The 126,683-nt window shown below is 35.6% G+C and overlaps 4 protein-coding genes and 2 long non-coding RNA genes across 10 annotated transcripts; 3 read left to right on the forward strand and 3 right to left on the reverse strand.

Annotated features, from left to right (window-relative positions):
* Nucleotides 1-227: 227 nt before the first annotated feature.
* On the forward strand, nt 228-4,050 carry LOC130013541 (uncharacterized). Its single transcript, XR_008788727.1, has 3 exons — nt 228-626; nt 2,593-2,682; nt 3,912-4,050. It is a non-coding gene; the product is annotated as an uncharacterized LOC130013541 (long non-coding RNA).
* Nucleotides 4,051-4,407: 357 nt separating this feature from the next.
* Nucleotides 4,408-20,830, forward strand: LOC126808770 (uncharacterized). The gene is made up of 14 exons (XM_050533719.2): nt 4,408-4,493; nt 5,270-5,363; nt 6,240-6,317; nt 6,838-6,983; nt 9,944-9,981; nt 11,238-11,346; nt 11,779-11,943; nt 13,350-13,494; nt 14,422-14,541; nt 15,399-15,450; nt 15,767-15,916; nt 18,220-18,849; nt 19,149-19,484; nt 20,342-20,830. Exons 1-14 carry the CDS (start codon nt 4,465-4,467, stop codon nt 20,536-20,538), a joined length of 2,289 nt encoding a protein of 762 aa, XP_050389676.2. The 5' UTR covers nt 4,408-4,464; the 3' UTR covers nt 20,539-20,830.
* An 18,796-nt stretch (nt 20,831-39,626) lies between these two features.
* Nucleotides 39,627-71,640, reverse strand: LOC126808771 (serine/arginine repetitive matrix protein 1). Of its 4 annotated transcripts, XM_050533720.2 has the most exons (13): nt 71,491-71,640; nt 68,777-69,088; nt 68,275-68,346; nt 66,400-66,930; nt 65,932-66,000; nt 65,481-65,639; nt 64,444-64,571; nt 61,792-61,860; nt 55,296-55,363; nt 50,158-50,583; nt 44,640-44,862; nt 43,859-43,918; nt 39,627-41,774 (listed from the first exon to the last, which is right to left on the reverse strand). In XM_050533720.2, the coding sequence occupies exons 1-13, from the start codon at nt 71,535-71,537 to the stop codon at nt 41,695-41,697; spliced, it is 2,244 nt and encodes a 747-aa protein (XP_050389677.1). In that variant the 5' UTR covers nt 71,538-71,640; the 3' UTR covers nt 39,627-41,694. The 4 variants fall into 4 exon arrangements, with proteins under 4 accessions (XP_050389677.1, XP_050389678.1, XP_050389679.1 ...); XM_050533721.2 differs by lacking the exon at nt 68,275-68,346; XM_050533722.2 differs by lacking the exon at nt 50,158-50,583.
* A 3,350-nt stretch (nt 71,641-74,990) lies between these two features.
* LOC126821748 (uncharacterized) lies at nt 74,991-94,999 on the reverse strand. Of its 2 annotated transcripts, none has more exons than XR_007680482.1 (2): nt 94,293-94,999; nt 74,991-76,699 (listed from the first exon to the last, which is right to left on the reverse strand). It is a non-coding gene; the product is annotated as an uncharacterized LOC126821748 (long non-coding RNA). The 2 variants fall into 2 exon arrangements; XR_007680481.1 differs by lacking the exon at nt 94,293-94,999 and adding an exon at nt 88,274-88,423.
* Nucleotides 95,000-96,249: 1,250 nt separating this feature from the next.
* LOC126814456 (peflin) lies at nt 96,250-103,356 on the forward strand. The gene is made up of 5 exons (XM_050539601.2): nt 96,250-96,407; nt 97,745-97,859; nt 98,360-98,515; nt 99,917-100,060; nt 101,319-103,356. The coding sequence occupies exons 1-5, from the start codon at nt 96,387-96,389 to the stop codon at nt 101,543-101,545; spliced, it is 663 nt and encodes a 220-aa protein (XP_050395558.1). The 5' UTR covers nt 96,250-96,386; the 3' UTR covers nt 101,546-103,356.
* A 3,457-nt stretch (nt 103,357-106,813) lies between these two features.
* On the reverse strand, nt 106,814-121,667 carry LOC126822495 (transcription factor E2F3). The gene is made up of 7 exons (XM_050551423.2): nt 121,175-121,667; nt 120,163-120,331; nt 119,271-119,493; nt 118,727-118,803; nt 116,100-116,314; nt 115,477-115,660; nt 106,814-115,134 (listed from the first exon to the last, which is right to left on the reverse strand). Exons 1-7 carry the CDS (start codon nt 121,427-121,429, stop codon nt 114,923-114,925), a joined length of 1,335 nt encoding a protein of 444 aa, XP_050407380.1. The 5' UTR covers nt 121,430-121,667; the 3' UTR covers nt 106,814-114,922.
* Nucleotides 121,668-126,683: the final 5,016 nt, after the last annotated feature.

Here is a 126,683-nt window from a genome sequence, read left to right on the forward strand (position 1 = left end):
GGACCCCTTGTTAGTCTCAGTCCACGCAATACATCACAGTATTAACACACCTTTTTGTAATCAAATTATCTTTGTTACGATTACGTATATGGGGTGGGGGCCGTGGTGTCTCAGTAAGAAAAGTGCTGGCTTACTAGCCAGGAGGTTCGGGGTTCGATTCCGATGTAGGCCGAGAAAGTTTCCCCGTGATTTTTCCAGCGTGGTGTCCCCTTGTCAGTGTTGCCCCTTGCAAGGACAGCGTCTATTCGTACAGGGTGTGACTAAAGACCAAGGTCCCGTGTTCATGTTGACATGCACGTAAAATAGTCCTTGGCAGATAGAATTCAGAATCGACTGTCCGGGAATGTTCACACACATTTCGATAGTTATGATATAAAATGTGGATGATTTTAACATTTAATATTATTTCAGGCGAGGTGACCGTAGAACTAGTATCTACATCAGATACGGCCACTGATAGAACCAAGCGATCACCAGCTCTACCTGGAACTCTTTCATTTGAGTTTCAGTACGGTGGTGATCAGGTTTTGCTTAACCTGGAGAAGAATACTAATGTTGGTATCAATACTCCTGTATTCCTACACAGACAGGGTGAAGCAGTCCCTCTAGGTTCAACCAATCATAAGGTTTGTTTGTTTGTTTGTTAAAGGGGGGTTCTAAAACTTTATATACATGTACAACTGGTGGTAGTTTTTACTTTGATGTGAATACAAGTTATATATTATATCAATCTGTCATGACGTCATTATAGGTTGATATATTCGGTTCATATTAACCTCTTCATATCAACCTCTGATGACGTTGATGAAATATTATAAAGAACACAGAAATTACTTTTTTTATTCTCTTAACAGTTACAAACGTTTATGGTGCAGTTAGTTGCATTCAGCACCGAAACAGATGTACTTATCGGTATATTTAGATCGGACTCTTAATTTCGTATTTATTTGCATCAGTTGCATTGCTGGAAATCGACCCTCTTTCATGTAACAAATCACTTTTGTTCTTGTGTATACACTTGACACCTGAAAGATATCCACACAGTAATTATATGTTACACAAGTTTATTAAAAATATCAAGCAAAATTCAACCTGCCCACGATAATACGATATGTACAAAAGAACTATAGGCTTATAAAAATATCTGAAGGAAACTTACCCTCAACAATTCAATTATCCATGTCTAAAATATCTTTCAGAATTTTCTCTTCGTCCACATGTAGATTTATTTCCATACACACTCCAAGACTTGAAAGTATTTATGGCCCAACAGTCCCTTCGTTTAGTATTTTGGTGGACAGCCCAATTGAGACAGTCCGTTAAATCCTACTCTTAACATATTGAAAACCTTTCAGGTTCAGTCAGAAAAATTGGAACACATTGCCCTCGTCTGATCAAAAGTTTCTTCAGCTTTTTGACTAGCAACTAGTAGATCCTCGTCGGAATTGAAATTCACATCTATTTCGCCTTCAATCTGTTGGCTAAAAGGGATTAATTCTTCGTCTGGTAATGTGTTACTATCCATTTCATTTTTGCGTTTAATTCAAATGAACCTATCGAGACTCCAAAATGGCGAGAAGGTATTGTGAAAGAAACCCGCACGTTTAATCACGCGAGTCCATTTATTTTGAAAGAAACCTGCACGTATATTCACGTGATTAAGTTCGGTAATATGCGGAAATTATCGAGTCATTATCCAATCATTGTTGACTTCAAATAGCAGAATCCATTTAGTTTAAGGATGATTAAAACTATGACGTTGTATATGTCGGATATAACCCTTCTCCCGTGTGCTCTCTATGAGATCAACCTCGGATAGGTTAATATCCAATACATACATATTTACAATAACATTGTTTATAAATCGCACTTAAAAGTTCCTTTATTTGGCTCTGTTACTTATAAGTACATCATATACACCACGTTTATATACATATACACATATACATTAAACATGCATTATGCAAGAGCTAAATCTGATTATTGCAAGTCTTAATTTAGGATTTAGATGTTATAGAAATTATAAATTAGATCTTTATTTAAACAACAAGACCAAAATCAACTCTGTAGACCCACGGATGGCTCGGCTACAGCTCGGATTTAAATAGGATTTCACTAATTGATTAAATCAGATAAGGGGTAACCTGATGAAAATACGTCAGTTAGATCGAGGCTAAATGATAGAGTGTACTTAGCGAGGCCGCTGTAAAGCGTTTCCGTATGCCATTGAAAACTTTACTTGATAATCGAGATATGTAGGTGGAGTTAACGCCTGTCAATCAAACGTTCGGCGACGGTGAAGACACATTTCGCTACCATTTCTAGGCAAATATTACAACGATGATAACTATGTTCAGAATAAAGTAATTTGACTGAATTTTTCAATATATTCTTCTTTCATCATCTACTTTTGAACTGTTATAGCAAAAATGACCAACTCTCTATAAATATCTCCCATAATGTATCTTTAATCTATTTGAACTGGAATCTGCATTTCCGATAGTACCCGCATTGTACGGGTTTACTCGTGTACATATAATACTCGTAACTTTAACATGTTGTTATTCATTCGTTGTATTTTCTTCATTCAAGACAAAAGATGTAGCTTTTTACCAGGATGTAACCAAGGGAGCGTCTATTATGGTCAGAAGACAGGAACAGATGACAGATATGTATGAACTGGTAAGCTATGGCTATTTTCAACCTCCGATCTTTACGATAGTTCGTACTGCCCCATTGCTCACTTAAGGTCCCGATCAATTTTAATTCCGTAAACTTTCATCGGATAATCATTTCACCATCCATGCGTAAAACGTCTAGGCCACCGAGACACACAAGAATACCAAAAAATAATCTTAGTATTCTTCTGCTATCTTGAATATTGATGACGTATGAAATGATTATAGCCTCCAAATAAAACAGAAAGAAAGCGTCCGCTTAGGGGTTTAACGGCCACTCAACACAAACTAGGTCATAAGTAGGGGTCTATAGTAGTGGAAGGAAAACGTAAAAATCCCAGAGGAAACCCACGTGGTTGGGCAGGCGATCATAATCCTTGTCACATCTATATCAATCTTGGAATCGAAACCACGCCAACGAAATCAATGACCGATCTTTTGATCTATAGTGTGAGCGTACACTCCAACTCCTTCCCTCGAGTTATATCGGACTCTCACAGTAGACAATGTCCGGTTATGTCCAGTTTCATCGACCCCACCCCCACCCAAATAATTACAAGATGTTGTATTCAACTGAAAGATTAGAAGGGGTGTTTAAAGCAATAATGATAAATAACTGTACCATCTAAAACAGTTTGATAAACATAAATAAAGTCGATCCTAACCAATAGTCAAAATACAAAGTTTGGAAGACGAATTTCTTGTCATCGGTGGCGTCTGTTGGCTTGATAGGAAAACTGTTGTCTAGTCAGTCAGATGGGACGGACAATCGAGAACATTGATTGTACACATTGAAGAGCACGTAAAACAACATTAACAAGAACTTGGAATTTAATTGAATGTAGGTTGAACGACACAATTAAGGACACAACTTGTGACTAAAAATGACCCCTTTCTTCTTTTTCCTATTCAACTAACCAATGCATTTTTCAAAAAAGTAGAACGAATCTCGCCATAACAGATTACCTCCTCCTTTGACCACGGAAGTAGTCACAACAGTCCAACCGCTGACTCAATCTGTTTTTGGAAATTAGACAGCAGCCTTAATGAACGGGGCTATAGAAACAGGTGATAATTATCTCGCCTGTTCATAGATTAACTGTCCTTTATAGATATGAATATATTAGTATCTAGAGGACCACCAATAGGCCTATAGTATTAAACAAAGAATAAAACCAAATTTTAGAAATTGTATTATTGTCTCCCTTTGTTGATTATGTCCCTTTTTTGTAGATGGGAACATATTACCTTGAAGATAACCAGTACAGTATAGAACCAATCGAACCAAATAAAGAAACTCAACCAAGCTTTTCTATGACCTTTAATCATACCATTAGTATCCTGAATGAGCATCTTAATTTGAAAGATGATATAATTAAATTTGGTAAGTTTTACTGTAACGTCCATGGCAGGTGTGAGTAAAATTAAGCTTATGCATGTAGCATCTCATTAGATGAAAATGGATACAATCTACATACAGTAAAGTTTGTCTGTAATGTTTCTTTGGGGCCTAATTTTGACGTTATATCCGTGTAACGTTGTCAACTTAAATTGAAATTGAAACGTGGATCAACTAATCATTTTATAATCTGTATGATAAGCTTTTATTACCCACTTAATGAAATACAGATCTAGATGCACAAGTAACCGCATTTAAACTTTCATCTAAATTGTATTACGTTTGCTATCTATCTTTTCAGGTGAATACGATGTCCCACTGGAGAATACTATAAACCGTTATAAACGTCAATTGGTTGTAGATAATATATATACTGTCGAGTTATTGATGGTCATAGATCATGCTATCTACCAAACGTAAGTTAATGATGGCTATATATCTTGCTGTTTTTCAAACGTAAGTTAATGATGGTTATATATCATGCTATCTGACAAACGAAAGTTATTGATGGTTATATATCATGCTATCAACCAAACTTAAGTTAATCATGGTTATATATCAGGCTATCTACCAAACGTAAGTTACTGATGACCATGCTATTAATCAAACGTAAGTTGCTGATTGTTATAGGTCTTGCTATTAATTATCAAACGTAACTTGCTGATGGTTATGCTATCTACCAAACGTAAGTTGCTGATGGTCATGCTATCAAACTATGCTATCATGCTATCATGCTATCAAAGTTGCTGATTGTTATAGGTCTTGCTATTAATTATCAAACGTAAGTTGCTGATGGTTATGCTATCTACCAAACGTAAGTTGCTGATGGTCATGCTATTTACCAAACGTCAATTGCTGACCTCGTCACTAATTATGCATTTACGGCTCTACGTTCACAGACAACCTCGTTTGAAGGTCAAAACAAGGATATAAAGAATTTGACGTGTGACTTAGGTGGTTTTGTATAGTATTATGTTTCATAATTTGATTTATTTGTAAATTGAAACCTACTTCATGTTATCCGTGATGGACTTTTGAATTCTATGTTATTTGGTCTGTAACCATATATAAATTAACTCTGGAGATTGACATCTTGATTTTAACGTCAGTATCCTCACAAAAAAAATGTATATTACTTTAATATTGTTCTTGGTGTATATTACTTTAATATTGTTTTTATAACTCTATCTAGATGGTATAATGGTATAAAAGAATCCAATCCTGTCAAGAGAAGGGACAAGACAATCGAGACTATTAAACAATACTATGCGTTTGTTCTCAATGGGGTATGTGTCTTCTTTTAATAGCTACTCAAGTTTAACTGAAATGGGAATGATATGACGTAAGGGATGAAGTAATGGAGCTTACGACGGGCTCAATTTTACTCCGTGGTGGGTGTTATAGCACCATACGGGGTTTAGTCGCCACTCACGTTCTCTTTCCTCTTCCTGTTTATCGAAAACTGAAATCTCGGCTCCCATAGATCAGTTTACCCGTCCTTTATCTCTTGGAAAACTCGCCGGCCATTGATCAGTCTTAAATTGGTTCCTAAGCTCCGCCCCACTGGCTCCTGAACTATTTCTTTTAGCGCGCAATGAGAGTGATTCGGTTAAATACGCGAAATTTCTGAAGAAAGGCTAGATCTATTTCTTAAGGCCAACTTAGTTGGGATTAGCGCTAGCCCTGTTTACATTTCGTGACCTTTGACCAAACTTGAAGAAGTTGGCCTTATCAAATAGATCTAACACTGAAACGCGAGTTTGAGCCGCCATCTTGGATCTTTGTGAAGTGATCGACGGAAGGATACATCACGTGACATTCGAAATGGCCGACGAGTTTTCCCAGAGATAAACAATAGGTAAACTTATCTGTGCTAGCCTAGATTGACTTACTTAGATCAGTAATATTGCAGTTTGAGAGGAGGAATTTGGGTACAAAAACGTCAACGTTTTTTTTAATGTGTACGACTAATGTATTAGTCAATTTCACAGGAAATTGAAAAATAAAAACATTTAATTCCGCGTGAAATTTGTATTTGACTTTGGAGACATACTGGACCAAACTCTTCTAAAGAGATTTGCTCACGTTTATGTTTAAATGGCCTTGTTCAGTGATTGCAGTAATCGTATATTTGTTTTTATTTATATATTTATTATAATCAGATTGATGTACGCTATGCTTCTATACAAGAACCAGATTTACAGATAGACGTGACTTTCGCTGGTATTCTGATATTTGATGTAAGTTTTGAACAAAAAAATATCAATTTCCTCCATGTTGTTTTCGTTGGTTTGCCAGATTCAAACCGATCAAAACCATTAAACAATTTTAAATACCAGACCAACAAAATCAGACCAGAGAGAGCGGATATGAACTCAGCACAAACTGGTACATTTCTTAACCAACATGGTCTTTTTTTATTTCAGTAATTTCTTGTCCACACAACTAAGTTTGGGTGTGTGTGTGTGTGTGGGGGGGGGGGCTTATGATCTAAAGCGCACATGAAACTTGAATCGATCACGAACCCTATGATTTAAAGCGCTCACCTTACACTCCTATTCGACCACCCCCACCCCGCCGTCACACCCCTAGTATATCGAGTTATCATTAGTCTCTAACCGCACAAGGCATCAAACTGTTTCATATTTTGTTTGGGATGGGTTTTTTTTGAAGGACGACCATGACGAGTTATGATTAGTCACTAATCCCACAAGGCATTATAGACTGTTTTATGTTTTGTTTTGGAATGTTGTTTTGAAGGACGACAATGACTCGTATTTATCGCCAAGCAGTTTACTTCCTGGAGATTTGGTGGAATCATCTGATGCTCTCGAGACATTTAGACAGTGGGTGCTAAGTAACATGACGTCACTTCCTCCTAGTGATCATGTTATGTTATTTACTGGGTAGGGCTATGCATGTTTTGTTTTTTTTTTTATTCAACTTTGTTATTTATGTTATGAAGCCTATTTGTTGATCACGAACACTGACATCCAAAATTAATGGGGTTTTTTCACCATTGACAAATACCACAATATTGATTCCGTTACAAAATCATAGTATGGTAATGATTCAATCTGTTTCACAGAGGTATTGTTATCGCAATACCTCTGTACGTTCTTTCGGTCTTTGGGTTTTACGGCCACTTCCACCTAGGGTGATATCGCATACAAGTTTTTCCTAAGAAACTTGCCAGAAGAGGCCACAAAATAGGCTTATTCCAGCTTTTGGGTAAAGACACAATGTCTTTGCAGGGATTCGTCCAAGGTGAAATTCATCCACAGGAGAAAGCTCCGGGTATTGGAAGTAGCGAGCGTGCTCAATCTGACCCGCTTTATCATTAATGCTACGATGTTATATAAGGTAGGTATTTAGGTCAGACTGTCAGTCGAGCCCGAGGGCCCGGCGCCTTTCCGACCTAGAACCAGCGGATGTAAGCAAACATTCACCGGACTAGGCGTTGTCGTGCCATTAGCCTTACGAAAAGACAAAAACGACCCCACAGGAGACCCGACATCCCTTAACCTAGGGACGTCCGACTAACAGGAGTCCTCTGGATGATCACTTATGGATCCCGTCCGTTGGGTCTTGGGGTAAACCTCAAGTCTTCACGGAGTAGAACACTCTTCTTGTTCCTCCGGGATCACATCGTAATATCTAGGAACACTGAGAGCCGTGTTAATGGCTGGGGTCTCCTTTCGGCTGTGAGGCGATCACAGTCTACTAGAATATGTGCTGGGGTTACATCCGTGCTGCAACTACACCTTATAGATTTAAAGGTACGATGTCTGAGCGTTTCTTTCACCTTCAGCTTTGTGATTACCCGACCGATTTTCCCGCTGGGTTCCTCCAGTTTTGACACTTTCGGGGCGAGCCTGTCCGCCTCACCGTTCCCCCTAGATTTACGTGCGATGGGGCCCATGTCAATACTACTCTGTTGCCCTTTGCCAGGGAGTCTTCGTAGGCTAGGTAAATTTGGGTCAATAGTTTGGGACGGGCACCGATCTCTGGTTCCTTATTGATTCCAGACTACGTAGAGAATCGATAGGACAACATGGTATGATTGCCTTTGGCCTTCTTATTGTTGTCCCCGACTCTGGTAAACCTCGAGATTTCGCGAAAGGCAGCTTTCCCTCAATCGGCTACGTTTGACACAATGCCCCAGAGTAAGTGGTTTCCTTCGTAGTGACAGAGGGGGTTCACTTACTTCTTGTAGCAACGCCTCACGCTTGACCCACATCCCGCACCCTGTATCAATACAAATTGCTTTGTATGGTGTCTAATTTTCGAAGTGTAATGGGTCTTGCATTTAAGAAAGCCATGCAGCCATAATCCAGTACAGGGTGTATTAGAGAACGGTAAATCATCATGAGGGCAACCCGGTTCGCTCCCCATTCATGACCCGTAGTTCAATATGCGTTGAGTGTGTGTTACTACATGTAACTTTTCTATCAAAGTTTACAACAAGGAACTTGGTTTCGTCTTTGAATTCTATATTCTGACCATTGAGCTGCAGAGACTTCCGGGTAACCTCGGGGTCTTAGCACACTAACATGCCCACAGGTTTTGGAGCCGAGATCTGGAAGCCCGAATCATTTGCCATAGTGGTGAATCCCATTCAGGGCTCCATGCATAGATTTCTAAACCTGCGAATAAAGGGTACTATCGTCCGCAAACGTAGCAAGAGAAATATCTTTGCCAAGATATTCTTTTATTACGTTCACCATGATATGGAACAGAGTGGCGCTTATAGCTGATCCCTGAGAAGTTTCGTTTTCCAATCCGGTCTCTTTGCTGAGGTATTTGCCAATTGTAACCCTTATTTGTCCGAGACAAAACTCTTTATCCAGTTACACACGTTACCATGTACGCCCACCAAGGACAGTTTGTTTTACAGTCTTTCTGTCCAGACAAGGTCGAAAGCTTTTGACAGATCAACTAAGACAACATACGAGTAAGACTCGCCTCTCGTTGCGGTTGTTGTCATGTCATGCTAAAGTCTGGCAATTTGATCGAAATTGGAGCGACCCCGACGTAAACCGCTCTGGTTCTTGTCTAGCAGCTGGTTATTCTCTACGTAGTGTATTAACCTATCGTTCAAAGCGTCGAAGTGAGACTTGCCGGCCGGTAAGACACCGTTTGCTTAAGAACTTTTTCCGTCTTAGGGATCGCTACAACTTCTACCTCTGCATAAGATGACTTGACCTTTATAGAAGTTCAAATTCCTTCTAGGATTGACGTCACATCACGCGGCGTCAATCATTGGCTCGATAGCTCGTGCAATGTTTATGCAACGTGTACTGGTCCGGGCAGAATGGCGCCTTTTAAGCATGTTATATACTCATTTACACTAAATAGGAAATATTTTTACCCAGATATACTTCAAACTCCTTTTTTTATTTTTTTACTACTTCAAAAAAAAAAATGTTCTAGAATTTAATTTGCAGAAGGTAAAACGTTAATATTGCGAGCTCATTAAGCCGCACCGATGAAATCCCTCTTAGGGATTGTAGCGGCCTAGCAAATATCTACTGCTGATCAATGTGGTAATGGTCATTTGTGTGTATGATTAATATATATCAGTCTTTATCTTCATCCTTATGTAACACAAGGAAAAAGTTCCCTTGCCTAATGTTTGGGTACCTTAGTATGAAACAACATTTTTCTTGAGCAATACTAAACTGTTTAAACTCGGAAATAAATTTTAAAATTGATTATAAATATTATACAGCTAGCTTATGTAAAAAAAATAAGGAAATGGGGGGAGCTATAGTTCTTTAAAATCGATTGCAACTTAAGAAAAGCAGCTCAGGCGAAACAACGAGAGTTCCGACGGTTTTCTTTCAAGCTTCTATTTCGATTACAGGTTTAATTTAACGTATGGCGGGTCAACATCAAACGCAGGTATTTAATACTTTAATTTTATCAGCAGTTTTAAAAAATTCTTGGGTTAGTTTGTTAAAGATGTATTATGTAAGATTTAGAGAAAGGACTGCCTATAATAGTTTAAAAGTAGATAATGAATAATGACTATATTGAAAATTTACCTTATTCTGTTCGAGGTTTTCAGTCTTTGAAGTTTTCACAATATAGTCTTCATTGTCAACTCTCACTATTATATGGCTATTAATTCAAAATCGCGACCACCTGATGGTCTAAAGAGTAATTTATGAGCTTGACATGTAAATAAATGTCTAAGTAAGATTTATAATAACATTTAGCTCTTAATGCATCTTTAAATATTTAGTTTTATTGATTGTCATTTTAATGTTAAAATATGAATAATACCACGGACTGCTGGGCGGCACAATGAGTTCACAAAGCATGTTATGTTATCAAATCTTTCAACTGTGTCTAAAAGTAGCCATTTTGAAATTTATGCTATACAACAAGTGTATAAAAAAAATACGAAACGAAATTGTAATCTAATTTCAATTAGATTGAAGTTTTTTTTGGTTTTTATTTTTTATTTTTATTTTTTTTTTTTTGTTCACCAAAACCCTGCAAAATGTAATGAAGCAGTGAATACATCGCTTAGAAACGAATTATACATTCACAAAACTAAATTTAATGTAGCATCATGTTACATATACTCTTCAAAAAAAGTAGGGGATATTGAAATGCAAATACCTATGCAGGTTGTGATATGATAAATAGTCATGAACACTTGACATGCTTTGAGAGTATGTTCACAGATGAAGAACTTATCGCCCCAACAGAACCACTGAGCTGCATGTACGACACGCAATAGCGCCAAGAATCGGTCGTGGCACTGCAACAGGGGTGGCTCAGATTGCCCGAAATCGTGATTGGACGGTTGACTAGGAGCATGCCACGACGAATTGCTGAATGTCTGAGGATTGGTGGAGCAATTACTCATTATTAAGACAAAAGTCAAAAACGTCCATTTTCACTTTTGACGGTGTATCTCTTTGCGAGTGAAATGGGGCCGTCAGATAAGCCGCCCATATGAACTGTTTATGTTCATGTGTAGGCAATTGGCCTGTTATTAACATACACTGGTTACCTCTAATAAAAACATTTCCGCAGTTTTGTATTGTTTCTGAATATCCCCTACTTTTTTAAGAGTATATATTTAATTAGACCCCAATGATGACAATAAAGACATTAATTTACTGTACTAGGTTTCTTCTCTCTAGGGTTGGCGTATTTGAGGTCTATATGTAACAGTGAATATTTTTTCTCGATTGTTGAAGAATATTTTGAGTTTAGAGTTATTTCTATTGCTGCTCACGAGCTAGGGCACAGGTAATAATTTTAACATTCATTTTAATTATAGAAATCGCGTGTGGTGTCAAAATACAAATATGACCAATTGAGCTGTATCCATCACAATCTATGAAATAAACATGGTTCGTATGGTCGCCTGAAGGAGGGTGGACAAAACCCCCACCCCACCCCCTCCATATGCCACTGCTTTACACATTGAATTTTATTCCTCGGACTAATTTAAAGGATTTGGTATGGTACTATATGGTACTATGTTAGCCCTGCAGAATGTAGGAGAGGGGCGGGAGGGGGGGGGGGAGATTTCGAAACATCGGCTAGACCTTAGAAACATTTATACTGTTTTTTCTTTCTGAATCCAGAAGAAATATATTTTAAGCCCCAAAAGGGTTCAAACCATGGATTTGTTCTCTGGCGTTTAAATTGACCATATGTTTTGTTTTCATATTTCAGTCTAGGTGCCCGTCATGATATGGATGAAAACACATGTCTGTCATTCCAGCTGTATATAATGACGTCACGGTTTAAATTCCCTAGTAAAAGTAAAGCCGCCAATCCCTACAGGTTCTCCAAATGTAGTATACAGTATTTCAAAGATTTTATTTTCTCTTTGAAAAGGTAACAGGTTATCCACGTAAAACAAGTCCGGTTCAGTGAAACGAAATATTCGACTTTTATTTGACGCTTTGTTTCAATTGTAAGACTCTTATATGAGTTATACTTCGGTATTCCCATAAAATTCGATCAATCCTACTTTTAAGCATATTTTTGGCTCTGGATAATACCGTTTGATTTGTTACGCAGTAATGATTGGTTGCTAAGGCTTTTGTATCGTATTTGACACAGAATATTTTGTTCAATCCAACAAGGCGTATGATTCAGGGGGTGAAGTCAACGAAGATCTTTAGTTGTTTGATGGATTTTAATTCTAGAGATGTTTATATGCCTGGTATTTACGATTAGCTTATAGGGCCATTTAAACACATAAATTATAGGACCTAGCTCTAAAAACCTTGCCATTCCAATTGTCTAACACTAGCTACAATTTATCGCGCTGTGTTTAGCGCTACATTTGATATAGTCTGAGAGACCTTGCGCAAGTACAAATAGGTTCAAACGCACAATTGTCAACACATATCATTACAGTTTGTATTGAAATAAGTAATTCAACCACAATTAGTGAAGACTGGACCACGAAAATAGTTACCGAACAGTTTTTCGAAGTGATATTTCTTATAATGTACAAGCCGCCATGACACCACCCAAGTAAAATATCGCCAAACATCGCTTCCCTTATAAGGCAGTGTTAATACGCTTTTTTACTATGGATGCCATATATGTGTGATCATGTGAGACAAAGTGCGCATACTATTTCTGGCTGGGCAGGCATTTTAAATTAAATAGGAGAGAAATTTCGGGTAGCATTTGGGCTTGCTCAAAGGAACTCCGTAGGTCGATCCATTACTGTCGCTGGAGTAAGATGGAAGACATTAGTAATGGAACCATTTCTAATCTACCACTAGCTATCACACAGATAACCCAGAGAAATAACGATTCCACCAGAGCGCCAAGAATATGAAGATGATGAAATGAGGTTTAACGTCCCACTGTTCTGTCCCTAAACTAGCTAATGAAGACGGTCATACGCCATACAGTGTGCTATGAGGGAAATTTTGCCCGGGCAGCGGCGCTACGGCCTACTCTTATATAGAATTCCAACTGCCAAGGGATCTTTTACATGCACGCCAATGTGCACACGAGACCTCGGTTTTTCGTCCCAGACAGCTGTCCTTGTCAGGCCCTCCGTCCTGCATCACTGACAAGGGGGAACCACGCCCGAAAATCTGGATGAACTTTCTCGGCCAATGCAGGGATCGAACACCCGGCCCCCAGGCTAATGAGCCAGCGTCTTACCCACTTAGCCACGTGATCCCCGCGCCAAGAATAACTATCATAACTATTTGATCGACTGAGACTGATATCACCCAAAATATGATGTGCGGTGTTTTGTTTTTATATTTTAGACACGGATCGTATTGCTTAAAGACTCGTGATGCTCTACAAGATATAAAGGAGATATCTGGGTTTCTGATCAATCAACCTGGAGAGATATATACATCAGATATACAATGTCAAAACAGTCAGGGTGACAGGTCTTATGTATGTAGGGTAAGTCATGGTCATATGTCTTGTGTCTGTAGGGTAAGTCATAATTATATGTCTTATGTATGCCTAGTTATGGGAATATGTTCTTTGTAAGGTAAGTCATTGTGATAATTATGTCTTTTGTCTGTATGCTAAGTCATGGGGGAATGTATTTTGTCATGGCGATATGTCTTATGTCTGTAAGGTAAGCCATGGTGGTATGTCGTAGGGTAAGATCTAATCAAAACCAGATGGTATTGTTATTCGGATGGTCACTACATTAAACTCTTGAGTTCATTTTAAGAAAATCCCGTTCTGGGTCTGTGACGACAGCACGATAATGTGTTTGAGGTTGTTTAGACATCCAGTCAAATGTAACAATAACCAAAGCCTTTTAACAGACATTGCAGTATTGCTTGTGAGGGGCGTACACTTGATTAGAAATCTACAAATGTCTCAATTTATCGAATTTTTAGATTGTCGGTTAAAATGGCGATACAATGGCGGCCTAATCTGATTGGGTAATGTCGTATGTATGCTTCATACTGAAGTTAATTGTGCTATCATGATATCGTATATTTTAAAGTTATTCTGATAGTTGTAGCATGTCCATTTATTCTAGTTGTGGCATCATGTCCATTTATTGTGATTGTTGCATCATGCCCATTTATTCTGAGTGTGGTACCATGTCCATTTATTGTGATTGTGGTAGCGTGTCTATTTATTCTGATTGTGATATCATGTCCAGTTATTCTGATTGTGGTATCATGTCTATTTATTCTGATTGTGGTATCATTTTAACGTTTTCTTATTGTGTTATCATTACATTTTAACATTATTCCGATTGTGGTATCGTTTGCAGTTTAACACCATAATGATTGCCATACTTATTATTACGTGCGTTCTATCATCTTTATTCTTTAACCTTGATTTGAAAAAAACTATTTGCAGGAGAAACATCGTGGTGATTTTAGTAGTACCTGTAGCCAGGGTATGTTATGTTATAACACAGATATTGGTATGTGTTCTAAAATATTACCAGCTGATGGTACACCGTGTGCTAAAACTAAGGTACGTCTCTACTCGAAACTATGTCGTTTTGACTGAAAAATAAATTAAAAATGACCACGATGTTTGAATTAACAAACCCCTCTATATTTCACCCTGTATATGTCTCGTCAGCACGGTACCTCAGTCGTTTTGTGGGACACATATTATGTTCATTATGGTTATATGGTTACGTGCGTAATTAGAGACAGAGGAATTTTGTCCGAACGGCGGCGTTTTCGCCTATTCTCCAACGAATTCCAGCTGTCTTTAATTATTTTACATGTATACTTATGGATCTCGGGTTTGCCGTCCCTTCCGAACGACTATGCATAATTCCCTTGCCACCCGTAAAATCTGTCCATTACGAATACGTGTTTTTTGTGCTTGTATTTGCTAATTCAAATTATAAAATGATTGGGTGGCAATACTGCGCCGACTAGTGAAATAAGCACAAACTAGTCACTACTGTGTTAAAAACGTCCATCACCCCCACTCCACATAGAAAATATTATCTCTAATATTAGTATGCATAAAAATAGGCATCAATGGAGCCTCAGTTATTTTGCATAAAGGATCAATATAAATATATTTATAATATATTAAAGTGGTGTATTAATGTAATATTTTATATAGTAAGGATCAATACAATTATATTTATAATCTGTTACAGTGGTGTATTAATGTAATATATTATATAGTAAGGATCAATACAATTATATTTATAATCTATTACAGTGGTGTATTAATGTAATATATTATATAGTAAGGATCAATACAATTATATTTATAATCTATTACAGTGATGTATTAATGCAATATATTATATAGTAAGTATGCATATAATTATGTTTATAATATGTTATTATAATATGTTGCAGTGGTGTATTAATGGGACGTGTGTAGAAGAAATGTCTGTCAATAGACTAGCAGGTATTTATAACAAGTTTATCTTAATAAAACTCAATTTAAACATATATACAGATTCGACATTCAGTTTTATCAATAAACACAAAAACACAAGTCACTCACTCTCAATCTCCTACATGCAATATCTAAGATTTGCTGTGATGGTAAAGAATCGAAATTGTACGACAAAAAAAGTAGTTAGTCAACCTCCAATAATACCCTTGGTGAATGAACAATAGCCTATGCTGCTTTAGAGACTGAACATAGAAAGAAACGGTTAATAACACCAGTAATTAAGATTCTGCAATTTGTATGTTTCAACTGTTTTGTTCTTTTAAAGATGACTGTCCGTTTGGAGACATTCCAGTAGTGGTTCGAGATAACCAGACCTGTCGCCATCTTGTTTCTAGTGCACCATGGGAATGCTATGATGAACGATTCCGTTTAAATTGTTGTGATTCCTGTTTCTACAAACATACAACGGTAGCAGGTAGGTAAAATGAATGAATGAATATTTGCTTTTAATTCCTCCGCATCGCTCCAACCCACCACCATTGTTGGAAATTATTGAATTATAATGGGTGGTATCTAATTTCTCAGTGGCTCATTCAGTCAGACGCTGGCTAGCTATCCAGAACATTCCTCGAAATTTTTCGACGTGGTTTCCCCTTGTCAGTGTTGCAGGACGGAGGGCCTGGCAAGGAATAGTATCTTGTCATTCGGGTGGGACGAAAAACCGAAGTCCTTTGTATACATTGCAGTGCACGGAAAAGAAACCTTCACAGTTGTAATTCGAAAATTTACTGCATAGCGCGCTGTCTGTCGTAGGTCCGTCTCCATTAGCCCAGTCGGCATAGAAATGGATCTAGACAAGTATAAAGAAATTTGTAATGGACATTCGTAACTAAGATCACCGGCCTAGAAACTAGACCAAAATGTGGGGTTTTTTTCCAGCATAAAAGATAAGATTTCTCTTAAATAATTTATCAACCGTTGAATTAAACGTACACGTTCCAATGATTACAATTATATACAGGAGACTCGCAAATGATTCTTTATAAGTTTAGCTTTCTTATATGCCCGTATTGTTTACCCCAGACTTGATTCATTTACAAATTTTAAGAGTTTTTCATGTATTTAGAATTTTAATGAGAGTTCACTAATTACGCCCTGGTAATAAGGTAGATTACGGTAGTAAATTATTATTATTTAGATCATTAAGTTATTATGTTTTTACAAACCACTGAACTTCTACGACATAACTTTAACACTAGAACAATTGAATTAATAGTACATTGACAGATGTCAACCACAGATTATTGTTTTGATGGGTCATAACATGTAATTTGCATAAAATACTCTTAAAGTTATCAAGTGTAAACATCAAGGTACATTAATGTGCCATTGTTTGAGTTATAGGTCATGATATTTGTATGTAATGTGTTATGATAACCGGTTGTCATTGTTTCAGTTATAGACCCAGAGAAATTCCGCGAACGAAGACGGGTGGGCTTAGTTCCTTTCACGTACAGTCCTTACAGTATGAAGCACACTGGCTAGACAATTAGACCATATAGACTGGATAACCTGCTCTAAATGACGTCAGGCTGGTTCCTACGTTACTGCGCTATTCTGACTTCATGCAAGTCAGAAAAGGAGTGACGTAGGAGCGGGTCTGGCGTATTAGAGCAGGTTATCCAGTCTATTAGACCATACAGATATAATATTCAGATTCCCCAGACCATGTTTCAAATGTTTATAACCCAGAAGAAACATTCACATACACTTCCGTATAATTCATCATTACAGACAGTGTGATTGAACATGATCCGGCTTCTAAGTTAATATGTCAGACGCGAACGGAGTACAGTATACAAATTAAACAAAACATACTGATTGTAAATAAAAAGGCAATGGCTGAGAGCAAAAGTAGGGTTTGAGTAAATATTTATGACGTAATATAACGCTAGTGTTAATCCAAAAAGGGAAATAATTGTGGATAAAATAACAAGGTTGCAAACTGAGTCTTGCCGGAAACGAATTCACATATGGCTTCCGCTTTTTCCTGAGCTGAGATTAGGGAAACACTAGAGTGACACTTCAGTGATTAAGAGCGAAGAGAGTGTTGCAAATTGGGTTGAGGTCAAAACAATGAGTTAGTGTTGAGATTTGAGGTAAATAATTAAGTAAAAACATAAGTTTTAACTGTTTGTCTCACACGAATCATATAATTATCCACTAATAATGTACTTAAAGGTAAATAGATAAAAACTAATTGAATACAATAACGTGGACGAGTGCCATATATTGTTTTTAAATAAGATCATTTAATTTTTTCAAATAAATTCATTTTTAGCAAATTCTCTTTACAATTTGTTCATATTTAACGCATTTGTATGTCAATTTTAGGGTTCTGGTCTAAAATTATGCAAAAATACTATTCTTGGCAGATTGTGTTAAATGGCACGTGTTCACCTTATTGTACTAGCATCCTCGATTATTGAAAATGTCCCATGAATTTCGATTTTAAAATTGAATATATTTTGAAAAGTGTAATCGTTTTCCTAACCTGGACATAGGATTAAGAGGCTGTGGTTAACTCTTTTACTTACACAAACACTAACGTTAGCACTGACGTTCTGTTCTAAACTCACCCAATGGATTCCAAACAATTAACTCATAATTGTAAAATGTAAGAAGCTTGAATAAATTACATTTTGACTTAATTTGGTGAAAATTGATTTAAGGTATTAATAGAGTACCTGACAACAGTTATAAACTGTTTCATTTTAGGTTGTGAGTTTGGAGATCGTCAAAGCAACTGTATTAAAGAGGCCTGTAATGATTTCAACGAAACAACGAGGACTTCCGAATGTTGTGAAACTTGTTCTGATGTGCCGTTTCCTACACGACCAGCTAGAACAACCACAACTACTATCGCTACCACTACTACCATGACAACCACTGCCATGCCCAATACTACAACCTTAGCAACCAGAACCTTACAAACTACTCCCACATCTGCAAATCAGGTTGCGACACTGATTAATCCAAATTTAGGAATTGCGCAAAACTCCGTGCCACCGCTAACAACACCTGCTACTAAAACCGTGACATCCAAAATAAATCCAGTGACAACTCTTTATGATATTGGTGGTGTGACTTTTAAATCTAAAAACCCCGATTCGTCCGTTCTTCCTAATCCAGAAACTGATACCCAAAACTATATTACCAAAGAAAATGTTCCGGTAATTACAAGAAACATCACACCCTCATCTGGTGTAACTCGAAAGAACCGCCATAACAACCCTCCTGGTATTCCCCCTGACGCATCTCGGGATTCACCTCAAGAACTGTCGGGAACTACTATGAGTTTCATTACACAGAATGAAAAACCGGGCGTTGAACAACCTTCGCCCACAGGTAGGCCCGATTTTATAGATAATCCATGCCTTTCTCAAGATTATTCCTCCAACATATTGAGCATTTCATTGTTTTTTCTCATAAATCGTTCAGCATTCAGCATCATTCTTGAAATCGGAAATGGTAAGGTGAAAAGTTACGACCCCAAGTCTTTCGTCGAAGTCATTCTTTTCCTCGTGAAGGTATTTTTTAACTGGGTGTGCTTAATTTTATAAATTAACAGAGTACATATTTTTGACTTTTGGGGTATGTGTGAACATTCTGGCGTGTAATCTTATATTTGAAATATTCTATTGCAGTAACAGACCCACCAAGAAGATATATTAAAAATCATGGCACTGGTGACGATAGTGGACCGTTATCCACAACCGACAAATCGAACGAAATTCATTATATCTCAAAACCTGACGTTATTACTTCCTCACATAATACACTGCATAACAGCGAAACAAATATGGATATGACGACTACGATGTCATCAATTCTGAATAAACCAATCACCAACTCTAATATGCAACCAATATGGCCGCCATTCATCAACCGTTACCTGACGACAAGACACATTTTAAGGAAGAAGATATCACGTGGTAGCAATCATGGTTATCGTTTTGATAAGCCAGGTGGTGAATCAGATGGTAAGAGAAATGATCGGACCGGAACGGGAATTCTCACATGGCAACAACTATACCGTAAAGGCTCAAAGGGGACACGACTGTCATTGATTTCCCCGTTTTCATGAGCCCAGTCGACGCAGATTAGTGGGACGTTAAACCTATTTCATTTTTTCAAAATTTTTCCCTTAATGTGACAACGGTTCTCTCATGCAAGTCGGAGCCATTGTGGCTAGGTGGCTAAGACGATGGCTCGCTAGCCTGGAGGTCGGGTGTTCGATCCCTGCATTGGCCGAGAAAGTTCATCTGGATTTTCCGACGTGGTTTCCCCTTGTCAGTGGTGCAGAACAGAGGACCTGACAAGGACAGTTGTCTAGTCCTTCGGGTGAGACGAAAAACCGAGGTCCAATGTATACATTGGAATGCACGTAAAAGATCCCTTGGCAGTTGGAATTCGATATAAGAGTAGGCCGTATCGCCGCTGCCCGGACAAAATTTCCCTCATAGCCCACTGTATGGCGTATGCCCGTCTTCATTAGCCCAGGTTAGGGGCAGAACAGTAGGACGTTAAACCCCATTTCATTTCATTTCATTTCTCATGCAAGTCAGGCTATCCAGCATTAGTGTGAACTGCAAGTGAAGACAACTCTGCTGGAGAGGAGTATTTTTCATGTCAGCTGCTGCTTCTGACTGGGAGTTAACGTCCGCTGCCAACAAGGGGGATGGGGGTATCACAGACAAGAAAAGATACCTCTGGTATATCAGAGAGGGCGCGTTCATGTCAGGGATAGCTGACCCTTTGGAATCTTGCTTAAAACACTTTTATTTTATTTTTCTTGAATTGGGCATGTCCTCAGTTTGAAAACTTATTTTTATTACAGAAGATGGAAATTCATCTGGGGGAACGTCGGAAGAAGATTCCAATGGTAACGGCCATGGTTCCTGGCGACAGCGATTCTTCCATCATCTTCGTACGAAAATAAACCAACACCAAGAACGTAAGAAAACCAAATCTAAAAACTTTTATGAAAATAAGCTGTTTAGTAATCTGAATCTCCAACATTTAAAGCGATTTTAAGATTTTTTAAGCAACATCATTTTTTAAATTAAACATTTAGTTATGCGTATATTAAAGGAGATGTCCCCGTTTTTTTATATGTTATACCGTGATATAAGTGCCTTTAAGATGCAGAAGCATCGCCAAAATGATATACCATTTCTCATGTCTGAAAAGGGCTTTGAAATAAGAAATTTCCCTACGAATGTAAATTTTGTGTCCTGATAAAGGGTTATAAATTACATTTCACAAACCTCCACAAGTTTATAAACAGTTTATAAACATGGGTATCCATGTGGAGAGTGATAAATATTATCGAAAACCCCACATGTAGACTGGTCGTTTATTTTCCTTTTATTAAATATAACATAATATAAAGACACCAGACATGAATTTATATGAGCTGGGACGTCTCCTTTAAACATTTAGTAATAAATCTATATAACCATTTAAACACTTATTTGATAGTATAACATTTTTATAATAAGGGCAGTAGTGCAGGATTCAATCTCATTAAAATGTCGCCTAGTTTAATATTCAAACTAAATTGTAATCTAGATTTAGATTTTATCACAATCGTGTCTGTTTGTATCAACTAATCATACTTTACCCGAAACACACTCGTTCCTTGAGGCTTAACGTTCGCTTCCACCTTGGGTGATATCGCAGACAATAACCGAAACCCACCAAAATACCTCTAATATAACTTGGGTTTTAAGACTTATATACAGAGACTGTCACTTTAACCTACCATTCCATTTTATTTTTTGTAAACGTTTTGATGCATTTTTGTAATTTTATAATAAAATATACTACTCTTATATTCAATGTTGTTTTATTTGTATTTTATATTGTATCTCTGCTAACTTAAAGTGACAGTCTCTGTAACCGTCTTTGTACTAAAATATTCAATATTGTAGGCAATACAAAGGCGCATATCTGTAAGATATAGACTGTCACTTTAAGGGTAGTAACCAAGATATTCCCTCATTTTGCTTAAGCTCTTTTCATTACCCATAACTATTTATGGTTATCAAAATTATTAAACACTGGCTTTTCATATTATTCGTATGTTGCTGGGTAGAATAAGCCGTAGCGCCGGCGCTAGTGCAAAATTTCCCTTGAAGCACACTGCGTGGCGTATGCCCGTATTTATTAGCCCGGATGGTGCAGAAAAGTAAGACGTTATAATCACGACGGGTTTAAACAATATCTTCCTGTTCAACAGACAAACAACAGATGAAGAATCACATCAACGAAAAAAACAGTTTTGTGCATTATTTGGTTTATTTGCTAATGAGTGGCAGTTCAAAAAGTGAAGAAGGTAATAACTCTTTAAAATTAAAGCATTGGTGGCCTGAGGGGACAAACTGTATTGTTATGCACCCCCCCCCCCCCCCCCCACACACACACACACACCTTCCAAACCCATGTGACCACGAGGCTATAGACTTTAATGGATTTGTTTCAAATCTCGCGTAAAGCATTGGGGTCACGATAAGACGAACCTCATCCCTTTTCCCGAAAACCATGTAACGGCTTAGCGTGGTGTGGCTACATTTACTTGTGTCACGGTGCAGGCGTTACCACAAATAAAGCCTCGCACATGCCATAGTTGTCTATGATACGGTATATAAAAGAATTGAAGAACCACTTGAAGTTTGTTTAAATTTGCAATAAGAAATGGGTGGGATCTAGCTCGGGTATATTTATTATTCCCCATCTTCTTATTACTTCTCAGAATTAGCTATGCTCACATTTGTATTTAAAAAGCATTGGCAATATATTTGTGTTGCAGATAGCAGTCAAGATGAGGAAGCGTCAGAACTGGGAACAGAAAAAGCCAACAATCTGGCGCAACCGTTTGAGGTAGATGATGAATCAAATCACGAAATTCCATCCAAGGGTTATTCTCGAACAGACAATGAAAACTACCCATCTTCATTGAACCGGAATCCAGGATCTCCTACAAATCTGGTTAACCGATCTAGAAATACCCGTCAGTCCCGAGAAGACGAACCGGGGAATGCTTTGGACGCTACTGTTAAATCAACTGATCCTTCAGCAAGAGAAAAGTTGCCTTCTCCTTGGAGGAACAATAAAAATCGTGTAACTCATGTCCATAGAAGTAAAACTGATGAATCGTCCGAGGTTACTCTGATCCCTGGAGATGACACACCAAAATACAACAAGAAATACGTCCATACAACACGGCCAATTTCATCTTTCGATAATGATTCTGAAGGTGTACTAAATGATGTATTAAAGCCCACCACTATTTCTGTGGCCGGTGATACTGATGGGCTCATCCCACAAGTGAACAAGGGCACACGCACCAATGATATGACGACTACAGGTGATATTTCGAAGTCATTTAAATAATTACTTAATTTCTGCGCTCTTTATCAACCAGAAATCAATAGTATATTATCTATGATTTTATAGTTGCGGCGAAGGATACCCACTGATTATAGCATGTGGTTATTCCACGCCAAATCAAGTAACTGGAGATTTGCATTAAAATACAATGAAACTAATGATTCCCAATGAGAAAATATGTATAATCCCCCCCCCCCCCGCACACACACACACAACCCACCCCTTTGCATGACGATTTATGTAAACTATCTAAAATCGGAGACAGGAGTTTAAATTTACACTTTACATTGATGGAAATTCTTGATTTTGAGGCGGAAATATTACAGAGTTAAGATGTTGGTAAGGTTAACATATAGGGCAGTTAATTACATGTTTACTAGTATACTACTTGCATTTTATGTATCTAAGATTTCCATTCCTAAACTCGTGCATGATAGAAAAAATATTACAGTAATTAGGAAAATCTATGGTGGTCTGTTACCTATGAGTAATATAGGGAAGATGACGCTGTGTTTAAATGCATTTCTTTCTATGTGTAATCTTTTACAGAACTGCCAGTCATTTCTAGCAAGAATATAACAAAGAGCAGAAAGAAGGCGGGAAATGAGACGAAGAATGAGGGAAAGACAGAAACAATAACTGATGCAGAGATGGATGTAATTACGAAAGATTCCTGTACAAGCCAGTTTCTACTTTCGGTTTATACTGGTTGTTAAAGGTGCATTATCTAACTCTGTCTATTGCAGGTCTTTCTTTTAGCCTCAAACTTATATAAATTATTAATTAGCCAGCTGTTCAAATGATTAACTCTCTAAACCATCGGATGCTCGCGATTTTTGAAATACGGTCGCGATTTAATAATTTAATTTAAAAGTTGATAATCGGGACTGAGTTTATTATCGTAACAATGGTAGCAATGAAAATCGTTCCAACATTCAAAATTTTGCCCAGAATACTGTAATTTGGCTGATATTTTCAATATATACCCGTTCCATTATCTATTTTTAAATTATTATAGACAGAACTGTTAGCTCTTTATCCAAATCTTACATAATGCATCTTGCAAGAAACGCGTTTTAATTTATTTTCGTGACTCATAAATATGTACCAACGCATATGATATGAATCAAATGTAAAGATTTGTTGGAGACTTACAGACTTCTGTTTTGTTTTATACCGATTTAAAGAAAATGTTCATTTATGGGCATTAATGATGTGACGTCATCCTTTAATGTTGGCGCTTCATTTTTTCACAATTAAGAAATTTAGTTTTCAAATAATGCATTTAAAGGACAATATTGGTGTCAGTCATTATCACATATGTGATAAAACTGGTTAAACACGTTCCAAATACAATTTTATCACAGAGATCATTGCTACGATAGATGTATAATTAACGTTTTAACAATACGAAGTGGCGAACGCAAAAGGAAAACACGAGTTACACTATAAACCTCAGAATGCCTCGTTTGGCATTTTTGTCCAAACGTGGCAAAAACGTGTTAAAATTTTTGCCACGTTGTAACCTGGTAAAAACAAAATGCCACGTTTGTCCGGAGTTCCAAAATGTATTTTTTTTTTAAATTGCCATGTTTTTGGCACGAGGTATTTTGTCCAGAACGAGGCTGTTCTCAAGGTTGGATACATGATTTTTCAAACGGTTTGGGGGTGGGGTTCAGCCAAACCAAAGTCTCGTCGAGCGTATCGAGGACAGCATAATATTATTTGGTGACACTTTGAAGCGATTATGTAGAGAAAATAACACAAAGCAAAGTCGATTAGAAATGACATATGTTGCATAAAAAGAGTTTGTTACATTCTCTGTTGCAGTTTCATATGTTCACACAATATTTCCAACAAAGAGATGTGAGAAATGTAAAGCAGTCAAGTTTTTTGTTGCAGTTTTCACACAGTATTTCCAACAAAGAGGTGTGAGAAATGAAGAACAGCCAAGTTCAAAGCGGAGCGAACTCAATAATTGTATTTTAGGCCTTTGAACATTATTAATTACAAATATGCTGTTCCTTTTTTTTATATAATAAACGATATTATATTTAATATATCTCATGAAATTGTATGTAATTGGCACTCAGTTGTATGTATAAAAATTGCAAAAGCAGTATCTAAACGGCCAATTAAATTCCATCGAAACATGAAATAGGCACAATTTATGTTTATATGACATTAAAAGCGGGGCGATGTGAACAACTTTATTAAAAATGATAATAACATGTTTATCCTTTAGGTGACCGGCCTACGTCTGGATTCTTATTTAAAGGGTCGATCTGGACTATATTTTGGAGAATAAATCTGCTTAATTTTGTGTTAAAAGCTATTAAAATCTTCTACCATTGGGCCGAGCAACTAACTCAATATACGTGATACGTTTTCATCTTAAACCCGTCGTTTACTATATAAAAACAGGAACAGCATATTATTTGGTATGGCTGAATCCCACCCCCACTCCTTTTGAAAAAAAGGTATCCAACCTTGTGAACAGCCTGGTTCTGGACAAAATACTCGTTCCAAAAACATGGCAATTTTAAAACAAAATACGTTTTGGAACTTCAGAATAACGTGGCATTTTGTTTTTACCACGTTAGAACGTTGCAAAATTGTGGCAAAAATTTTAACACGTTTTTGACACGTTTGGACAAAAATGCCGAACGAGGCATTCTGAGGTTTATAGCGCTATCCCTCTATATAACTGACTGAAGTGACGAGCGATAACAGATACATGGGCAAATTTCTGCTCACTAAAAATTCCTTCGAAGGCCAAAAGTTGTTATATAAGACTGTAAGAGGATATCTGACAATTCAAAAGAGTAATTGAATGTCATTACACAACAACTTTTGATCTTCGAAGGAATTATTAGTGAGCAAAAATTCGCCCATGTATCTGTTATCACTCGTCACTTCAGTCAGTTATATAGAGGGATAACTCGTGTTTTCCTTTTGCATTCGTCACTTCCGATTGTTGAATCCTGCATTACGCATCGATCGTAGCAATGATCTCTGTGTTAAAATTATATTTGTAACGTGTTTAACCAGTTCTATCACATAATGTGATAATGACTGACACCAATATTGTCCTTTAAGGAAAAGGTGAGTTTAATAGATATGGTAATCTGTAGTTTTTACTCCAAGCCAGAGTATATTCTTCCCAGACCACATACAATCAAAAATACATCTCTTTTACAAAAAAAACCCAAAAAAAACCCCATTATTCCAATCAATTAATTATATCTAAAGTTATGGTTATTACATTGATTTCTATTGACCTCTCTACTTGTCTCGGAGGAGGAGGGGGCTGATCGAATGCTTGCACGCTGTATCATAAGGTTTGTCATTGGGTCAACTGGCAGGGTTTCGATTCCCCGGTTATAAATGACATGGAGTATGGTCGCTTGTCCAACCTCGTGGGTTTTCTCCGGGTCCTCCATCTTCAATAGAAGGCTTGATCTCGCCTTATATAGCCTCCTTTTACATACGTATTCAGGGGTGCTTTACCATGTTGCAAATAAAAGAATACATCCATCCGTGTGCTCGCCAGTGTGCACGTAAAAGAACCACGGGCGGAATTAGATGAAGAGTAAGCGGAACTGGCAAAATGTCCCTCACAGCACACTATACATGGAATATGCCTGTCTTAAACTCCGTTTCATTTTATGTGTTAACAGTATTCAAATGGTACATATTTTATTAGTTTTAAACTATTAGTGAACGATCTAACTTGTGACTTTATCTCATTAAGTAACTTATTGGGCGTGTCTGGTAAAATGGGGTATGGTATAAATGTAGGATGATATATAAATGATATAATTTATAATATGAGACTAATTTAAACTTATATTGGTTATGAATCATGGTTACGGTATTTGAACGCGTTTAGGTATAACAGAGATTAGGATCATAATTGAAATATATACTAATAAAAAAAAAACGTAACCGAGCGAGAAATATTGTTAATAATATCAGTTCCATATTGATAGTAATATATATTATAAATCGACGAGCATATTGAATTTGTTTCAAATGGTAGCATCAATACAATACTTATAAATTGTGTAACTTCACTTTGAATCAATTGGAAGCATAAACAAAATAATCATAAATTATTGTTCAACATAAGTTTGGGGAGCCACGGTGACTCAGTGAGTAAGACGTTTACTCGCTAATCCAGGGGTCCCATGTTCGATCTCGGTGTGGACCGAGAACGTTCATCTGGATTTTCGACGCTTTTCACCCTTGTCAGTGGTGCATGGTGAGGGGCCTAGCAAGAGACAATACGATAAGAGATTACTATTCGAAACTTCTCTAAAATAAATCAAATGTTCTTCCATGAGTATGTGTTATAGTTTACCGGTTATTCATCATTAAAATACTTACGAAATTAAAATGAAATGAGGTTTAACCTCTTATTTTCTGCACCAACCAGGTTAATGAAGAATTTATTTTGTGTGTTATGAGAAATGTTTTGCTTTGACAACGGCGCTCCCGATTTCTCTCATTTCAATTTCCAACTGTCTTGGCATTTTTTAAAATGCTGTCAAATTTATAATACACGGGCTCTTGGTTGGTAGTTCTATCCGAACGACTTGATGTTCTTCATTGGCAGACATTTTCCTCAGCACTACTTAGATGGCAAAACCAGTCAGGAAAATCCCGAGGAACTTGCTTGGTCAACCTGGATCTAACCAGCTACCTCCTGGTTAGTGAGCAAGTGTCAAACTCACCGAGTTCCCAATATTTTCTTTTAGCAGTGGAAGGAACCAGGGAACCGGAAACCCGGAGACAACACTCGACGATCACCATTTCACATTCTGTAAAGGTACACAGTCAACAAACTGGTTTAAAAGGTAGCCACAGCTACTAGATCTCTCAATTGTTTTTAAAATCATTCCTTCTATGTCAACCATAGACCTTTAAGTATATCCTTGACCGTGGGGTCAGGGATTTGATAAAATTGTCTGAAGTTTATTATAAACAATAAAATATCCTGTTCCTGGAAATGAAATGAACGAACTGGGATAATGTACACGGTCATATCAATGCTATGTGCAATGTGGGGAACCTTGCCAGGACAACTGCGTTTCTGGCTTCTCACCATCTAATTCAAGCTGTTTTGGTACATTAATGTCTGCTCCTCAAAGAGTATAATATGTGATCTCGTTTTTTCGCCCGATTCGAACAACTAGACACTGCCCCTTGCCAGGTACTTCGCCCGGCACCACTCACGAGCGGAAACCACACCGGAAAATCCCCATTCACACCCACTTGGCCGCGATGGCCCTATTAGCAGTCTGGAATGATTAGGCTTTTTTAAGTACTATTCGGTTTGTCTCTTTATTCATGTTTTAGTTCGACTAGGTATTAATGTTCAACCTACTGTCGATTAATGCACTCTCACTTTTACCTAGAATTTCCACATCAGGAAGCGGTGTTCATAAGCCATTTGCTTGTTGTCATAATTATCCTTAGACTGTGTGCCTGTATGGTTATTTTCTAATAATTATGAATAAACAGAGGATATTGTTTAAACCAAATGTTCATTCAGTAACCGTCAGTGCTTTAGGTTTAAAATTCTTGATCCTCCGAGTACATCGAACCAGAACAGACTATAATTAATTTAGACAATTTTTAAAAACAAATTTATAAATAGAACATCTATTTATGACATTAAAAATCGAAATGTCCCACCGATTAATAAGCCATTACTTTGCATTATCTACATGCGTCAACTGTGGGTGGTAATTTGGCATTTCTATTGAAATCGATAATTTACCAGTAGTTGACATTCACTAGCTAGTATTGTACATATGAATTAGTGTACGAGGAGAGTGGACACATTGGCTTGGAGAAGAGCGAGGGGTGTAGGTTGAATTGACAGGAGTTTGTTGAAAAGGGCACATAAAGAATCTTAAGATACCTATATTTCAGCGATGGGTCAGCATACATTCTAATTAAACACCTCGATATAGTCAAACCACGACAAATCGCAAATTATAATTGTTTCATCGACCAGCGAAGATCTTTAGAGCTAATGAACTTTTCGTGTAATGCAGCGTTATAATTCATAAACTTATTGGGCGTGGCTGATTGGGTGATGTTTATCGCCTTCTTCCAATAGTTATATCGCAGGAAAAATTAACGCCCCGGTGTTCTCACTTGATCCACAGCTGTGCTAATTTTCTTTGTTACGGTTAAACCATCCGAGATTATGGGTCGTTTAATCTATTCGCTTCCATACATTATTCATTATTAATTGACTTTATTCGTGGAGACCCAACGTGTGTGTATAATAGAATGATAGTGGGTTTTTTAGCTGTTCTAATAATTTCTCTATATACGACCAACTCAGACAAAACAGAACCGAACGGAATACGTGAGTACCTTTTAAACAAATAAATTGGTGTTTTCGTTATGTGGTGTAGGTGTAAAAGTAGTAATAATTTCATTATTCATTATGGGAGGTTTGTATATTTAGCCAGATTTGCTTAATTACATAATAACAAGTCTTTGCGTTGACTGTTAAAATATATTTGAACTATTTGGCCTGTTGTACCCTTTATAAACGAGTAGCCAAAAGTGTCTAACGGTTACGATAATGGTGGACACCGCTAGGGAGAGGCGGTCACCAACCATATACAGGTTAACATAGTTATATAATAATATTTATAATAATATTTGATAAGAGATTTGAATGCCACCGGTGTGGCGGTTTGACGCAGCTCCCGATTTGATTCGGTACCTTTTTTTGTTTAAATTACAAAGCAACAGCGACCATAGCCTTGGCATTGTTACAAGTAAAATATTAAACATCCATGATATACAATAGAGTACTTACCAGACCTAATAATAATATCTATACTAATATTTGTGACTGTCGTTTATCTGTCTGTCTGTTTGTCTGTCTGTTCGGGGTTGGCGGCTACACTAGGTCTGTCCCGAGTCTGAAATTTGGGGTATAGGGGTATCTGGGGTCTTTATTTTGACTTCAAATGTAACATAAATTATTATTTAAACATTTATTCGCTAATCAAGCCTATAATCAATTCACTAGAACGTCGGATGGTGGAGATTTAAACGGATCGAAACACGATCACCATTTAATGATTTAATTAAAACATGGTGAATTGATTAGCAATTACGGTTATAACGACAATAAACAATCTATGCCGCATCTTGTCAAAACATCAAACAGTGATAACTTGGCCCAGAATAAAATAATTTGAATGAAATTTTCAATATATTCATTTTGCATTATCCATTTCGGAACTACTATATCGAGAACGGTCAGCTCTTGATCTAAATCTTACATAATGCATCTTCAATAAACAGTTGGGCTGTTAAAAAGTTATCGAGCAGAGTACATGTATAATTCTCGGATGTTATAAAATACGTTTTATATGAAAACAGTGAACCAAGAAGCAACTAAGTCAGTTAGCTAGTCAAACCGAGACATAGGCTCATAAAAATGGAGTATTTAAAGGGACTATCCCGAATCGAACAGAGTCTCAAAATTAAAAGTCCGAGTACGCATGAAAGTTAAGCGCCAAAATATAAAGAAATGGTGCATTTACCCTGTCTCAAAATTTCAGCTCAAAATATTGAGTCATTTGGACGTGAACGTCAAAACTGCTTATCCGGACACGTAACCCTTTTAAGATTTTGGGTCAGTTCTTTCGTTGGGTGACCTGATAATCGATTCCCGTTTCTTTAGAGGTTTATACAGTGAATGACCCATGTGCTGTACTTGATAACGAAAGGTAAATTTCACCTACACATTATTTTAAATAAAAGGTTGGTTTTATCCAGACACCGCATAATACAGCTTGGGACACAGGTCTCCATTTCTAGATTAAGACTGACGGGTTTAAGTTGTTTGAAAACGTATCAAATATATTAAGTGAGTTGTTCGGCCCTAAGGTAGAGGATTTTATGTGATTTTAACACAAAATTAACCAGTTTTATTCTCCAAAATATTATCGGTATTGGCCTTTTAAATAGAGAACATACTACGAACGGGTTTAATAATTAAAATGGCTATAATATAACAGTATAAATAAAGCGCCACGTGATATAATTCAGTGTAATAAATGAAATAATGTTTATACTTTATCACAATACATATCATTTTGCAGTAGGTATATTATCTTCTATGAATCTATTGATTATATTTAAAGAGGCATTGCCAGATAATACATGTGTGCTTAAACGCTGTACTTTGCTATGAAGACAAAACCTGACGTTGTGAGCTGACAATGTCGAAATAACAGCTAGTCGAAAAATGTCACTTGCATATTTTTGGCACCATTTAAAGCGATTTTTCGTTGTAAGTGGGCTTAATCCCCAGCTCTTGGATTTACGTTGTAATTTACCCAGGCAATATTTATGTTGAAAGTCTGCTTTCGTAATTAGAGTATACTATATAATTATACTAGTTAATAAAAGATACATTAAGAGCTAAATCTACCTATTGTAGGTCTTTCCTTTGGCCTCAAATGCATTAAAGATACGTTATGTAAGATTTAGATAAAGAGCTGGCCCTTCTTGCTTTAATAGTTCAAAAATAGATATTGCAAAATGAATATATTGAAAATTTTATACAAATTACTTTATTCTGAAGGATGTTATCACTGTTTGTAGTTTTGACAAGATGTATGTATTGGTTGTGTATTGTCGTAACCACGGTACTGGCGAAGCTTAGTCGCGCTTTCCCATTTTTAAATTAAATCATTAAATTGCAGAACCGTTCTAATCAAGTTAAAATCTCAAGTATCAGATGACATCGAGAAAGTATAAAATGCGTTCTGTGCTTTGAATTTAGATTAGGATTATTCTGAATATTATGTGGAATATTGTTAATTTATTAGATTTATTTGGGGATCACGGTGGCTAAGTGGGTAAGACGCTGGCTCGCTAGCCTGGAGGTCGGGTGTTCGATCCCTGCATTGGCCGAGAAAGTTCATCCAGATTTTCCGGCGTGGTTTCCTCTTGTCAGTGATGTAGGACGGAGGGCCTGACAAGCATAGATGCTAGTCGTTCGGATGGGACGAAAAACCGAGGTCCCGTGTGCACATTGACGTGCACGTAAAAGACCCCTTGGCAGTTGGAATACGATATAAGAGTAGGCCGTAGCGCCGCTGCCCGGGCAAAATTTCCCTCATAGCACACTGTATGGGGTATACCCGTCTTCATTAGCCCAGTTTAGGAGCAGAACAGTAGGACGTTAAACCCCATTTCATTTCATTAGATTTATTTTTTTGTTGATACTGCCTCTTTAGCACATTATAGAAAAAAGTAAAATGTGTATTTTAACTGTCATTTAATTTTAATCAATATTTGTCCTAGTTTATTTTTTGATTAATCAGCTTTATTTGCGATTCAGTATTATTGAAATCTTACAACAGTGTTTTATTGCGATGTTGTTTATGTTGTCAGGTGGTAGGCCTATACCTTATATAAACATATGAATAATATGTTTCTATAGGCTATATACTGTTTATATCAATTGCTTCAGAATATTAGAATTTCATTCAACATAACAATTGAAGGGACGGTTTATTTATTTGTTTATTTTACTAACTCTACTTTAATATCTATCTCTATTTTGCGACATTCCTCTACTTTACTATTTATCTTTATTTTACTACCTCTATTTCACTGTTCATCTCTATTTTACTACCTCTACTAATTATCTCTATTTTACTACCTCTACTAATTATCTCTATTTTACTACCGTTATTTTACTATTTATCTCTATTCTACTATTTATTTCTGTTTTACCATTCCTTATTGTAGTATGTATCTTTATTTACTACATGCCTCTACTATTTATTTCTATTTATCTCTACTGCCTTTGTTTACCTATTATCTCTTTTTTACTACATACGTCTACTATCTTCTCTTTTTTACGACTCCCATTTATATGTTTGCTACCCACCCCCACACGGCATACTCCTACTTTACCATTTATCTTTATTTTACTACTCTATTTTACTACCCGCCTATCATTATTTACCATGTATCTGTCTTTTGCTTTCTGTGCCTATTTTTTCTATTTATCTATATTATTTTCAGTTTGTGGAGCTAATAATGATACAGATATAGTTGGTGTGTGTATGTTACCTGCTGATTGTGATGGGGCTGGGTGGAGTCAAGGGCCGTCGCATATTTGTTTGAAAGAAAAAGATTCTGTTTGTTGCTATCAAAATTCAACAACAACCGTAGAAAAAAATTAATGGTAATATACTGACTTTTTAAAACGCCGAACATGTAAAGTTTAAGACCATGATTATGCAATCATCGATGCTATTTTATTTTAAAACAAAACAACTTCTTGTCCACGAATTATTCAATCTGATTAAAACACAAATCCTATAGTTCAAAATTTCGTTTTACTTGTCTTTACTACATAAGGATCTGGAAGAGTTGCTATACACGGGATTGTGGGTATCCTACAAGAAACATCAACGCTGGTTGGTTAATCAGATGTCTGGTGTCATAGGGTCAAAAGCCGCTTGTATGACCCATAACGCGACCTCCCACTACAACTGGTCAAATCTTCATGCAGTAGAGGCCATCGAAAGTATAAACAAGAGCATCACTACCGCTGCAATATACGTCCACATTCCTGCTTTGATTGATAAGCTACTTTTTAAAATGAAGAGCATGAAATATGACAAGAGGCAAAGAAGGCTAGGCGTTGGGGTTTGTTTTACCAAATTTACAGACTAAATATTAACAAAAAAAGTGGGTGTGACACCGGCCCAGGGGGGCGGGGCATGCACCAAAATAAATAGTTGCTGTCTTTGCGATATACGGAATAAATGTGCAAAGTTCTAAGATGATCCATCCAGAATTACAGTCTGTAGACGATAAACACAAATATTGGGCGTGACTCTGCCCCTGGGGATTGGATATGGAACAATGTAAATAGGTACAAGTCTGTTATTGAAATGACTGATATGCTGAATTTGAACAAAATCTGTTAAAAATTGCAACCTGTAGAGTTTTTACAGACAAAAGTTAACAAAAACGTGGGTGCAGTACGACACCTCGGGGGATCGGAACATGCACCAAAATAAATTGTTGCCACCTTACGGTATAAGGAATATGCCAAGTTCCAAGATGACCTATTCAGAATTCCAGCCTGTAGAAGAAAAACACAAAAATTGGGCGTGGCTCTGCCCTTGGGAGTCGGGGCATGCACCAAAATCAATAGTTGTCGTCCTTAGGCTATAAGCAATACATAGATTAAGTTCCAAGACAATCCATTAAAATTTGTGGCCTGTAAACCAGTGATGAGGCGACGGACGGTATCTGGCAAGCTCTATTTATCTCGACAATCGGTGTCTGGCTGAATACTGCCAGAAAGCATTTCCGGCAGTCTATTTTTCAAAATTTTCTGGGGGAGGTCCCTCATACCCCCGTAAGGACTCCCTAATTTGGTGCTATTGAGTGGGCTTCGTCGATTTTTGCAAGTCCATCCTATTGACAGTTTATCTCAACGGTTAGTGCCTGAAATACTGCCAAACTGCATTTCCCCGACAGCCTGTTTTTCAAACATTTCTGGGGAGCCCCCCCCCCCCCATCTCCGACTAGTTGACGCTCGTGCCTTTGCCCCCTTAACCTTAGACTTTGCACCTCCAGCCACCGGCGGCTGGCGCTGCCACTGACTATACTACAGACGAAAAACTGTCCAGAACACCATGATTAAAGGACGTATGGCTCTTGTATGGAACCTTAAAAAGACAAAAATGGGTCTAAAACCACATATTAATGTAATATGAATGTATATGTATATAACGCGATTTATATTCAATTTAATTTTTAAAACAATTATTGTAATTTATAATCAAGTATGTTCGGTAAGATAGGTGAACTTTAGGCCCTACACGACTCGTGTACTGATTTAACAATGTTCATTTTGTCTTATATATTGGATATTAGGATCCTATATTTTCACGGCAAGATAACACCACCAATATTGAATTGTAATTCGTGCTTTTATGGAAAATATTGATTTAGAGGTTTACCTCCTTTAACTCAATTTCTCGAATTTAATTGAGTAACGCTGGACAAATGGGCATCGTAACAATTTACCGACCAGTCACAAATGAGAAGGGTAGATTAATGCAAGTGTCAACTACTTAAATTAGACAGGCCTCGGCTGCTTAAATTTTATTTCTACGCCCAAAATTGTTGTTTATTTCTGGTTTATATTTTTCAGCGGCATTGAATTAACAGATATTTGTGAGGATGATAAAGACAAATAAACAGTGATATCTAAATATAGAACCACAATGTGTTTTGTTCAATATGCACGCTTATCCCCATTTACTTAAACATACATTATGCAAGAGCTAAATCTGCCTATTGCAGGTCTTTCTTTAGGATTGAAATGTTTTCTAAATTATTAATTATACATTAATTAACTTATCCAGGCCATAATCAACTCTCGATGGCATCGGATATCAGCCATATTTTGATTTAAGCTAAACATGGAGGAGCGAGACTTAGCTTCAAACAACCAGTACGGTGGTTGAAGTTAATTTAACTCTTCTTGTCAAACATTCAAAAGCTAATATCTTCGATCGCAATTGAAATGAAATTTTCAAATTATTCATTTTACATTATCTATTTTCGAACTATTATAGCAAGAATTGCTAGCTCGATATCTAAATCTTACATAATGCATCTTTAAGGAGCCAATCTCGATTATATTTTGGAGGATAAAACTGCTTAATTATGTGTGAAAAGCCCTTAAAATCCTCTATCATAGGGCCGAGCAACTAACTTAATATACGTGATACGTTTTCCGACAACTTAAACCCGTCAGTCTTTATCTGGTAATGTAGACCGGTGTCCCGAACTGTATTATACGGTGTCTAGATTAACCCCGGCTTTTATTTTATAAAAATAACGTGTAGGTGAAATATACCCTTCGTCATCAAGTATAGCACGTTGGCCATACACTGTATAGATCTCTAAAGGAACAGCAATAGATTATCGGGTTACCCAACGAAAAATTTGACCCGAAATCTTAAAAGGGTTACGTGTCCGGATAAGCGGTTTTTGGCGTTCACGTCCATACGACTCAATATTTTGAGCCCATATTTTGTGATAAGGTAAATCCTCTATATTTTGTAGCTTAAATTTTATACGTACTCGGACTTTAATTTCTGAAACTCTGTTAAAATCAGCATGGCCCTGTTAATTAAAGCTATCGAACGTCATTTCATAGATTCTGAATCCCTTGCACACTATAATATTCTTAAGTTAAATCTCTAAAAGGTATTAGCCCGAAATTATTAAATTCCGTTCAGTATTTATAGAGTGATGATTACCTGAACATTTCGTAATATTTAACATCATCTGCAGCCAACGCCACGTCGTCTACAAGTGTTAGGTAACCCTGTTAATGGGAATTTGTTTAAAATTTGTTCTCTTCATTAAATATACATTAAAACAATCAATCTTTCAAGTGTTTGGTGACATCCTCAGGTGGGATGGGCAAAGCTGGGTGAAGTTCAAGGTTAAGGTCGGAAAGGCGCGAGCTTCAACTAGGGGTATCCCCCACCCCACCCCTGTGAGGCAAGAGAGAGAGAAATGGGGTTTACCCCTGTGAGGCAGCATTTCAGACACTGATTGTCGAGATAAATAGATCTAACCAGATACCACTTGTCGCCGGACCACTAGTTTATCCGACCAGAGCGGAAAGTCTCAAACGAACCTCGACGAAGGCCCCACATGAGAGACAAAGTAACGCAGGGGCGGATCCAGAGGGGGGGTTGGGGGTCGACCCCCCCCCCCCACCCCCCGCTCAGCTACATAAATTTTTTGGTAAATCAACACTTTATGAGAAAGGTTTCTCGGCCGTGTGCTTTATCCTTTATCGTCAGATTTGGGACAGTCAAAGCACGAGATAATGATATAGATATTATGTGATATCACAATTAATGCTTTGCATCCATGAAATTGAATCACAGTGTCATTGTATTAATTCATAATAAAAATTGACGTCAAACGAGGTGTTGGATTTCTCTGTTTTAAAAGCTTAATGTGTATGTATATACTCCAAAATGACGATAGAGACCATGCGGGGGGGGGGGGAGATACATTGTCTCAGGAACATGACCCCCCCCCCTGCAAAAATTCCCGGATCCGCCCCTGTAGCGAGCCCTTACGGAGGGTATGGGGGACCTGCACCAGAAAATTTTGAAAATTGACTGCTGGAAATGCAGTCTGACAACAGAGCTTACCAGATACCGCCTATCGCAAAATCACAAGTTCATCCGACCAGAGAGAAAAGTGTCAAATGATCGAACGGAGTGAGTGAATCAAAGTCAATGAATATTTTCGCCACGATATTTTTGAGAAATAGGCTGCCGGAAATGCAGCCTGGCAGTATTTCAGACACTGGTCGTCAAGATTAGCAGAATTGACCACATACTGTCTTTCGAAAAATCACAAGCTTATCCGAACAGAGAGGGGGGTGTCAAACGAACAGAGTGGGTGAATCAAAGTGAATGAATATTCTTGCCGCGGTAAGAAATCTCACTCAGACTCTACAACATGTAAGCCTATGACTGAGTGGGAATTAATCATCGTAGAAGGTATTGATTATCAAAACTTATCACAATATATACTATTAAAAAAAAGTAGGGGATATTTGATTTTGGGGGCATAATACTAAAATATGCAAATGACTACGAAAAAAGTCACTATAGAACCTAACAGAAGAAACATTTCCAGTTACATGTGACGCCCAAACGCACCAATAGCTACCGCATGGAATGCAGGTGATGCTTGGGATCATCATGGGGGTCCAACCCAAGATTTGCACGACTCTGACTTTGAATGTTACAGTCATTGTGGCATTGAATTCCAGGGTGGAAACATCAGTTTAATTGTTTTAGTGACCAGAAAACAAATTTTGATATGCGTCGGCTTACCCAAAATGAAAGGTTACGTGCCCTTGGCATGCTACAGATCGGCACAACCGCGCGGACGATGAATGTTTCTCAGTCTGTCATAAGCAGGCTATGGTCCAGATACCGTGATACACAATCTGTACAGGACAGACCACGCTCAGGTCGACCAAGGGCGACAACTCAAGCCCAGGATCGATTTATCCGTACCTTGGCCTTGAGAAATCGTGTCATCACAGCAAATCAGATCAGCGCTCGTCTTCAAACAGACACTGGTGTGAGAGTGAGTGGCCAGACGATTCGGAATCGACTGCATAGGGGTCACCTTCGCGCCCGACGTCCTCGCGTGATCCCTTGTTTGAGAGATCATCACATTCAGGCAAGACGTCGTTGGTGTAGGGATCGTCAACACTGGGATAATCGACGCTGGAGCAATGTGATGTTTTCAGATGAGTCAAGGTTCACTGTTGATTTTTTAGACAGACGTAGGAGGGTGTGGCGTCGTCGAAACGAGCGCTTCCCAGACGTTAACGTCATCAGACATGATCGATTTGGGGGTGGTTCTGTTATGGTGTGGGGAGGCATCACTGTTGCTGGAAGAACGGCTTTACATGTTGTTGCAGGGCGTGTTACAGGCCAGTACTACCGGGACAACATCTTGTGCCGTTTGCACGACGTCATGGCCGCCGTTTCATCTTCCAGGATGACAACGCAAGATGTCACAGGGCCAGGATCGTTACAGGTTACCTCCAACAACAGAACATCACCACATCACCTTGGCCAGCACTGAGTCCCGACCTCTCCCCCATCGAGCATGTCTGGGACATGCTTGGACAGAGGTTACGTCAACGTCAACAACATCCTGCCAATGTCCAAGAACTTGCTGCTGCGTTGCAACAGGAATGGGACAATCTGGACCAAAATGACCTTAGACGTCTCATTAGGAGTATGCCACGTCGGATCAATGCTTGTTTGGCAAACAGAGGAGGATTTACCCGTTACTGACTTGGTTGTGATGCTGTGGTAACTTTGCTGTTTGACCCCGGGTATCATTTTACCCTTATAATGGTCAGTCTGTGCCTTACTTAGTCTAACGATCATTTGGAATAAATCGATGAATGTGAACTTCATTTCATTTTGTCATTTGTTTCTTCGTCAGTTTCATTAGGTGACTTTAATAACACTTAAAAATCAAATATCCCCTACTTTTTTTGAATAGTATATTTTTTTTTATTTTTTAAATTATTACGAAAGGGGGGGGGGGGGGGAGGGTCGACCCAAATTGGGGGGGGGGGGGGTATTTACCATAGCAACTGGGGATGGGTGATGTTGACAATACCAAGCATGTGAAACTGTCTGAGATGATGCAGAAAACAAGTGCTTGGCAGAGATCAAGGTTCCATAAGTTAAAAAGCGATTTTTCGTACAATCAGGGGCCATAATTCAGGATCTTACGGTACGATATGAGCGAATATCGAAAGGAACAGAGATCTTTGGGTTATAAACATATGTTTCAAGTTTCATTTAAATCAGATATAAATTGTGATCTGTTGTGTCCACAAGCTAAAAACAGGAATTTCGTACAATCAGGGGCCATAATCTATGAAGTTTCAATCCGATACATGCCAATATAGAAAGGAACCAAGATCTTTTGGGGATAAACCTATATTTCAAGTTTTGTCAAAATCGGATAAAAATTGGGACCTGTAGAGTGTCCACAAACAAATTGTGGATGGACGGACGTGGGGGACAGCAATATACATCCACATGAAAATGTTGTCGTATAAAAACAAATTTTATATGTTTAATATTTATTTCAGGCGAACAAAGATAAGATGATAATCATATATACATGTATTTTACATAATAAAGTGATTGCATCGAAATTAAAGCACACACTGCATGTACATGCAATATTTTCAATTCAACAAATCCTAATTCTCATAAAACATACTCACAGTAAGAGTTATAAATATATGATTAAAATGGTACCCCAGTCTTTGATTTGGGTCCAATCTGATTAAAATACAAATCTAAATGTTGTTTCTTTACACTTCAACTGCCTCCATTCTATATACATCTTCTCACTGCTATATAGGTGAAAACACAGAGGTGAACTGACCATAGATTACATGTATGTATATTTAAATTTTGATCTGTTCTCAACTGCTCAGTAGATGACTGCTAGAATTCTGTGCAAAGTCCTACTAAACAGATCATTTCATTACATTGGTTAAAACTTCACAACAGTAATAGGATCTGCGTTTTAATCAGATTGTTCTGGGTGGATCCAAGAGGTTCACTTAACCACTTAACCTTTAAAATTTTTATGAATCTTTCTTTTTTGCTTTATATGATTTTTTTTGTTTTTTGATTTGACCACTTTACTTTATTTGTCTCAAATTTATAGTACTTTGGAATATGTTGCCACCTATAACCAAGTATCAAACAAACACTGAAGCATATAGTGGATCCCATCCTTAGCCTCATTTCAGTCATCTTTTACTAGGCAATGAGTAAAAAATGTCTTGCTGAGAAATTTACCTGTCAGTCAATTTGAATGGCAGAAAAATCAAATAGTTTAATAAATTGCTATTAAAATATACATGTACAATCCAATTTAAAGGTACAATCTTATTTCAATAATTTGTATGCACTTTAGCAGCAGGAAACTAAGAGGATCCAGAGAAAAAAACTCACAAGATTGGGCAGGTGACCCTAGTCCTTGTCGCATACAAGCTTGGGATTAAAACTACTCCACTTGAATCAATAACAGACTTATGATATAAACCCTGCGTCTTAGACTGCTAGACACCCCTGCTCTTCCCAATACAAAAAGATAGGAATTAAATTTTGGAAAAATTATTTGCTAAAAAAAAAATTTGAAACATCAAGGTTAAGAAAATAATTTATAGACTTCACATTCATAACTTCGTCAAACTTCCAACATTATACTATACAATTTCATATTAATTTTCAAAGACACTTCATCAATAACACAACAATACAATGAATGAACACTTAAATCTTTTTTAAAAGATCAATTTCAAAATGTAACTTTCCATGATAAAACTGCAATTGAACATACATGCAGTCAAATTAAAAACATACCAACATTTAATTCCATTATTTTGTTTGGCTGTTTACTCCAAAGATGTTTAGTCAAAAGATATTTACTAGATGTGTTTAGAAATGCTGAGCTTGTGATTGGCTGACTCCAGATCTACCCACCAATCAAATCTTTGATATACAGAAAATACCAGCAATATTTTTGAAAGGCTTTGATTACCCAGACATTTGATTGGTTTTATTGTCATCACAGGACTAGAAATGCTTTTCTTAAACAGGTCTTTTGACATTAATGGAAAGAAAGTCACACCTGTTTTAATTAAAATGACATGCATACAATACACATCACCCAAACTGAACTAGTTTCATGCAAAGTAATCAAGTCCTATGAAAGAAACATCATTATTAAAATATTATCTGTCTTATGATACAAAGCTCAGTGCAATTTGTAATGAATTTACCATCTGTATGTTTTAAATACAACATACTAAATCAGAATATTTGATTATAAATTCCTCAAAAATCTAATTTGATAAGCTTATACATTGTATATCCACTAGCTTATACCACATTTTTTTCCGAAGAAGTTTTTAGATTATCAATTTCACTACACTAAAACCTCCACTATTTGCCTTCATCCATAAAATTTAACCACTTTTATCCATCATGCATATATTTTAAATGTCTCTTCAATATCCAAATAAAAACGCCATTTGAATTATATTTAAACAATTATCCAATGAGAACCTCTGGTTTACTATTTAAAATGTTCAAGTTCCATTACTTTATCCACTCAATCTGCTTTTTCTGTTTTAACCTGTTGTTCAAACAGATCGTGTTTCCATTTACCACGATCAGCCAAATTACGATTTTCTGGAAATAAAACAAAAACACAACAATTTTTAATATTGATTTATCCACACTTTATGTAGAATTTAGTTATTAAAACAGACGCTTTAGGCCAAAACACACAAGAACTTTAGAAATAAACAAGAGCATTATATTTCTTAAATTATTGAAAATTGGTTAAAATCAATATGCTTCATTAAATCTGTTGAATATAATGATTTCAAATCGATAATTAAATAAGTTAGGTTTAGCTTTTGGATCATCAAAAAGGTTTTCCAAATTGATCAAAGGCAACAAGCCAATGTCAACTTGATGCCCCATGTCTCAGTCTCAAAATAAATAGATGACACTCATTAATTACTTGCACATACATGTATATCTTTTTATAAAACATAGAGCGATCACATTGTTTATCATAATGTTTAAGGAACTTAGTCATGATGAAATGAAATTACAAGATGATTACAGATTATAATTTTTCTCATTTGAAGGTTCACAAGGTTCTACAAATTGAAACAAGGGCCTTAACTCTGGAAATATGAACATAAATTTCATACAGATCAGATGATAACTTTTGTCATTTGAACAAGGTTTAAGAAAGTAAAACAAGGGCCATAACTCTAGAAATAAATGACAGAAATTGTTGAAATTCAATATGCTTTATTGTTTCACGATTTTATATAATGCATATAGATTTCATACAGACTGGATGATAACTTTCGTCCTTCGAGCGGTCTGAAGGTTCAACAAAGTAAACAAGGGTCATAACTCAAGAAGAGATTAATGGAAATTGCTGAAATTCAAAATTGTGACTACTAGTACTAGAGAGTCCACAACCTTGGTATATTACATACTTTTACACTATTTGCGTACAACTTACAAGGAGTTGCCATTTTGTCTGGCAGTTTGGGTCAGAAATTCAGACTCAACCCTTATTGATGTGTAACAGTGATATATTTAAACGTTTTTAAAATTGAATACAAATTGTGACCTCTAGTGGGTCCACAAGGTAAAAATGCCATTTTTCGAACAATCAGGGGCCATAATCCAGTTATGTTCAGATATGCGCAATTATGGAAAGGAATCAAGATCTTTGTGATATAAACATAAATATAAAGTTTCATCAAAATCAGATCACAATATTGTGGCCTCTAAAGTGTCCACAACCCTGATATACCATATATTTACACAATTTGTCTGGCAGATTTGGTCCGATTTTAATGAAATTCGAAGTCAACATTCATTATGGTGTAAAGGTGATATATCCAAATGTTTTTTTAAATTGAATAAAAACTGTGACCTCTAGAGTGACCACAAGCCAAAAACACGATTTTTCGTACAATCAAGGGAGATAATTCAGGACAGGAAGTTACGATCCAATATGAATGAATATCGAAAAGGAATCAAGATCTTTGAGTTATAAACATGTATTACAAGTTCCATCGAAATCGGATGAAAATTGTGACCTCTAGAGGGTCCACAACCTTGATATACCATATTTTTTACACTATTTGCATATTACAAGGGCCTGCCATTTTGTCCAGCAGTTTTGGTCCGATTTTCACAAAATTCAAACTCAACCAACAATATAGTGTAACGGTGATATATTCGAACGTTTTTTTAAATCGGATAATAATAATTGTGACTTCTAGAGTGACCACAAGCTAAAAACACGATTTTTCGTATAATCAGGGGTCATAATTCAGGAAGTTACAATCCGATATGCGCGAATATTGAAAGGAACCAAGATATTTGGGTTATAAATATGCATATCAAGTTTCATCAAAATTAGATGAAAATTGTGACCTCTAGAGTGTCCACAAGCTAAAACGTTATGTTATTTTTGTACAATCACAGACCTAAACGTAATTTTTTGTACAATCAGGGGCCATAATCCATGAAGTTATGGTCCAATACATGCCAATATTGAAAACATCCGAGATCTTTGAGAGATAGACCTGTATTTAAAGTTTTGTCAAAATCTGATAAAAATTGTGACCTGTAGAGTGTCCACAAACAAATTGTGGACGGACTATCGGATAGGGGCGACAGCATAATATGTCCACATGAAAATGTGGGTGCATAAAAATTCTTTAAATATTACTAACTGTTCGCATTTTTATTGAATAAGTTTGATTTCCATGGACCACTATTTATCCCTCCTCGACCTGAATAACACAAAATCACAATGTACTATTAAAATAATAACAAATATTTGACTGGGAACATAATATACATACAGAAAAATTAAATATTACCCAGACTTCGGTATAAGATATGTTTTGTTTATTTCTGATGTTGCACTACATTGAAATCGGACACATTTCTTTTGATGTCAGCATTCAAATTTCATGAGGTGACCAATTAAATTATTTGTATCAATTCAGGGCTGTCTTGTCAAACTAAACCCTAATAATGGGTTGGAATAAAATAGTAGCCCTCATGTCAACTATCAACCATGGAATATTTGAGTAAATCTTTCTTGGTTCATTAATCTAGCAACTGTTAAAGTTAGGCAATAAATTAAATAAAATCTTGTCTTCCGAGTCCGCCAATTTGCAATACTTTCTATTTAGTGTGTGTAGGGATGAGCTATAATGTCTAACGAACTGTTGACAGAACAATATAATCTAATTGCAATCCAATCAAAACAGATCTAAATTTAGTTTTTTAAGACTTTCAATGACCTGCTCTTCATCATCATATACTTAGATCTGACAAGTAGACTAGGGACATCACCACTGCTTAAATATTATGCCAATCCTATGAAATGGTCATCATCCAGTAACTAAAGTGTTGTTTGAATTTGGTGCAAAATCAAATGAATTGAAATTGTATGGAGTCTTTGAGAAAGCAATCAAAAATATTTCAAATCATCATAAAACATACCATATTTGTTATCCATTATATTACGGCCTCGAACTGCGCCTCCACCGCCTCGACCCTGATTATTTCTTATATTTTTGTCCTGGGGTGAGACCTTTGCTGGTGGTTTGGAGTCTCTGGGATCAGCTCCCACTAACTGAGCTCGGAAGTTAGCTCTAGCTACTTCTAAATCTTTCCTGGTTCTTCGTTCAGCACCTAGTTTTATATCACCGGCCCTGGTATCGTGCTAAGAAGGAAAATTTAATAAATAAATATAAATAAAATATTTTCCATAAATCTTTAGTGCCACTCAGAACTAGATGACATAAAAAACCAATACACTTTCATGGTATTAGACATTCTCCGAAACACTAACATTATGGGTAACAGATTTTGAAAACTATACATTACAAAGTCATTTAACCTGTTTTATTATATTTTTTTTAATACTTAACAATTGCTTTTCTGTTTTGTTAACTGTGACTGTGCTAAAATTTTATTCTACCAGGTAAACTTTGTTTGGGGAATGAAATGGTGTGAAAATTTCGATGAATTTGAAATAGGGGTTTGCTGCATTATATATTTTTGAATATCGGAAAGGTCAAGTATGTATTGAGTATAGCCCATAATTGTCTAATTTGCCTGTTCCCATAACGATGTAAGTACATTCCATTAATTTCATTTTTCAAAATAAATATTTTTATCACTTGCGATTTCTTTCAGATAAATGAAGCAACATTTATTTGAGAGAATCACAAATAAAAATGATTTTTTAAAATTTTGCCGTTGGTGTCTACAAAGAAATTAACCAAAAATCTGAAATGGGTACTGGTATATATATAACTATCTGGAATAGAGCACCTGCAAAAGTCAAATGGAGAGAGCAACTGTGATTGTGTGTTAGTAAGAGGTAAAGGGTTTAGGTTCAATACCACTCAATGTTTTCTTATTTACGAGTGTTTAGCAACAAAGTTTGTAACCAGCGGCTGCTAGGCCCACATTTTGCAAGAGATGGATAGAGAACAAGCTAAAAAAAACTCAGGATTTTTTGTACAATCAGGGGCAATAATCCAGATAGTTATGGTCTTTGTCCAAAAGTTTTGGCCCAATTTTCACAAAATTTGAACTCAATGAACATTACGGTGTAACAGTGATATATTCGAACGTTTCTTTTAAATCGGATAATAATTGTGACCTCTAGAGGTACAAGCTAAAATTATGATTTCTCTACAATCAGGGGCCAATATTCAGGAAGTTACTATCCGATATGCCCGAATATCTAAAGGAACCAAGATCTTTGGGTTATAAACATGCATTTCAAGTTTCATCAAAATCAAATCAAAATTGTGACCTCTAGAGGGTCTACAACTTTGATATACCAGATGTTTACACTAATTGTGTACGAGTGGCGGCCATTTTGTCCCGCAGTTTTGGTCCAATTTTCACGAAATTCAAACTCAACCAAAATTACGGTGTAACAGTGATATATTTGAACATTTTTTGAAATCGGATAATAATTGTGACATCTAGAGGGACCTCAAGCTAAAAACGTGATTTTTCGTACAATCAGGGGCCATAATTCAGGAAGTTACTATCCGATATGCGCGATTATCGAAAGGAACCAAGATCTTTGGGTTATAAACTTACTTTTCAAGTTTCATCAAAATCAGAACAAAATTGTAACCACTAGAGGGCCCCACAACATTGATATACCATCCTTAGGGTGTAACGGTGATATATTCAAACGTTTTTTTAAATCGGATAAAAATCATGACCTCTATAGGGTCCACAAGCTAAAAACATGATTTTTCGTACAATCAGGAGCCATAATTCAGGAAGTTACGGATAAAACTAATTTACATATCAGTTAGTTTTGTTTCATTTGTGTATAACAAAATTTACAAAGCAATTCAAAAATTGATTCAGAAACTTTTCAATGTGTATATCCCTCCATCCAAATTATTGTATCTAAACTTGACAGACACCTAATAGATGACACAATAGATTCATGAATGGGACTTTCATTTTCAAGAAGTTTACTCCAACTTCATTGCCAGCATAATTATGTCTCGCATTAAATCAGTCATCTCTACATGTACATCACAGCATCTACTTCTACGACGTCTTGGCACACAAAAGTTGTGTGTCACTGAGAACATGATTCTTCAACATCTTCCACGGGGGGGTATTTATATCTTTAGTCTTTCCACAGTCATCAAAAATGTCTTGACACAATAATTCATGTACCTCAAGCAATTGACATCTAATGTCTAGTTTATCATTTTATGATTTTTCTCATCTGGATTCAAGACCAAAATATCTTCTGATTTCTTCTTGATACATTTGCCAAGCAACAGATAAAACTTTGAATTCCTATCCATAAACTTACAATTTTCATTAAAAGTTATTGCATAATGATTTAAATTGAACTTCAATTTTCAATCTGTTCTTTGTCTAATAAACCCATTTTTTTTTTTTTTTTTAAAAATCATGCAATTTAGAAATGAAATGAGGTTTGACTTCTTACGGTTCTGCTCCGACTGGGCTAATGAAGACGGGCATACGCCATACAGTGTGCTATGAGTTTATGAGGGAAATTTTGCCTGGAAAGCAGCGCTACAGCCTTCTTTTATATCAAATTTCAACCGTCAAGGGATCTTTAACATGTATGCCAAAGTGTACAAGGACCTATACGTTGACGCTTGCCAGTCCATTGGTATTGAACCACCAACAAGGAGAAACCACCCAGGAGAAATCATCCCAGAATATCCTGATATACTTTCTCAGATAACACAGGGATCAAACACAGGACCTCTAGGTTAGCAAGCCAACGTCTTACCCACTGAGCCACCATGGCTCCTAAGCAATTTAGAAGAGTACACTGCAGATATAATTAATTTTTTCATTCAAACAAAATTATAAAATGTAGTCTTCCAAAACAATTAACAGGTATGAATTCATAAGAGTATGTGGGGTTTTTTTCTGTTGTAGGCTGAATACAGTTATCATGGCCAAAAAGACAAATATACTGACACATGATTTAGACGAAATGAAATGAAATTTAACATCTACTAATGAGCAGAGAGAAATAAACTGGGTTCAGTGTACCATTACCAAGCTGAACAGAGCTAGGTTATTTTGGGACTAACATACAGCACTGTTTTATTTGCAAGGCTTTTTTTTTAGTAGTGCAATAGAAGGAAAGAAAACAAGGTTATGGATTACCCCATTGGTGGATCTCCATTATCTAAACAGCAAAATGTGTTGACATCATTCCCAATGAGAAATATGTGAACTTTAAACTTTGAAACATAACCCAAAAATAAAAATTTCAACTGTGTGACTTTATTAATAAAAAAATCAAAACAACCAAAGAAACAAAACAATAAAACAATTTTATGAAATTTAACTCGGATCATTTTCTTCGAGAAGAGAGAGAGAGAGAGAGAGAGAGAGAGAGAGAGAGAGAGAGGTGGGTTTTATCATTCACCAACACTAAGTCCCACTAAGAAATAATGAACATCTAATAAGCAATGTGGTGGGGAAACCCAACCAGCGGCTGCCAGGCAGGATATGTCCACATTTTGCAAGAGATGGATAGAGAACAAGCTAAAAACAAAAACGATTTTTTGTACAATCTGGGGTCATAAATCCAGAAAGTTATGGTCTGAAATGCGCAAATATCAAAAGGGACTGAGATCTTTGGAATATAAAGATATGCTTTAAGTTCGATAAAAAATGGATAAAAATTGTGACCTCTCGAGGGTCCATAACCTTTGTTTTACATACTTATACACAATTTGCGTACAAGAAAAGCCATGTTGTCGGGCAGTTTCATTTTGATTTTCCAGAAATTCCAATTCAACCTTCATTATGGTAGAATGGTGATATATCTAAACCGTTTTTAAAATCTGAAAAAAAATTGTGACCTCTAGAGAATACACAAGCTAAAATGCGATTTTTCGACCAAACTGGGGCCATAATCCAGGAAGTTAGGTTTGGATATGTGGGATTATCAAAAGGAACCAAGATCTTTATGATAAAAACATATTTAAAGTTTCATCCAAATCGGATTAAAATTGTGACCTCTACAGGGTTCAAAATCTTGATATACCATATTTTTACATTATTCACGTACAAGCGGCAGCAATTTGTCTGGCAGTTTTGGTCTGATTTTCCTGAAATTCGTACTCAGCCTTCATTACGGTGTAATGGTGATATAATCAAACGGTTTTGAAAATCGGAAAATAATTGTGACCTCCAGAGGGACCACAAGCTAAAATAGCTGATTTTTCGTACAATCAGGGGCCATAATTCAGGAAGTTACAATCCGATATGCGCAAATATTGAAAGGAACCAAGATCTTTGGGTTATAAACATGCATTTCAATTTTCTTAAAAATCGGTTAAAAATTGTGACCTCTATAGGGTCCACAAGCTAAAAACATGATTTTTCATACAATCAGGGGCATAACCCATGAAGTTTTGATCCGATACATGCCAATATCAAAAGCAACCGAGATCTTTTGGAGATAAACCTATACTTCAAGTTTCGTCAAAATCGGATAAGAATTGTGATGGACAGGGGCGACGACAATATACGTCCACATGAAAATATGGGCGTATAAAAATGATCCCTGTATCCATTCATAATAACAAATCAACTTAAAATTAGACAGAAAATAAAAATCATTATCTTTGAACATAAATATAAATAGGAATCAATTAAATCTATGGCAAGCTCTATAGACTCTAAAGCACCAAACCCATCAAATCAAAAATTAAATCTAAGTTACACTTGATCAAAATCTCCTAACTGAAAATTGGTAATTAGCTTCTTTCACCTATCTTAACAGCACTGTGTGAAAGTAATCAAAGTCCTCGGCATTTTGTGTAATTCAATATTCAAACAGCTTACCAGTAGTTTTTATTTAAGGTGTTTGAGGTTTGAGGGTATACAAGATAGCATTACTGATACATAAGACTAACAAATTCTGGAGACAACTGTATTGTCCAAAGGTTCCCATTTAAATATGTCACTGCTATTGAGGTATTAGACTTAACTGCAATCAGCATGTTGTTTTCACTTATTTATGTCAAATTTCTGGACTAGCCTACAAAAAAGTTACCGGTTAGCTTTGTATAAAATAGTTATACTTCTCCTCAAGATAACAACCAATTGTTCTTTCAAACCCAACTCCATCATTAAAAATAATTTTTAATCTGTACAAATCTCCACAAAACACTTTAGCCCCCTAATGAAAATTTTGGCGTCTCTTTACTCTGTCAAAGCTTTCAAGAGACTTAATCTCATCATATAAAAAATCCAAAAAAATTCTGATTTTGATCTTCAAATCACATTCTTTTCTGGACTTGTCTGAATTTTTAAAAGAAAAAAAAATTATCACTGACTTCATCTCATCAAAACAAAATGTCAACATGACAATGTCTTGCTTTAAGCAATCGGCGATAGTACCAGACAAGTACACTGATTCTGAAATGTTAATTTAAAATTTTCTGTTTTTAACCAATCTTTGGTTTACCTTCTGAATGTTGTGGTGTACATCACTGTCATTACTTTTATTATCTTCCTGTGTGTCATAATCATGAGTCACTGCATCTTTAGTGTTTGCCGTGGATCCTAGATTTCTGGTTTCTAACTTAAGGTCAAAGGGCATCAGCATGGCTTCCAGACGAGTAAATCTGTCAATGACTAAATTCCAACTCTTCCAATCTTTTGGAGGTCGTAGTTTGACTTTATTGAGCATGACACCAAGGCATGTAGAGCCATCAACAGTTTTCAGGGTGTTCCAGAAGTTCGGATTAAAGCAGATTCCTTTGATGAATTCATTCTCTGTGTAGAAATTAAAGCTAAAATGTTCTATTTTCTTCTTAAATCCAACAGAATTCTCTGATACATTAGAAACGTAACCCTTGATGGACCGGATAATTATTGCTTTACCTGAAGACTAAAAGACAAAAAATAATTCAATGTAATCAAGTTAGTAACAGACCAATTATCATGTTTAAACAAACAAGTATTTTTAAAAATTCAATAACCTTACATAAAATCCAAATTAGGAAAATTACATCTAAACGCCTTTAGGAGAAAATGTTGAGAGTCAAAACTAATCTATTTATGCATTTGGTCATTCACTAAGTAGAAATTTAAGATTCATATATAAGTTTTACACAGAAAAATGACCTGAGCATCATTCTAAAAAGATTATACATACATTTTATAGCACTTATATTATGCAAATGTTTTTGCTGTTTTTAATACTCCAATTTATCGAGGTCATGCATAAGTGAACAACAAGAAATTCATTTGCATTCAGGGTAAATTCTGAACCTGGATAACAGTTGTGAATTGCATTACTCAAAGATATTGTCACTGTAATTAACCATGGTCTAATATGTCCTTCAAAAGAAACATTTCAATTGACAGTTCAGTTCATAAAGCTTACTAATGCTGTTGTTTGGAATTTGCAAATAAATTGATTGATGATTGTCAGTCTATCCTGGTAAATGACAAGGTATATTTTACATCTTTTATCAGAACTATCCTTTAAATTCCCTCTAAGATTTAGCACACACCCTAAGTTCTGAAATACATCAACGTAAAATGTAGGTAAATTTGGGAGGACAAGTATCTAATGACCCAAGTATATATAATAATGTCATCTTGCTAATCTGGTAACAATTCTTGAATGCTTCTCATCTGATTACCGGTAATTGTTTATTCTGATGTTTATGATATCAATCCAAGTTTATCAATTTACTGAATAACCAGTTGTATCCATTCATAAAATTAGTGAAGATTTTCTTAAACTCTCATTGCTATGGACATGTTCAAAACGAATACTTTTTTTTTTTGTTGAATAAATTTCACAAGCATATCACCTGTTGATTTCCACATACAATTCAAGTCAGGGCTTTTTTTAGATTTACAAAAAAAGAGTTGTTCCTTTTTGACGGATATAATACAGGATACGAGGAAGTAAAACAGCTTCTTTGACATTTTTTTCTTCTATTTGACATATTTATTTCTTCTATTTGACATAATATTTTTCTTCTATTTGACATTTTTCTTTCTTCTAAATAACACTTCTAAATTCAGAAATAGTTCTGCTTTATTTGACATATTTATTTCTTCTATTTGACAAATTTTTTCTCTACTATTTGACATAATATTTGTTTCTCTTCTTTTTGACATATTTATTTCTTCTAAATAACACTTCTAAATTCAGAAATAGTTCTGCTTCTGAACAAGGATCAAAAAACAGCCAATGTCTAGGTTTATTTCTTCTTTTGGTTGGACAATGCCTTTTGCATTGGTCTACTTGGAAACCGATCAAGTCATTCATCTGAATACAAAACATTCTGTAGATCCTTTTGGTGCATCATTCGTATTTGTATCTAATGTAAGCTATCAGTAACACAACTATCATGCATTCTGGACTTAACGGAGAATGCTATAGTAAAGTATAATTTTATCATTTACTTAGTTCATTGTGTAGCGCATTTCAAAATTATTTCTTTTATAAAAAAAAATAGAGTTTTAGTAACATATAACATTAAACTAAATCATGGGACATGATGTAAAAGGCGACATATTAGGGCTGGCAAAAATATCGATAGAGCGATAATCGTCGGCGACTACAGGAAAATATCGATATTGATATTCAGTTCTTGATATCAATACTTGTGTCAAGAATAAAGCAGCTTCAATAAAATGAAATTAACAGAATATTTTGCGTCAAATAATCAAGGTCATATTCTAAAAAAGTTAAAACTAAAAAAATACACACTAAGTAGTAAGTACGGTAAATCACCGCGCCGGTAATTTTTGCGGTCGTTTACAACAATGACAATGAATAATTAATTAATTGTTCAGGGGAAATAACTTGATTTTAATAGAAATTTATTTATTGTTATAAGCGTCCCCCAAAAATTGTCAACAGTGATTGTTGGCGAGCGCGAAGCTGCGAATACTATTTTGTTAATAACCCCATCCGATAAGTTGTGAACGAAACAAACATTAAGAAAACATAGTTTGAGGATCATAGGTTTTTTTTAATTGATCAATAACACATTTAAATGTATTATTAGCATACAAACAGTTATTTCTTTCAACTTCAAATTTTCCGATATATCGATATTGCCGAAATGGTTGCCAATATCGATATTTGAAATCGGCATCGATTGCCAGCCCTACGACATATGTGTAGCAGTTAATGTATATTTCAATATAGCATTGGTAGAAAGAGAGAACAATCGCTGCAGGCTATGTTCAGATTAGGTCAGAGTACCTTGTCTTAGCACAATTCTTTGATTCTTGATAAATTTTCACTTCATTTATAGATGTTCATCGGCGAAAATATACCTTACCTTACCCTAGCCATAATGTAGTATGGTATTATATGCTCTAGCCTACTTTTTTTGAGCAACAACTGAAAAACGAGGGTCATGTATAATAGGCCTATTGCTGAAAAAATTTCTATCACACTCATTTACCTAGTTAAATCGATGGACATCCTATTCCTATATCTATGACTATCTATAATCGACTGCAAAATCATTGACAAAGGCCTACATCTACTACTGATGCTTCGAAATGGGAATATTAATTTACATTAGTATTTAGGCTACCTAGCTGTGGTGTTTACATTTCATTGCTATGGTTACATCAGTCATTTCTATTGCTAGATTTTGAAAGCATATCGGTTTCACAGTTTTAACAAAGAAAGATAACATTACTGCTATATCTTAATCGACATAATAATATTATCAACATTTCACTGGTCAGTAGACTTTAGTACTGAGGCCAGGGCCGAGTACTTACCTTGGATGCACGTCGCTTCCTGTTAGCCCCTCGAGTCGCAGCTGATCTGTCAACACTTCACGAACAATGTGGGCATGGCATCTGGCTCGAGTTTCGCTCTTGGGTTTTCATATCCCAGTTCCTTCAATTGAGCAGGATTGCTCCGAATAAAGAGAAGCATGTTTTGATCAAATTGATGGAGACCAGCCCTTCTCGCCTCGTTGACATCGCTGTGTCCAGACCTTTGGAAATTTTTTAAAAAATGGCATGTGCTTCCTGATTTATTGTTGGTGCTATTAGTACATCCCCAAGCAAAGCAATTGACCATGTTTATGCTTCCAGTTAGTCAAAATAACAGGATGCAGTGCTCAGTTGCAATAACCTTCTATAGGAAAATTCATAACGCCCGTCGTCTTTGACATCACCCACGGCAAAAATCAAAACGAGGCTGCACATATGCATAAATGCCAATTCAGGTTTTTTGGTATATTTTTCCTTTGTAAAAATTATTCAGAATGACTTTTAAAATTTTACAGGGCTAAAATTATTCTAATATTAATGTTATTTTCTATATTAAAACAACTTTTTGTGGTAGAATTCTCCTTTAAACCGAAATATAACAAACTAGTAGTCACTTTTAATTTTAAGTTGGGGATTTTTCTATCATAAATTTATTAATTTTACCTTTGTCGTAGTGCAATCTCTGCTTACAATTTCAGTCCAAATATTTGTTTCATATGGAATTGATACTTTTACAATTCGGGACCACAGAATTTCTCTACCCTGATATTTGTGAATATATCTATAAATTTGTCCATAAAATCTATTTCATGAAGCTGTTTATTGTCTACAATTCTTTGCTGTTAGTGTTTGTTGCCTGGAAATGTCTCTGAAGAATATGCTATAAATTCGATAAAAATAAATAATATTACTGTAAACGTCTACAATCCTTTGTGATGATCATATATTTTTCTGCAGCTTGATGTAATGTAAGGATTTCTACAACTTTGATTTTTGTTATGTTGTCTCTATCTGGACATCTATTTCCTTTAGCAGCTTATGTTTACAAACCTTGATAGAAAAAAAACTCCAAAACTGTGACATATGGCATTGTTATTTTCCCATATTATCCTTATAACTGTCTGTGTTTACAATCCTTCATTGTACAAAATGCTCTTGGTGTCCTGATCAGTTCCTGGCCTTGTCGAAATTTAGCTGTCAGAGAAAAGATCGAACAGGTCTATTACATAAAACATTTCCTTTTGCAACATACATTTCAGACCTGGTACTTTTCAGTTTTTTGACATTGAGAGACATCATGTCAATCGAAGCAATCATCTGTTCAATGCAAAATTAACGCGATGTTTTATCACATTTATCTTCTTTCTAATAAATAGCATGTTGATGTAAGTAAGACTTCTGGTCAAGATTTGCTTATTGCTTCTAGAAAATCACTGGTTACCTTTAATTCTGTGGTTCTCTATGGTGATTATTTTCATCATTCTGATCTGCAACCACAATTGTGCATGAGACAGGGTATGCGGTACTGCTTCCTGAAATCATGATACCACATGAAGGGGATGTTGCCTAGTGGTTAGTTTTCCTGTCTGACAGATTGAATATTCATTGTTTTGTTGTTGGCAAAATTAGGATTCACTGCTATTTATTTCATATCTATCAAAGATGCCATGTACTCTTTATCCCATCTGATTTTGTTGAACAGCTTTTCAGTACTGTTTAATAGTATACAGTTGTTCTCTTACAGCAACTGTAAACAAGTATTAAAATGTATGAAGGGAAAAAACTGCCTCTTTGTTTCTTGGGATCTGAAAAGGGGGTTTTATCTTTCATTATTACCTGATAATAGCTGATGCCTTTCGGTATATATGATGCGATGTCCTGCCACAGCTCGTACTTATTCTTATCTGGAAAAAAAATATTTAAATGAAGAAATTCATATTCAACAGATTGTAAAAATTGAAAAATACCATTGAGCAAGTCATATTTTCACCATTTAGTCTTCTTCTGTACTGAAAATTAATCTTCATGTGGTCACAATAGGTCTTCTCTATTGAACAATATAAGGACATGCTACATGTATGTCACATAGAGTATAATGCACTAAAAGTTAAGATGATATTAAAAATAACACAAAAAAATAAAAATAACACAAAAAAATAAAAATAACACAAAAAAATCTTTAATCACAGAAATAAACCAAACAGACAATTTCAGATATATCCAAATAGTTTTCAAACTAATAAGTGTCACCAATCAGTTAAATCTAAGAAAATTTAAAAATTTGAATAATTACACAAGTAACTCTTGTAGTAATGTAAGTAAAAGCTTATACATAGATGAATAATAATTAAATAAACAATTGCAAAGAAATTATTATACAACAAACAGAATACAAATTTCTTTAATTTGTAGACCATTTTGATCATCTACACAATCTTCCCGACTTGCAATACCCCTTTCTTAGAATCTTTTTAAATCTCCTGGATAACCATCTTTACAAAAATCTGTAGAGCTATTGTTAACATTAACTTCTTCTAGGCAGTATGGAATCCTCACACGCGGAAATCATTTGAACCTGTTAAATCCTCCACCTTAGAATCTTCATAAAAATCTTTTTTTTTAAAAAGTTCCAGTTCTTCTGATGTTTTCTAGAACCTCTGAATTCTTTTTAAATCATAGGCTTCATCAGTATCTGTAAATCAGTTCTCCAGAATCTCTAGCTCGATTTCTTTTAAAAGCTTAATTTCTTGCAGGAACTCTTTAAACTTAAGAATACTTCTCTGTACATGTATCTGTAAATTAGTTCTCCAGATAATTCATAATCATTCAGAATCTGTTACACAATCTGTAGACATCTTGTAGTCTTTTTATCTGTGGCTATTTCTTAGTAACTATTATCTGTAGAATCTTCCAGAGCTTGCCGGTATAGACATCCAGCAAAATCTGTGAGGACAGATGTCTTCAATAGATTTTTTACATGAAATATGAACATATTCTACTGTCAGTTGACATTCAGAACCTCTATGATGGAAGACTTAATATTAGAGCTTTAGTGTACACTGTCATACAATTTCTTCTCTTAAGTCTCTAGTTAGAACTGAAACAAAATATGAAGAGCTCTTTTCCAAAATATTTTATAACCAACAAATGATTACTTTTTCTATGTGTGCAGTGCTGAGGAGGATAATTTGTGGGCAGGTTAAATGAATAAATTATTTTGAATCAATATTACATTTATGCTCTTAAATAACAGAACATAATAAACAGAAAAAAAATCTTTTCAAAAAGGTAAGATTTAAATCACTATTCATGTTTAGAAAAAGAGTTCTTCATATGTAACAAAACATCTTCCAGTACTGGTAGATTTCAAAAATTGATCAGCGTTCTCATAAATTCAATTCATCAATGTACCAGAAAGGCTATATCAATAAACTGTAAATTGTTTGCAGATTTCCAAATTTTTTCATCATTGTTCAACTGCTTCCACGGTCCTTTTAATGTTTTCAAAAATGTGTAGTTTCCTTTCAGAATTTGTTGATACCTCTGACAGCAATTAAACTGTAGACTTGTGGATTTTTTCATTCCCTGCTTGTTTGCTTTGTTAAAACTTCTCTAATTCTCTTAAGTGCCTTCTAGAAATGGTACCATAAACATATTTCATATTAAGTGTCGCTTCTTCCAAGTCTCTGGACCTGTACAATTATCTATGAACTTCTTCCAAAATCTGCTCTTCCAGAATATTTGAACTTCATCCATGATCTGTTACCTTCTTACAGAATCAGTACATGTCTTCAATATGTATGCTCCTTTAATAACAGTATTCTTGCAGATTTTCTTCAGGATTAGTAGACTTCTCGCAGATCTCCTTTGGGATCCGTAGTCTTCTTGTTGATTTCTTTCAGGATCAGTATTCTTCTGTAGATTTCCTTCAGGATCAGCATTCTTCTCTTGTCATTTCCTTGAGGATCAGTATTCTTCTTGTGGATTTCCTTTAGAATCAGTATTCTTGTAGATTTCCATTGAGATCAGTATCCTTGTAGATTTCCATTGGGATCAGTATCCTTGTAAATTTCCTTGAGGATTAGTAGTCTTCTTGTAGATTTCATTCAGGATCAGTAGTCTTCTTGTAGATTTCCTTGAGGATCAGCATTCTCCTCTTGTTGATTTCCTTGGGGATCAGTAGTCTTCTTGTAGATTTCCTTGAGGTTCAGTATTCTTCTTGTAGATTCCCTTTGGGATCAGTATCCTTGTAAATTTCCTTCGGGATCAGTATTCTTGCAGATTTCCTTGAGGTGCAGTATTTTTCTCTTCTTGTAGATTTCCTTCAGGATCAGGATTCTTCATGTAGATTTCTTTGGGATCAGTATTCTTGTAGATTTCCTCTTCTCTCCTTGTATATTTCCTTTGGGATCAATATTTTTCTCTCCTTGTAGATTTCCTTCGGGATCAGTATTCTTCTTGTAAATTTCCTTTAGGGTCAGTATTCGTACCTTCTAGTAGATTTCCTTCAGGATCAGTTTTCTTCTCTTCTTATCAATTCTCTTAAGGATCAGTAATCTTCTTGTAGATTTCCTTCAGAATCAGTACCGGGTATTCTTCTCTTCTTGTAGATTTCTATCAGGGTCAGTATTCTTCCTGTAGATTTTCTTCAAGATCAGTATTCTTGCAGATTCCCTTTGGGATCAGTATCCTTGTAAATTTCCTTGAGGATTAGTAGTCTTCTAGTAGATTTGGTTCAGGATCAGTATTCTTCTCTTCTTATCAATTCTGTTAAGGATCAGTAATCTTCTTGTAGATTTCCTTCAGAATCAGTATTCTTCTCTTCTTGTAGATTTCCTTCACTTTCAGTATTCTTGTAGATTTTCTTCAAGGTCAGTATTCTTGCAGATTCCCTTTGGGATCAGTATCCATGTATATTTCCTTGAGGATTAGTAGTCTTCTTGTAGATTTCCTTTCAGGATCAGTATTCTTCCTGTAGATTTCCTTTGGGGTCAGCATTCTTCTCTTCTTGTAGATTTCCTTCAGGATCAGTATTCTTCTTGTGGATTTTATTTAGGATCAGTATTCTTGTAGATTTACATGTACCTCGAGATCAGTATCCTTGTAGATTTCCTTCAGGATCAGTATCCTTGTAGATTTCCTTCAGGATCAGTATCCTTTTAGTAGACATCTTATGGGATCAGCATTCTTGTAAATTCCATTCTGGATAGGCATTCTTTTTGCAGATTTGCTTAAGATTTTGTACATAAATTCTGTAGATATCTATAAAATTTTAAAGAGCTCTTCCAGATTCTGTAAATTTCTTCCATAATCTGTTGATTTCTTCCAAGATTTGCAAACTTCTTTCAAACAATGTAAACTTCTTATTTGTAGACTTTTTATGGGGTTAATTGACTATCAAGCTTGCATTGATTTTGCATATAAAGTTAATTTTATCACGATTTTTTCCAGAAGACTTTTTCAAAAAATGGGGTGTAACATCCAATTTTTCTACATTTTGGGGGTAAATTGTTAATACTTCTTGCTATCTCTTTATCGTTAAAGTTTATCTTTTTTTATACAGTTAATGTCTTTTTGTTCCTTATTTATTCGCTAAAATCTTCAATTTACAATCACAATTTTTTTTAAGAATTTGGAAATCTAAACCCTCAGATCTTAAAAATGCTTAAAATTAAACCACAATACTATAAAATAAGTAAACTTCAAAATTTCAAAGCAGTAGGTCATATTTTCTTGTGTGCTTAGGAGATCAATTCAATTTATTTCTAAATATGCACAGAACATGTATTATGCCTTCAGCTTTCAAAAATACAGTAAAACATGAAATTGTTTGATCATGCATTAATCTCTATGACAAACAATGAATCTTTTGACTACTTATCAACAAGTTTATGAAATTAATCAAAGCTCTGGGTTGTTCACAAATTCCAAATTAATTTTACATAAACAATAATTACATGTTGTACAATAAACTTGCAAATGTGTATAAATATATACATGTATAAGAACATAAGTAATATTTGCAATAGACAAATAATTAAATATAAAATATTTTCCATTATCATTAACTACATGTACCATTATACATCAAAAATATCATTATAAATGATAATAAAAAAATCTTTTGTTTTGCATGCTACCCTTTGTTTTAATGTTTGTTCAAGAGTAAATTCCATCATAGTTTGCTATGTTCTGTAGTAACCAATCAATCATACCTCATTTTAGATGCTTGACTACTGTGGGTACATGGGATCATATCTATTTATCTCTATGAATAATTTAAGTTGTTTATGATGATGATAGGCACTAATTTGTAAAGATTGATCAACTTTTTATAACACTATAACACAAGTCTATAGTTGCCCATTAGTCTGAAATGTTAGTTAGAGCTTTAATAATATCTATGAAAATATCTCTTGAAGAGAACAATATGATTCCATGTACTCAGAGTAGTGGTGTATTTAGTGAGATCAGGTTGGTCTATAGAATAAGTATGTACACAGCCTATAATAAAACTCTTTGATTTAGAATAAAATATGTATTGAATCCGGTTGATAGTGTTGGGCTAATGTTAATTTTGACTACAGTCCAACAAAAAATCAGTTATATAGTTATGTTTATCTAAATATGTAAAACTGTGCAAGATAACAGACTGTCATCAGAAAAAGAAATCATTATCTTTTTTTTTATCAAAATCAAAAGAGTTGTATCATTATCTTACTTCTGATTAGATGTGGCTACATGAGATGCATTTCTTAAAGGACTTTATAACACAAAACAATATCAGAAATTCACGAAATTTGCAGCTTTTTAGTTCCTACACAGTTTTCACTTATATGCGGAGGAAGACGACAACAACTCTCGTACAATATGTCCGATGTAGCTGGAGGCTAGTAACTGGAGGACATCCAAACTGGGATCTCAGCAATGCACAAGGGGTTCAGGAAAGCGTTGAAATAAGTCGGTTGGTAGCCCCTCAAACCAGTGAATATAGATGAACTCCTAGTAGGTTTTGAATTGGCCAATTACGTCATAATCTACTAGTATAAATACCGCAGGCTTCGCTTCATTTAACTCATTACTGAGGAAGAACACCTTTAGTCCGAAACGTCTACAAATAAATTCAACTTCAAAACCTACTAGGAGTTCATCTATTTTCACTTATATGTTATAATAATTCAAACTTTTTCTGAAAATGCATGTTACATGTATCCCAACATCAAAGCTTGAAATCTTGACCATGCTGCGTCTATATGCAACTTTAAAGGTCTTTGAATACATGTATAGTTGTATTTCCATTCTTTTACCAATGTGACTCATTTAACCAAAAATCATTAATAAATATTGAAAAATAAAATTTATTAACAGCAATGCATACAATCGGTAATGTCTATATGGGGTAAAGCAAGAAATCACATCTGTATATAAAGAGTTAAAATTCAAAATGATGTACTGGTATATCCATTTTAGTCATTCTGAGTAAAAGATATTTAATGCGCGGCCCATACCACATTTTCCAATAACAAATTCTAAATTTTGACAGTTATTCTATTGGTCTTCCCAAGTAAAGTACAAAAACTAATATTTATAAATCCTTATACTGACCAAAGCTTTATCACTGTGTAATTATCCCAATTTAGGCAGGAATTCAGTCCTTCACGTTTATAAAATTGTGTGGGAGCCATAAAAAGCTTGTGCCAATTTCAAACATGAGAAAAAAACTCCCATTAAAATTTATTCTTAATTATATTACACGAGTAATTCTACATTTTCTTGATTTAAGGAGACAATTTGTATTTATGCTTAAGTATTGTTTAATATTTGGTGAATATGTTTGGTAAATATGGTAAAATCAGAATTATCATCATGGAAACAGATAGCTCAAAAGTATGCAGTTTAAAAAAAAAAACAAAAAAAAAACAACTGAAAATTGTTTATCAATCTCAATATTTAGGCGAACGATTTAGCTGATTTGCAGAAATCTTTAATGACTCCCTCGAAGGAAAGTCGAGGTGCACCAAAAGGAAAAGGAGCTAAAGCGCACCTTAAACGTGAAGGACTGGGAATTGCATGTCACATTAGCTCTCTTTATATACACCTCTAGATTTTCTCTTCACACAATAATATTTTGTTGTGCATATTATCTCATAAAGAATATAATCTGGGATAAAGTATGAATGGATTTCTTGTTTTATAAAGTTATTAATTGTAATATTGTAATGTAAATCTATCATATACTGGTTTAAAGATGGATTATGTGAAGATGACTGTGAAGATGAATTTGTTAGAGTAAAATAAGGATAAATGTATGTGTAGATTAAGTGTCACCTACCTGGACGTCGTGAGAAGTCTGGTAGATCTTTACTATCAGTAACACTATTGTTACGATCTCTTGTCTCTACTAAAATAAAACAACCCAAAATAAAAAAATACACAATAAATACATGTACAACATCACCTTGCCTTACTAAAAGAAATTTTTGTGGTAAAAAACACCACAGACCCAAAACACTGCACAAAAATTATTTTAAGTTGGAAATCTTGTGGAATGTGGTGCCGTGCCACACAGGTACCGGTATATAGGGAGTCAAATATCTTGTGGAACTCTTGTGGTGAAAAACACAACAGACCCAAAACACATAATGAAAATTATTCTAAGTTGAAAATTTTGTTGAATGTGGTACCACACAGGTACATAGGAAGGTCTGAGAAGAAAGTTTTGGAAAAAAAGATTTTTTTTCTTAGTCCAATATCTTGTGGATATTTTTTTTTTCACCACAGAACCGAGTCACTCTATCAGAATTATTCTACATTGTAAGTCGAAAATCTTGTGGAATGTTTTGGAAAACATTCAATTTCTTGTGGAAATCTTGTGGTAAAAAACACCACAGACCCAGACACTCTATGAAAATTTGTGGAATGTGGTACCACACAGGCACATAGGGACGTCTGAGAAGAAACAAAAAATGATTTTTTTTCTAAGTTCAATGTCTTGTGGAACTCTTGTGGTGAAAAACACCAGTCCTAAAAACACTCTTATCAGAATTATTTTAAGTCGAAAATCTTGTGGAATGCATTTTTTTTCAGAAATCCAATATCTTGTGAAACTCTTGTGTTGAAAAGTTCCTCACAAATGCTCCCAAACCTTGCCATATGGCATAGATGCGTTGATCAAATGTAAACGGATGAAAATAATGTATATATTGGAAACATGTCGCTATGATACAGTTTTATGGGAGTATTTGTGCAAATCAAAACGACTAGATTGAAGGAAAAAAAAATCTGAGTGAATCGTACAGGTTAAATTACCTGACATTACGAATTGTTGAAAAAAAATGAGCCGAAGCGAGAGCAGGTCAAATCGAGGCTTCAACAGGCATTGCATCTCTGTCCTTTTTTTTATCATATACAGTGTATTGTCCAATTGGGCATGGTGTATGCATACTGATATACGGACAGAAGGTCAGACTCCTGTGCACATATTAAATAATTGCACATTCATCTTTAGAAATCAAACTGATTATAAAAGTATACACTAAATTTCATCACTCTCCATCAGTTAGAATCAAATTTATCTTGTCTCAATGCATCGAATAATGAAATTGCTTAGCTCTGCTTAGCTTTAGCAGAAAAGCTAATCATTGAACACAGTTAAGATATTCACCTAATAAACATCTACATCAAGTTTAAACATTCTACCTCAATTAAAAGCAGAGTAGTTATGTTCTAAAATCTTGACCAATCAAATTGCTTACTGCTACTTAGCTTAAGCAGAAAATTCTCATCATCGAACATAGTCAAGGTAATGATGTAATGAATCTATACGCAGAGTTTCATCACCCTCACCCAATTAGAACCAAAGTTATTGTGTTCCAAAGTCTCAACCAATCAAATTGCTTATCTCCGCTTAGCCTTGGTGGAAAATGAGCATGATCGAACTCTGTCAAGGCATTCACCTAATAGACACCTACACCCAGTTTGAACATCCTAACTCAATTAGGAGAATTATAGTGTTCAAAGGCCTCCACCAATCAGACTGAGGTCTCTACTTTGCCTAGGGTATTGATGTAATGAAACTATACACTTAGTTTCACCACTATCACTCAATTAGAATCAGAGTTGTCAAGCTCCAAAGTCTCGACCAATAAAATTCCTTATGACTCTACTAACACAGAGCCGGAAATGCTCATTATCGAACTGAGTCATGGTATTATGTGATGAAACTATACACCAAGTTTCATCACTCTCACTTAATTAGAACCACCAAAGTTATTGTGGCCCAAAGTATCAGCCAATCAAATTACTTATTTCTACTTACCCTAAGCAGAAAATGCTCACCTTCTAACAGACCCATTTTAATAGTCCCCTGCTTTCTTTGAAAGGCGGGGAACAAAAAACTGTTAAGACTATTTGGGGAGTTTTAGTTGGGGCTATTTCTAAGATCTATGGTAAAAGTAGGTAATTCGACATTACCTGTGTGCCTGAGACTGGGACAGTAATTGTGTTGCACTTTCAGGATAATCAGTGGTGTGGATAAATATATATATTATTATTATGGTCACTTTGGGGATGCTTGATTGATAACATGAAGCCTTCCAAATTGACAGAAAATCAGTAGAGTACAGATATGATAGGAGTAGAATAAAGATGTATCCCAACACAACAGGCATATTACAAACAAGTATTATTCAGTTGGTGCTAACATTGTCACCAGAAATCGTTTTGTTGACCCAACTGTTTATGGAATTAAATATCTAGTTCTGAATCTTGATCTGACCTCAGTGTCAACCACAATATTTTTATATATATTTATTTTGTTTATATTAAAATATATTACAAATAGCCATGTTATAATGGGAAATATTCTACCAATTTTTGTTGATATGTTTTTAGTGCTTTATGAGAAGATGTTGAAATGGTAATCAGAAAACTGACTGCTGGTACAGAAAAAATTAATATCTCTAGGTCTTTTAAAAATATATACCTTGTCTGTTATCTCTAGATCTTCGTCGACCACGGCTACGACTTCTACTCCGATTTCTCTCACGACTTCTATCACGGCCACGAACGGGGTCACGTTCAGTATCGCGTCGTCTAGCTTCTAATTTCAACCTATACATAATATATAAATTCTATTGTAAACACAACCCCTTTAATAAATGCAAGTCAAAAATAATATTGACTCTACTCTCAAAACTACTAAGTTGTTCAGCACTTGACATATGACCAATTACAAAAAAAAAAATCATGCTAACTAACTAAAACCAGTGGTTGCCAGGCAAGATATGGCCACATTTTGCAAGGGATGGATAGAGAGCAAGCTAAAAACAAAAGTGATTTTTCATACAATCAGGGGCCATAATCCAGAAAGTTATGGTCTGAAATGTGCAAATATCGAAAGGGACTGAGATCTTTGAGATATAAAGATATATTTTTAGTTTCATCATAATCAGATAAAAATTGTGACCTAAGAGGGTCCACAACCTTTGCATTACATACTTTTACACAATTTGCGTACAAAGAGTGGCCATTTTGTCGGCCAGTTTCGTTTCGATTTTCCCGAAAATTATGGTGGAATGGTGATATATTTAAACGTTTATTAAAACTGGATAAAATTTTGATGTCAAGAGAATCCATAAGATAAAAAACACGATTTTTCATACAATCAGGGGCCACAATCCAGGAAGATAGTCTGATATGCGCAAATATCGAAAGAAACAAAGATCTTTGGGTTATTAACAAATATTTCAAGTTACATCAAGCTAAAAACATGATTTTTCATACAATAAGGGGCCATAATCCATGAAGTTATGGTCCGATACATGCCAATATCAAAGGAACCAAGATCTTTGGGAGATAAACCTATACTTCAAGTTTCGTCAAAATCAGATAAAAATTGTGACCTGTAGAGTGTCCACAAACAAATTGTGGACGGATGGACAGGCATCCGGACGGACAGGGGCGACAGCATAATACGTCCACATGAAAATGTGGGGGTATAAAAAAAAAGTTTCTACATACCTGGCATCTTCTTCCTGCCTTTTTGACAGATTATGGCGTAAATCATTTGGGTTCGTAATGATCTTGGCTTGTTTGACCTTGTCACGAAAACTTGGATCTTGTTCATGTAATGAGTCTTGATAGAATCTCTCATACTTTGGGTCTGGTCGCATCTCTAATCTGAAATGCAAAGAGATCAACTAAACCAAACGCAAATTTTAATGTTTTAATGTAACTGATTACTATTCAAGGCATTTTTAATACCCAGCAAACTACAATAATTGAAAAAATGTCAACATTTCATTTAGCATTCTATGCGGGCATAAAAATGGAATATAGTCAAAACAAGTCTACCACGTCCCACCTCTAATTTTTGCTGAAATCTATTAATTGGATGCAATGCTTTATTTTTCTAAAAAGCAATACAGGAATTAGTAGACAAAAATTGTCATGGCAAATGTGAGATACTTACTTAACTTCTGTAGGTCGTTTAGGCGACGGAGATCTTTTAGAGATGTGAATATGACTATAACGTGAACTACTGAAACATAAAATAGAACAATTTATCAATTTATATATGTGACATCATAAATTACTGGTCGTGTTATAACTGAAAATAATTGTTGTGAAAAGACCTAGTTTTTCTGTCTTTCTATCTCTCTATAACTCAAACATTTATTTTCAACTAAACTAAAGAGGTTTATTTCATTTGGTCTAGATACAATACTTATCTTTTTAACATGTCATTAAGTTAATTTGTATCACAGAGCCTGGATGTAGTAATAGAATAAATATATGTAGTCACGTCACGTACATGTAGTTACAACAATATGGCAGCTTGTATTCTGCTTGTCAGGATCACTTAGCTTTTCACCCAAAGATATATGTTCTCAACACTTTCACGCACATAAATTTGAAAAAATTGCTAAGAAGAAGTTACCTGGGTGTTGAAGGAAGAGTAGCTGGTGGTGCCACCTTAATAATTCTCTTCTCAAATTCCACTGTATCATCATGTGGCATGTCGTCAAATCGGAAATACTTTAATTCGGGTCGATCAAACACAGGGCGTCTTCCTGTATCCCTGTTATGTATCATTGAGAACAGAAGGGGATCAAAAACTTTTCGCACAGTCACTGATGCTGATGCTGGTGCGTATGGGTTTCGTTGAATTCCTATTGTGATGTTTTCTTCTATTTTAAACGCACCGTCATCTATAGTCCTAAATCGTTCATCCAAAGTTCTTTTCCTAATTATTAATGGTTCAAATCGACTGATTCCAGTCGTGTCACGAATTATCTTTGGACCTGACTGTACAGGTGATGAGCCAAGTCTGTCCGAAATCGCACGACTTGATGAATACTCAGGAGACATTTTTCTGACAGGTGAACGAGAAAAAGATGGGGCACGTTTGACGTGAGAATCCTCAAATCTTGTTGAAGATGATTTACTTCCATTTCTGTCTTCCCTTTTCCTGAAATACAGATCAAAGTCCATATAATAAGAATATCAGTCCAAAAATGGTTCAATTCTGTACAGTATTTACAAAGATATATTCAAATTAAATTTGTCAACATTCGGCTTTCTATGCTCAAGATGTGAGCTGAGTATGGTCAAAACAGTTAGTGCCACATACAATCTTTGCTAAAATCTTTTGATAGGCCTCTTTTTAATCCTGTTGAATCCAAGCCAGGAGATAATAATACTAATCTTATCTAATAATATCTAATTTTACCTAATAATATATTTCAATAATAATAATAATACCTTATTTTACCTTCTAGTAACAGATTTCAATAATATGAACAGATTTCAATAATATGAACAGATTTCAATAATATGAACAGATTTCATAATAACTAATTTGACCTAATAATATATTTTAATAATGATACCTAATTTTATCTAATATTAATAACACATTTCAATGATTTGAATAATAATAACTAATTTGACCTAATAACAGATTTCAATACCTAATTTCACCTGATAACATATTTCAATAATGATTTCAATAACAATAACTAATTTGACCTAATAACAGATTTCAATATTAATACCTAATTACACATTTCAATAATACATTGTAATATCTAATTTTACCTAATTACACATTTTAATAATAATATGTAATAACAGATTTGAATAATAATACCTAATTTTATTTACTAACAGATTTGAATAATAATACCTAGTTTTATATGTCAACAGTTTTGAATAACAATACCTAGTTTTATATGTCAACAGTTTTGAATAATAATGCCTAATATCGGAGTTTAACCCTTAACCGGTCATTGTCGACTATAGTCACCACAACGTTATACAGCTAAGTGGTCACGGTCGACTAAAGTCGACCACAGCAAGAACCTTTTTTATAAGCCGCTTTGAGTATTTTGTTTCGTATTTAATTGATATGGCCACGCATGCGTGTCAGACAGGAACTTGTCTTGTCAAGGGCATTGAGAAGAACATGTCTTTGTTCAACATTTTTTGACGAAAAAAGTAATTTAACGGTGTCGGGAATGTTAAAGACGCTCAAAGTGGTTGAAATACTTATGAATTATTCCGAATCGGATTATATCGATGACACATTGATTCTCAACACCATATTTCTGATGAAAAGGATTTAGAATGATTTACAGATTATAAGTCAAATGATCCTCAGCAACTTTTTTATTGGTGTCAAGAGTCTATCACTTATAATTATTCGGCAGTAGTCGATTGAAATAGGCATACAAAATATTTCACGTCAGCCTTTATTTAGCCTGACCACTTGACGTCGACTGGTTAAGGGTTAAGAAATAATACCTAATTTTACCTAGGAATAGATGAATCATTTTTTTTATCACTTGTATAACTCAAAGTTTCTACTTTCTTTCTGGGTGGAGATCTGAACAAAAAAAGAATCATAATCTATATTTATTATCAATGTACAATATACCGGGACACAATAAAATCGCACCACTGATTGACAGGAAATGCTGGTAAAATATATTAATGTAGCTGAAATGTGACTGTAGGATGGAAATATATCAACACAAGAAAATAAAATCCAAAGTCAGTAATGCGTGTACATGTACATGTTTAGCAGCCATATAAGCTATGTAAGGTCACCGCATGATAGAGATATCACTCTGAATGAAGTTGTGGAATACTCTGCTACATGTAGTTCCAGTTAAAAAGATTTTGGGACCTCTGGACCCTGGGACGAATGATTTCCAACATTGCCCCACAGTGCTAGACCGGCAGAGCTGGCTGACCATTCGAGGCTTTCATTTATCAATCATTCCACCAAATTCTACTCAATAAATATGAATTACCTCGACTTCCTATCTTTTCTATCATACTTCCTAACAGGGGAACGAGAATTTCTTCGTGGTGAAGAATGTCGTCCTAGTGCAGTATTCCTGCCAACTGTTGCATTACGTCTGAGAGGGGAGCTCCGTCTGACAGGGGAATTTCTTCGAGCTGGAGAACTTCTTCGAGCTGGAGAACTTCTTCTGACTGGAGAACGTGATTTATGCCTAACTGGTGATCTTGATTTGCGACGAACGGGTGATCTTGATTTTCTTCTAATGGGTGACCTTGAGAATCGTCTTACAGGTGATCTTGAAAACCTCCTGACTGGTGATCTAAGTAAAAGAGAGTTGAAAAACAGATTAAGTTGTAGGCTAAATGCTTATATACATTTGTATTGATTGTCATTTGTCAGAAACCAGTAAAAGTACTACATACTGTATATATATGTAGCATAGTTCACAGGTTACAAATTACAATACACCAATAAATTGTGTATTCCAATATTCAGCTCTATTTGCTTTTTTCACGTGGTAAAGTCTGGTTGTAGTTTGGGTGTTAGGGCAGCTAACCCACTTTTATTTGATATACTTTTTTTTTCTCATGGGGTTCTATAAATATCAAATCTAATACCAAGTGTTCAGAAAACAATGAGGTAAGCCGTAAAGATCTATCTTTACTGCACAGGAAGTAAACATGTATATTGCCCTTGTTATATCCCAGAGTGTTGATGATGCACAGAAGATAATAAATGTCCCCAACGGTTCTGAAAATTATTTTATCAGGATAATGGTATTTTAAAGGGTATATTGCTACACTGTGTCATTTACATACACATAACAATTACTCATGATTATTTTTCTCCAAAAAATTAATTTGGATTGTTTGTACTATATCTTTCGACAAACAAATCTAATTAAAAATTCTAATAACTTTAAAAGTCCTAAAAAATGAATGTAAATCAGTTTATGTATGTTATCCCCGTGCATGCCCGAATCTGTCTAATTTTCATTGACTAATCTGTGCAGGGTATATATAATGGATTACTGCACTGATAATCTACCCTGTCATTAAATGTTTCATCTGTTCTGTACATATATTTAGGTGGAAACAGACATTAAATAAAGCTATTTCATACACTGATAATCCGCCTAATCCTACTCAATATTCACTGCGTTAGTTTTATTGGTTTAACAAATTTTGCGACCATCAGTTTACTGGTAAGAGCAATGTGACGCGAAAAGAAAAGTATGATCACATACAATGTAGTTGATTATCTTAAAGGAAGAAGATTTTATTTTTTATTCCTAGAATGCCACTGCCCGATTAACCATCGATTTCATCAAAATCTTCAAAGGGTATGTTGGGTTGCATAAAATAATATTTTTTTATGGGAACAGACCAATTTTTTGCTGCGTCACAGCCCTTTGAAAAAATTGGGCCCACACCATACACATAAACGTATCTAAGGATTTATGTCCATTGTCCACGCAACCAGAATTCGGAAACACGTACAATGCACTTGATAAAATATTTGAAAAACGGTCAATTGTTTATTAAGGTATTTATTTCAACTATACTAAGCTAACATTGATCAGTCACGTGATCAGTTGACGTATAACGAATATTATCTACCAACTCTTATTCTTAGCACATATATACACTAATTATGCAGTGATATTGAAAATTATTTGAAAAATCATTACAGTAAAAAGTCAATAGAGGACAGATCCTATACAGTGTATCTAACATCCTTCTTTGATCCTCAGAACCATTGAGGAGTAATCAGCGCAACGTTGACAATCTGCACACCAGCTTTATAATTGCATATTACAATCTGCCCATGTGCGCGTGCAGGGTCTAATCTGTGCGGACAAAGTGGACTCTTGGCCAGCTGATTGCAATCTGCGCAAGGGGTGAAGATTGCGCCCAACATATACACTTATAATTATATTACATTTTTTTTCCCATTTTCATCCAATTTAAGTTCTTTGCATACACATGTAAAGGTGCTGGCTCCTTATCCAGGTTCGCTTCTGATGTTGGCAGAGAAAGATCCTTATATTTTCAGGTTTGGTTTCTCCTTGTTAGTGGTGCAGGACAGAGGAGCCGACAAGAGAGAGAGAGAAATGGGGTTTAACGTCCACTCGACACAAACTAGGTCATTTCGGGACTAACATATGGTTTAATTTTATTTCAATAATTCGCTTGCGCGTAAGGGTCTTTTAGCAGTGGGTGGAAACCGGAGGACCCGGAGAAAACTCACGAGGTTGGACAGGCGACCACGCCAGTTGACTGATGGAATTTAAATATGAGTATGTGTAGGATGTTAAACTATAAAGCCCATTTCAGTTCACTTTAACTTTAATTTAAATGAATGTTCAGTAGCAGAAGATAATAAGATTGCAAAATTAAGGGGCAAGTCTAATTTCTAAAGATAAATACTTATCTTGTACTGAGAATTTAGATGTCATTAACTGCAGATCAAAAAATGACAGAATACCTCGATTATTTCAATTCCCGGAAAATTAGCAAAAATTGTATGTAACCTTGAATAGAATCTCTATCTTCTACTACTAGGCTAACTACTAGACCTACTCACAAGTGCCTTGGGCCTAGTAGTAGTTTTACATTTGAGCTCTGAGGAGACTGAGGTCCCGTCTCGACAAAAGAAATATTATAAATGTCACATAAACATGTGCAAATCCATCAGAACCTTTATGCATGGTCTTATTACCTGCGTTCGTCTCTTCTAGTATTAGTAAAACGTCCTGCAAAAGGCATTTTCTTCAAATAAATAAAGAAATATCTCAATTTTCTATGAATTCTTAGCACGCACTCATTTTCTTAAGTCAGCCATGTTGGAGTGGATTTTTAACCAATCAAATTTATCATTTTTCTTGCTCCTGAAAAAAAGAGTTGCCTCCCATTACCCGTGTCTGAAGACGCTTTAGAATTAAAATGAAATGTCCTTTTAACGTATGGTATGACTTCTAAGTGGAAATTTACCCGGACAACGAAGTTTCCGCCTACGCTTCGTTAAATTCGAACCACCAAGGGTTCTGTTACACACGACAGCGTGTACACGGGACATCCTTTTTCAAATTATACTTATTTCTGAAACACTAAGAGTAGTAATTAAGAAGACACCCGTCTAAAAAAATCCCACTGTCGTTGCGTCCGAATTCCAACTACCAAGGATTCCTTTACCCACGCCAGCATACGTTTGTTGTTTATTGCTTGGAGTGTCTGTGTAGCTATGTCAACGGCTTTGTGTTAGAAGTATTTAAATAAAGGGGCTTTGTAGGCTACTGAAAACTGCATCGACAAATCGAAAGACTATTTTGATTAATTAGGTAAAAATAAAACGGTTAATTAGGGTAATTATAGTTTATCTGATAATTGTGATAACGGCCTCTGAACGGACGAAGTCATATAGTAGGCCTATTGTATCCGTCCGACGTCTTATAAACATTTAAACAAAAGACGCAAGCCCAATCTCGTAATCGCGGGCTATATTCAAACGTTTATTTATGTTACTTGAAATTGGTCTTGTATTATTATAGATTTGTGTCATATGTGGTGAAGAATGATTCTTTTTGACGAACAAAGAAGAATTACGGGGAAAGATAGAAGGCAAGGTATGCAAAATACCGGTAACCGTAGAACAGAGGTGGGTGTAGAGTGGTCCTATTGCTTATAAATATAATAAGGACGGACAGGAACGGTCAGAGCATTTGTCTACATGTAGGCCTATATCATAACACAAGCTACTCTAAACCATCTTCAATAGAAGGCTTAATCTCGCCTTAACTACGTACATTTTATTGTAAAACTCGCGATCGTTGCTTCAGGAACATGACTCTAAACCTGCTCGGGGGTTGTATGGCCGAATGGTTAGCACGTGTGCGCTGTATCCTAAGGTCTGTCATTGAGTCAACTGATGTGGTTTCCATTCCCCGGTTGTACGTGACAAGGAGTAGGGTCGCCTGACCAACCTCGTGGGTTTTCTCCGGGTCCTACGCACAAGCGAATTATTCAAATAAAATTGAACCATATATTAGTCCCGAAATGACCTAGTTTGTTTCGAGTGGCCGTTAAACCCCATTTCTCTCTCCGCCCCAAACTGGCTTCATACGAACTTGCTCGGATTTATATCCTATTAAAGTTTTCAGATAACAAAACGTTATTCTGTAACAAAATCTTGCTTGACCACCAGGCTTGTATGCGCTAGACCCCGAACACGTTTCAGCACCAGTCGGGCTGATGAAGACTAGCCTGTACCTACGGTGTGTTATGAATGTTTACCGACCTGCCATCAAAGATTCGTTTTCGTGCACTTCTAAATGTGCGCAAGATCTCGGTTTTTCGTACCAGCTGAAGAACTACTTGCCACGCCCCTCCCGTCCTGACCACTGACAATATTGGAAACCACGTTGGAAATTCTCGATGAACTTTCTAGCTCAACTTTTTTGTGAAAGGCGTGTATTGCGTTAAACGGTCAAGTTTTCATGTCAGCAGTATGGGAGTATATAGACGTGGGTTATTAAATTTGGTCTACAAAAGTTTTGCAAAGAAATTAGATAATGGAAATGAAATTAATGAGAAATAAACCTCCCTGCTTTTATGCACCGACTGGGCTAAAAAAGAATGCCATACGCGATATTACAGTGTGCTAGGGGACAGTCGTGCAACGGACTACTCTTTTTTTTCAAATTCCAACCGTCAAGGGTTCTTTTACGTGCACTCCAGCCAGGGCTCACGGGCTCGACGAGAGTTAGGGGGGCAGAACCCGAAATGCCCGAAAAAATTTCGGGTTTACAGACAGCGGCGTCGGTCTTCCTCGAGAGGCGAAGAAACAGAGCTTACCTTGCATGGACCCCCCCCCCCCCCCCAAAGAAAATTTTGGAATATTTGACGGCTGCAAACACGTTTTCCTGCTATTTCAGTCCTTGAACAAAGTGGTCTATTATAGCATAATTAAGATGGCTGACTCGAATTCCAATCAAAAGATCAATCGTTTACAGTCCAACGCGTTTTCCTGCTATTCCAGCCTGTGAATACAGCAACTTCAATTTGGTCCAATATAGCCCACCTGACTGACCCGAATTCCAAACAACCAATCAACCGTCGCGGAGTATGGAGGCCTCCCCCCCCCCCCCCCCCCGGAGAAAATTTTGAAAATTGAACCACCGCATATGCGTTTTCTGCTATTCTAGCCCGTGTAAAAAACTCCAACAGTATCCAATGGTTTTGTAACTTAAATCACATTTTAAATTCCAACCATTCAATCAGACTGTTCACCTGCATTCACAAATAATAATCGATGCCTGAAAAATATCGCACAGAGTAGAGTGGCTCCAGACAAAATGTTTTAATCCATAGTCAACTCAGTACAAATTCGTGGTATTCAATTAAAAGATAAGTAAAATTAGTGTTTTATTAGGGCTCGGTGACAGGGAAGCAAAACTAGAAATGCCCGAAAACATTTCAGGTTTACAGACAGCGGCGCCGTTTTCTTCGAGAGGCGAAAAAGCGGAGCTGATCTTGTAAGGACCCCCCAAGAAAAATGTTGGAATATTTGACGGCCGCAAACGCGTTTTACTGCTATTCCAGCCCGTAAAATTAATTAGTGTTTTATTAGATTTCGGGCACTTCATTTTGCCAAGTTGATGAAATAATTTTTTTTTTTCACTTTACCCGTCTGCCCGAAAAGTCAGCTTGGCCGAAAGTTAGGGGGGCAGCTGCCCCCCTGGCTCGTACGCCTATGACTCCAGCGTATATAGGGCCTACACGTATGTTGAGGTAAATTTTGTCGAGACAGATGCGCCACGGACTAATCTTATTTCAAATTGCCACTGTCAAGGGTTCTTTTACGTGCACTCCAGAGTATACACGGGACGTCAGTTTCGTCCCATACGAACGACTATAGTCGCTGTCCTTGCCAGCCCCAACCCTGCTCTACTGACAAGGCGAAACCGCGCTGGAAAATACTGAGTGAACTTTCTAGGCCAACACCGGATCGAACCCTGGACGTTCTGGATAGTGAGCCATCGCCTACCCATTGGGCCACCGCGGCCCCCATGATTCAAAGGGTCGATGAATAGACCAAAGAAGACGTTGCACATAATAAATTCCACAATCTAGGTAATAATTAGTGAAGTTATTAATATAACCCTGTCTCACGGAACCACCCATACCAAAACAGTGGGAAAAAGACAATAAAAACAACACAAATTTAGATTGAGACGTATAAATATATTCTTATAAGTTATAGTATAATATTAAAAGTAAAAAATAAAATCGTTATTAAGGGGTCTGTGTTGATTTTCAAGTTCACAAAAGTTTATTTCCCTTTCAATTGCAATTTGGTTGCGTTTATTTTAGTTCCGGAATTTAACACACAAAACAAAACGAAACGTAAATAACATCTGACTTTAAGTTCAAATCACTACTGAATTTACTCCAGTCTACCAGTCTCTTTCGCCAGATTCATTACAGCATAAACCTAATTTTGTATTAAAATGGGTGCAGCTACAGATGATTCACAATTTATTTTTTTGTAGCATTGATTTCATGTCTCAACGCCCCCTCCACTCTAAGTCTAAATACACATGGCTTTAGCAAATAAGTAGTCATTAAAAGATATTAACATTAAAACTAACATTACTTTCAATTTAAATCCAGCCTATCAGCGTGGATACATTGATATTTTCAGATCCAGTCTGTAGTTTCAACAATTCTGACTCATGTCCTTGTAAATGAATAAAGGCTTGAGAGTAACCGCCCCTTATTTTTGAATCGTCTCCCACAGCTATAACAAGTCCACCGCACGACCCAGGACATGTGCTAGCTGTGTGAACTAATATATTTTTCTTAATATATTCACTATCCTCCATATCACTGACGTATCCGGGTGTTATAATATCCTTTAAATCACTTCTTGCCACCATTTCTTTTTGAATCTCCGAAAATGCCGTTCCTATGGAAATAGATTTCTGCGTTCCATGCGGATGTGATATAATAAAGGGACGTACGGGAACATCACCACCATTATGCCACAATGCATCACGTTTGGTAAGTTCTCTTTTAATGACCTCAGGAACCGGGTCAAATGATATGATAGTGTCTGTCTCGTCCATGTAGAAAACACCGGTTCCTGCGCTCGGTGGGAGTGAGCCATCTATACAGAACTTAATCTGACAATTTTCTGCCTGGAAGTCCGTATCTATTAATTCTGGATTAGTCATGACGTAATACTCCCCTTCTTCTGTGAAAACTTCCGCCTCTCCTGACCGTAAGTTATCATCCTCGTCAGTCACCGTTACCTCCACCTTGAACCTGTCGATGTCAGGGATATACGACTTACAAATGACCTCGGGTGCTGGGTCAAATGTCATAAGGGTCAACTCCTGGTTATTAGGAAAATCTATGAGACCTGTTCCTTTACTTTTGAACACGCCTTTATAATCTGATGTTTCATAGAAAAAGTCAATATCAGTCTGTGTTGCCATGGTTTCGGAAGGAAGCAACGAACGTGGGACAGCAATGACCTGTTGACCCCTGTACTTGGTAACGACCCCGGTTCCGTACCAAATGTCTAGCTCCGTTACTTTAACTGCAATTCGGACAACTCGTTTTCAACATTGATAATATACTTAAATAAACGATCATTCTGATATTCACTGGGGACATCCTCAGATGTAAATTTATAATACGGTATATATTTCTTATGACCTTCGACTTTGACACACGCATCAGCTTGATACAACGTTCGCTCACATGACGTAGCAACTTCTATTTCAGTCGGGGGTGCAATTCTCTCAACATCCGGTTCAAGTTCAGTATGTTGAGTCAAGGTCACCTGCTCCTGCTTGCCAGGGAAATATGGTATGTATGAGGACAATGTTGAAAACCAGTTACCCATGATATCAGTTCAAACGTCACTGAAAGTAGAAAACAAAATAAATTATAACAAATAAATATACGAAGATGACAAAAAGTAAGAAAAAAACAAACTTCTATATGCAGTACAACTGTACAATAGTATACATGTAGAAGGAACCTTAGAGAAAGCCGGGGCTGGGGACAGGGGATTGAAACCTATATCTTTATTTCAATAATTTGCTCTCTTAGCGGTCTTTAGGGTGGGAAACAAGAGAACCCGGAGAAAACTAACGAAGTTAGGCAGGCGAACCTATTCTGTTCACATACAAGCGTTGACAGACATTATCATCTAAATCGCACGTTATTCAACCTATACAGGAATACAACAAACAATTGACAGGCAAACAGCCGAGGTCGGGGTATTCAAGTGTGGTATTCAACATCTGATCTATACACACATATGTTTACGCCTATTTTCTCGGACAGAATAGGTCACCTAATCTGTTGCATCATTAAAATATCGCTTACTATTCACACCCAATACCAACAAATAAAAATTGTCATTGACATAAGTTTCAAAATGAAAAACATGTAGTGTTGCACATGCCATAGACGCCATTCATAACTTCTTGCAGACGGGCTCAAATGCATCAGAGATAATGAATGACTTTGTCGTGAATGAAACAAAAAGATACCTGACGATGCGGGAGATGTTTCTCGGAAATCCCAGGTAAATGTTCTTTCCAGCCCACGCCCACAGCGATTGTATTTCAAGAAAATATCATGTTAATAAAGTGGCGTTAATAGGGGTGTGACCATTGGGGCAAGTATGCATTTACAGGACACGCCCATTAACTGACTTAATATACCAATATGAGCAGTATAAAATTATAAATGTTTCAATATTTAGCTTCCAATTAACGCAACTTAAACGTACATTTAGATAATTTTGTACCCCTCTCCGTTCAGATATCCTGCACAAGTTATTATTTCAGTACTATCATGTAAGAATTTATCTAAGATCTTATTATTTACTCGCCAGATGTTAGGGTAATATAATATATATTGTATATTATTCAAGTTTTGTTATTTTTATCGTACAGACGTTTGGCTGTCGACCAACCTTCATAGGCCACTATGCTATGGCTGAAATGACCTTTATGGGCAGGACGATTCATCCAATACGGCTAATACTATTCAACACCAACCCAATACTACCTTATCCCCCCCCCCACACACACACACTACCTGCATTCGATTCGTGTCGTGTTAATGGTCAGTTTAAGTCGAAAATAAAATGCCATTTTAAAGCGTCATTTTGACTTCCTAACATCATTTTTTTCTTTTATACACTTCAATGCAATGACACGATGACATCATTTTGACTTTCATAAACTTAAGTTTAAATCCTAAAATTATACTGATGTGCTGTGAAACTATATAAGTAAAATTATCACTGTTTTTGTCTGAGATACATGAAGATGGCGATGTGACATCAATAGAAACCAGCGTAAGCTTGAAATGGCCATACGATTTCAATAATTTTTCAACCATTATATTTGTCAAATAAGTACTTTTGACTATCCTTTGTCTTGAAGTCTATATTTAACCCTTTATTGTGGCACGTTAGTGTCAGCATGTATACTTTATATACGAAAAATGACATAAAAGTTTGAAAAAAAAGAAAAATCTCGACTAGAGAAAAGATGAATATAGGACATTATGTTTAATAGTATTATTATGTTGGGAGTTATCATCAAATTTCATCAAACACTTTGTGGACCCAGCGTTTTATCATTCGAATGAAACATTATCAACCCATCGTGGGCACCGAGATGCTACAGTGAATATGCCCATGGCTTACTTACCAGGTGGTTCAGCAAATTTTTTCCACAACACAATGCACAATTTGGGTGCAGAAATGTACAGGACGTTAAACCCCATTTCATTTATCACCACATTGTATTTACTAAAGATATAAATTAGCTTACATACCTCTCGTCTGATGTTATTTTGACATTAATGTTAAATGAGATATACTAGGGTGTGTAAGGTATTTATATTACATCTAAAGCTTACATTATAACGTTAGTTTTTACCATCAACACAGCTTGCTATATAGATTATATTATCTATACAGATTGGCACTAATGTAATAACTGATTGTCTCTGAAGGCTAAACAGCAGATTGATACCAGCATACATGACTGATTGCCCCTGGATACTAATAGCGTATCAACTAATTAAATGTTAGCATGTCCAGTTATAATCCACCCCACCTCAGTGTATAGACTACTCAATTAGTGGTACGGATTGGCTCTGTCTTAATATACCCACTAGAATAGGTGATTAACTGAATTTAATCCGATGATCTTTATCTAATTGAAAATTAATCACTGATAATCCGATTGTACTGACAGGAACAGCATATTAAAAACGTTACAGATTTATACTCAAACAGTGTTGGCGATATCACCCTAGTTGGAAGTGGACGTAAAGCCCACAGAAGAATAGAAAACGACGAAGGGGATAGAGTTTGACACTGTGGGTGGGGGTAGCTGTTTGGATATACACCTGTCATGGTGGAAAAACATGGAAGACCATTATACGTTCGAGCAATATTTAAGTTATTGTAACTGTATGACAAACCCCTTTCTGTCCGTGTTTTGCGTATCCCTGGAATAAATAGCGCGACCGGGTGGGGGGTATTCTAGTCCCATCAATGCAGTAAAGGGAAGACCATGTATTATCCACCAGCTGCATGCGAAATATCACTGTCACGACCTAGAATACTATCTAGTCTGTTAAGAATGAAGGTTTGACCTGTGTAAAATGTTAGTTTATCACATACAGGTGTAAAGCATGTTTGTACAATACAGGTAATATGTTTTATATAAGTTACTTATATATAATGACAAACAATCAACACATATGTTTATAGTATAAGAAAGAACTAATACGTTAATGGTCTTTGTAAATGTAACAGTTAAAGGAGAAGCACCCGAAATATTTTAGTACATACAATTAAATAGTTCTGTGTGAAAGACTAGTCTTAGCAACCAGTTTGATTAAAATCAGATGTTTTTCAATTTGTTTCTTTAGTTTTGTATTCCGTATTTTATACTTTACAGGACACAATTTTACTCAACAGCCGGCATATTTGATCAAAGTATCGTGTTCTTAGTTGTGTAATGTAAACAGCGAATGGAAACGCAGCTATTTCAATGACGCCAAAGTCGTCTATACTGATCAACCGCTGTATACGTTAATCTCAATAATCCGTGTGTATGATATCTCCACTTCAACAACAACGAATAGGGGAGCGGTTGAGGATGGACAAAATTTGTATACAGTGCCAAAAGTCGTACAGAGATTCTAAAATATAAATATTATGTCTTACGAGTGGTTTAGAGCAAAGATGACCTTTCAGTTTGTATTTTAAATATTCAGTTATCGCATACTTGAACAGCCAGAAATCCATTTACCGCACACGCAATGGTTGCTATTTTGTCCTGGCTAAAATTCGTTATATATAGTGAAGACATTATACACTAGAATGGTCGAGATCAAATATATGTTAGATATGGGTTTAACCGTAGAAATCGAAATGAAATTGGGTTTAAGATCCCGCTTTTCTGCACCTACTGGACTAATGAAAACGGGCGGATGTTGAAGCGAAATAAAGACTTAATTTTAACACGAAACGTTAATTATAGTCGCATACCTCTAACTCGGTGATTCGTTTTCAAAGACATGGCCAGTTTTTTATCCTTTCATTTTTATTCATGAAAGCCCCATAGTTCCAAGTTCCTAGCAGACTGATGGTTTATTTTTTCATGCCAAATGGAATGATGTGCAGACATTGCCAGGAATGTTTGATTATAAAATACCATATCATCTATCAAGACGTAAAGTGAAGTAGAGACTATTAGAATTACCATGATAATGTCAAAGTGAATATATTACAGTATGAAGGGCGTGACGTGTCTAGAAAAATAACACTTAAAGGAAATGAAATGGGGTTTGGTGTGTCTCAACATAATACTTTGGTCATTTTAAGACTAACGTTATCGTAATTATTGTCCTTGCTATGGCTACGCACCTTACCCCAGGCTACCGATCGTGGAATTTGAACTGATAAGCGCATTTTTTGTTATGTGCAACACCGAATGTGTAAAAAAAAAATTATCTGAACAGACTAGCACAATTTCCTTCGACATCACTGTTGACAAGTACAACCGGACTAAGAGTTTTCTCAGCCTACATTCAAGAAGTGTACTTTTCCCCAACAATTAAATACAAAATGATTTTGAGTTTAACGCCCTAGTTTTCTGCAAGACGGGCATACGCGTAGTGATTTATGGTGGAAATCTTGCAGTGTTACGGTCTACTCTTATTTCGAGTTTCACCGGACTAAAAGTTTTCAAGAAGTGTACTTTGCCCCAGCACTTAAATATAAAATGAATTGGAGTTTAACGTTCTACTTTTCTGCAAGACGGGCATACGCGTTGTGATTTATGGTGGAAATCGAGTTTCAATGTGCAATTTGTACACGGAACCTCGGTTATCATACCATTCCGAACGAGTCCACACTCTTTCTTTCCAATGACAAGGGCAGACCATGCTGGAAAATCCAGGGGAAGTCCCTCGGCCAACAATGCGGTCGAACCCGGTACGTCCTGGTTAGTTCTCAAGCGACATACTCAAGAGCCATCGTGATTTCCCCCAGAACTTACAAGAATGCGGCATTTAAAATTTTTTACCATCAATTCGAAAGATACAGTTTACCATCAACTCGAAAGATACAATTCACCATCAACACGAAAGCTGATTATCACGTTTGAGGTTTATAATATGTCAGATCAGCACGACCAATTGTACCATACAAAGTCAGTATCATTCATAAATTAACACAACCAATGTAAGCAAACTAGCACCTGGATTTATCGCACACATCAAAGATATGTTGTTCTTTTACGTCAAGACTCTTCTGTTCTTTTATCACATCATGTATCAAGCAGTATGTTCAACAATAAAGGAGATGACTTTCTCATCCTTGACCAAAATGTTCTTACAACTACAAGTTTTATCTCTACCAGTGCATTCAATGTACTCAACAATGAGGTTTTCTGGTACAGTTTGCGAAGTGTGAGGGTCAAACATGGACACAATTTGAAAGCAATGAGCTAAAGTTATGCAATGACGGTATCAATATTTTATAGTACATGTAGTTAATTTTTTCGAAATTCCCTGTTATGTATACCATCAATAGAATCTTCGGAATTTCAGTCCGAAAACGGCATAGTTCGCTTTTGATGTCTTGGGCGACACTTAATCAGTTAAAACAGGACCGCCTTAATTAATTTCGTCCGGGCTAAATTGTCCACTAGATCGGATTTTATATTATTTGAATATTTCCATATAAGACTGTTATTGGGGTTTGTTCCATTTATCATTTTTCCATTATATGCTTGGGATGATTACCTACAACGACGATCAGCAGTAAAACGATTCCAGATAGAGTTTTATAGTGTATTGCACTGTTTACACTAATTGGGATCTCTGGACCAGCCGGCTATCAAAATAACATAAAACCTAGCCATCAAATCATCTTAGGTTTAACCAGGTACAACAGATATAACCAGTTTACAATCATGATTACTTTTACACATGGCGTCTTTCTTCTCATCATTAAACTAACTTCCGGTGCCACGGTTTAGTTTGGTACCAGGGTTACCTCCTTGATTAGCAAGCAAAATGGCCTAAGGCATATTAAAATGGAAGGCATAAATGGTATGAAATACAATACACAAATAATAATAAATAAAATAGTAAATGTGTAGATAAATAAGAAGTACAACATCAATAAGTTCAATATGTGTACTAATAATGATCAAATTGCTTGGAGTTGGTAAAAGAGAGTTTGACAGAAGGTCACAACAAAACAACCTAAATGTCGGTGCTTTTATAAAGTCTTAAAAGTGACTAATTAATTTCACCAAACCGCAGACTCAGCTTATTATCGAAAATATAAGAACTGGCATATTTAGATCCAAGTTTTGTTCACTACGTACATGTACAACTCCTATGAAATTCTAAACGTTTTTACTTCGCGATGCATTGGGTATAAAAATAATATTTTGCATGGAATCCAAGAACACACGTAGCATAGTCTTCTTGAAAAATAGATATTTTTTATTCTTTTTATACGGACCTACCAAGTTCAAACGCGCTTTTAAATTTCTTCCAAGGTCAAGCACTCGGGCCATGTTAATAATAAATCGAATGACAATGATTTGTTACACGAAACTAAATTAATATGCTCATTACACGTATCCATATTAAACAATTTGTCTTGAATGACAATCAATTTTGTCCGAATTCTGCGATTTTTAAATTAAAGGGGTATCATCTGTCTGAAATAATTCATCCGATTTCATTACAGATCACTTATCTATAGACTATGTACCATCAGCAGGGACCCCGCACCCAGCATTAGAAATTCAAATCGGCCTACCATATCAATAAAAAGCCGCTCCCTCTTGAAGCGAAATTCGACACAACAACAAAGAAAAATTCGCCTGCATAATCTCTAAATTCGTATTTCCAAAATAAAGTACAAAAAGACAGACAGTGATCATTATCATCATTTACATGTAATGTAAGATGTTTACTTTCTACTGATATGTACTAGGCAATACGAACTTTTGGTTTGATTGAATGTATAAGAGACTCCAGCAAACCGGACCATCTGCACGGAAAAAACGGCCCACTAAGCAAAAAAGCAAAAAAACAAAAATAAAAAAACCCCAAAACGGCCCACCCAGCCAAAAAATCGGCCCATTTGCCTATCTTCGCCCCTGACTCCATCCGTCTACTGAAAATGTGAAACGCAGTCAATCATCTAACTATACAGACCAATTATACAAGGTTACAATAATACTGGATTATGTTTTATTGGTTTATATCTGACCTTGGAAATGGCATTGAAGATCACTCACCTTCACTTGAAGCAAGCATATATTTCGACAGGTGTAAATAATATAATTACCTTTACATATGGTTTCTTGGTTAAGTAGTATTCAATTTTTACATTAGATTTCTTGCCTATTATTATCTGAAAATCGGTCTTTCTTTTAATTAAATCATTTTTGTTCTGAAAACATGTGTTGTTCTGTTTCCATTTCACGTAATAAATAGGAATTACAATGACCGCCCGTCTTTATTATCACCATAGGTACTGCTGTTGTTCAGTTAGGACGGGACTGGCTCACTAAACAGACGGTCTAGGGTTCGATTGTTTGGATGGGACGATCAAGAACCCTTGGCAGCTGGAATTCGGCGTCGACGAAGACTAGGTGGAAACGCCGCTGCCCGGGCAAAATTGTCATGGGGTTTTCTTTATTTCCGAACGGCTAGGCAGTTTTCCTTGGCAGACCCTCCCCGTCCGGTATCAATGACAAGATCGAACCCCGGACCACCTGAGATGAGCCAGAGCCATTCTCATTGTGCCACCGTGACTACCCTCTGCCTCAAATAATGTGGTTATTAAGAAACTAATTTTCCAATTTTGAACCTTAGATATAAATTTATTTTACCGAATAAAGAAGCGAATTGCCACGTGTATTGCAACATTTTACAGGTGCCCCCCCCCCCCCTCACACACCCATACACATACTTACACACACTCCGCTCCACCCTTTTACATGGTTTGTATTAAATCAAGATATTTCTCACGCGCCAGTAAGAAGAATACCATATATCATAATGCATCTTACATACCGGCAAATATACCTACATTCACAGGTAGATCATATTACTGTACTAGCAGGTAAAATACCTGATACTAATTACCTTAAACAACATGTAGAACACAGGTATACTTACATACATACATCACAGAACTATATCCTTCTGTACTTATATAGACAACATACCTGTCTCAGACAAGGTATCGAGTGTTCCCCATAAAGTATACATTACCTACCTCGTGTACGACACCTACTTCAAACATTATAGTAAAACAGTTGTATAACGGGGTTGTATAGTAATTGTTTAGAATGGGGCTTAACGTCTTCGTAACATCTATTCCATGTTTACGTGTGTGTGGGAGGAGAATTTTCCTCGGACAGCGGCGTTTCAACCATACTCTTCCTTGATTTTAAAATGTCGGAGGTTCTTTTATGTGCCGCCAGTGTGTACCTCAGTTTCTCGTACAATCCGACCGACTAGATACACTACATTGTCATAGAAGAGGTATATTTTGAAATTGGAGTGTTTGAACTTGGGGTGGTGTTAAATTTGACCCGTCAAAAAGCTGTTATTATGGGACAGTCTCAATAACTGATTTAATTATACCCCAACACCCCACACCCAACTGTATCGTTACTTAAGTCTCAAAAACCATTTCGTCACACCATTCATTCTACATTACTTCTAGGTAGACTACCTGAAACCAATTACTATAAACAACATGTCTGCAGGTAAATATCATGATGATAAGTAGAGGTGAGAACATATATCAACTTTCATATAATATACAGACATTAGATGGAAACTGTTCAATACTATAGCCACGAATAATATATTATGATTTATTATAACCAAGAATTATATGGTCCTTATCAAGTAAATGTCAGGGCACATGGGCATTTTCAAGATAAAGGATGCGGGGAGTGGATGTACTTACAACTAAATTAATATTTTGAAACCAAATTTACATATTAAGGAGATTTCCAAATCATGGACATTCCCTTTCTACTTGTAGTCTAACATCAATACCAAATATCTCAGAATCACGAAATTCGGCAAAGCCCCTTGAACATTTGAAATAAAGTCTGCTATCAAAAGAGAGAGCGAGAGAAATGGGGTTTAACGTCCACCAGACACAAACTAAGTCATTTCAGGACTAACACATGGTTCAATTTTATTTCAATAAAACGCTTGCGCGCAGGGGTCTTTAGCAGTCGGATGAAACCGGAGGACCCGCAGAAAACCCACGAGGCTGGACAGGCAACCCTATATACTCCTTGTCACGTACAAGTGGGGAATCGACACCCCGCCACTTGACTCAATGACAGACCTTGTGACTAACACATGGTTCAATTTTATTTCAATAAAATGCTTGCGCGCAGGGGTCTTTAGCAGTCGGATGAAACCGGAGGACCCGGAGAAAACCCACGAGGCTGGACAGGCAACCCTACTCCTTGTCACGTACAAGTGGGGAATCGACACCCCGCCACTTGACTCAATGACAGACCTTGTGATTTCACGCACACGCGCTAACCATGAAATGTATCATAATGTTTATGTACTAAACAAATACAAAAAATAATTATCTGCGATTTTAGCGCCTTCCTATGCTTAGACTATCTTATCTCAATCGAAACTATTTAACATCCGCTTTGAATAGTTTAAGACACGTGGTTATTTAATTTAGATAAGAATATGGTTATTTGATTTTAACGATGATAGATGATGGCTAGATGTGTTTTTTATGACACAACTTTTAATATAGTTTTAATATAGTGTATGTTTTTATCAATCAGGTATAAACGTGATAGTCACGGAAATCAACTTTATTATGATTACATCAAAATATTAACTAATCTTAAGATGAGGATTAAAGGCGTTGTAAAATGTCTATATCTCAGCTATGGCTTGATAGATTTATTACAACTATGCATATAATTACAGACAAATCGTATTTATAAAGCCTTGCCAGTAACACACTTGACATGACCAGCGTCTGTTTGTTCGGGTGGGATGAAAATCCGGGGTCTCGTGTATACCATTGACTCCAAGTTAAAGATCCTGGGATGTATGTCTTCTTTAGCCCCGGTTGGTTGCAGAACAGTTAGACGTTAAACCTCATTTCATTAAATTTGTCTGTGGACCTTTAGGGGGTTTAATTAATTGACAGTTACGGATAACATTTATATGTACGACATAATGATTATTAGATAGTATAAATTTATCAGATATTAACTAGAGCGTATAACTTATATAGCAACAGGAAGTAAATATCATTAATATTTAATAAGTTTACTAATACGTGGGTATACATTGTATGTATTATATCTATACATATCTATACATTTATATAGATGAAAGCATGAATTGTTCAAAATAAACAACATCTCAGTTTTCTGTGACATATCATATTCTGTCGTAACCGTTTAACAAAACGACATTTTTTCGTGGATAAATACAATATCTTTATACAGAAAATTTAATTTAAAAAACAACACAGCGCCACTATTATGAAGACTGTATCAGGTGTTGAAGAATGGGCATACCCTGCATCACGCACGACGGTTTACGCTACCTATAATTAATATTACCTGAAATGGTTCTTTTAATCATAATAAATATTCAACACAAACTAAAAATGTATTAATCTTGTCAGTAGGCTTTATGACGAAAAATCTATAGAAGACTGGAAAGTTATTTTCATTCGGTATAATTAACTAAAAATGCACCCAAAACCGTTTTTTCACATGAAATATAACACAACTAAAGAACGACATGTCATCCAAAAAAATCCACCATTTTCATTAAAGATGCATTATTCAAGAGCTAAATCTGCATATTGCAGATCTTTCGTTTGACCTCAAATATATAGAGGATATTTGTCGTTTTAGAGTGAATAACATATTTTATTTCATCGAGAAGCAAGAAAACTTATATTTTCACGAATGCGTAGCATGAGTGAAAATATAAACGTTTTCTTGCTTAGAGATGAAATAAAATATGTTATTCACGACAAAACGACAAATGTTCTATTTATTTTATGATTTTACAATCATTTTAGGTAAAAACAACTAGCCAGTGGAATAACACTTTTATTTCACTGATAAAACGCGGTATTCCACTAATGATCATAAAATAAAAACCATTCATTAGACATTTATTTACATGCCAAACCCATAATCAACACTCTAGAGCAGAACTTCGGATGATTTTGATTTTCAACAGATTTAAATATGATTTACGGTTAATGATTTAAATGGGCAATCGAAACTTTATTTATTATTGTAACAGAGGTACTATAATGACAATCGAGACTACAGTGTTCTTCCAACGGCGATAACTCAGAATAAAGTAATTTGACTGAAATTGTCAAAATATTCCCTTTTCATTATCTATTTTTAACTATTATAGCGAGAATTGTCAGCTCTTTAACTAAATCTTACTTAAGCGAAGCCGATAATACGCAGAATCCACCTCTATGTGATGAACTGAAGCAAAAATCAGACAAACCTCAAATTATTCAAAAACTATAATAGACCATATCTTAAAACAAATTAGCTTACATTCAATAATTTTCAATCATTGTTGAAGATTACATCAATTAGATACATCTTATATATTCTCCAAATGGTTCCAACTAACAGTCTCAACATCAAAGTCACAATACTAAATGCTGCATTGTTTTTTAATAAAAAAAGAAAAGAAAACAAATTCTCATTTCAAATCGTGCAGACTGATACCTATTTAAGTCTATGACATAATGTATTATCCATTTCCTAACCGCTATAAGGTAGTCAGTGTTTATTTGAAAGAAGTCATAACGGCACACGAATTTCAGATAGTTTCTCATTACATAGATAACCGTATATTAAACAGCTTACCTTTTGATTATGATCTATATTTATATACAATATTCCTATATATCATAGCTGACCATATATTATAGATATATAATATACTATAGACCCGTTGGTTACATACAGACCGGTCATGTCTACACTTATACCACTTCTGACACCAATACGACTAATATTTACCGTTATAGCACGTGAAACGGATGTACAGTTTGTCTGGTCATATACAGAGTCATTTACTGGTAGATATACACATATCCCACAGTGTAGATAATATTATACCACACTTCGATTAGATATACCATGACTGTTCTGTTTTGTTCCCCAGCAAAAGTGTGGAATACAGGCTGTTTAAACAGACGGGTTTAGTCTTGTTGTGAGATATAAACACCGTATACACTGTGAAGATTCAACTGTTAAAACTCTGAATGCAATTGTACACTGATTCCATCAAACAAACTATGATATCAGTACCGTGGGAACCAAAATTCTGGTGTGCATTTTTATTTCATTGTTGTACCGAGTTCGTTTGCAGGCTATTCAAAAGCATGAGATGAGAAAAAGTATCTGACAATCAGAATATTTCATAGGCGTTTCATTAGTCGTCAAACGAATTTGGTACACAAATAAACGCGTTCATCCGTAATTGTTGTCTGGTGTAGCAATGGTTAATGAGCTGGCAATGCGTGTAACCATTGCTTCAGAAATGGCCCAAAACTGACAATTGTCGCTTAGACCTGTATTGACAAATGAAATGGGGTTTAACTTCCTACTTTCTTGACATGGCGAAGTAACCCATTATTATTTTTCCCTGTGATATATGTACTGACGTGGAAAGCCTTTTATCCTCTTTCCTCTATATATAAGACAAGTCAACGTGACATATTTACACGAAGGGCTATTTATATAATTACTGACTTTTATAAGGATATCAAAATAAATAGCATAACAATTATCGATCATTAATCAATCAACTAACGTACAATACAAATGCGACGTAAATGAAATGGGGTTTAACGTCCTACAGTTTTACTCCTAAACTGGGCTAATGAAGACGGTCATACGCCATACAGTGTGCTATGAGGAAAATTTTGCCCGGGCAGCGGCGATACGGCCTACTCTTATATCGAATTCCAACTGCCAAGGGATCTTTTACGTGCACGCCAATGTGTACACGGGACCTCGGTTTTTCGTCCCATCCGAACGACTAGACAGCTGTCCTTGTCAGGCCCAAATACGACGTAGTGATTTGTTTATTTTCCAATAACGTATAAATAGGCCTACATGTCTTACTGTTATTAGCATAAACCCAGTATTTATTACTAGCAGAATGCTCGGCTTCGCTCGGAGGTCATAACCCCGAAACCGGACGTGGTAGACTAACGCCACCTGGCCTATGTTACTCCCCGGTCCGAGCTACCCCTATACCCTAAATTTCAGACTCGGGGCAGACTTAGTGTAGCCGCCAACCCCGAACAGACAGACAAACAGACAGACAGACAAACGACAGTCACAAATATTAGTATAGACTAGCAGGATATCGTGATATTGATGCTCTGTTTATATCATAAGCAAGTTCACATTGAAGTGCACCTCAAAACAAAAGCCTGTATAGAGTTGGAAATCGAAGAAGAGTAGGCGGAAAAAAGCAGTTGCCGCCAATTCAACTGCCATACATAGCACACTTAACCATAAAAAATAAATACATAAGCGTTTGTTTCAAAATGACGGAAGTAGTGTGTTAAACCCCGTTCTATTCTATATTTTACAGACTAAGCCACTATATTATAAGCGTACGTGGAACAACGGTGGCTCAGTGAGTAAGACATCGTGAAAGTGTAAAACAAATTGTACCAACCATGCATTGCACACTTAACCATAGATATAAATGCATAACCGTTTGTTTCAAAATAACGGAAGTAGTGTGTTTAACCCCGTTCTATTCTATATTTTTCAGACTAAGCCATTATATTATAAGTGTACGTGGAACAACGGTGGCTCAGTGAGTAAGATGTTGGCTCGCTAACCTGGATGCCCCGTGTTCGATAACTGTATTGGTCGAAATAAAGTTCATCGTTTTTTCCGGCGTGAGCCCCCCCCCCCCTTTGGTCAGTGGAGCAATACAGATGGCCTGGCAAGGGGCACTGTATGGTCTTTCAGATGGGACAAAAAAACAAAGTCTCCTTTACACATAAAAGATCCCTTGCCGCTGTCCGGGGCAAAATTTCAATCATGGCATACTATAATGGCGTATACCCGTCTTCATTAGCCCAGTCAGCGCAGATGAATAGGACGTTAAACCCCATTTCATTTCATTCTATTTTATACGTGTACGTTTTAGATTAATCAATAGACTAGACCGTATGGCCGCCTAACATTCATATGTTTTATTATGTGTGTGTATCATTCGTCTATATGTTTTATATTAGTCAATAGGCTAACAGGTACAAACTCTGTGCTGAATACAATAAACACATTCTGGTAGTCAGTTAAAGGGATACTATCGCACTCACCAAGAAAATAAATGTTAGTAATTATCGAAAATCCAAATGATATTTTCACCGAATGTTCCTTTAAACATATTATAATACTATCATACAACTACATTAAACTCTATTCTTGAATACGCCCAACATAAAACTACCGTCTCTTGTAAGAAACATTCTTCCCAGTGTGTGTGAAATAACTGTATTTAACGTCCGCTTTCCAGTGTACAAATATTAAATATATATAATATCCATACCTCATCAAGGAAAACAAGATTCCCAATGACACAGTAACGCCCCAAAGGAAGTATATGCATGTGATCAGTACATTTGTATGGAAACATAACAATGTCGCAATGTTATCTTGCAATATATGTAGGGAATGTCGCCAAGGAAGCACAAAAACAATAATGAGTACACCAAAAATAAGTGAAAGATCGTTGGTTGTAATAAATTCCCTGTCCTTCCTCACCTCTACCAATGAAATTCCAGGGTTAGGGTTAGGGGTCGACCATCTAGTATCTAAAGTATCTGGAAGGCAACTGCCTCAAGTAGGTAAGAAAGCATTATATACCAATCGAGGCGAACGCCAACACATGGGGAATCAGGAATCGACCGAATTTAGAAGAAAGATGTCAATTAACAAAGACGATGATTAAAGCGTTTTCGTAAAGGTCAATGGTCAAGAAAATTTCTCTAAATGTTCAGGGGTCACAATATTATGATTTTGTGTGTTTTTGTTGGCGTTTCAATCCCGATTCTTAATTTGAATTCCAGCTGACAATGAAAATATATTTGGACGTTCAGAGGCTTAAAGCGACCATGCACCTGTGTCTGGCTTTTAAGAAATTTACCAAAATTGTATATTATCACCCTGGGAAACGAACAATAGTGGAATTTAGCAAAGATTTCGGGAACACGGGTAATTATTTGATTTCACTAGAAATTGTTTCCGCAAAGAACAAAACTAAAGGATGCAAAATTCAACAAGCGGCATTTAAATCTTGAAATATGTGACTTTGTCTTAAACAAACTGCTTTGATATAAAAGCGCGTATTTAAAGAAGGTCCGCGAGTATTTCTTTGTTTCCATACATGCGAAGAGAAATGAATAGTGGCAGTTGTTTACTTTTATTCTATTTATTTATTCAAGGCTAGTTGTTTTAAAATGGAGAAGAGTGAATAGTTAACAGTATTCCGCTTTGTTGTCTTCGGCGGAGTCGCTATAGCAATAATTTCATTTGCTGCAATTTGACTATTAGGCCTACATTGTCCATAAAGCCTTTAAGAGTGTCAATAGGCAAGGGTTTCGATTTTCAATAACTATGGTTGTTTTGACCATGATATCAATTTCCTCTGTTTTTACTGTAATTTCTAATCAGTTATGGTTCCGCGAAATACGCGAAGAGTCCAAATTGAATGGCAGCCTTTGGTGTCTGGTTATTCCACTCTACACCGGTAGTATTTTCCTGTGCATGGAATATGTTTAGCCTCGTTTGTCGCCTCGCTTCATTACACGCTATTCGTGTGACAATTTTAAAAAATTCATTTTGTCTTGATTACTGAATATCAGAAGCCCATCTTTTCACAGTAAGATAACAAAATTAAAGTTGATTTAAATTGACCAAAACCAAAAAGTCGTGTTTGCAATATCGAAGACTGGATGATATTGAGTTACAGACTTGCCTCCTTTAAGCTAAAAAATATAAGTTACCATGCCATCGTCTCAGAATGATTGAAATGTTATGTTAAAGAGACTTTAAACCGTTTTCAAAACCCTATATCTCCTAGAACAACATTAGCATTTCAAGGGTTTATTTTTATTCAGTTTAAGTTCACTTTTTACTATAGCTATAGAAGTAAATATTATTGTCGCGTCATTGTTTCAACAAAGTTGACAAATTTTTAAAGAACAAATACACAACATTGATCCTTGGGAAAATCTGTTAAATAGTCTTTACTTGTCTTTAGATTGACACCCAGATCTTAAATTCTCTTTTCAAGAGAAACTCAATAACGCCGCCGATGGGTAAGAATGAGAGAATACAGCATAGTATCAAATTTGGTGTGACATAAAGGAAGTTCAAAACAATAAACAATGCTTTTCAGGGAATAGGCTGTCTCTGGCTAATGATAAAAAAGGGTTTTTAGATTTGACCAAAATAGACAATACAGCTAGATACATTGGAGGTGTTCGAAGTTTGTAACTGAACTTATGCAAAAACTCAAACTTGCGAAACTATTTCTCCAGATCTTTTGCGTGCGCAGTAAATGTATGTATGGAACCTCATTTTATTCTTTTCCGTCCCAACCGAACGAATTCAAGTGATCATTTGTTTTTAAATAGTTTTGTAAACTCTATAAAGTGTCACGAATGAGTCATAACACGGATGACATAAATCAAACAAGCAGGAAACTTCTGACATGTAAGGGTGGGGTCATGTGACTTTATAGTATACATAGCAGGTCATTCTATTAAATCATTCGTAAAGACGGCAGACGAAATGAATCAACACGCATTATTGAACATGTCCGCTATTGATAATACAAAATAGTTGCTTAGTTCTCTGCCAAGCTTTATAATCTTTTGGACCATATTATGAATATATAAGACTGAGTCTAGATTTGCATTAATGCCTGAAACACTAAAAATAGCGTTTCATCACACATCCAATTCAAAATTTTAATTTGACCTAAATTAAATAGGTATAGGGCATAAAACAGTACAAAGAAACGTTATTGAGTCTGAAAGCAGGTGTAAATTGATTAAAGAACATAAGGGATTTTGAACAACCTGTTGCATGTATCGTATTTCAAGTTTTACTTAAAAGAAGAGAATTTTCCGGCGTAGTTCCCTCTTTCCATGATGCAGAATGGATGCCCTGGCAACGGACAACGTAGGCTACTTGTTCGGATGGGGCGGGAAATCGAGATCCCGTTTACACATTGGCGTGCACGTAAAAAACCTTTGCAGTTGAAATTCGAAATAAAAGTAAGCCGTGGTACTGCTGTCCGTGCAAAATTCCCCTCATTATAGCACATCGTATGGTGTATGCCTGTCTGCATTAGTTCAGTCATAGCAGTAGGACATTAAATCCCATTTCAATTTTCAAAGAAGAGAAGAAAAAAAAGTGTAACAAATTTCCTTTCACTATCGACACTAAACATCGGGTAATATGAATTAAGTGAAAATTGATACGTATAAGCTCAATATAATTCATATATATTTCTGAAGGCATCTCGCCTTTTATCGGTGATTACGCGTAGCTAAAAATAGCTCTAAACACAGTACATATTGTTATGGATTGCTTATTTTTGTAGCAGTCTAAAGAGTTAATATTTGACGCTATCTTCATTGCTTACGACATCGTGAAAGTGTAAAACAAATTGTACCAACCAACGAAGGCCTCTCCCTATACATTAAACCTTCTTTAAACATATCCGATAAGATGTCATGTTAATAAGTAATTTTAGCCTCAGTTCAATAATAACTAATAATATTTCTGCAGGTGTGTTTATGAAATAAATAAAACCCTTAAATGTAGCCTATATAATACTTACATTGTGTTATTCAAATTTCGTATTGCTTTTTATGCTGTTTCTATTATAGTCTTGTATCTGCAGACACGATCAATTTGTTGTTGTTTAATCCGGTCTAACTTGTTGATCGAGGTTTCATTACTTTTATCAAGACGTATATCGATTTCCATAGCCAAATAAAGGCTGTAAGTCATTTAAAATGTGGGGTCACAAATGAATGAAGAATAATTATTCTTGGCTTATTGTGCTTTGAGTTTTGGTTGCAGTGTAATATTTTAGAACAGTGAAAATTAGCTACGTGATCATCCTAAATACGAGAAGTGTTATCAAGTATTCTAGAAAGTACCAGCAGAACCTGCTTCGTACAAGACACCCGTCACTACGTGTCCACCCACTTTTTTGCTCTGGCTGCATGGGCTAATGAAAACGGGCATGCAGCATACGCTGTGCTATGACAGAAATTTTGCCCAAACAGCGGCGCAACGGCACACCAATGTGGGACCTCGGTTTTTCGTCCCATCCGATCGACTAGACAGCGGTCTTTACTAGGCCCTCTGTCGACCAACACCACTGATAAGGGGAATCCACGCCGGAAAATCCCGGCCAACACAAGGGCTCACTAAGCCACCGTGACGCTCTTAAACTGCCAGGAATAGCGACGTATTTGAGTTGATGTATTTGTTTTCATCGTTCAGTTACATCGCAAATATTCTGTCTTGGTAGCTGAATGCCTTTCACCGTGGGCTTCAGATAATAGTTGCACAGGAATAATATAAAGGTTTGTAAGAGTTTTCACCGCCAATTATCATTTTTAAAAAAAGAAATAAATAAAAACACCCAAAAGTATAAATTGTTTCAATGGCATTTAGTTGAGCTGAAATAGACAGGTAACAATTCAGTGGAATTAGTGCTTATTAATAAGCAACGTTTCGATTAGGTTTCTCTAGGTCTTTATCAAGCTAAGATATGAATATAACACAATATATCGAGACAATATTATACTTGGTCCCATCTAGATGGGTTCGATGAATGATGGTGGAACAGTTAACCTAAAAAGCCCGAAAAAATTTCGGGTTACTGACGGCGGAGTCAGTAATTTTTGTTTACACTTTACCTGTCTGCCCGAAAGGCAGATAGCGCGAACGTTAGGGCTGGCCCTCCACTGCACCCCCCCCCCCTCCTCCCCATCGTGGCTCCTACGTCAATGGAACTTAGTGCTGACTAACCAGAAACATCCTTCGAATTGGCTTGAAGGAAACTTAAAGGACCTAAGTCCGTAACTCAAAATCCTCCAAAATCTTCGACATTGAAAACACGAATTATTGGTCAATTTAAATCAACATTGATGAGGTAAACTTACCGGGAAAAGATGAGCTTCTGATATCCGATATTTAAGATAAAATATTTTTTTTAACATTGGTACACGAATCGTGTACCATAATGCGCTTCAGCCCCAGTTGTATTGAGAGACTCGAGGGACGAGGCTAGACACATTGCACCAAATCAAATGGAGTTATGTAGACTAGAATAACTAGACGCTAGAAATTTGCACTCGATTGAGATTGCTGACTTATTTTGCCGAACATAACTGATTTGAAATTGGAGTAAAAACGGAAACCATTAAATGTAAATCAGTTTATATACATTCATATGACAGTATTATATGCGTTGCGACCCACTTTTGTGAATTTCTAGGTCCCAAATGTTAGCGATTTAGCTCCTGACGTAATAAAGTCTAGAGAAGCCTAGTCGAAATGTCGCTCATTACCGGTAATTGTATTCCATATAATTGTGACCTGACCAAAAGTATAGAACTGTGATGATCGGAGCTATATAATATCTTTGTTGTTTTGTTTTTGTTTTTTCAATATGACTAATATGAGTCAAAAATAAGTAAAATCGACATTACACATTAAACGGACTCAGCAGTCAACATAGATTAGAAGAGTATTCTGATACAAAGCCAAGTCACGTCTAACTTATTGTGTCGTTGAATTAAGTCGACCTCAAATTAGGAAGTGGGCGAAGCACAAACATTTGAAGGACCTACACGATTTCACAATTTCGTTCCGTGCGTCAAACCGCCATTGCGAAATTTGAAATAATTCTTACAAGATGGCGTTCAATTATGGACAGGTGAAGGAAATTAATTAATTTTACCTGCAATATTCTAATTGTAACCCTACGTTTAAATTGTTTATATTATATTTATTGTTTAAATGTTGATGCATAATTCTTTACTTTTATTTCAAATATTATGGCAGTGAATGTAGTAAAAACTCGAGACTCAAATTTGCCCCGCCTCAGAAATGGAAATTGAAAGTAGACAATTCGACAAATGTGAATTCTTTCCTTGTGTATGTGACGTTGTTCCCCAGTTTCATATTATATTGGCATCGAAGTTTATCTATAAATAATTTGCCATTTATAATTAGGCAGATATTCTGTGCATGCAGACGGGTTAGCTAATTAGTCTTTCTGAAACACATAACAAATGACTACTGTCATTCAATTGAATTTTTTGTACAAGAGTACAAGTACTTCGGATATTATAACACTGTAACTTTATTATGGCTTCAGAGATCTATGTGTAAATTATCAATCCGTCAAGTACATGCATTGATGACTATAGAAATGATAACAGTACTCGGTTTGATGGACAGTGTATTGATATTGGGTTATTACTATTAAGACCAATAGCTGCCATAGGAATCCATCCTTCTGTATTATGCGGTTAATATTGCTCCTTCTCTTAAAACAATAATATCCATTTGTTTTTTATCAAATGGCCTAATGCCAAGACCAAATTTAATCAGGTGGATGCTTTTGAAAAGTGTCAAAATCTTAATGTGTTGTGGGCGCGGTGCTCTTATCCAACAAATAACTAAGGGTGCGTTCGATTACTAGCGCCACGCTTACTCGAGCCTCCATGACTGCCAAGGGATCTTTTACATGCATGCCAATGTATACACGGGACATTGTTTTTTTTTGTAGCTTTATTTTGGTTCCCCGGATTTAATAGCTCATCAAAATTTATCAGAACACTGAGCATGATTGTTTGGCAGCATTTATCTTCCATTTTGATACCTAAAAAAGTACTGCGCCGTTTGATTACCCGTTCCCACTGCGCATGTCCACACATACTCAAGGATCCTGGTCGAGTAAGCCTGAAGCAAGTAATCGAACGCAATATATTTGACTTAGTTAATAGACATTATTTGAGACAATTTAGTGTTATTTTGCTTTATAATTCAATTTAAAGAAACCACACACTTGATTTGAATCAGAAAAGACAATTTGCAAAGGTAAATGAAAAGCCTATGATTATATAGCTATTATTATTGGTTAAGACAAGCAGATGGACATGTTACTATTTAATCAATCAGAATCTGATGAAATTGTATTTCTTGTGATGGAAGAGATGTTATGAAATATTCATTTTGGACAATGGACAGCGTTTAATGTATTTTTAGGCACCAGGTGGGTATCCAGGTCAAGCACCAGGTGGTTACCCTGGACAACAACCAAGCGGTTATCCTGGACAAGCACCAGGCGGTTATCCTCCAGCAGGAGGATTCCAGCAACCAGGTATTTATTTTTAGAATCTAGATAATTCAATCCTGTCACTCTTGTGAGGTTCTGCAAAATAGCTCACTCATTGGAAAACTGCACACCCAAGTCATAAATAAAAAAAAAGATAATTAGATAGATCGCCCAAATAAATAAGTGGCTGTTTTTCCATAATTATATGTTATAGTTTATTGCTCTATCCAGTAACTAAATGCTTTTAAAAGATTAGATACATATTGCTAGAGAAGCCACGCAACCTGAACAGAAGACAAACATACTCGTATGAATTACCTGTAGCGACGTTATATAATGGTCAATCAATGGGTTGTATATAATGTCCTTTATAAAGTGCCAAGCCCTGGATGATTTGAAAAAAAGAATGGGGATCTTATTTACATTCCCCAATTTCTTGACAAATGCTTCACTGTTCTATTGCACAGTGCTCCATTTCATACATTGGAGTGAACCATCCTTTAGCTTTAGGCTAGCATGAGCTTATGCTATATGTTATTTTTTAGGATATGGACAACCTCAAATGGATCCACAGATTGTGGGATGGTTTCAAGCTGTAGATACAGATAGATCAGGAAAAATAACAGCTACAGAATTACAACAGGCACTCACGAATAATAACTGGACAAAATTTAATGCAGAAACCTGTCGCCTTATGGTTGGTTAGTATCGAGAAAATTGTACCAATACTTTGAAATCTGGTGGGTCTTTTTTAGGGTTTACAAACCAAATATAAATAAAACAAATGTATGGATGTCTTCTTTTTGATTTAGGGAGGCTGTAGCGGTTGGTGGTTGCCAATGGTACGTGGCTGACAATAGTCATTTGGGAGAGACAAAGAAAAAAAGGCAACAGAAACAGGGAATACATTATTATCAGTTTGCCTTTTTTCAGCATTATAGAATTCATAGTTGAAACCATCTAAAAGAAATTATACCTTGATTAGATCATACAATAAAAAATATTCTGGTTCTCAGACAATCCTTCCAAAAAATCTGAGGGAAGTTTCTATTTTTCTGTTTTTATGTCAAAGGATCACTACTGGGCTAAATTAATTATCACATCATATTTCAAGGCAGGACATTTATTTAACTTTGTTTATGATTATCTAGTGTCATCCATGATTGTCAGTACCATTAATCAAGGTTGCATACACTTCAAATTTTTGCTTCCTGTAACAAGAGGGGGTTGGATGGCAGAATGGTTAGCAAGTGCGTGCTGTATTATAAGACCTGTCATTGAGTCAACTGGCGTGGTTTCGAATCCCTGGTTGTACGTGACAAGGAGTAGGGTCGCTTGTCCAGCCTCGTGGGTTTTCTCCGGGTCCTCCAGTTTCCTCCTACTGCTAAAGACCCCTACGCGCAAGCAAATTATTGAAATAAAATTAAACCATATGTTAGTCCTGAAATGACCTAGTTTGTGTCGAGTGGACGTTAAACCCCATTTCTCTCTCTCTCTCCTGTAACAAGTCATGCGCCCCTTTTTAAGTGACTGGGGAGTATGAGAACCAGAATATTTTTTTTTTATTTTTGTATGGCCTCAATATGTGTCTATATGGATCTATAGTGTCTGTGACATTTTTAGATGGTTTTATTGGACTGAAATTCAAAACACCATTTGGAATTGACCAATCATTAGGGATTTGCATTCATTAATATTGGAGATCATTGAATAACAAATTAATAAATTAATTTACTATATCTTGAACCCTATCACTGCATGTAAACTTTTCTTAACTTATATGGAGTTATCCCCCTTTATGTATAGTTGTCTATTTTAATCACACCACTGTCTGATCAGTAAACCATTATGTTTCAGTTCTCTTTAAATTTATGAATTATATAATTTTGAGATATATTTTAACGAAATGTATTTTGCAACGAGGCTGACTTGTTATCCCATAAAAAAAAAAAGATCAAAGGGGCCTTTTTATTTTAAATCTTGTCTGGGAATCACGGTCAAATTGTACAGTCCATACGCTTTTTTATGTATTATTTGTTTGATCTGTATTTTGTTATGAAGTTATCCTGCTCTGTTTATAATTACATTGTGTTATATTGTAGGTATGTTTGATAAAGATATGAGTGGAACTATTGATATGTATGAATTCCAGTCCTTATATAGATATATACAGGAGTGGAAGGGTGTATTCGAAAGATTTGATCAGAACCGATCTGGTTTTATCGACTTTAATGAACTTAGAAATGGTATGTAGATACAATAACCATATTTACAATGCATCCCCCCCCCCCCCAATAGAGATTACATTACCAGTCCCGTGTACACTTTCAGTGCTAGAACCATTTACAACACATTTGATGAAAAGATAAATTTAGCTACCTATAGTTCACATGGATAATATTATGGTTAAGGAACGTATGTGCTTATGTACCTTAACCGACACCAATGTACCCTGTCAGTGCCAGAACCATTCTTGACACAGGAGTGAAATTCTTAACACACTTCTGTATGAAAAAAAATGGGGGTGTGGCTTTTCGAAATGTAAGATAATTGGATATGTTGTGATAGATGACCACCTTGTGGCTGTAGTAATAGTCTCTCACATCTTAAATAGAATTTGAGCATGTAATGTCAGCTGAATTGGTTGTTTGCGATATTGTCTACATTACATGTGCTATTGTGAGGCAATCAATTTGACAAACATATTAAAACACAGATCAGATTTCGTTTCGTTTTTTTATAGTTCAAAATTTGGTTTAACTTGTCTTTACTAGACTAGGATCTGGAAGAGTTGTTATCATTGACGTGTTCTGGACGATGTGAGGGATTAGCCAATCAAACAATCTGTTACGACAAGCTTTTGGCATGAGGTGCCCAGGAACTGGGTAATCCACTAGAAACGTCAATGCTGATTGGTTAATCAAATATCTGATGTCATAGGGTCAAAAGCCGCAAGTATGACTTCTGAGGCGACCTCCCAAAACAACTGGTCAGATCTTCATGTAGTGTAAGCCATCAAAAGTATAAAAAACAAAACAAAATATAGATCTGTATTTTAATCAGATTGTCAATTTGACTACCGGTACAATTGATATTTCGAGATGATCAACTTGAATTCATATGATATTTTGAGATGATCACTTTGACTACCTGTGATATTTTGAAAGGATCAACTTGAAGACAAATGATATTTCAAGTTGATCAACTTGATTACATAATATGATATTTCCAGATGATCAACTTGATATTTCCAGATGATCATCTTGACTGCATATGATTTCATTCTATTTATTTACCTTCTCTGTCTCGAATGTCAGTGGCCCATCTATAGATTCTATAATCTGCTCTGGTTCAAGGGAACAGGGTAAATCTGTTTAATCTACGTGACTTCTTTGATCATCACATCATTCAATTTTACGAGATTTCAGAAGAAAATCTTATCCCCGAGACGACTTACTCTTTGGCCTATGTAAATGATTATTTTATTATCTTGAACTGTTTCAGCATATAGCAGTATGGGTTATAATTTATCACCACAATTTGCTCAAATGGTGACCTACAAGTTTGATGTACAAGGTCGACAAGCCTTAACACTAGACACATTTATCCAGTCATGTGTCATGCTGAAAGGATTAACGGATGCGTTTAAACAACGGGATCCACAGATGCAGGGAAGAATTCAACTAAATTATGAAGACTTCATGACCATGGCTGTCTTCAATAAAGTTTAGATTCCATCTTATTTAAACAGGGGAGATAGTTTTCTACTGTAAAATACTTTTTATAAAAAAAATAAATGATATATGTAGAATTTATTAGTTTCTATAAATAATGTTTTATTATAGCCTAGTTTCCATAGTTATAGTTGTTTAGTGTTTGAGACTGCTCTCATCAGGCAAAGCTTCCACTTTAGAACAAATGGCTGTACAGTAGAAATGAAGAGAGACAGCTGGATATATTCAATAATTAAAAACACTTATAAGTACATGTACATGTAAAGTTTGAAATAATGTCGAAAAAGAATACAATTTGGTCACATGCCGTGCTACAAGTAAAACAAATAAAGTAAGTCACGATTTGAAATTGAAATGATCTGCTGATGTAACTAAAATTGTTGTGTAGAGTGAAGTTTAGCCAGACTTGATGATGGGATTATTTTGTCATGTTCCCCAAAGAGTATTTACGTTTATTGATAAAGGAGTCATGTTGTCTTCAACACTAAAAAACTATATGGATGCTAGCTTAAGAGTTCATAATGAATTCTTCTTTGAAATTCGATTTTAGCAAAATATATCAGCACAGCAGAGTCAAAAGGTCATTTTGAAACAATAACTGTTTTTTTAATGGCTTACTGTGACAAGTTTATTTTGTTAATTGATTACTAGTATTATTAAACAATTTTAAATAGGATTTATTATATTCACATTCTAATCATTATACAAAAAGGGGCAGGGCTTCTTTAATTTACATAATTATCTACCAATGGCTATCACTTTGATATTTTGCCAACTGGAATTTTTGCTTTTTTCGTCACCAAGCTCTACAAACTAAGTAGACCCTAGTATTTATCATGTTTTATTACATGTAATGTATAATTTTTCAAAAATACTCTATATTCTGGTATGGAAATTAACAGGTGAATTTGTCAGCCAGTCAATTTTATTGCCGGTCAGTCTTGACTGGTAAATTAAACAGTATTAAGATCCTTATCCGTTACAAACTCAATCATACAATTTGGTATAATATGTTAAATATGGCATAATATGAATCTATATGCATTAATGAATGAAATACTGGAAATCAAGTAATTTATTTAAGTATCGTGAAATTATTTAAGCTTAAGGTGGTCAGAATAAATTTTTATACTATGTAGTTAATCTCTGTTGATTAATTTATTGGTTTGAGGAGGATCATCTTTAACATTACCAGTGACTTAAGGGGTAACATACTTCATAATTTCCTTAGTTACAGACCAGAGATGCTTGTATAAATAAAGGCCTCAATAGGTCAATTTAAAGCATTAATTGTTTGATAGTGTTAATTTCTACTTTTACAGTATATTTCTGTTGGCTATATAAATGTTATTGTTTTGTCTTCTTATTTTCTGATTTTCGACCTTTTTAATTTTCTTTATTTTGTACACTTTCATCTTGAGTTAAATGTTGGATTAATCTTAAAATCCATTTATTTCAAGGCACAATAACATTGTTTTTATAAGGAAAATATTTTAGTATATTGTCTTAAACGCTATATTTAATCTTTATTCTGGCATGTTGAACCTTTATTCTGGAATGTTGGGGCTTTAAAATCGAAATCAATGAAATATACATATATACAAATTTATAGGTAACAAATTACTACCAGTATTTTGTTAAAAATAATAATTATCTTCTATGTTCTTTTTTTTTGCTATGGTTCAAAATAATATTAAAAATTTTCGCAGATGTATACTTTTTTTTATGTATAAGAATTTATATTTAATCTATGACTAAAAAATGTAATCAGTTACATGTGTCTTTAATAAAATTTGATTTAAAGGAGATATACACTCTTCAAATAAAGTAGGGGATATTTAGAAACAATACAAAACTGCGGAAATGCACTGCTGTTTTTATTAGAGGTAACCAGTGTATGTTAATAACAGGCCAATTGCCTACACATGAACATAAACAGTTCATATTGGCGTCTTATCTGACAGACCCATTTCAATCGCAAAGAGAAACACTGTCAAAAGTGAAAATGAACGTTTTTGATTTTTGTCTTAATAATGAGTAATTGCTCAACCAATCCTCAGACATTCAGCAATTCGTCGTGGCATGTTCCTAATCAACCGTCCAATCATGATTTGGGGCAGTCTGACCCACTCCTCTTGCAGTGCCACGGCCAATTCTTGCAGTGTTGTCAGTTGACGTTGACGTCGACGAACACGTCTCCCGATCATGTCCCAGACATACTCTATAGGGGAAAGGTCAGAACTCATGGCTGTCCAAGGCATATGGACAATATGGTGACGCTGGAGGTAGTCATTCACAACACGAGCGCGATGGGCACTGCATTATCATCTTATTCTTAAAGATGAAATGTCGACCTACACGTTGAGCAAAGGGCAGAACTATCGGTGCCAGGATGTGGTCACGGTAGTACACACCAGTGACCCTTCCTTGAACAATGTGCAACTCATGGTGATTCCTCCCCACACCATAACAGACCCACGCCCGAATCTGATGCTGTCTGACATTAACGTTAGCATGACGCTCATTTACACGCCTCCAAACACGAGCATGCCTATTGGTGAAATCCAGAGTAAATCTGGATTCTGGACTCATCTGAGAACATTACACGCACCCATCGACGATTACCCCAATTTATACACTATTGATGCCTGTTTGCCATCTGCTGGCAAGTTAATGAAGACACAACATGCGGTAGTCGCACATGTAAATGGGCTGCATGTAGCCGATTTCTAATCGTTTGGGGTGTAACTCAAATTTCTGGTACAAGTTTACAGAAAGCTGATTGACCGTTTGTCCTCAATTTCGCAGGACCTGTGTACGAATGTATGGATCCTGGGCTCGTGTAGTGGCTCTAGGACGACCTGAATGAGGTCTATCATCAACATTGTGTGTTTGTTGGTACCGGTTCCACAGTCTGCTGATCACAGACTGTGACACATTAAGCATGTTGCAATTGGCTACTGCTCGCTGTGTAGAACCCATTTGAAGCATGCCAATGGTATGTAGACGTTCATCATGTTGAAGACGTCTCATTGCAAATTAAACATAACACACTAAAGCAAAGATACGCTAAACAGTAAATCCTATGCAAGAACCGATAGGAAAGCAAATATGGATAGAATAAACCAGCATGTGGCAGTTTTCATCAACCCTTCCTTGAAGTGTCAAATTTGACAATGAACCCTTCCCACTGTGTATGGTGCTATTGCGTGTCGCATGCACAGCTCAGTGGTTCTGTTGGGGCGATAAGTTCTTCATCTGTGAACATACTCTAAAAAGCATGTCAAGTGTCCATGACACTTTATCATAGGTATTTGCATTTTAATATCCCCTACTTTTTTTTAAGAGTATATTAGGCGTTAACATGGGTGCATCTACAGTTAGCTACATTCTTTATTATTTGTTGATATACAAAATAATTTATTTTGGGACTGCTATAGTATCTTTCTTATTTCGGAGAGAAATAGAAAAAGATGGGTTTTAATGTCTGCCGACACAAGCTAATTTCAGAGAGAAATAGAAAAAGATGGGGTTTTGTCCACAGACACAAGCTAAGTCAATTTTATTTTCATTATTCAGTTGTGTGTAGGGGTCTTCAGCAGAAACCTAACCAGCGACTGCCAGGCAGGATACGCCCACATTTTGCAAGAGATGGATAGAGAACAAGCTTAAAACAAACGTGATTTTTTGTACAATCAGGGGCAATAATCCAGAAAGTTATGGTCTGAAATGCGCAAATATCAAAAGGGACCGAGATCTTTGGGATACAAAGATATGTTTTAAGTTTCCTCAGAATCGGATAAAAATTGTGACCTCTAGAGGGTCGACAACCTTCGTATTGCATAGTTTTACACAATTTGCGTACAAAGAGAGCGGCCATTTTGTTGGGCAGTTTCATTTCGATTTTCCCGAAATTCAAATTCAACCTTCATTATGGTGGAATGGTGAAATATTTAAACGGTTTTTAAAATCGAAAAAAAAATTGTGATCTCTAGAGAATCCGCAAGCTAAAAATGCCATTTTTTGAACAATCAGGGGCCATAATCCAGGAAGTTAAGTTCGGGTATCCGCGATTATTCACACATTGTTTTTAAATCAGATTTAAAACGCGATTTTTCGTACAATCAGGGGCCATAATTCAGGACGTTACGGTCCGATATGCACGAATATCTAAAGGAGTCGAGATCTTTGGGTTGTAAACTTACATTTCAAGTTTCAACAAAATCGGATAAAAATTGTGACCTCTATAGGGTCCACAACCTTGATATACCATATTTTTACGCTATTTGAGAACGAAGGGCACACATTTGTCTGTCAGTTTTGAGCTGATTTTCACGAAATTCGAACTGGGCCGTCCTTAGGGTGTAACGGTGATATAATAATACGGTTTTTCAAATCGGATCAAAATTATGACCTCTATAGGGTCCACAAGCTAAAAACGTGATTTTTCGTACAATCAGGGGCCATAATTCAGGAAGTTACGGTCCGATATGCGCGAATATCGAAAGGAACCAAGTTCTTTTGGTTATAAACTTACATTTCAAGTTTCATCAAAATTGGATTAAAATTGTGTCCACAAGCTAAAAACGTGATTTTTCGGACAAACAGTGGCCATAATCCATGAAGTTTCGATCCGATACATGCCAATATCGAAAGCAACAGAGATCTTTTGGAGATAAACCTATATTTCAAGTTTCGGCAAAATCGGATAAGAATTGTGACCTGTAGAGTGTCCACAAACAAATTGTGGACGGATGGACATCCGGACGGACAGGGGCGACGAGACAATATACGTCCACATGAAAATGTGGGCGTATAAAAATAAAACACGAGGTTGAACATGCAAAATGACTCAATGACAGACCTTATGATCTAAAGGGCATGTCTGAGACCATTCGCCCCACCCCTGCATGTATGGATCTTTAGCAGTTTATTTAAACTAGTGTCAAACTGAAGAAAATTCTTGAGGTTAGACTTTAGACAGTCAACCCTACTCCTTATGTAGCTTATAAATGACTGACAAGTGTATTTTAATGAAAATCGACATTTTTGGACCAGGAACTGTTTGTTTAAATTGTATTCATGGACTTCCTAGCACAAAAGTGGTGGCACTTGAAAAATTTGTAGACTAAATGGAGTGGAATATTCATGCATCCTTTTCTAGTTCAATCCCCATATAACAACTTTTAAACTATATTCTATTTGAGAATTTTATTTGTTGTATTAATAAGTACAAATATTACCACAAAAACAGGTGGTATGATGTAATTGATTCTTTTAACAAAATATTCATTTCAAATATACTATTCAAAAAAAGTAGGGGATATTTGATTTTGGGGGCATAATACTAAAATATGCAAATGACTACGAAAAAAGTCACTATAGAACCTAACAGAAGAAACATTTCCAGTTACATGTGACGCCCAAACGCACCAATAGCTACCGCATGGAATGCAGGTGATGCTTGTGATCATCATGGGGGTCCAACCCAAGATTTGCACGACTCTGACGTTGAATGTTACAGTCATTGTGGCATTGAATTCCAGGGTGGAAACATCAGTTTAATTGTTTTAGTGACCAGAAAACAAATTTTGATATGCGTCGGCTTACCCAAAATGAAGGTTACGTGCCCTTGGCATGCTACAGATCGGCACAACACAGGCGGTTGTGGCGCGGACGATGAATGTTTCTCAGTCTGTCATAAGCAGGCTATGGTCCAGATACCGTGATACACAATCTGTACAGGACAGACCACGCTCAGGTCGACCAAGGGCGACACCTCAAGCCCAGGATCGATTTATTCGTACCTTGGCCTTGAGAAATCGTGTCATCACAGCAAATCAGATCAGCGCTCGTCTTCAAACAGACACTGGTGTGAGAGTGAGTGGCCAGACGATTCGGAATTGACTGCATAGGGGTCACCTTCGCGCCCGACGTCCTCGCGTGATCCCTTCTTTGAGAGATCATCACATTCAGGCAAGACGTCGTTGGTGTAGGGATCGTCAACACTGGGATAATCGACGCTGGAGCAATGTGATGTTTTCAGATGAGTCAAGGTTCACTGTTGATTTTTTGGACAGACGTAGGAGGGTGTGGCGTCGTCGAAACGAGCGCTTCCAAGACGTTAACGTCATCAGACATGATCGATTTGGGGGTGGTTCTGTTATGGTGTGGGGAGGCATCACTGTTGCTGGAAGAACGGCTTTACATGTTGTTGCAGGGCGTGTTACAGGCCAGTACTACCGGGACAACATCTTGGCAGTCCATGTTGTGCCGTTTGCACGACGTCATGGCCGCCGTTTCATCTTCCAGGATGACAACGCAAGATGTCACTGGGCCAGGATCGTTACAGGTTACCTCCAACAACAGAACATCACCACATTACCTTGGCCAGCACTGAGTCCCGACCTCTCCCCCATCGAGCATGTCTGGGACATGCTTGGACAGGTTACGTCAACGTCAACAACGTCCTGCCAATGTCCAAGAACTTGCTGCTGCGTTGCAACAGGAATGGGACAATCTGGACCAAAATGACCTTAGACGTCTCATTAGGAGTATGCCACGTCGGACCAATGCTTGTTTGGCAAACAGGAGGATTTACCCGTTACTGACTTGGTTGTGATGCTGTGGTAACTTTGCTGTTTGACCCCGGGTATCATTTTACCCTTATAATGGTCAGTCTGTGCCTTACTTAGTCTAACGATTATTTGGAATAAATCGATGAATGTGAACTTCATTTCATTTTGTCATTTGTTTCTTCGTCAGTTTCATTAGGTGACTTTAATAACACTTAAAAATCAAATATCCCCTACTTTTTTTGAATAGTATATAAATAACCCTTTTTGATGTCAACAATATTCATTTCAAATATAAATAACCCTTTCTGATGTCAACAATATTCATAATGAAAAACTAGTAACAGTTAACAGTTTGTATAAAACACAGGTAAATTTTAGTAATAAAATAATGCGGATATCAGCCTACCCTGCACAATTTAATCTCTTATTTTACATACCCAGAGTTACACTGAAATATTGATGACTTTTATAACTTTTGAAACTATCATAATTAATATTTACGTTGAAGTATGTTTTATTATTTAATTCTGATGATATTTCTGACAAAATGAAAAATATTTCATAATTTCTTTTCAAAAATATTAATGAATATTACAATATAATGTACACAAAAACAAAGCTGGTTCATTAATATATCAACAATACATTCTATACACACATAATTGTCCAAAAACTGATTCAATAGGGACTGTTAAGTCAAGAGTTATTGTATGTATATGATCAAAATTCTGAATTTTGCAGGCACAAATCGTGGAGTTTTTTCCCAATTACATTTTGAATTTCAAATCTTATGAATAAAAATGAGACATTATTTCAATTTGAAATAAGGGAATGTTTATGGATTTTTCTATTGGAGCTTTAAATAATACCCATTGTTGTTGTTGCTCTATAAATTTGGTAGTATACTAATTTAAAAGTTTTCAAACACTGCAATTGATGTCTAGGTTTGTGAGAATCAATGTTTTTACAGTGAATATAGTATGCTTTATCTCCAGGCAAAGATTAAATGGTGTTGCTCTAATAAATAACAATATTGCTTCTCAATACACACAATATTTTAAATGGTCTTGTACTTATTTCATTTTCTTCCATACAGCTAAATATGGAATATATATTTTTAAATATGAAAGGTTTTCAGAAAAAAAATAATTAAAGTATAAATAAATTACATGCTTTTAATCTAACCTACCACATAAATATTCAAATTAAAATAATGGACACACTCTTTATTTACAAAGCATCTATTTTTGTATTTTATATTTAAATTGCCTGGACCTCTTTGATTTGGGTAAACAAATACAAGTGTCAATTTAATTAAATTCTTAACCAGTGGATTTTTGTCTACATGTACATTCAGCAAAAAGTGAAACAAAACTTATGAAAGTAACTGGCTTTTGCTTAATATTTCAAAGAAGAGTTTTATCAGATATACTATTTAGATTGCTTCATCCCTATTTGAAATAACACACCAGGTCAACCCAATCATATTTTACTGGGGATAAATTGTTATGTGATGTGGAATATAAGTCAAAATCGTATTTTATGATTTTTCCAACCTCCATCCATCAAAGCAAATTATAAAACGAGTGATTTTCAACACCATGGCAATCTTGTATAGATTAACATGAGTTATTACTATAATTAGGTCAGAACTTTATTTTGACCTAAATCAAAGAGGTTTAGCTCCTTTAAATCATACAAAATAATTTAACAAATCTACATTTTTTTTTGTTTAAAGAAAAGGCTGTTAAACTATTGATGTTATCTCTTTAGCCCAGATAAAAAAGTTATGAATGGAAACCAGATAAGTTTAGTAACATGCGCTGTTGTGACCACCAATTTTTATCTGGTCTTCAAACTAAGAATTCTACTTTAACTGAACAAAAGTTTTAAATATTCTGTGAATGTCAGTTAATATTTACATACATTGTAATTATGAAAATGCCATTTTTTTTTTATTTTAGAAAAGCTGCCTTCAATTATTATTGCAGAGCATATATTTAATTATTAAGGGTTCATAATACATAGTACTATGAAATATTAACCCTTTCTGTTAAACAATCCACATTGTTCTGTGAATAGAAATATTAATGACTGGCTGGGGATAACAATGGATTATGACCATCAACATTTTTCTAACAAATTTTATGGAGGATTCCAGCAATCCCGAGGGAAGGGGGGGCGGTGTTCAAGTTTTTGGCATTGCTCTTGGTGTTCACAAACACAATCTGTAATTATTATTGCAGAAGTCAGGTTTTGAAAAAGCCAGTTATGCCAAAGTCAGTTATTCCGAATTGGTAAATATCACAAATGCAAGTTGTGACCAAAAACCATGTTTACATAAATATCAAATAAAGTTAAGATACATAATTTGAGGTCTTGTTCTTTTTATTGGATTTTCAGTAGTGTAATTATTAATAACATTTATCAAGGTTTATTCAGAGACAAAAACAAAATGAACATTAAATTCAAATAGAATATATATATATATATATATTTAGATATATAACAATTTCAATAGACTGTATATTAGTCTGATGCAGTGTCTGTAACAAAACAGATAATTTCTAAATCGGATTTGCAAATATTTATGATCTAACTGAAAAGTAGACTAAGGAAAGGTATTGGGCAAGGGTTGGGGAATTTATCTTAAGGTTTTCCATCATTCAGCGAGAAATCTTAAATCTAGCATATTGGTAATATACTATTCAGCAAATTTATGGCAGTGTTTAATTGAAATATTAATATGAAAAACATTGTTTAAAGTATGTTTATAACCATTCTACGACAGATCAATTCAAAATCAAGTAAAGGGAATCTTCTCTCAAAATCAAAATAACCATAATTTGTTTCGATCAGAATGGCCAATAGTCTGTTGCCATTTAAATAATTATGAAATATTGGTTGATAAAATGCAGTCCTACATACAAGGTTTTGGCAACTTTCCGTCAGACAAGGACCATGTAGTGTTCATGACCATCAATAATCACTGGAAGCATCTAATGAATGATTTTGATAACGGGTCTACTTGACCGTGTCACAATATTGGCTACAGTATCAAGTGAGCGTTGACAACTGTAGGGAATTTGATTTTTCTAAAACTCCACTTTCTGACTTGTGAGTAAGGAATAAATGTGAAAAAACTAAATAGATGTGGTATACGATGTAACTAACAATAATATTCACATGTTAATCTTCAAAATTACATAAATTTAATTATTTTCAATATTTAATTCAATAATAAAATAACTATTCTATCAAAATGGAAAAAAATAAAATAACAAATAATGATTAGGCAGTATGGTATTCACAATGACAGTTATCAACAAAATGATATTTGGCCCCCTTTTAGATGTTTGAAAAAAGTTTTAATAATAAAAGAAAACATACAAAAATAAATGCATTCTTATGATAAACATGAAATCTTTGATGAACAAAAATATGGTCTCATCAAGATTTTTTGAGGCAATAACTATGGCTGTGAGAGAAATATTCTGGTTCTCAGGTACGCAACCAACAGATTATCGAGAACCAGAATATGCCTTTTGTTGACAATGCTCCAAAAGATGAAATCTCACATAGAAATTTGAAGTTAAATGAAGTCGTATTAGGTTTGGATGAAACTTGATGTAATTGGAATATATGTGTATTACTCTACATAATATATTATTACATTTACAATATTTTAACATTATGTTAATTTTATTAGGTACACAAATGAAAATATTTCATTATTCACACAAAATTTAAGGGGAGTAAATTTTTCAGGCATTAAAAAATATAATACATGTAGCAAGATTAAGGACTGTGTAAAAAAAATATAGATGGCTTTCTAATAGATAATTATACATTTTGATTCAATACAGTTTCTAAGGGACAATAGTCATCTATTTAACTTTTTGAGAATTATGTGGCAGAATAAGTGAACAAGTCTGTATTATAAATATTATAGTTTCTAAATCATGGCATTGAACAAGTCTATATCACAATTAATTAACAGTTTCTAAATCATGGCAGTGAACACGTCAATATTGCAATCAACAGTTTCTAAAAATCATGGCAGTGAACGAGTCTGTATTGCAATTAACAGTTTCTAAATCATGGCAGTGAACGAGTCTGTATTGCAATTAACAGTTTCTAAATCATGGCAGTGAACAAGTCTATATTGCAGTTAATTAAGAGTTTCTAAATCATGGCAGTGAACGAGTCTGTATAGCAATTAACAGTTAATAAATGATGGCAGTGAACAAGTCTCTATTGCAATTAACAGTTTCAAATCATGATAGTGAATAAGTTTATATTGCAATTAATTATTGTATTATAAATATTATAGTTTCTAAATCATGACAGTGAACAAGTCTATATTGCAATTAATAAACAGTTTCTAAATCATGGCAGGGAATGAGTCTGTATCACAATAAATAGTTTTTAAATCAGGACTGAATGAGTCTGTATCGCAATTATCAAGTTTCTAAATCAGGGCAGTGAAAGAGTGTGTTGCAAATAACAGTATCTAAACCATAAAGTGAACAAGTCTATTGCAATTAACATTATCTAAACCATTGGAGTGAAAGAGTGTATTGCAATTAACAGTATATAAACCATGGGAGTGTATGGCAATTAACAGTTTCTAAATCATGGAAGTGAATGAGTGTATTGCAATTAACAGTTTCTAAATCATGGAAGTGAATGAGTATTGCAATTAACAGTATCTAAATCATGGCAGTGGACAAGTCGGTATTACATTTAACAATCCTATCAGATAATTAACAATATGTAAGCTACATAATCAATGTAATTTTCTAATACTAAATAATGAGACATTTTCTCACAAGGCACTTTTGTTAGTATTGTATAAATAAATTCTCTTCAAAATAATTAATCTATTAAAATTATCATCTGAGTATAAATATGATTTTTTATTATAAGAAAATAATTTTAATTTGAGGCATTTTTGACTTTGGTTTTAATGAACACATTTTATGACTAATTATTGTTAATGTCTGTTCTTTCTAGTGTAGTCCTTTTGGACTTACTATTTGAGTATATATACATTACATGTTTATGAACTTCTGCAACCCTATAACTCTAGTTTTTAAAATCTGATATTGTAGAATCAAAATATCTAAGCTACTTCAACATATATCTGAACTGGATGAAAGAAATCTCTACCATTATCATTTACTGAACAAGTGACACTGGATTAGAACACCAGAGATACCAATTAATTTCATGCAGTTATAATTCTGGCTATCAAATATTAACAAAATCCATGAGAATTATTTTAAGTTTCTATTACATAAATAAACAAAGTTTCATCTGAATTTTAACAATAGCTATTTTGGATTTATATCAAATGTAAATAAGTCTAGTTTGATACTTTCAAAATTATCTACACAAATCGTAAATTTCAGATCTTTAGTGTTCCAAAATTATAAATTACATGTATTCAAGTAAAATATAAATCAACATTGTAATTTAAAAACTCAATTCTATTTTCTTTCAACCTTCTAAATATTCCATTTATTTGCATACATATATAAATTTTTAGCAGTAGGTATAACAGGATTTCTAGAATCAATTACTGAATATCAATTCTTACCCATGAGATAAATAATATTTACATATTCATTCATGCTATGAAATCAAATTTAATTTTTAGGTTTCGCTTTACAAAGTCTCTTAAATTAAATATAATTCAGAAAATATACAACAGATAAAGAAATATTGTCTATTCAAGGCAGATTGCAAAAGAGCGATAGCAAGCTGTTTTTCAGTGTGAAAGCGGACTTATCATTAGCGTCTCTTGGCAAGCCTTGCCAGTGACTTCAGTTATTGTTATAATTGATATTAAACATTGATGACGATGTGTATTTCTCATAATAAATATATCAAATCCTGTAAAAATTATTAGCAATAAGGAACATAAAGACTAACAAGGCAATTTCCTCAATAACATGAGAGGGACCACAGATGACACTATATACAAGGTGATCCTTTAATATTTTTAGCACTATTTGATTTTGAAACCAGCTTATTTTTCAACCAGTTATCTTTCAATAAATGCACGATCGAGTAATTCTAATTTTATTTCAAGACCCTTCATACTTTGAACGTCGCAATGTTGTCCAATGAATGAAGGTCTAAAATGAGACTCGTGGACATGTTCACCCAGGACTTTATCCATGGGTAGAATATGTTACCATGATTTACAGGAAAACATCAACAAAAGATGCCTTGTATATTATAATAAAAAAAAAAATATTGTAGTTCAGAATCGCGTGCCGGTTTAATTTGCAATACGCAATGAATGGAATTAGTTAAAAAATCTTTTAAGATGTACATATCAGGTTTAAAAAAAAAATATAGCCATAGAGTTGGGTGGGACGCAGACTTTATCCTAATCAAGAAACTTGAAATTGTCTGGAGGAGAGCGAGAGAGACATAGTGTTTAAGTCCACTCCACTCAACAATATGGGACTAACATATGGTTCAAATTTATTTAATAATTCAACTTCACATAGGGGTCTTTATCCGATAGAGGAATCCAGAGGACCTTATGATCGAAAGTGTACGCGCTAAACCATTCGGCCACCCAACTCGCTTCATCTGGAGGAGAATCATCCAAATAATATGATGGTACCTTAAAGTATCCAATTAAAATTACGTAAAGCAAAATGAAACCAGAAGTGACCCGGCTATAATTTACAAGAATAACGCGTATATATAATATAGATATATATATATATAAATAACAAATGGTCAAACACCCACACTCTACAGAACATGCATTCGCTTAAATATTAGTTGGAATATCGTATACATCAAATAAGTCAGATATTCCCTCGCCATCGAGTCCGAAGATATAATCTTCTAGATCTATTGGTGGTTCCAACTGAACGAAGGGCGTGTCTATGATTTGATCTTCCGTCTGTTGTAAGAGATTGAAGTTATTCTCTGGTGAAATGTCTTCATCTTCTAATAAAGCATTCTTAATACCTCGAGATGCTGAAAAACACAATTTTTACAATTCTTAAACTTGATTATTTTGGGACTAACTCTATTTGAATAATAATTGAAATGGGTTTTTAAGTTCTGCACCATCATACAGTGTACTACCAAGAGGAAATTTTGCCTGAACAGCGAAACTATTGCCTACTCTTTTACCCAATTTCAACCGTTCTTGTACATGCAAGCCAATGTGTACACAGGGCCTTGTGGTTTTCGTCCCATCTGAACAACCATACGTTGTTCCTTGCCAGGTCCTCTGTACTGTACCAAGGATAAGGGAGATATTTCAATAATTAACTCATAATTCTGAGGGGGTAGTTGCCAGATATATTTTTTTACCTTTATAGCCATCAGAAGAAACAGAATCTTCTGAGAAAGATTCTTCTAGAGTCCGAGACGTACAACTAGGGTCGGTACTAGGAGCAAAATCACTGTTCTTCTCACTCGATGACACATCAGTTTCTGGCATATCTTCCGGACACAAGAAAACATCAATAGGTCCTTTCTGACTTTTTAACCAAATCTGAAATAAGATGTCCTTGTTAGAAATTGTTGAACACCACTATCTTGGCATTAGCAACAGTTCCCTATGATAATTCTTAAGCTCTGCGATTTGTTTAAACAGCAATTTTTGAAACAGGAACAAACAACAATTTTTGAAATCGGAAAATAGAACAAAAATGTTTTGAAACAGGAACTGGATGCATTCATTTTGTAATCTGTTCATTTCCAGGTGCAGATCAAATATAATCAGTTCAGAGCAAGTAGGTCATTCTGATAAGATAATATTGGGCAAGCCTTTTACTGTCAGGTTTAGGAGATAGGAAATTCCTACTCGTCAAGCTAAACACAATAAGGTAAGCTCTGCCCAAAACAATGGTTCTCCAATCAGCCTAAAAATACATATCATGATCAATTCAAGTTTAAAAGATCTCACGAAAAATGATTTTGTCGATACTAACCTTAGAGGGATCAGGTACTTCAAGTCTAGTTTCAGGTGGCGCTTTAATAGCAATAACAGTTCGTTCATCAAGAGATTTTAAACTTCTTATATCTTGATACGTTACATATGCCTGTTTCGCATTATCACGATCTTCCGTCAAGAGTTTTAATTGTCTTGTACAATTCTTAATGGCTTCATCTAGCCGATTCTCTTTTGCATCCAGATCAGCTATATCTAAAATATAGAAATATTTATCAGCATTTTGTCAAAAAAATTCTTTTGTGACTAAAATATAAGGTAAATTTAACATCAATGTGTTAACAGACAAAGAATTGATCTCTGTCCATTTTGTTAGTCCAGACATGCAATATTATCAAACACACCGTGAACAGGTTTCAGCTATGGTGTTCAAGTATATTTTCTTTTTTGAAGTTTGTACATTTCACATCAACTTGAGAGAAGTGAACTCTTCATCGAGTACACAATTCATTGCTACATGTACATGTGACGTAATAATATTTGACATGTAGAAAATCAGGTAGGAAATAATTTTCTATTTGTGCACTTCTAACTTTGGGTCACCTTAAATCATGCTCAGTTTATTTTCCTTGATAGTTGTTGGCCAATACAATATGATTAAAACACAGATTCTATTTTGTTTCGATTTTCATAGTTCAAAATTTCATTTTACTTGTCTTCACTACACTAGGATCTGGAAGAGTTTTTATATTACCGGCATTCCGATTTGATTTGTCAATTTTGTTCAGTATTTACAAAGTTATGACAATTGTATATTGATCGATCTATGCTGCTTGAGCATAACAAGGCACCGCAATCTTTTATTGGTAGCGGAGAAACCTGATAGGCCTAGTTTAAATCCTATTGAAGCCAAGACAGGATGTTATCTAGCGTCGGTATTTTGTTTTCTTAAATATATATTATGCAAGTGCTAAATCTGCCTAATGCAGGTCTTTCTTTAGGCCTGAAATGTTTCTAAATTATTAATTATTGAATCCAAGACAGGATGTTATCTAGCGTTGGTATTTTGTTTTCTTAAATATATATTTAGTTATGTCTGTCTGCAATAAAAGTAAATTAGTTCAATTTCACATATTTTATGGTGTAATTAAGATAAACGCTGCAAAGCAAACTTAACAGAACACATAACAATTTGTTCCACGGAGATCTTCTAATATCTCTGTAACAGATGACTGTTTCGACACGTGACGTCACATCACACGGCGTCAATCATTGGCTCAATAGCGCATGCATTGTTAACAGGAGTATTACTTATGTCAAGCAATTTAGTTTAATGTATCACCCAAATCAAGATTTGTTACATTTAATAATTCGTTTCCAGGGCATCTTGGTATATACTTATCACATGTATATACTGTTATGTATGCTCCTAGCGTATGTCGTTGCATATTGGTTTATATTTTAATGCTGCTTATTTGTCCATTTTGTTATTTTGTATTACCATGTATACCATTGCCCATTTTATTGTTATTTTGTATTACCATGTATTCTATGCCCAGTTTATTGTTATTGTGTATTGCCATGTATAATGTTATTCATCATTGTATTGCCATGTATACTATAATGTTATTCATCATTACTATATTGGGCCATTTCATGATCGTTTTGTTAAGCCCAACATTCATTCAGTAGGGTCGTTAAAAAAGTATTAACATTAGTGTTACTTTGCTCTTATTTTTTTGAAAAAATTTTCACAAGTTGATTTCCTTAATTTTGTTAATGTAGAATGGTAATGAACTGCTCTTTTCATATTCTTTGTTTTATTTGTTTCGTTTGAATTTGATTTATCTGTTTAGTTTTTGATTGTTTAATTTTTGTTAATGAAGTTGATTCTTTTAAACTTCGTTTTTATTTTTGAACTCTACTTGGTGTAGGTGTTCATCAGGTAATACCTCAACTGAGTTCAATATAGAGATTAGCCGGTTGATTTGTTGATATAAACCTTTGAATAATAGCGCCTAACAGGCAGCTGTGTTTAATAATGTTCTCCTGATTTTGATTGTTTCTGTGTGTTTGAGGTATATGTTTGTGATATGCGCTTAGAAACACTTCACGTGTAATGAAGCGCTATATAAATCGAACAATAATAATAATAATAATAATATTACGCAAGTGCTAAATCTGCCTAATGCAGGTCTTTCTTTAGGCCTGAAATGTTTTCTAAATTATTAATTATAAATTATTCAGACCATAATCAACTCTCGATGTCAATGCTAGCCTGCGATATTTAATGGTTTGCAATCAGATTTGCTGCTCAACTTTCATTCATGAAATGTATAATCAAGGCTATGTTTTTTATCATACCGACTTTAGTAATGATGATCGAGGAATGACCGAAAATTTAATCGCTAAATTCTTGGTTCAGTGTAGATCAATTTGACTGAAATTTTCAGCAAATTCCCTTTACATTATCTAGTTTTTAACTATTATAGTGAGAACAGCCAGGTCTTTATCTAATCTCCCATAATGTATCTTTAATTAAATGTTAAATAATCTCAGTACATATTGAGCATGTATTAAGCTGTGAGAAATTTGATATTTTAGCGAAAATGCAAATAGCACATTAGGCCTTTAAGAAGCTGAAGACAGTTCTGTTGATATTATTACCTGAATGTAAGTCTACAGCATCAGTAGATATCACAGTTGTTAAAGAGGTATTAGCTGCTATAGAATTAGTTGCTCCCCTGAAATTCAAATGTATTAACATTTTAATTTATACTCAAATGCCTCCAAGAGTGATGCATGTGCATCAATCAAATGTTACTACATATACTTTCATTCATGGTCTTTCAGATGTAATATAATGGCAGCTGTCTTAAAGTTTGTCAATTGTTCAAATGTGTCACATGATATATCTTCAAAGATATATTTTTGGTAGTCTGGATGTTTTCCAATGGATGGTAGAATCTCGACAGTTGAATATCTTTCAAATCAATGAATGTTCAAACTGGAAAATTTAGTTTTTTCAGGGTGAAGTTTTTTGGGCATACACAACTGAGAATGGAAATGGCACAGCAACATTGTGTGTTATTTCAATAATTTGCTTGAGCGTAGGGTCTTTAGCAGTTGGAAGAAACTGGGGGACCCAGATGAAACCCACAAGGTTAGGCATGGTTGTACTTTTTAACTTAAAACAAGTATTTCCACTTACTTCCATTGAATGTTATTTTTAGATTTTTTCTGAATCAAACTGATTCCTTCTAGCACATTGGTTATGTCATAAATTCTACGTTTCTGGACTTCTAGGAGTTCAGCAGCTTTATTTAAATCCACCACACCATCAGTAGCACTGCGTAATAAACCAACAAATTTCTTTGTCAACAGACCCAGTGAAGTATCATATCGAGTTTTTTCTAATGGAGACCTCGAACAACCTGAAATAATACATTAATAAACAATGAAATTTTAATAGATGCATGTTTCATGTTAAACTAATTATTATAAGTACGGTACATGTATGTCAGTTCATCAATTCCAGAATAAATGTAAAAATTCCTTTTGATTTCCAACTGTCCTAGGGTCTTTAAATGAATGTGCTGCCAATGGTCACTTAAAGTATTTGTGTATGGTGAAGACATCTATAACATTCCAGTAGAACTAGAATAACTTAAATTAATCCAAAAATGCATCTGTTGTTGAATAGAAGAGTAAAACCTTTAACTGGTCCTTTCTAGCCAGATAAAGACCACTTGAAACTGTTTTTTGGTAATTGGACACCTTATTTACTCAAAAGGCAGGGAGGCACTATAGACTTTGATGGCAACGATAACTGATCTACCAATGTGCCATGGTGTTTGGGTGATTTCTTACGAAAGTATTTATCTGATCTAAGGTTGTGTGCAATGCAAACTAACCATTGGTGTTTTACGTTCAAGCCAGTATGTGTCGACAGCAGTAGACCTCAATTTTTGTCCCATTCAAATGACTATACACCCACCTTCTTTGTCGCCTGTTGATGACTTACTTATATTTGAATATAAACAATTGTGTTTTGAAATCTGTGGTGGACATGGTAGATTTCATTAATCTGCCAACAAACTTACTTTTCCATAACTGGTCCAAACTACTACATGGAACTCGACTATTTCTCGGACTTGACGAATCACTGGAATAACGTCCCCTTCTTTTACATGACTTGGGTGTCTTGAAACCTTCTTGCTGTATTGAGTCAGGCTCCAATTCTAATTTCCTCTTGGCCTGAAATTGATGATTCTGCTCGAATAAATTTTTGGTGTTGAAAACTTAAAGTCTGGCCAAAAAGATGTCATAACTTTAAAAATGTGTTTTTATCTTATTTTGACTTGAGGGATGATAAAAAAACAACCCCAAAAAACCCAAGAAATTTATTTATGACAGAACCTTTAATATATTTCTTACAATACAATGTTACATTTTTATTTATCTTTTTTAGTTCAGTTATCTTAAGCTGTTTTTCTTTTAATTACTATATATTTCAGTCTTTCAGGCAAAATATATAATCCACCTAACAAAGAAGTTAACCTGACACATGTGCTCATAAGAGTGACCTGTAGGCTGGGGGCTGTACGGGGTTCGTTGCCAATAAATGGGTCCCTTGACCTAATTTTATTTTTATTCGTCCATACCTTATCAAAAAAATAATAATAATAATCCAAGGATGGATTTAAATTAAAAATGAGCAGATATTAAAAAATCAATTTCATTTTTGATGACATAGCACATGTGTAATGAATTTAAAAAAATTAAAGGTCCGGGCTATAAATAGTAACGAGAGAGGAAGTTGTACGTATCAATATGCACCGGTCGTGCAGTTTCGCGGAATTTTTCCGTGGGCAATAAAAATTAAACCCGTACAATAATTTTAGAGAAGCAAGCTGAATCAACGTTTATATTTTTTAATTAAAAAAATTAGCATTCTTTTGATTTCATAATCTTAATGCTAGGAAATCGACAATTTATTCGCTTTGATGTTTGACTGGGCGGAGACACAAAAACAGATGATCGTCATCCAAGTCCTCCAAAAGAAAATGCATTTTCTTTAAAATGCACTCCCAGAATTCTGAATGCACTAAATACCTGTGGTCTGCCTAATATCGGCTTGCAGTCAATCGGCGATTGTGTTGAACCTTGAGGTGTCAAACCCAAACTACACTGAGTTGTTCCCCATACACTTGGGATAATTTCTGTCGGTTCGATTTTCACATTCACTGTCTGTTGATTACAAAATACAGAATCTGTCAAAACTTGTGGTGCAATTAGAGTCTCATCCAGCTCCTGTTTCACATAAGTTGGAAAACATTTCCGTGCAACGATCGCTTGCTTTCTAGGCATAGTTCTCTGAAGTTTGGAAAACAGCTAAACTTTCCCGAACTTTTTAGGTCAACATCCGCAAGTGCATCAGTTCAAAAATAAACAAATATCTCCACAAAATCCAAAACGACGATGAAAAATAGTTCAATAATTAAATAAATAAATCCTTTATGTACAGATGGGCACCGAAACGAAGCTGATTAATGACTGATTTGATATAGGATGGGCTGGATTTAGATGACACGTATGACCAATAGTCTCCTGCCTTCAGCCTCTTGATGGGTGCAAAAACATTAACAAAGCAGGCAATCTTATGGCGCGAAATCGTATTTCCCGCGATGTGACATCACGGGAAACGTGCCCCGACCATGAATTAATAAAAATTGTTTGTTTATAACGGGTTTCTTTTAATAGATTTTGGATAAAAGGATAATGAAACAATACTATTTTCGTTAAGAACTCTTTCATCTATATTACCTCCAATAATAAGTTCATCAGATACATGCTAATTAGCAAATTAAAAGTCGTTCTTTTGTGGGCATTAATTACCAATGCTCAAGCCGGGCCAATTCATTCATTCAAAATACCGATACACGGCGAAATGCTTTTAAAGGAAATCTTTTGTTTTCGAGGATATTTTTGGAGTTAATTCGCGTGAACAATAAATTCAATCACTTCTATTTAACGAGTTTTACACTTGCGGACATTTTAATCCGTAAGCGACAAGAGCTTGCACACCTTTTGTGTAAGCACCGACGTGTTTTTCACAGCTCCTGTAAAAATAGCCCCCAGATCACAAGATGAAACATTGATGACTATAAAATGTTTTTTCTTTGTTTCATTAAATGGCATGGTTGAATAATCAAATTGCCCCTTTTGTTAAGTTTGAACAACACAAAAGTGTTTATGAGATAAAATTTCTTCGTTTTCCAACTGTTCGGAATAACTATTCGATATCCAACGCACTGTCAATGTTTTAGTTACCAAAAAAAACTGTGAAGCCGGTTGTCTAACAATAACAATTTAACGCCCGCTTCCACATTGGGGTGCATTACAGGGTTGTGTTTCGATTTGTCTGCAGCATTATGTGGTAGAAACGAAATGATTGCCCACCACAATAAAGTACCAACATATAGGCCTAATATTTCATCAACATGCAAAGGACTCAAGACCAAAACACAATCAAAAGTGCTTTTAATTTTTGTTTAAAAAATATTATAAAACAAAAACTATTGATTTCACCGCCATCTTTTTAGACAAATAAAGTGATAATAATTATCCGGAAATGTTTCTATATAATATTATTACATGTATATGCATGGCTATATATGAAATGAAATGGAGTATAACGCCCTACTGTTCTGCTCCGACTGGCATATACGCTAATGAAGACGGTTACCAATGAAGATGGGCATACACCATACAGTGTCTCATGAGGGAAATTTTGCCCAGACAGCGGCGCTACCGCCTACTCTTAAATCGAATTCCAACTGCCAGGGGATCTTTTATGTCTACGCCAATGTGTACACTGTCCCTTGCCAGGCCCTCGGACCTGCACCACTGACAAGGAGGACCAACGTCGGAAAATACGGATGAACTTTCTCGGCCAATGAAAGGATCAAACACGGGATCCCAGGTTAGCGAGTCAACGTTTTACTCATTGAGATAAATGCATGACTATAACAATAAAATGAAAATAGTACATACTTTGTGGATTATTGTGTCTTTAATTAATTTGTTCTGAATTTGTAATATAAAATCTAAAATAATAGTCTTTCAAAAACAAAGACATATGATTGTGCCCTCGGAACAAACTTCATATTGGAGTATAGTGAGTCAATTACGGGGGCATGATAATGCTTTCAACTAAACTATATACATTTGTAGATACAATAATTTGTTCCTAAAAATACATTTTGAAAACGGAAGATTGACAATACAGCCAAAATAAAACGGAAGGTTGACTATACAGACAAACCTACTTCTTCTAAAACAAGGAAGATGCAATCACGACCTTTGTACTGTACTCAAATAAAATTTAAGCCAAATATGATTTAAGAACAGAATCTTAATATATTTATCATTCAGCGGAGATTATAACATTTTTAGTTGGAATAGTAGTGTCATCTAAATATAAATTGTTGTATCTTTATGTAAGTGGGGATTGGGAGGCCAGATGGTTAGCGCGTGCGCGTTGTATCATTAGGTCTGTCATTAAGTCAACTGGCGTGACAAGAAGTATAATCGCCTGTCCACCCTCGTGGGTTTCTCAGGGTCCTCCGGTTTCCTCTCAGTCCCACAGCTAAAGACCCCTACGCGCAAGCGAATTATTGAAATAAAATTAAACCGTTTGTTAGTCCCCAAATGACCTAGTTTGTGTCGAGTGGTCGTTAAACCCCATTTCTCTCTCTCTCTCTGTTTCTGTAAGTATGGGTGGGAGATTCTGCATCTGGGCCAATTTCAATATTTTGAAAATTATTCTCGGTTTATTACATATTTTTTTTCGATTTCTTACGGGAATTAAAAATGATCTTTTCGATCCTTTCAATATATGTGCTATTATTTGGCTTCAAAAGTCGAACAGGCCTAAATAGAGAAATACCGTGACCGTTTAATAAAAACAAAATATGTAAAAATGACTGGATGAACATGAATAGTTGTAGTTCAGATTTTCACGCAACGCAAGGAAAGCAGATGGAAAGGTCAAAAAGTCACGTGGTTAGATGTCTCAGTCTGTATTGTAAATAAAAATAGCTGGAGGCATGTTGAATTATTTGTTGATCACGTGACATAAAATGTCGATTACAAAATATACAACACGTACAAATTTGTTATTCCTTAACTAAATATAAGAAGTGACGTCAGGTGTTATATGATTGCAAGGAACATACTTTACAGATATGCCGCATACATGAACGCTGCTGTCCGAACAACATTTCCCTCATATCACCCTGGATGGATGACCGTCCTGACTATCCCTGAAAAGAAGGACTTTGACATGTATTAAAAGAACCCTGGCCTTGGCAAGTTGGAATTCGGAATAGGAGTACATGCCATTGCGCCGCTGTCCCATAGCACACTGCATAACGTATAATGCCCATCTTTATTAATCCCGTTGGGGCATATATCAGAACGTTAAATCTCAGGGCCCTTATTCACGAAAACTTAAACTAAGATACAATCGAAATTTTAAGAAATACTGCAATTCGATTGGCTGACCAATATGCAAATTGGATATATGCAAATTGATTTTACTGGTCAGCCAATCGAATTGTAGTATTTCTTAAAATTTCGATTGTATCTTAGTTTAAGTTTTCGTGAATAAGGGTTGAAATCAATAGAAATTCATGCATGTACATGGTAAATGCATGGTGACAACTTAAGTTATATTTAAGTGATGTGACTATACAATTATTTATGATTGTGTTATAGTCTTAACCTTTGATTGTAACGAATACACTTAAGAAAACAACCCGAAAAACAAAGAAGTGAAATACGCCCCACCCCACCCCTCTCAGCCTCACTAATACTGACGTAGATGAACCATTAGTTTCAAAACGCTTCAACATACAAAGACGTTCAAACTGATCGCTCACGGCCAGAATCGACCATAGACAATAGGGGTAAAATAATATTTCTTCGGTTACACTTAACAAAGTAAAAACACACGTATCCTTATATAGGGTTCTCTGTTATATAATATTTTAGGTCATAAAGGCTGTATTTGTTTAGTCTAGCCCATTGACCCCAATTATGTGACCCGTGACCCCGACCAATGTACGAATTCCACCCTACAATCCAACCCCCAAGAAGTACACTGCTCTAAAGATTATCCCGAGTAGTAGAGTAACCTAGTGGCTACTGGCTAGTGAGAGTAAACTATGGTGATGACATTGTTTGCTGGAATGATGATAAAGACTTGCTGAGAAATCGGGAAAACCACCGTCCACCACTGCTAACAAAATGAATGAATGAATAAAATGGGGTTTAACGTCCTATTTTCTTCTGCACCAACCGGGAGATGAAAACTGGTATGTGTGAGTGCCCTTTACGTACACCGTCGTACACGTCAACTTGTACACGGGATCTCGATCGGTTCTCGTCCCATCTGAACGACAAGACGCTGTTCCATGTCAGACCATATATATATTCCCTTTTCTACGACACACCACCTTGTACAACCTAGGTCGCATCCCAGATAAATAATCACCGCCAAAGGAATTCTAATTCAAATGACCCTTTATTTTATTTTATGTTGCGTTCTATTAATGTGGTGTAAAAAAATCAGAAAAAAAACCGAAACCAAATTGGTTCACAGGATAAAATAAGCCATGTCGTGTTTTCCTGATTTGCTCAATTTAACGGGTAGGCCCTATCACCGGATGGGGGTAATTCTCTTGTGAGTTTTAATAGGTAGATGCAGATCTTTAATAGATCCCCTGATCTACCGCACTATAGGATGCCGTGTTACATTACGTCATCATTTGGTGTATAAAACTTCATTTTATTGACGTAATCATTGTTTGTGTATCAAGGTTAGATAATTACAGTATCAATGACGTCGATTTGTTTAAACTGGTCTAGATTTTAAAGTTTTAAAGCCTTGGGGTTGTATTTTCGTCATGGATGGTTGAAATATACATCCTATATTTGGAGAAACAAAATAGTTAGGCCTACGGTCGTACGGTGACCCCCAACTTGACCCTGCGTGCAAAACAAGATCAAGGGATGTCCGTCTTTATCCATCAATTGTCAATCTTCTTGAAGGCCCATCACCTGACGCTCCAAGCATTAATGACCGACATTTCTATCTAAATCTAGGAAACGCCCCGGATTAGGTTAAGATCAATTCACCTGCCAAGATTTCTGTTTCGTTTTGCCAATAGGGGCCTAATGAAAGGTGTAAAATTTTATTTTTATTTATTTTCTTTTTTTACATGGCTTTTGTAAAACCAAAGTGTCCGTAATGTCGGAAACTCTGGTTTTAAGTAGCCTAAGACATATCCTACAAGGAGAATAAACATTTATATTTATCAAGAAAGTAGGGTTAAAAAGTGTTTTATAAATAGGCCTAGTAATAAGATTCGTTCATAAGTTGACTGACGATTTAAAGAACAAATATGGCCGGCGGAAAACAGAAGAAAAATGGGTGACCATGAACTCAAATTAAGATTAAAATTGTTTTGGGGTTTTTTTTTTTGGTTTTTTCGTCTGAGTACCTATATTTGGATTTTAATCCGGGAAATTGTGTCTTTCAAAAAGTATAAATAGGCGA

Source organism: Patella vulgata, chromosome 1 (assembly GCF_932274485.2).
Source record: "Patella vulgata chromosome 1, xgPatVulg1.2, whole genome shotgun sequence".
NCBI classification, from domain to species: domain Eukaryota; kingdom Metazoa; phylum Mollusca; class Gastropoda; family Patellidae; genus Patella; species Patella vulgata.

What these genes read in the sequence shown, in the direction of transcription:
- LOC126808770 (XM_050533719.2), top strand. Translation starts at nt 4,465, where the DNA reads ATGGTCATAGATCATGCTATCTACCAAAC. An exon ending in ACAGGTCTTATGTATGTAGG is followed by an intron (nt 13,495 to 14,421) that starts GTAAGTCATGGT and finishes AACTATTTGCAG; the next exon opens with GAGAAACATCGTGGTGATTT. An exon ending in GCCAGGTGGTGAATCAGATG is followed by an intron (nt 19,485 to 20,341) that starts GTAAGAGAAATG and finishes TTTTTATTACAG; the next exon opens with AAGATGGAAATTCATCTGGG.
- LOC126808771 (XM_050533720.2), bottom strand. Translation starts at nt 71,537, where the DNA reads ATGCCTTTTGCAGGACGTTTTACTAATACTAGAAGAGACGAACGCAG. An exon ending in ACTCTTCCTTCAACACCCAG is followed by an intron (nt 66,001 to 66,399) that starts GTAACTTCTTCT and finishes TTTATGTTTCAG; the next exon opens with TAGTTCACGTTATAGTCATA. An exon ending in TACACCACAACATTCAGAAG is followed by an intron (nt 44,863 to 50,157) that starts GTAAACCAAAGA and finishes TTTCCTTCTTAG; the next exon opens with CACGATACCAGGGCCGGTGA.
- LOC126814456 (XM_050539601.2), top strand. Translation starts at nt 96,387, where the DNA reads ATGGCGTTCAATTATGGACAG. An exon ending in AGGAGGATTCCAGCAACCAG is followed by an intron (nt 97,860 to 98,359) that starts GTATTTATTTTT and finishes GTTATTTTTTAG; the next exon opens with GATATGGACAACCTCAAATG. An exon ending in CTTTAATGAACTTAGAAATG is followed by an intron (nt 100,061 to 101,318) that starts GTATGTAGATAC and finishes GAACTGTTTCAG; the next exon opens with CATATAGCAGTATGGGTTAT.
- LOC126822495 (XM_050551423.2), bottom strand. Translation starts at nt 121,429, where the DNA reads ATGCCTAGAAAGCAAGCGATCGTTGCACGGAAATGTTTTCCAACTTAT. An exon ending in AAAAATAACATTCAATGGAA is followed by an intron (nt 118,804 to 119,270) that starts GTAAGTGGAAAT and finishes TTTGAATTTCAG; the next exon opens with GGGAGCAACTAATTCTATAG. An exon ending in TGCTGTAGACTTACATTCAG is followed by an intron (nt 116,315 to 118,726) that starts GTAATAATATCA and finishes TCTATATTTTAG; the next exon opens with ATATAGCTGATCTGGATGCA.